At 36.7% G+C, this 144,179-nt stretch overlaps 1 protein-coding gene across 2 annotated transcripts; it reads right to left on the minus strand.

Annotated features, from left to right (window-relative positions):
- Positions 1–4,076: 4,076 nt before the first annotated feature.
- On the minus strand, positions 4,077–94,357 carry LOC149770865 (uncharacterized). 2 transcript variants are annotated; one of them, XM_089949019.1, is made up of 16 exons: positions 94,234–94,357; positions 92,136–92,330; positions 83,793–83,928; positions 81,727–81,969; positions 74,911–76,423; positions 73,723–73,892; positions 68,874–69,033; positions 58,646–58,910; positions 56,986–57,087; positions 32,484–32,606; positions 22,034–22,216; positions 21,093–21,423; positions 19,637–19,870; positions 18,336–18,578; positions 17,377–17,859; positions 4,077–13,730 (listed from the first exon to the last, which is right to left on the minus strand). In XM_089949019.1, exons 2-16 carry the CDS (start codon positions 92,217–92,219, stop codon positions 13,459–13,461), a joined length of 4,542 nt encoding a protein of 1,513 aa, XP_089805145.1. In that variant the 5' UTR covers positions 92,220–92,330; positions 94,234–94,357; the 3' UTR covers positions 4,077–13,458. The 2 variants fall into 2 exon arrangements, with proteins under 2 accessions (XP_089805145.1, XP_089805146.1); XM_089949020.1 differs by lacking the exon at positions 94,234–94,357 and adding an exon at positions 93,943–94,158.
- Positions 94,358–144,179: the final 49,822 nt, after the last annotated feature.

Genomic DNA, 144,179 nt, shown 5'->3' on the forward strand with positions numbered 1-144,179 from the left:
ATCACTTACATTACTCAGAAGCGTAAATAACTATCCGAACAATGCATAAATGCTGACTTAATACGGTAGTACATTACCCTCGCTTCACAGCTACAGGTCATAAATTACCAAGTAAGCGGTCTATCGAACATTACCATGTTCCTTTACCTATGCTACTACATGTTCGGTTACTATTGCATAAGATTCACAAATTCTAACTCACAGCAATCTCTAACCTCCAAGATTATTTAAACATTACAAATTCAGATATAAATAGGTAATTATCGTTAACTCACGAGAATCAGTATCGTCCTAACAAAGAAAATTATTTCATATAACCCTATTAAATCCTACACATATGAAAATTTGGATCACATGCAATCAATTCTACCAATGAACTAATAACTGTAAAATTAAAAGGTAAATTGCATAACAACTCTAGCATCAACACATTTCCATGAAACTGAAAAAAATAAATTGCACAACAACTATAGCATCAACACTTTTCCATGAAACTGAATAAAATAAATTGCATAACAACTCTGGCATGAACACTTTTCCATGAAGCTGAATAAACAATACATAATATGAAACCTAGTCATATCAAACACATTTGCATAAAACAAACAAAAGAGAATATTATGTGAAATTCAAACTGCGTACCTTAATGCTGTTCTCTTTCAGAACTTGTGTGTCCTAGCAGTAAACCCTGTCTTTTCTTACATGACAGCTACCTGGTCCCTTTCTTGTTTAATGAGGAAAGCACTATTCTCTTTAGGCTTCCCCTGGAGTCAAACTTCTCTCAGAAATTTTAAGACTAAAGAATTTCGACTAAGGTTGTCACTTTAAATTCACATTACTTAGTTTATTCTGGCCAATCATAGGCAGTGGTTCCTAAACTTTTCCCAAGATAATCATTTATTTCATCAGATTTTCAGACAGCATAGAATCTGTGAAGTACGGCATATCAATTTCTCTTTGAAAATGATAATTTGACATGGGTTCCTATCAAGTGGTCATGGTTGGTAGCTCTGATGTTTACATTCTCAGGACAGTGTAGCAATGCCCCTGGTAAATCTCACTTAGTCATAAAATTTAGCCTTTCAAGTTTTAACAATGACACGGGGGAGAGAAGTAGAAAGGTTAAAGTGGCCCTTCACAAAGACCTTTCTGGCTTAAATGCAATAAAATTTTAATGCTCAATGCATTCAACTTTAAAGTTCAATACAATTCAAAATTTGACACTTCACACAGACCTCAATCAGCAATTTGAGCACATGGCAGTCAATACCTGCAGAATGGTTCTGCGATGCTTTGAACATGTTTTACTTTGATCTTTGGTGGCCATTATAGCGACCTTTAAGACATCTGGGGGACGTCGCTGGTTACATCAAAATTTGATCAGACCAAGCCATCTGTTATAAAACTTTTCAAGTTGGTGGATAGGTAAACAAGCACTTTGCATGTCATCACACAGAAATTTAACAACAAAACCAATAAAGTTAGTAACATACTTTTCCTGTTAAAAGTGACAATAAAATCTAAATAGAACTATTAATAAACATTATTCAATATCTGGTTTGACCAAACCCACATAAATGTAATATATTTGGGGTAGCAATATTTTGAATAGAACCGACTCATTAGGTCATGCAGCCAAACCTACCCTTGATAAACCTATGACCATACAACAACCAAGGTGTAACTGATACATCATCGACTCCGCCCACCATGCAGCTGAAAATTACTGCATTGCAACAATGGGCTGTTCGGAAATGATCTCCAAACCCTGCCCCTGCTCACGTACATAATAAAATCCACTCAGATACATCAATACATTTAAAAATTTTAAGACGAATTATACAAAATAAACGAGGGTTCGATTCCTAATTATAATAAAAGCAAAGCAGTACGTTTTAGATGTTTCCTCACAGTTGCCGTAAATTTCTTATATTTTTTGTTCAGGCCATGGGAACATTTTCCACATGTTGACATTTATACGGTTCAGACATTTGACTTGTCCAGCGAGAGGGGGGAGGGGTTTGGTTGATTTATCTCAAAATAACTATAACAAGTACTATAATTGATATGGTGAGTTCTCTTGTTTTACAAATAAGTGCTAAAATGTTTGGAAGCGATCTGGAGGCCGAACTACCCTATACACTTCCTTCATCCCTAATATAATCAACCTGAATATCACTAGGCTATTTCCATCAAGTCGAAAAATAACCTCATTTGTGGCTGTAGTTATGCACATAAATTAGATGGGTTAAGTGATATGCTTCGGGCAGAGTGCACCACACATATTGCGATAAAAAGGTGATGATGCTTCGATTGTGCCTTTGTCTTCTTCTGCAGCCATACTATACCATGTGAACAAAAGTAGTTCCAAATATGGTTCATAATGGTGGCGAATAACATCAGAGGTTTCTTCCTCAACTTCACAGAAAGGGCTGAGGATGTCCCCACCCCCTTCCCTATTAGAAAAATGGTGTTAAGGAAGGTTGTGGCATGGTATGTACAAGAATGAAATGTCCTTGAATTTGGGGCTGAGGTGGGGATGTTGCTTTCAAAAGTCAAAGTTTGAAAGTTTTTTGTTTCATTGTTAGAAACGTTGCATTTTGAATTCAGTTCGCAGGAAAATAAAACATTAAAACTAATAAATCACTTGTTTGTGCATCTTGAAATAAATAAATACAATGGAAAACAATTAAGTCAATCAAATGACATGCGTCAAAGGTAGCTACCAGATGGGGCAAATTTCTTTGCTGAAGTGGAGTGCTAAATAGTTGTGTATATTATCTAGTGGCATTTGTACCTATTTATGCAGCAATAAACAAAATTACAAAACAGTTGAAGTTTCATTAGAAAAAAAACTTCCTTAAGTCCTTGAAAAACTTGCGCAATAACAGACGGGCAGAAAGTGTGTTGTGTTGGCTTGTCAGAGCAACCCCGTGAGCATTATGGTTGTAATTATTTAACATATACTAATTCAAGTGGACATACTTTAAACATTTTTATCCCAATTTTGTTGACATTTTCTGTATATGCCAATATATCAATGTAAGTTTAATGTACGGGTTTGCCAAAATGAAGACCTCAGACTGTTATATAAAGATGCATAAACAGAAGGTGGAACAATCTGCTTTCGAAATCCAGAAACTGATCACGGAGGTTCGTATCAGTGCTTACAATTTACCTGTCATACAAGTACTATAAACTAATTCAAGTTGTAAAATTATATAGTACATGTATGACCAATAGTTAAATTGCAAGCAATGATACGAGCCCCTGTGAATGATCGATCGCAAGAGCAGAGATAGTTCCATCTACCGATAAGCATTAACAATGGGATTTGAGATCACAATCTTTCATTTGACAACATGCTCCATATGAATCGATACAAGTTTTAAGTACATAATGAACATTTAACATGGAGACTAGGGTCAGTCATATGAGCCCATGCTCAATGTGTCGTCTTTAAAGTCCGTGACCTTGACTCCATCATCAAAAGAGTGAGGGTACTGCAGAATGACCATGATGACTCATCCCAAATGTTACATACTCATAAGAAAGCTATCTAAAACATTAGGTACTGACACAGCCGCTACCTAAATGCGAAGTCCGTGCCTCGCTTGTCTACTAACATGGGCTCGACAACAAAATTGGATATGAAATAACTACTTCCATGTGCAGGCTATAAGGCAATCACATATGTGCTTGGCGTTGATATTTGACTATGCCAAATCTATCAACTATTCTTTTTCAGGTGTATGAAATGCTTTGAAGAAAATGGACAAATTAATTTCGAATCATTTTCTATAGGCTTACATAAAAAGCTTATTATCAATTTGGGCGACATCACTTTTTTGGATCACATGCGTTGCCCCCCCCCCCACTTTGGAACCTCAAACACTTTCTGAGTCTTAAAAAAAAACACAACACTGTTTGAGAATATGGCAGGTATGCAGGTAGCAGTATATACATTCAATCCAAAAGTGGTCGTGATGAGCAGGATGATTTTATTTACAGGTAAATATTTATGTATTTATGTACAATGGGATCAATCATAGTAAAATACAGACCAAAAGGCTAAGTGATTTTTACAAAGCAAGAATTTATTCATGATTACGAGATTAAAGATGAAATTTTTTAAATTTAATTATCACAGATATAGTAAACACTATTAAATACAATGATTATAGCATTGAAATGCTTTGTAACGGATACAAGATAATGAATACATGAGCAATAATAATATAATCAAAGCATCCAACACCCTGATCAGTATTCCTAGAAAAATGGCATCCAATCTTAATGCATTCCTTGACAATAAAGTCATTCAACCTGTGTAAATTTGTTTCTTGTTCTTGACTTTAAATGCACTTTTAACACATTAAATACCATATCATGCCAAGGAGACAGGAGGGAGCAAGTGCCTTTCCCAAGGACAGACAGCTGACCCAGGCTGACTTAACTTGTATTGAACCCGAGTAACACCTGGATTATAAACTGGACACAATTAGCCATTTCATAATTGCATGACCAAAATTAAAATGATTATAATGGATGAATACATAACAATCATGAATAAACAAAATAGACTTCAATACTTGTTTCATGGAACCAATAATCATCTTGTTTGTCAGATTTTAATTATAAATCACGACAGACCTACAACTTCATATACACCCCACCTTAAGAAGTATGCAATGCTTTATTTGTACACATTGTATGTTTACAGTTACTGTAGCATTAAAACCATACCCTGTCATTCATTATAGCTGATAATAATGACCATACAAAATTAGTAAGTAATGTATTTATAGATTAACTTTGCATAAAACACACCCAACTGTAGACAGTGTATACCCATGTCTACTATTGTATACTCTCTTGGATGATTAGGGTCCATGCTGTTGTATAGTCTGTCAGCATCTAGGGTCCATGCTGTTGTATAGTCTGTCAGCATCTAGGGTCCATGCTGTTTTATACTGGCAGCAGATTGAGTCCATGCTGTTGTATACTGAGTCAGCAATTAGAGTCCATGCTGTTCTATACTCTGTCAGCATATAGGGTCCATGCTATTGTATACTATCAGCAGATAGGGTCCATGCTGTTTTATACTCTGTCAGCAGATAGAGTCTATGTTTTTGTTCAATAGATCAGGGTCCATGCTGTTGCATACTGTCATCACATCATGGTCTATTCTGCTGAATACTCTGTGAGCAGACCAGTGAAATACTCTGTGAGCTGACCAGGGTCCATGCTGTTGAATTCTCTGTTGGCATAGCAAGGTCAGTGTTGTATACTCTAACTGCAGACTAGTGTTTTATTTTGTTTACTGTCAGCAGAGCAGGATATGTGGTTTTGTGTAATTTGTCAGCAGATTAGGGTCTATACTTTTATATAATTTGTCAGCAGATTAGGGTCTACACTTCTGTATACTCTGTCAGCAGATTAGGGTCTATACTTCTGTATATTCTGTTAGAAGATTAGGGTCTATACTTTTGTATAATTTGTCAGCAGATTAAGGTTTATATTTCTGTATATTCTGTCAGCAGATTAGGGTCTATACTTCTGTATAGTCTGTCAGCAGATTAGGGTCTATACTTCTGTATAGTCTGTCAGCAGATTAGGGTCTATACTTTATTATACTCTTTCAACAGATCAGAGTCTATACTGTTTCATACTCCTGTTGGTATATTATCGTCTAACTAATGTATGCAGCTTATTCTGAAATATAACACATTTGTTAAAAACGATGTCTCTTCCAAAAAAGCCAGAAAACCTGAAAATTTGAGAGTAATGTACATACAGCATTATATATATATATATATATATATATATATATATATATCCACTCTTAGAGGACATTATTTAAAACCAGGTTATTGATACTAGCATCAACTTCATTAGAGTAAACTTACTGTCTTTATGAAGGTCACCATGTTTATCTCAGCAGATCTTTATATACAAGTAAATATTTCTAAGTTATGATCAGGTAGATTTACTGTTTTGACCTAAAGTTTGAAGAAAAATAAAGTACTGTTACTGACAGTGATTGCTGTAACATGTTTGATTTTATATAATGACCTTTCATGAGGTACCAACTGTGTTAACAGTCAACTTGTTTTTGGCAGATAATGTGGTCTTTCAATAAAGTTTTCTCAGCATCATTTACTGAAATACTCTATTTCAATAAATGGTGCATCATATATGTATCACCCTTAAGAAAAGTGTGAGCAATGTGAATTATTAAATTACAGTAAAAGAAGTGTCATAAATAAAGTGAAGCATAAATCACATAACAAAAATTAAATGTAAATTCATAAAAAAATACATAATACAAATTTAACATAATTAGCATAAAAAATAATTAAATTAAATTTTTACAAACAAATTTTGATGATGGTTCCGATAATACGTATGTGCAGTGTAATGATGACACAACTACCAGCTTAAACATGCCAAACTGAAAACCAAAGCACATCATGGTATAAACATAGTAATACACATATTATTTACAAGTTTACTTGACCTTACACAAGAGACTGATGTGGAAGGTATACAACTTTGAAGACACATTAACACCAAATCTTAACACAGAACAATACAATTCACACTAGGAAATTGACACATAACAGCAAATCTTAACACAGAACAATACCATTCACACTGGGAAATTAACGCATTAACACCAGATCTCAACACTAATAAGTCCATTGTCACCATTGGCATTCATACAATAATGACTAATGGTCCCCACTTATTCACATACAAGTTATTTATGCTGCAACTAGCATAGAATACAATAATGACCCTTATTTTTTCTTCAGGTACAAGCTTTTTAAGCTGCAACAGGCATGGAATACACAAAATTTCATACTGCATAACATTTGATTTAATTTTGACTTTAATTGACAATTATTTACCCAATTTTTATGTAAATTAATGATGACATTATTAGCCTAACTCATAAACAGAACATTGTGGTTTAAAAGTTTGTCCAGGCTAGGCCTAGTCAGTTACCATAATGTGTTCCTCGGTAAGGCACTTTGCACCAATTATCTGGCATATCTTTCATTTGTTGCTGTGACACCAATAAAAAACCTTCTATGAGACTTACTGCACTACGAGAGACCATTCCCTTGACCTAAATGGTTAGAGCATCTGCAGACTTATAAAAATGGTACTAACAGCTGCCTCACTGGGCACTCAGCATTAAGAGGTTAGTGTTAGGACTGGTTGCCCTGGTGTCAGGATAATGTGACTGGGCACGACATGATGCTACATGTCTGCAGCGTGCTAGCCATCACACTACAAACTGTCACAGAGCAGACATTGTAGCGATATGACTGAAAAATTGTTAAATCCAAATCTCACACACATACTATGAGAGATGTTATTAGCCTTCTGTGAGAAATTACCACACCATGAGATATGTTATTTCTATTCAAATCCTTTCTTAAAACATATAGTACAACAAAACTGTGTTTCTGTAAATGGCTTCATTTTGTTTTGTTTTTGTGGGTTGTAATGGCATTAATATTTCTTTTTTTTTATAAACCTTTGTAACAGTATAGAGGCAGAAAATATGGAATGATCAAATAAACTGGGGTTGACCAAAAAAGTATCATTAAGAAATTTTGAAGTGCAGACCATGGTCTATTTTGCTCCATACTTATTAACGGTAACAAATTTTTTTTAAAAATCATTCTAAACACTGATAAAAAAATTCAAACCTTGATTTAGACAACAAACCTTAGTTACTTTGAGATGGTATCTGCATAAAGCAAATATTTCAGTAAATTATGTTTCTCTTAGAATACTTGTTTGGTCACATTAACATTAAAAATAATGGCCCCACTACCTCTTGAATCAGGCCTTCCAAAAAGACAAAGATTTGTTATATCTATTGTATATAGGCCAATGTACACAAACCACAAAAATTTCCATCAGGCTGGATGGATGGGAACATGAAAATATGTGTCAGATTGAGATTGATGGCAAATTCATTTGAACAGATGAAGAGGCAGACTGGTCTTGCCATCTCCATCTTGAATTTCAGTGGAAGTATGAACTGATTTAGATGACTGACATTGATGAATGGTCAGAGCTTGCTGTTGGCCTTCCTTACCAGAAAACACTTGGCATGAAACCCTGGAGATTCTGAACAATCTTCACTGCCCACTCCTCTTGATCTCTTGTCGTAAAAGTGTGTACTTTACTAAATCCAATGGTACTTCTGTAATAGAGAGGATGATTGGGGAGGGAGATGGCAAAACAAGGTCTGAAGACCATCTGAGACAATTTGGATCACTCACTTGCCTGGCTGAGATTGATCCAAAGCTGTCTGAAAAACAAGAGCCTGGCACCTTCAAGACAGTGGTCTGTGGTTGGTCTGTGACATGAGTCAATGGCAAGATAGCGAAGGTTTGGGATTAGAAAGACTCTGTTCCTACGCCCTCAATATGAATGCCTCTTAGCCTGATTAGCATACTTTCTCTAAGTACATGATTGGGATCACGGCTGGTGTTTGGGTTGTGTAGCGAATGATCCTGTATCCTCTTGTCTCCAGTCATCATGTCTTCGAGGTTAAATTGGAAATGATTTAAAATGTGATGGTAGCTGCACAGAGAGATGGAGAGACACTTCTTGAGCAGCCTGCCTCTGCACTTCCTCTATCTTGCCACCGAACAGCAAAGGTGATCCAAAGGGAGTGGTTCACATGCTCAGAGTGTGATATAGCTTAAGCAAGGTTAAGCAAAAGCATGCATCCCATTACATGAGATCATGGTTAGTGGAAACGGTCAAAGCACGAAGGGGAGGTGGTGGATTTTCCGAGTTTGGCAACACCAGATCCATTTCCTCTACTGACATCAGTCTGCTCCATAGTGAGATTTGCATGCAAACCATCATCAGGTTTCTAGCCAACACTCAGTGTGTCGATTGTCCTGGTCAGGATCAAGATCAACATACAGATATTACATTCCTGGAGACACAGACGAGGCATGGCTGTCGTCCCTAAATCTGTCACAGTACCATCAAATAGGTTAAGCCATGAGTAAATGGCTAACCATATCTGCAGGATGCAGTCTCAAGTTGTTATGGACAGCTTGAAAAAATCAAAATCAGCCAGTATGGGTGTTGGGTGTATGGATGCTAGTGTAGATAGCTGTACTGCTAGAGTAGTGGTAGCATTGCACTGATGAACGGACCTAAAAGTAAGATCCCTGACAATGTCAATGTTCCAGGGCTCTACTAGACGAGGCATAGGACGATATGCTACAGAACCGTATGGTCACTTAACAGTATGGATCAAGAGCCCGATGGCTGGATGGTATGGTCAACAGCTTATACAGCATCAAACTGAGGTGTGGCAAGATGGCATGATTCATTCAAGTCATTTATACACCCCATGTGAAAGGATTTGCAGAACCTGAGGCCATGCTCAGACATAAGAGGGGGGAGACTTAAATTCACTGGACTGCCTAGAATAGGGTGGAAACTCTTAAAAATGTTGAAATTCTCGACTAAAACAGAAGGCAAAAGGACAAGGAAAAATTGGCTAGAACTATTTAATTCTGTCATCAGTTGCTGTATCAAATGACATATATGTAAGTCCTGAGATGGCATACATAGTAGAGGAGAAGTCACAATTTCCTCCTTATCTCCACATGTAATGGTAGAAGTGGGGGAGGGGCCCAACAACATTCCCCAGGCTTGCCAAAGACTCGGTATTAGGGAGAATGCTTAAAACATCAGTACTGGCAATCTTTGATTCTCCATGTTTATCCATTTTTAATGTTCTCCTTAGTACTGCCAACCATTTATTCTCCCACCAACCTGTGCACATTCTGCAATAGCCAATAATGTGCACTTTGTACAGGTGATAAATGAGTCATGAGAAACCCTGCTGGCTTTGAAATTCTTGCATTTAATACACTTCATCATCATTGTTCATTCTGAAACAACAAAGTAAGAAAAGAAAGAAGAAATTAACAGTTAATTGTATTAACAATGCAAGAGACACCCGCTATACAACGGGTGATAGCATGCATGAACATGGACTACAACATATTATATTACAATGTTGTCACATAGAACCATGTGATCAGAGAATGCAGAAACTAGAAAAATAAACATAATTATGGTCAAAATAATGTATACCACCTGTAAAATAATATTTAATACATCTGAAAATAACAAAATCCTCAATCGATGGGATGAAATGTGACACAAATTTCCAATAGATTTTGAGAGTTGATGCAAATGTGTTGTCAGCTCACAGCAAAAAATAGCACCACTATCGAAGACAAGGGGAGATAATGGGCAAGAGTTATTGCCTTTGTTTAAACAATACTAACGATAATTTTTTGTGTTTTTGAAGGGCTGGATTCAGGAGGTAGTGTTCCTTATATTCCTAGTGTATATTCAAAGAAGAAAAGGAGAAAAAGAAAAACGAAATGATGGAAAATAAATTCAAAATAAATTGCACATTTCATCCTTGTTATTCTTCCTTTAACTAAAACCTATGGAGATATACAAGCAGCAAATATTAAGCAGAATCTGGCAAATGATTAACAAACATCAGAGTGATATGAAAATATATTTTTCAAATAAAATCTGTTTACAACAGTTTATTCTAAAAGCGCTATTGCTGATGATTTTGACAAAATAGCAAATGTACTTTTAAAAAAAGAAATTTTTTTTGTTGTGACTAACCACTAACACATAAGGGACAAAAATATACAAAATAAATGACAAAACTGTGTTGATGCACTTGTATGGTATCATCATGTTTCCTTACAACAATGCACATGATTCATTTTTTTTCCCCCAGCCATATACTAAAAAAGTGTAGGCTGGTTACATTTGGTAGCATTTGCCATTTTAATTTTTTTCAATTTTCCTAAAACTGCTCTTATGTTTTAGCTGTTCCACATATCTTTAAAAATACTTGCTCTACTTTTGTGATTTCATCATTCCACAAGTGAATCGTTTTGGCACATGTGCTAGAAGGAAATGGTGCTTGCTCCATCTTAAATGAAGTGAAGACTTTTACATTAAATAATCTGTAAATTGTGGAACTGAATATTATAGGAACAAAAAATCTGCAGTTTATAAGTGGCGAAAATTTTAAAAAAGGTTTAAAAAAATCCTGCTTATCTGATCTTAAAATATTTTCTACTTTCAGTGATGGCCACACTGGATGGCACTTTGGCATAATATGTATAAACTTCACAGGCTATCATACCAAACAGGTTTTTGTTGAATTAGCTCAATTTCTGTTGAACTGTTCCTGTGAACATGTCAACAACAGTCTTTAAAAGGGTCTGACCCGCAACTGGGTGAACAGAATTTCTAGGAATTTCAAGACAAAATCATTTCTTCCTTAAACTGCAGAATGCTGAAGCTATCTCTGATATTCCTCAGCCAAATTAGGATTTTTAAATTAGCTGATGGGGTGGACATGCTGGATATCAGATTGGCATCATTTTCTTTTAGGACCAAGTAGACATCATTATAAGTCTTTTGGTGAAAAACCCCTTATCAATATGACCATCCATTCAGAGGGAATAGTGACAGAAATAATTTCAAGCCAGCTATCATGGAAGCCATATTAGATGTGTGTGGCACCATTTTCCTTTAGAACCAACCTGGTATCTCAAGTCTATAGGTGAAAACCCACTGTTGATATAGCCATCCATTTGGGAGGAGCAGAAATAACAACATTTTAAAGATGGCCACCATGGTAGCCATATTGGGGGTCACTTTGTATCATTTTCATTTAGTACCAACTAGACTCCACAGAAACTTCTCTGATGAAAACCCCAAATGTCATAATAACTTTCCATTAGAAAGGAGTAGTGATAACAAGATTTTGAAGATGGCCACCATGGATGTTATACAGCACCATTTTAATTTTGGACCAAAAGGACACAATGAAAAATCTTCAGGTGAAAACCCTTGTCAAAATGACTTTACACTGAAAGGTGTAACAATAGCAAGATTTTCGAGATAGCTGCCATGGTGTACATATTGGGGGTCACTATGTATCATTTTCATTTAGTACCAACTAGACTCCATAGAAACTTCTCTGACGAAAACCCCAAATATCATAATAACTTTCTATTAGAAAGGAGTAGTGATAACAAGATTTTCAAGATGGCACCATGGATGTTATATAGCACCATTTTAATTTTGGACCAAAAGGACACAATGAAAAATCTTCAGGTGAAAACCCTTGTCAAAATGACTTTACACTGAAAAGGTGTAACAATAGCAAGATTTTCGAGATAGCTGCCATGGTGGACATATTGGATATCAGATCTGCACCATTTTCATGTTTATGACCAACTAGATATCACAGGAAGTCTTCTGGCGAAAGCATAATGTCAATATGACCAGACATCTAGGAAAAGTAGTGATAATAAGATTTGCCAAATGGCTAAAGTGGTAGCCATATTGGATGTCAAATTGGCACCATTTTTCATTTATAACCAACTAAAAATCATAACAAATTTCCCATTGAAAACCTCTTGCTGAAATGACCCTTTCTTTTGGAGAAGCACCAATAGCAAGATTTTTAACATTGCTACTGTGGTTGCCATACTGCATTTGTGAGCAGCACCATTTTCATTTAGGACCAACTGGACATAAAATATCTTCCAGTAAAATCTCCATGCTGATATGAACATCCATTCAGTAAAAGAAGCAATAAACAGATAGCAGCTACATTGGATGTACAAGTGGCTTGATTTTCATTTAGAACCTACTAAAAAGTCTTAGGGTGAAAATTCCATTTCAGTATGACTGAGTTCAGGATGAGCAGCAACAAGAAGATTTTCAAGATAGTGGCCATACCGGATCTAAAACTGGCACCATTTTTTTTTAAGACCAAAATTTTTTTATGAGACGTCTTATAGTCAAGACCAAATGTTGATATGACCATTCATTAAGCCGAGAAGCAGTAACAAGATTTTCAAAATGTCCACAACACCCCTTATTCGATGTCAGAATGGCACCTTTTTAATTTAGGACCAACTAGATTATGCGATGAACATGTGCATAAAGTTTCATGCCAATCCTCCAAGTAGTTTAGGAGTGGCGATAACAAACTTAATGTAATAGACAAATAATGACTCATGAATGACAGACAATCCCACAAGCTCTTCCAGTCTATCTCCACCATACTGTATGGTATATTGGGACTATTTGTTTAGGATGCTACTTTTTACATTCAGTTAAGACTGCATGGTACAGTGATCATTACGAAGAAGTTGCACCTGGCAGATGTTAACAGATGACACATAATGGATGACAGTCAGTGCATTATGAATGCAGCACCATGCCATGGTCTTATGACCTGAACTGATTTTTCTTTACTTATGGAACTTTGCAAACTCCAGATTCTTTATGTTATTTACATCCCATAATAATAAAGTTTCTGAGAATATCTTGAATGTATAGATTTTAAATTCTTGTATATGTAATGATGTACTCTGGATAGCACTGATGTTTGTCATAGACTACAAACTCTCGGAATAGTTTTCCCATGTCGCCAACCACAGAGTCAAAATACCCCTGAGTATGCTTTGCATCTGCACAGTCATCTCGAAAGCAAGTTCTGCATGGTGGTCTTCTGTACTTGTGTGGATTTGAGTCTGTGCATATATAAATGTTGCCAAGGACCATTCGCATCAGGAACATTTTCTTTTCGCCAACTGTTCTTGCTTGTTTTGAATCTGCAAAATGACAAAAGGAATTATGCAGATATTTTCTCACTTGTTTTTCACTGAATGGCATTTACTTTGATCACTAAAACCTGTCTACAAGTGGCCACAAATGGGGCTGCAATAGCTTGTCCTTTGAGGACAGGTGTACTTTACACAGAGTTTAAATATGAGAGAATTACAGGGTTTATGAATCTTGTCCTTTATGAGTAGGTATCTTAATTATTGAGGTATTCACCAAGGCAGGGTCACCATGTGTTAACTCAGAATATGTAACTAATGCTATTCATGTTTAAACGGAATATCTGAAATATTATTTGTTTTAACAGAGAACATCTTATTAATATTTGTGAATACTGTTTATGCAAAGCATTCAAAGCATTCAATGTTTTGTTCCAAGTCAGCAGCAAGAATGCCTATATGATGTGGGGTAAAGGCTGCAACATATGGCTATGCCATATAAAACAAGTAGCAAGAATGCCTACATGATGTGGGGTAAAGGCTGCAACATATGGCTATGCCATATAAAACAAGCAGCAAGAATGCCTATATGATGTGGGGTAAAGGCTGCAACATATGGCTATGCCATATAAAACAAGTTCATCTCCCAACTTGGAACAAAACATAAATGCAATTACATATTTATTACAGGACCTATGTTTTACTTTCCTATTGTTTTCCAATATATAGTGCGAATGGAATTTGAAGTGAGATCTTTAAATGTTTTATTTGTGTTATCTAAATATGCTGACATGCAGTCATTTGTAATAACCTAATAATAAATAGTTCTAGTCTATGTATGCAACTGTAAAGTACGAATAATCAATGGTTCCAGTCTATGTATGTGACAGTAAAGCATGAATAATCAAGTGCCAGTCTGTGTATGCAACAGCAAAGCATGAATAATCAATGGTGCCAGTCTATGTATGGTGGTGATCTACAGTTTCATATTTTGCATAGGGTTGAATTTTAAAGAAAAAGAATATCCCTGGGTTTCCACACTGGTTATACTGGTTTTTTAAAACAGAACTTGAATATCTTAGGTATTATTCAAAGAACCTTTAATTCCCTTTATTTTGGTGTATGACTGATGGGTGTAATATGGATTATAGAGTAAACAGCTTGGAATTACTCCAGATATGCACCTTTAATAAAAAAAACTGCAAAGCTCCACTTGGCCATTTTCACTTCCTGAAACTTCAGAGGTAATTGTAAAAAAAAAAAGCAGATTAACTTTGTTTGCATTTTTCTATATTTGGTAATTCATCCATTGCACTTTCAGGACTTGGTATTGTCTAGTCTGGCAAAATTCATTTTCCCTATCATAATAGCTGCTAAAGATAGTGTACTTTGGACTAATTCAGGCTGATTTTTTTAAGTACAAAGGAATAGTCATTTTAGTTAGCAGTCTGCTTAGATCATGTACAATTTCCACAAGTACAATATCCAAAGAAATGTCAGCCACATTACATCAAAGTAACATTGAGGTATGCCAACATTCTCTTCACTGTGCAGGTTTTAAATGCAAAAAACATCATCTTACATACATCACTCTCTCAAAAGTACATAATAACTGGTGAGCGCCACCTATCCAAACATAAAGCATGAATAATCAATGGTGCCAGTATATGTAAGCAGCTGTAAAGTATGAATAATCAATGGTTCCAGTCTATGTAAGCAGCTGTAAAGTATGAATAATCAATGGTTCCAGCCTATGTATGCAACTGTAAAGCATGAATAATTAATGGTTCCAGTCTATGTATGCAATTGTAAAGGATTAATAATCAATGGTGCCATTCTATGTATGCAACTGTAAAGCATGAATAATCAATGGTTTCAGTCTATGTAAGCAGCTGTAAAGTATGAATAATCAATGGTGCCAGTTTATTATGCAACTGTAAAACATGAATAATCAATGGTTCCAGTCTATGTAAGCAGCTGTAAAGCATGAATAATCAATGGTACCAGTTCATTATGTAACTGTAAAGCATGAATAATTAATGGTTCCAGTCTATGTAAGCAGCTGTAAAGTATGAATAATCAATGGCTCCAGTCTATGTAAGCAGCTGTAAAGTATGAATAATCAATGGTTCCAGTCTATGTAAGCAACTGTAAAGTATGAATAATCAATGGTTCCAGTCTATTATGTAACTGTAAAGCATGAATAATTAATGGTTCCTGTCTATGTAAGCAGCTGTAAAGTATGAATAATCAATGGTTCCAGTCTATGTAAGCAACTGTAAAGTATGAATAATCAATGGTTCCAGTCTATTATGTAACTGTAAAGCATGAATAATTAATGGTTCCAGTCTATGTCAGCAGCTGTAAAGTATGAATAATCAATGGTTCCAGTCTATGTATGCAACAGTTAAGTATGACTAATCAGTGGTTCTAGTCTATCTATGCAACAGTAAAGTATGAATAATCAATGGTTCCAGTCTATGTATGCAACTGTATAGCATGAACATCCATACTGAACACCAGATAAACCAAGTAAGAATGTATGGTATGTAACATAACTTATGGACTGTCCCTGCAATGTCACTGATTTGATAACAACTGAGTTAAAATAATTTTTATCATAAGGTCACAGTGGAAGCAAAGGTTTCATGAACAAACCATTTTAAACTAAAATAATGAAACAACAAACAATACTTTAAAAGAAAACAAACATGGCCAAAAATAACACAGCAGTAGTTCTGGATCAAAGATTCAATTACAAGGCAGTAAATGTAGCATACAAACATAGGTAAAGTTGTATCAAAATTTTTCAAAAACTGGAGCAGGAAGAATTCAACAATAGGAAAAGGCTCAATGAAAAATAAATTAGCAGCTACTTTCATAGTAAAGAAATCCTGGCTCTGAGACATGTGCATAATGTGACAGCCAGTCTGGGTCTAGACTGTTTGTTTAAAATCATAAGAAACAGCAAATTAAACCCATAATCTGCAAGACTGTTGGATAATGTCTGGGTCTATAGGAACATTCTAGTAAACTCCTGACAAGCCAGACTGGTGCATCATATGACAGTCAACAAAGGTCTGTGCTGTTGGCTTGAAATCATGAGGAACATTGTAGTAAAACCCTGGTCTGCCAGAATGGTACATAATGTGACATTAATCTGGATCTATGCCATTATCTTGAAATCATAAGGAACAATGTGGTAAAACCCTGCTCTGCCAGACTGCTACAAAATGTGACAGCCAATATATTGCGTCTAGGCTCTTAGCTTGAAATGCAGAAATACAGTGTAGTAAACCTTTAATCAGACAGACTGTTGTATAAAGTGACAAGCAAGCTTGCAATTGCAAGGAAGAATATAATAAACCACAGATTACCATAATGGTACATTAAATCTGAATCTAAACCGTTTACAGTTGCATTTACATTATACAGTAGAACTGGTCTTGAAAGAGCACCCATTCTGCCAAACAATTATGGTCTTTTCAGAAGGTGGTCTCTCAAAACAGGTCATAATAATATATTATCAATAAATCTATGCACTGAGAATAAGGTCTCTCAAGACAGATGGTCTCATATAACAGTGGTCTTCCAAGACAGGTTTTACTGTATTAGTGAATACTACAGACAGACATACAGTTCGAGTTTGAACTGTATAATACTGATCTGCAACTACTGCTGATAAGTCTCGTTTTACCTGTATATTGGTCAGCTTTTGTAGAGCTCTCGGCACCATAGATCCCTACACCAAGCATCCCCTTGTCACTACCAAGACGGCAGTCAAGACCATTTTCACAGATTGCATCAATCTTATCCACTTTGGTACCATGAAAGAAATAATACTCATTGATTTCGGGGTATATCTCTCTTGACAAGCATTTGCCTCCCCTAGAAGTCTTGATATATCCATCTCTGCAGCCATTGATCTCATCCAGCTGTGGAAACCTTTCTTGTTCTGACCTGCATAATGATTTAAAAATATCTTGCCTCTTTTTGAAGTATGACTCATAGAGATCTAAGTTTTCAACCCTTTTGATCTTTGACACCTGAATTCCAGTGTGCTGAAGACCGATAGCATCATTTCCTTTGCCAATTAAATGCCTCTGCCAAGTATCAGTCACCAACTTGACTATTTCTTGGAAAGTTGCACCATCCACTTTTTCAAGCCTTGACTTTTTACCTAGGTCATCAAATTAAAAATGTTTTCATTTTACTGAGAACTACATTGGGGGGGAACAATAATTTGCAATACAACATTCTAACACACTCCTATTAAATGTATTGCCCTGAAAAAGGGGTGAATTGAAACAGTTTGAACTAAATTGAAAATGGAAGTCAGGAATTAAGGTGGGATTTATTCTGCAAACTGAAAAATAAAACTGGATATTTTACTGTTGATTTTTGCATTAGAAAAAGATCTCTCTTGCATAATTAACTCTAAAAGAATGATAACACAAGTTTTTACATCCAGTCCAGGTCATTATCTTTGGGAAGTGAATTTAATCTTAATGTAAATTTATTACTCTTCAAATCCAGCATAAATGAAGTTTGGAAAATTTTTGCAATAAACATTTTTCTATACTGAATGTGATTAGTAATAATTAAACCGTTAATAGAAAAAATAATCTAAGTCATGAACAGCCCTAAAGTATATACCTTTTAATACACCCACAAACTTGGAAAAGACATCTTGTATAGCATTATTTCCCATACTCCAGTATTCTGGAGTTTCAGGCTGTTCAAAGGCCTTATTATGCCAGAAACCTGGTGACTGCCGTTTGTGCTGAACCTTTCGACGCCATGTGGTTCCACTTGTCTCAGAGAGAACTTTTAAGATGGCATTATGGGCAGTATAAACTTCCTCCTTCCATCCCTTTAGGATGTATGCATCTCCCTTGACTACAGAAAAAAAATATTCGATTTAGTCCTGAGTAATTAAAGGAATGAAAAGATAAGATATACTGACATAAATCATAAGAACTAAAATTATGCAGAATAATTGCCTTACTTGTCAATGTATATTGACTATAGTTCAAGAAAGCAGATTTATTACGATATTAAAAAACTTGATTAACAGCTTTTTGAAGATTTTAGAGACATTCGTCTTGCCCCAAATGCTGACACAGTATACATGCTGTGCACAAGAAAGAGACTACATCCTCGTGTAACATTTAGTAAATTAGCATAACACAGCAAACACTCACATGGGACTCTTGACCAAATGGAATCAGAGTCATATAAAGGTGACACATCTCCCTGTATTATGTTCTTGGTAGGGTGTTTGGTAAGAAAGAAAACCCAATGTAACTTTAATTTAAACTGACCTCGATCTCTTCAGTGCCAGCTGAAGAAAGGATGTTCTTTAAAGAGTAATGCTTATTGATGATTCTGTCAAACGTATGCAAGCAGTTCCTCAAAGGTTAATAAAATGTCAAGCCACATCAAGAGCAACCCAACCAAACAATTAATTACAATTTTAAATTGCTTCTGAAGCACACTGGTGTTAGGTGCAGGGATATGAAACCACAATGCCTAATAGTCTTTCCCTGTAAATACAATTAAATAGTAGCGAGTAAAAAAAACATTCTGGGATTTGTGGACATTGTGTAATTTTCTAACCTCAGATAACATTAACAGGTCTTGATGTTAATGGTGACACTGTTGATGTGGTTGACACTATAGATGCAGTAAAGAAAACCAAAACCAGCAAACAATATACAACACTAAAAGCGGATACAAGGGTTTTGTTTGTTTTGGGTGTAATTTAACCATAAAAAAATCTGTAAGGATCAGACTGAAATGATACCCCAACCATAGCCAACTCTGGAGATCTGCCAGTAACATTACATGACAGTGAACACTTTTAAATTTGAGCATGGATTTTACACAAGCCCATGCTGTGAACAAGGAAAGTATTAAGAAAATATGATTTGCATTATTATAACTAAAATACAGACCTCTTCTCTGTTTAACACTTGTTTCATGCTTTGACAGTATATCCTTTATTTTCTCTTTCTCCGTTCGAGGCAATTCATGTTTCTTGGTGACTGGTTCACTCTCAAACAGGTAATTATCCTTCAACTCTTTAACTAGTTTCTTTACACAGTCTAAACATGCCTGCTTGTCTTTGGCAACAATTTTCACGGTAACTGTTGAAACTTTTGCAGCTTTCCTGGGTACTATTTCTCTTCCTACATAAAAAACAAAATAGTTGTTTTACATTAACCCCATGTAAATCCCGAAATCAGGTGTACAGAATCAACACCTAAAACAAATTAACTAAAAACAGACATTACTACAATCATAAATAAAACATAATTATTAGAACTATTAGTAAACCCAATCCACCATGCAACTGTCTTTGAAGGAGATGCATTTCAAGGTGTAGAATAGTATTTTCATTAATAAATTGCATGCATATATATATAAAATAGAAAATAGTCCCACATAAAACTGCTGCAGAAAGAAAAAAAATTCAGAAGATTATGCATTCATCTGTGTGTACAACAATTATAATGAAAGGGAGGTAATTCCATTTATATCTCCTTTGTAAGGTCAACCAGTCAAGCAGCCAACACTAGACTACAGACATATATTGCAAAAACAGAACAAGATAAAACACCAGTGATGCAGAGACAACACTGTATATTTGTAATTAGACAATTAGTTTCAAGAGAAAGAAACATAACAGATCTTATAACATAAAGGAAAATTTCCAAGGCTGTGACCACAGCATGAATGATAATAACTTCCCGAGACTTTATCACCATATCATCAAACATGATAAAAGTGTTTGATAAATGTAAACCCATTTTATCAAGGTTTTCTCTAAAACAAATTTGAATCAATATTTTCCTTGAATTACATACATTAAAATAATTACAAATTTGTGACCAATTCTTTCTGGATAGTTTTCCATCCTTGCATTATAGTTTTGATTGCTGGCCAGGAATAAGGTAAGAACTCAAAGAGTAAAGAAATAAAAAGACTGTCCAGTGTTACCTTCACCCTTTACCTCTTCACTACATGGTTTTCAAATTTCCTTATCTATTGAAATTAGACGCAAAGAATAGAAATACTTGCAAACCTAATCAAGGCTAAACAATTGACTCCTTTTGGAAGACCAAATGGAAATACAATCTTTGCCTTTAGAACCATCATCACTGGTGAAGAGAAAAAACTATCCATACAAAGAATCAAAGTAAGTCACAATAGCAAATTTCATCTGAAGTGAAGTCACGTGAATTGTAGATTTTTACATGAATCTTGTTATAAGAAATTGTGAGATGAAATTTTCGAAACAAATCAAAAAATTTAAATTATATCAGCTCTTCATCTCATGCTTTATGTGAGGCGCAATGAATGGCTGTTCAAAAGCTACAAAAAGGTAACTATGATTTGATAGAGGATCACCATGCAGCTGTTGATCGTGAAGATAAGACATTGCAGATGGCCTTTCTGAATGGGTTAGAGGCATGCATCCATTATCACTGCCATCATTATCATCATCATCATTATCATCACTTCCGCTGCCATGATCATCATCATCCTGATTATCATCTGTCCTTTGGCTGACAGAGATAAGAAACTCTTTGTCAGTGTCTACTTTGTCCTGAGAAACTTCTGATGAATCCAAATCTGGGTGGTATTTTGAAAGACTCTGGGTTGACTGGGCCTCGAGAGATGATAATTTCTTTAGAAACATTTGACAAATATCCTGGTCATAGGCCACAATTGTTACTTTCTGGAAAATAAAAAACATGATAAAATATTATCAATACGAACTCTGCCATAGCATCATTATATTAATGATAAAACCTGTTTACAGTATATGCATGTATATCCAAACACGACTTTCTTGTTTGCTACCTTGTTAAATCAGTTGAAAGAATGATGGTAAATTTCATAGATATTTACTAAATATTATTTACATGCTCACTTTCATCCATAATCCTGTATTAAACTGGATTCTTACACAATCAGGCTAATTTCAGCTTGTTTAACACATGAATGTTTCTTATACTTAAAGACTACAATTGCACGTCCTACATGTTTTTCTAGGGATCTGGTATATAATTTAATATATTCAGTAACTGATAATTAAAGAGGAAGAAATAGCTCTCATTCAAGCATTTATCAGAAGCAGTCAGTAAAAACTGAAAACGCTCTCTCTCCAGCTCTTCCCTCATGACCTTACAAATATGATAATGATGCAAACTACTGCTGTATACATATATTAGAATATCAAGGTGGAAATCCAAACACCCCCAAAAGTTATACTTCATTCTAGAAATCCTACAACAGAAATTAGTTTTTCAAATTAGAGAAAACCTGAGTAACTTGTTCGTTATTACTTTTACATTCATCTGGCCATAAGCACCAAATGCTAGCTTGGTCGTTTCATCTAACATAGCTTCCACTACTGAATCTTGATCATAGCCATGAAGGCGTCCACATCCAAGTGGTGGAAGGGCCAAACTTGTCACGCCATACATCTGACAGATCTTGTAACAGGTTCTCATGACTTTCCTCACCTCCTGTAAAAGAAGTACACAATAAAATTAAGTTAGTGTATATTATTATGTATATCTATATACACAATAAAGTGATTGTATAAATAGTTCAAACAAAAAGGCAGAAAAGATTCTATAGAACATTCAACATAACTTTGGACAAGTATGCTGAAAAATAAATGAATAGTTTAAATATATAGATAACGTTAAGCTTTTACTAAAGTCTGGCACCAATCCATAACGAATCAAACCCTGCCTTCAATCTCCAAAAGTATTTACCTGGCACAATTACAATCTCACTTAAAATTAAGTAAGCCCTTCATACCTTTAAAATTTCAAACCAAACTTTCTTCTGTTTCTGGCTATTTCTGGCAAGTACAATCAAAAGCTTTTTGTGCTATGCAAGAGGTGGGAACTTGTTACAGCCTTCAAAATACACATGTGCACAATGCAAGCTATTTGACCTGGTGCATTAAAATACAATAGCAGCTGCATCATTTTGATGTGGCAAAAATTGTTTATTTAAACAACCAAAACTAAAAATTTGTGACATTAATCTCTGAAAAAGAAGCAACTAGAGTATCATTTTTCTCTGTTTTCAATTAAAATCTTCCCATACCTACTAAGCACAATAAGTATTTTGGCAACAGTCTTTCAATTGCTGGTCAATAAATGTTCCAGAATGAATTGGTGTGCTGTTTTACTGATATATCAGTAGACACAAGTATAGATCATTGCTGTACATAAGTAATGAACCAGATTTTGCAATACATACATTTCTAAAAATAATATACAAATAAAATGTCTACTTCAGTCTTCATTTATTGTTTCAGTTTTTTTGTTTGTTTCAATGTCTTCTTGTTTCAAAAACCCCAAAAGATTTCTAAAAGATATTGCTTTCTGCTTTACACTTGGAAACGTGCATGTTGGAGGGTAAGTATGTGTCCAAGCTGTTCCAATCCACCAGTTGTCGGTCCCAGTGGGCACATATTGGAGTGAAAACAGAATGATGAAGTAACCATTAATCGATTCTTCTGGGTCAGTGAATCCATTAATACCTACAGCTGGGCTGTAATATGACGAACTTTCCATAGATTTGTCACTGAAGACGCCAGCTTAGAAATTGCTAAAAAAAATGTAAAGGACTGGGGACATTGTTCCCACTTGCTTTCTGAGACAATTCATCAAGTGGAGTTTTTGGACATAAAGAGAATGCCAATTCAGTGTAGATTCTCCTTCAACCAATGGAATGCTATCCATTGGGATTTATCTTTAGGATATTGATATGTAATAGACCAGGGATCAAAAACACATGGCCCCATGGACTGCATTCGGCCTGTCATTTCATCTACTGTGGCCTACAAAATGATTGGTGTCACAAGATGTCTTCAGAGACAACAAAGGTTGTGTGGCCCTTAGGCCATCGAAAATGCCCTCATGTGGCCCTCAAGGTGGTTTGAGTTTGAGACCCCTGTAATAGATGATCCAGAGTGAAACACTGGCTTCCTGGAATAATGGAAGATGTATACCCCAGCCCATTGTGCTTGGAAGGCTGTACACACCAGGGACCACCTGACATTCACCAAGTGAGATTCTCCCAGTTCATTGGATGAGGCCTCATGTGAATTTTTGTTCCAAGGAGCAAAGTTTTGGCCACCACTGAGACAACAGTATCACTGAAATAGTCTCATAAATAGGTTACAGACCCTGGACAATGATGTCCACTGTCATATAATGTAAATCCTGTAGGTGAAGGATTTTAGAGCTGAGAGACGGGTCTTCTCAAGAACTGAAACTGCCCAATCATTCAAATGATTTCCATGCATTCTTTTGTGGCTGACATACTCTGTTCAGAAGGAAATGTCAGGCTGACAGGTGATTCTTGACTGAAGTTTGCTTGAAATCATCAGTAAATTTGGATCTATAGCTGATGGCATGGAGAGAAATTAGGGTGGAATGATTCCATTCTCTTTGCTGCTTTCCAAACTAATACTTGACAGCCATAGCTTTCATCTTGTACTGGATCTGCAGGACGGTTTCCTCCAAGAAGAGTCGATATTAACTAGATGGGTACTGTGTCACCACTGGCCATGGAGAATGATGGGTGCATTTTGACACTATAGGAAACAATGAACATCATATTATTACACCTTAACAATAGGCAAGATATTCATTGGTGAAGGAACAATGTATTCTCCATAACATTATCACCCGTGACACTGTCATGGGCAAACTGGTCCCTGTTTGGACTATACAAGATGACATCCAAGGTCCTTACTGATGAGGGCTTCACATTTCCCATGGCTGCTATGCATCTGTAATGCATTCCAAGTCAGCCACTCAACCTGACAGCAATAAAAGTTGTTGTTGTTGTTGTTCTAGGGTTCATCACCATTTTTCAGCACAAGATAGGATATACATGGCGGCCAGTATTAATGGTGGAGGAAGAACCCTGGAAAATCCAGGAAAGAACCACTGACCCATGAGAAACTACTGGCAGGCTTTCCCATTTACCCACGCTAGCCGAGCCTGAGACTAGAACCAATGCAGACAGAGATGAGATGGCAGTGATCCGGAATGGTGAGCACTTTAGACCACTCAGCCACTCTGGGCCCCCAACAAAAGTTGAACGCTGGTTAGTCTTTGTTGATTCACATGTCAACGAATACTGGAACTCAGGACCAAGCTGTTAACTGAAAGAAGGAGAATGAAATTCTGGTGGCAGCTAGTGAAAGACTATCTCGATTTATACTCAGAAGGCAGAGTCTTCTCTTGTCAGTGAGATCTAGCAAAGATGATGGAGCTTGTGAGCATGCTTCATCATCTCTATATGAACAGATGAACAGAGTGATGGTCATGTTTCCTGTGCAATCTGTGATGACACAGGAGAAGACTGTCTCAGTGAATATTCCCTTTAGAGTGCACCAAACTGGGCACTGTGGCTGACAATGAATGAACGACTGTGGTATTGACCTGTTACAATCAGAGCCCTGTGGCAGAGTCTGGTCATGGTGGAATAGGATCATTGGCATTGGCATGATGTTGTCCAGTTCATTAAGCTGGGATGGGGTATAGGAAATTTGATCCACATAGCCAGTAAGCATACCTGAAGTGCAAGACAGTAACTGAGGTCATTTGTATTCATCTTGATCTTGCTCTGTGGTAGGCGATGAAGGCAATTGGGTGTCAAACCCATGTGGTAAACAGCCTACTGGTTCAGCCCAAGGCAGTCATTATGATGTGGCAGTGAGAGAAATATCTGAGATGTTGCTAACCATGAAAACTTAGCTTACTTCATGGTCAATGAGCTGTATGAAGTGCAATATCCATCAAGAAGCATATCTATCACCTCTATGATGTCGGCTTGTATACTGACAACATCTTCATCCCTCAAGGTGCATTTCTGCACCTTCCTCTATCGTACCCTGAGTACTGCAGCCAACTGACTGTTGGTCCTTGACGTGCACGACTGACATGTATTCATAGACTGGTAACATGAGCTAGCTACATGTGCAGAGTGATTGTCAGATGTGTTTACAGTGTTTACAAAACTTACACCTGGTCTTGTCCATGGTCCAGAGCAAACAATATACACAGGCTGGTATAGCCTGGCACGGATCACACACTAGGACAATTTACATGTAAAAGGGTGGATATTGGCAGTGAAAACAGGTACAGTTTTGGAGCATAGCTATCAATACTTACCAGATGGACACTAAAATATAAATTTTAATAAAAGTCATCTGTAGAAAAGGCCAACTGACTGCCTATACAAGTAAAATCACCAAAGCACCACTTATAGTAACTATTAAGTGAATGCTATGATGAAACTATTGAAAACTTATTTGTATGTATTAGACAGACAGCAAAAACTATACAGCAATATAAAGTTTCTATAGCACACACAATGTCTACATATAAAAATGTACTGTGTCACTACTGATACTTATAAAGAGGAAGCTTAAATATGAATCTGTAAGACAATGTTACCTGTAGGAAAGGCTAAATGATGGTCTATACATGTAAATCAGTAAAACAATGCATATGCAACTACGAAGTGGACACTAAGGCTAGATAGAAAACTTACATGTATCTGACCATAACAGAAATTATACAGCAATATTTTACAAGTTTTCTACATCACAAACCAGACCTGCACATACTGAAATACAGCTATAGTAATGTGATGGGATGCACTAGCAACCTGTGCAGGTATGTACCAAGGACACCTTAAGTGTGCGAAGATGGCAAAGTGATGATATTAAAGAGACAGAACTTTGTCATCGAAGAAAGAAACAAAAGTGGAAAATTTATAGGTGGAATATATTTCCCATCAAATAGAACAATCCTCCAACTCGCTTTAAGGTAGAAAACTTACAGAATGTTTGTATGTGGAATGTCTCTCAGTCTGCAGAGAACATGCTACTCAGCATGGGCGGAAATAGCAACTGATGTTATCATGGGATTTGACACCAATCCATGTATCACGAGGAGATCACTATCTAACTTCCACCTAGTTGGTGGGCAGATAACATTAGCTTTTTAGCTAAGAAGTTTTAGCCTTTGCATGGATTTGCTTGGTAGTAGATCTCCCAAGGTATTGGGATCGAGTAAATATCTGAAGAAGAAAATGTGTGTTATAACGCTCTGTTGCACTAGCAGGTGTGTATTGAGTACCCTAAGTAGTGGACTTGAGGCCTAACTCTTGTATAAGCTGATGCCAAATAAAGTGCAAGGTAACTGAATTGGCTATAACCATGCCATCTGTAGGGAATATAATGTGGAAGTAAAGTTTGTGGGTTGGATAATGAACTTGACTTTCCATATTTGCCAACATCAACCCATCACAGCAGTCAATATGGTCACGGTCATGAACATGAACTGTGTAACGTAACTTGGATTTGTAAGAATACCATACAAATGTTTTCCACCCATTGTTCACGAAAAGCGTTTTAAAAAAATTAGATGGAAATTTAACTTGTTCACTCTTTAATATTATTTTGCATTTCTACAGATTTTTCTAATATATTGCAATAATGATCAAAATACAATCTCATGTATCGCAATATAAAAATTCAGGTGACTGTACCAGACCGGCAACATATAGCATATTTTTATAATAAAAGCACAGAAGGCCAGTTCATGACTTAAAACATGCTGGATGAAGTAAAAGCTAGCCAACTGGTAGCTAAGGATGTTTAAAACCGTATGCAATCTTCAAAAATGTTACCTTTATTTTTCATGAAACATTCCACCTGTTCAGGTGTGCACAGTACTACTGTGGTCCCTCACCATAAAAACACTCAGTTAACCACTGCCCTTCATATAAAACCACTCAGTATACCACTGCCCATCTAATAAAACCACTAAGTACAACCATGCCCATATAATAAAACCATTCAGTACACCCCTGCCCATCTTATAAAACCACTCAGTATACACACTGCCCATCTTATAAAACCACTCAATGCACCACTGCCCATCTAATAAAACCACTCAGTACAACCATGCCCATCTAATAAAACCACTCAGTACAACCATGTCCATATAATAAAACCACTCAGTACACCCCTGCCCATTTTATAAAACCACTCAGTACACGCTGCTCATCTAATAAAACCACTCAGTACACACCTGCTTATCTTATACAAACACTCAGTACGTCATAAACCGTCAAATAAAGCCACTCAATACACACCTGCTATCTTATAAAACCACTCAGTACACACATGCCCATCTTATAACACCACTCAGTACACACCTGCCTGTCTTATACAACCACTCAGTATGCCATAGCCTGTCATATAAAGCCACTCAGTACACCTGCTATCTTATAAAACCACTCAGTACACCCCTGCTCATCTTATAAAACCATTCAGTGCACAACAGCCCATCTTATAAAACCACTCAATACACCCCTGCCCATCTTATAAAACCACTCACTTCACCCCTGCTCATCCTATAAAACCATGCAGTGCACCCCTGCCCATCTTATAAAGTCACTCAGCACACCCCTGCTCATCTTATAAAACCATTCAGTGCACCCCTGCCCATCTTATAAAACCATTCAGTGCACACCTGCCCATCTTATAAAACCACTCAGTGCACCCCTGCCCATCTTACAAAATTACTCAGTACACCCTGCCCATCTTATAAAACCACTCAGTACACCCCTGCCCATCTTACAAAATTACTCAGTACACCCTGCCCATCTTATAAAACCACTCAGTACACCACTGCTAATTTTATAATAGGGCCATGGTCACATAACCAGTTAGCTTGCTTAAAGTCTGTTTTAGAAACTTCAACTTTATTTCATTTAGTTTTAATTCTAGACTAAAATCAACATCTGTAATGCAGTTTCACATCCTTAAATCCAACATTGTTCATTTCTTGTATGCATTAATATGGAAGACCTGTGAAACATACCTCAGTAAAATGACTTCAACCCCAAGTCATGGTTCCAATGAGCAATATTATATAGACAGAGTAATGTACTGAACTGTTAAACTAATCTTATTTGACTGGAAAAAGTGATGCAGATTCATATTCACTACCAAAGAAAAAATCTGATAGTGGGAGTGAAGCCTTCTGAATTCAGCAGCAAAGATCCAAAGTTAGTGAGACTGATAACCCATTAATTAAATAACAATAGAGTACTATCCCTTCAACCAACGATGGACTGATAACCCATTAATTAAATAACAATACAGTACTATCCCTTCAACCAACGATGGACTGATAACCCATTAATTAAATAACAATATAGTACTATCCCTTCAACCAACGATGGAATACCATTTCAGCTTTAGTCAAAGTCAAATTTTCAAAAACAAGTCTTGTACATAGGTCACAGTACAAGAATACACAGGGCATATCAAATTTTAATTGTCCACCACATTTGTATGCCACATGCACCTAGGCATAACACTGCATTTTTAAACTCTGCACAGGTCAGTAAAAACATGTTCCCTTCTCATACAAATTTAAACAAGAGTCATGATGGAACAGATACTCTACTGGATGATGTACTCTTTCTAAGTACTTATGATACTATAAACCTTAAAGTTTTCATTTTTAGGGGACATGACAGCATGACACAACTGTTCAGTGCCAAAATAAACTTTTCATACAATGGGTTGCTGAATTAGTTTGGTTGAAAGCCAATATATTCAAAAGCAATTCAATCTGTGTTACATAAAGCAAGAGGAGGTTTAAAACTTGCTTCTAACTGTTACACTATTTATACAAATGTGTTTTCTTTTTCATTTATCAAAGATTAAGTATATTACCTTCTGATTTCTAAACAAAGGCAATACATGTATGAACACTGCAATATGTTCCAGAGAAAACACTGGGAAAGCAGAAATAATGAATTCAGGGGAAGAAGAAAAAACCTGTTTAGGAGAAGTAGGAATGAGGAGTTTTCAGGAAGTAGAAAATGAGACTATGATGATAACCATGACAAAAATAGTTTTAAATGAACTGCATATTGCAAGGCATTTGACTGAAAACTAAGTGTCCAAATGACAATATTCAGGAGAAATGCATAAAGAATGTACACCTGATAGATACTGCATTTAGAATCTGCAAAATTTTATAATAAGTATTAGTGTCATATTTTATAAATATTCTTCATAATGAGTATTACGGTCAAGTTTCATACCCATTCCTCATAGGGAGTATTAGTGTCAAGTTTCATACCCATTCCTCATAGGGAGTTTTAGTGTCAAGTTTCATACCCATTCCTCATAATGAGTATTAGTATCAAGTTTCATACCCATTCCTCATAGGGAGTTTTAGTGTCAAGTTTCATACCCATTCCTCACAATGAGTATTAGTATCAAGTTTCATACCCATTCCTCATAATAAGTATTAGTATCAAGTTTCATACCCATTCCTCATAATGAGTAGTAGTGTCAAGTTTCATACCCATTCCTCATAATGAGTATTAGTGTCAAGTTTCATACCCATTCCACATAATGAGTATTAGTGTCAAGTTTCATACCCATTCCTCGTAATGAGTAGTAGTGTCAAGTTTCATACCCATTCCTCATAATGAGTATTAGTGTCAAGTTTCATACCCATTCCACATAATGAGTATTAGTGTCAAGTTTCATACCCATTCCTCATAATGAGTAGTAGTGTCAAGTTTCATACCCATTCCTCATAATGAGTATTAGTGTCAAGTTTCATACCCATTCCACATAATGAGTATTAGTATCAAGTTTCATACCCATTCCTCATAATGAGTAGTGTCAAGTTTCATACCCATTCCTCATAATGAGTATTAGTGTCAAGTTTCATACCCATTCCACATAATGAGTATTAGTGTCAAGTTTCATACCCATTCCTCATAGTGAGTAGTAGTGTCATATTTTATACCAATTCCTCATAATGAGTATAAGTATAAAGTTTCATACCAATTTTCCTCATAATAAGTATTACGGCCAAGTTTCATACTGTTGTGTATATTTGATTTAATTTAATTGTTTGTAAGTTTTACATTTTTTTATTCCATTACTTGCTATTGTAATGTAACTTTATTTACTGGAATCGAGTTCTATTCTGACTGATTTTTTTATTTTTGACGTGAACAACTTTATAGAAACAATGCATCTAATGATGACCTAGTTCCTGACCTTGACTCAGAACCAGTGATAGCTTGTAGTAAACAAATCTTTTATATTTTTTAAAATTCTTTCTCAGAGTAAGATTTATGAAGTGGAGTTGAGGCCATACTTGGAGTACATGGCAAATAACATGTAGCAATTTCTACAAACTCTGGTTTTTCCAGAGGACTGACTAACATCTGAGCATCTGTTGTTGTTGTTGTTCTAGGGTTTAACACCATTTTTCAGCACATGATAGGCTATACATGGCGGCCAGTATTAATGGTGGAGGAAGAACCCGGGAAAACCCCAGAGAGAACCACCGACCCACAAGAAGTTACTGGCAAGCTTTCTCACATACCCACATTGGTTGAATCCGAGACTCGAACCCATGCAGACAAAGGTGAGATGGCTGTGATCCTTAACGGACAGCGCTTTAGACCACTCGGCCACTTGGGGCCCCTCTGGGCATCTGTTTTGCGTTGTAGCTAGATTTATTACTATGTTTTGAGAAATAATAGTGATTCTTGCCTTAACACTGGAGAAGTCCTGGTGTTTTATGCTGTGACCAATTTTGGGGCTAATTATTTTATTTTATTTTAAAGTTATTCTTTTCCCTGGAAATACTAGTGCTCTTATCTAATTCTTGGACAAAGACATTTATCAAACTTTACACAGAATTCAACAACTGGAATATTTTTTCTGTGATTCAACAAAGAACTGTTGACACATTAGTACAATGCTGACCTCAGCATATGTCATCGCCTTCCATTTTGGATTTCATCATATTTTATGACCATTCCCAAAAGTGAGCATTAGTGTCAAGTTTTATAACCATTCCTGATAATGAGAATTAGTGTCAAGTTTCATGCCCATTCCTCATAATGAGTATTAGTATAAAGTTTCCTAACCATTCTTCAAAATGAGTACTAGCATCAAGTTTCATAACCATTCCTCATAGTCAGGATTTGTGGCAAGTTTCATAACCATTCCTCAAAGTGAGCATTTGTGTCAAGTTACATAATGATTCATCATAGTGAGCATTTGTGTCAAGCTTCATAACCATTCCTCATAGTGAGCATTTGTGTCAAGTTACATAATGATTCGTCATACTGAGCATCTGTGTCAAGTTTTATAACCATTCCTGATAATGCGAAGTCTTGTCAAGTTTCATAACCATTCCGGGGAACCCTAGTGGCCATGTGGTCTAAAGCACTCACCATTAGGGATCACTGCCATCTCACCTCTGTCTGCATGGGTTAGAGTCTCTGGCTTGGTGAATATGGGTATGTGAGAAAGCTTGTCTGTAGTTTCTTGTGGGTCAGTGGTTCTTTTCACTTTTTTTTGCCCGGTTTCTTCCTCCACCATTGATACTGGCTGCCATGTATAGCCTATCTTGTGCTAACAAATGGCATTAAACCCTACAACAACAACATAACCATTCCTCATAGTGAGCATTTGTGTCAAGTTTCATAACCATTCTTCACAGTGAACATTTGTGTCACATTTCATAACCATTCCTCAAGTAAATGGAGGAAAGGAAGCAAGATGAATGTTCTTATTTAATGGCCACCTGATATGGAAGATGCTGAAAATCCCTATACTTTGAGCAAAGCATAAAATCTTTAATTTTGTGTAAAGACAACTTAAAGATGGCAGGAAAATAGTAAATAGCATACCCTTTCAGTGTCATTTACACGTGTCCTCAACATGACATGAAGAACTATGTCACACTTCAAATTTCCAGCACTTGACGTCACAACAAATCCTTCCTCCTCTAACTGAACATTATCCTGGTACATCTGAAAGGAAAGCAAAAAATCCATGAATCCATTTTTGTTTTCCTTACTAAGGTAAGAGGTTGGTTTCATATCCTATGCAACCAAAGGAAGTACAGGGCAACAATAACTTGTTTCTTTTATTTAAGCTACACCCTACTGATATTCAACGTAAAAAAAAGGTGAAGTTATATCAATGTAATGAAACAGTCATGTAACGAAATGAGGCCAGAAACAATGTGATGTAAATAATTGTTATAAACAGGATCTAAACCCTTGGGTACATTTTCAGCCAAGTAAATTTGATTGCATTTTTGACATTCAATCTAGGATAAATACATACTCAATAAATGCAATATAAATATAAGTAAACCTACATTATACAGATCAAAGGCTCATTTTCTTTTCCAAGTAAATGGTTAAAAACCTATGCACGCAATGAGATAAAGTATAAAAATGAATCCAGGTGCTCACTAAGATTTCAAAAGTTTGAGTCAAAGACTCTGAATCTGGAAAATATTGGGGTTCCCAACTCAAAATATTGATGTCGCAATCCTAAGATCAAGGTTACCATAAATGATAATTTAGCTTTGAAATGTTATAAGAATAAATTGTACTGCACATAAATAAACAATGTTCTGGAACATTCTCATATTTATTATTGTTTCCAATTTAATAACATGAAATGCAGAGCAGGGCTGAAATTAAATGAAAAATAGCAAAAAGTGAAAAGTCTTCTATCAAAGTCAGAACTGACCTGCTCTTATCCATAAATGCACTGAATGGGTTATTCATATCTTTATTTGTGATAACTTAATTTTTAGCAATTCATTTCCTCAATATCTCACAGCTCATTTTGAAAATAAAAATGAGATTACAATGGAAAACAAATGAAATTTATAAATTTTGGGAAGAACTGAAGAAGCCAAGTGTTTTAATGCAATCTGCCATTACATGTTTACAAAAGTTATACCATCTTGGTTGCATCAATTTATAAAGTGAAAAAACAAGGTTCCAACGATTTTTTGTTTTCTCACCACAGTATTATTAGTCAAGAGTTTCTTGTGTGCGAATATATAGGTAGGCACTATAATTTTTCATCTAGTATCAAAATTTGTCCAATGAAATTTATTGACATGTTTGACTATTTGTTTTACCAGAAAAGGACAGCACTGTGGAATTTTCAATACCACATCTTGTTGTCTTTAACTTTAGTCTTGACTCATTTAACTTTAGTCTTGGATAATTTAACTTTAGTCTTCACCCATTACTTTAGTCTTCACCCATTACTTTAGTCTTCACCCATTATTTACAATTGTTTTAATTAGTATTTTGATCTTTCTCTTCTTCTTTCCTAACTACTAAATCACTGAATTAAAGTAAAAGATTTATTTCTACCAGTCACATCTCTCAAAAATTGAGTGTCATCAATACAACCCTGAAATTACCTTGCACTACTGATTGGGCATGACTTTGCAATCAAATTCAGTTGTGTTACATGTTTAAGCTCTTATAAAACATAACAAGAAAAAAGTGAAGACAAAAAACTTTGTAAATTTTAAATAATTTATTTCCCTAGAAAAACAAGGGAAAAATGAGAAAAAGAACTTACGGTTTTATGAATCAAATCCAAAATTAATCCAAGAACTAAAAAATAGAAGCCCTAGTAATAAAAAGTCCTGAATGAAACTGAGTTTGAATCCTGATGAAATCCAAAATGGAAGACGATGACGTCTGTTGTAACCTGTGAAGTGCTGCAGTGTCAACAGTCTCTTGTTGAATCACAGAAAATATTATTCCAGTTTTTGAATTCTATATAAATTATGATAAATGTCATTGTCCAAAAATTACTTTACAGCACTACTAAAACCAGGGAAAAGAAATACTTTTCTTTAAAATAATTTGAAGAAAAAAAAAATAATTACCCCAAACTGGACACAACATAAAACAGCTTGACTTCTCAAGTGCTAAGGCACAACTCACTATTCTTTCTCAAAAATCAGTAAGAATTCTAACTGCAATGCAAAACAGATTCCCGGATGGAGGTTAAGAGTTCATCCGTCTGGGAAAACCAAATGTTTTGTAACAATAAACACATTATTTGTCACGTACTTCAAGTATGGCCTTGATTCCACTTTATGAATCTTATTCTGAGAAAGAATTAATTTTTTTCTTTTTATAAAGTTATTTACTAAAACCCTTACTGGTTCTGAATCAAGGCTAGGAACTAGGTCAGCACTGATACAAAGTTTCTATTATTAGTTGTTTACTTTGAAAAATAAAAAATAAATCAGCCAGAACTGAACAATATCAATTCCAGCAAATAAAGTTACATTACAATAGAATGTAATGGAATACAAAAAATTTAAAATTAACAAACAAACAAATAAATTAAATCAAATATAAATTAAATCAAATATACATAACTGTAGAAAGAAACAAACTTGAACTTCTCCAATAATTGTAAAGCTGTTGTTTAAATTGAAATAAATGACAATTTGAAACAAACAACTCCTTTCTGGAAATTCTGGCAACTGGTAGCACAGCATAAAATATGTATTATATGTGTTAGGAGTCTATGCTCTTAAAAACAGTAACAGAAATGAGTGAAGACAACAAGCTTTGTAAAATTTAACAAATAATTTATTTCCCTAGAATACAAAGTGAAAAATGAGAAAAAAGAATTTTAATATGATATTGCAAATTAAATCCAAAAATAATAACAAAATTAAAGACACACGTCCTATTAATAAAAAGTCCTGGATAAAACTCATTTCAAGTCCCAAAGAGATCCAAAATTTAAGATGATGATGTGTCTGTTATAGCCTACGAAGTACTGATGTGTCAACAGTCTCTTGTTGAATCACAGAAATATTATTCCAGGTTTGAATACAGTATAAATTCCAGCAAATGTCTTTATCCAAGAATTTTATCAGAGCACTTTTGTATTTCCAGAGAAAATAATCACCTGAATTCAATAATTTGAAGAAAATAAAATTCAGCCCAAACTAGTCACAACATAATATAACTTAAAGTGCTAGATGTTAAAACACGACTGGTAAAATCCTCACAGTCACAAGATAATATAGTTTTCTGTTTGACCTCATGTCAAAATTAGCATTTCTAAAAACAACCATTACCTAATGAAAAATAACCTTCTAGAATGATCTAATGAGCCTTGTTTATTTACAACACGACAGCCTACCAAATTCACTAAGGAATCTACAAAACCCTGTCCCCCGAACAACATATTTACTCCAGCTTTGTTTACCTGAATAATAATCCTGATAATAAACTCATATACATAGAGAGCAATGAAGCTATTATTAATTGTTTACATAAATGGAAGAAAAAAAAGATAAAAAAAGTCAAATCAGGTCAAGCAGAAATGATCTCAATTCTGGACAAGGTCAAGTCCAGCAAACAATGTTACATTACAATGTAATGAAATAAAATAAATTTAAAACTAACAGACAATCAATTAAATTAAATATACATAACATATGCAATGTTGACCATAGGAGACTGAACTTCCTACTGGCCCTCTTCCAGTTTAAGTTTTGCATTTAAAGTTTTATTTTCATACTGATGTATGATATACTTTTTATTTAACTGCAATCTAAAAATCCCTTTAAACATTTGGCATAGCTTTAGAAATAAAATTAAACTTCAAATTATTTTTCGGGAATGTAATACATTGTGATAGAACAGAAGTCACCTTAGGAAAAATTGGGAGATTTGCATAATTTGGTTGGAAGCTTCAGACTTCAAAAGATGAAGGATTTTCAATGAGAATGGTGAATTTTCAGTGCATCACAGGTCTTAGACTCTCTTATCCCAACGAGGATCCATAGCTTGGGTCACTATCCATTTGTATTAGAACTTGTAATTTCCAAGTCAGAAAACATTATTTTGACTAGATCTGAAAAATTATCTGCTATTGTAAATTTAAATGAGATTATGTTCAGCTATACATAAAAGTTGGAAAACTCTCGCTATGTATATCTTTATCCACATTTGATGCAGATTCTGCAAACAATGATTTCAGGACTCACGGTACTAATGAGATATGGAGTCTGCAAATGGGTGAAGATGAAAGAGAGTATATATGGGCTTGGCTGGCCTGGATCAGTTGATAATGAAAGATTTAAATAAAAAATAATCTTTTGAGATCTTATCCTAGCTGTAACTGAAAAACTAATGGGACATTGTTTTATTGATGGAATTTCTGTCCTTTAACAGATTTGAGTTTTGAACAGTCCCCAGCTGTAATTAGCATCTGACTCTTCTGGTACAGAATTGAAAACACATTTCAAGCACACAGATCAACAAAAAAAACATATCTCATATGGGTTTCTCTACAGAGAAGCTGTCAACCAGGATGCATCCATATTAATAAATATAGGTTTGCTCATGAACACTCAGAAATTTAAAGTTACTGCTTATTTAATATCATGGTGTTTACATAAGTATAACATGGGAACTGAATAAGTACCACGAGTCCTTCAGTGATGGCATATTTGTTGTCACATTTCATAATTGCTTTAATATGCTGCAAGACACGTGATGTCATTCTTGCAACCATAGTAGACTTTAAAATCAACTTTACAGGAAGGGCAAATTGCATATACATGTCCACTGAACATGATTCCAACCACTGAAATTGCATTCCATCTATGCTTAAGCTTCATGTGATATTTTGGTTTCTTACATTTTTTGTATTTTAGTATTGGAAAGATAATTGTTTTCATGCATTTACACTCCCCCCACTTAGAAAATGAAATTGTCTCTCCTTAATAAAGACTTGACTTCAGCAGATGTTCTGCAGAAATGAAGGCAGTGACCACTGTAAACACTGCTATAAAATGTTAGCTTCAAAAGATGTCAATTTCAGCTTGGGAAATATGCATTTCCATCGCATGAAGCCATCTGACTTTTTACCTTGTACTCCAATTATGATCATGCCATTAACAACGGAAGTTTGATCATTGTTCCTTATTAATCTGACCTCAACTTATGGTTGAAATGAATAATAATGTGAAACATTGTCAAATCTATGATGTTCAGAGATTTTAATGCTCAACAAATACTGAGCATTCTGTGGGGAAAATATAAAAAAATGAAAACAATCATATGAAAATGATCCTAACAGTCTAATCGTAAAAGAAATCTAATTCTTATAATTATTTTGATGCTATATTAAGTACCATATTTGCCAGCCTATAAGACGATACTTTTTTTACCAGAAAATCTCAGTTTCATCTTATGCTCTGCTGAATCGACTTATATATGGATTATGTCATCTGAATTACTTTATCGTATATTTCGTATAGAAAATAATTCTCTAAGAGTACAAAACATAATGTGTAAACCACATTTCATTTTGGGGAAGAGACTGTGTATGAAAAAAATATTAGGATCCCAGATTTATTATTTTAAACAATTACATGATTATCAGTATTACAAATTAACACAGACCAGATGTAACTGTGCTAAAGCAGCATGCACCAGTAATGTACATTGTTTGTAATATGTTGTTTATATCTGATTACTGATATGCGTTAGAATTTACAAGTTATAAGATGAATAACTATGACAAAGACATATTCCTTCATAATTTTCTTCTTGCAGCTAATGATCAAATAAAACTTATGCCCCATTGAGAGAGAGAGAGAGAGAGACAGATGGACAGAGATTTATTTACGATTGTAAATCTGTATTGTTCACTTACCTGATGACTGATCTTACTCATGTACAAGTGCAGTACTATATTCCATTATCAATTAATACCATCAGGTAAGCAATTCATTCTAGTTTTTGTTGCCACTTCCATTATTAAAAGAATCACATGGCTTTGTAGTGATATTGACATGCCATAATTAAATATGCTATGGCTGTATTCAGTCATTCCAAGCAGAGACCTGTCTGATGTAAAGATTTGGCAAACCAGATTAGTGAGGCTAGGGAAATGAAGCTACACATAGGTATTATGAATACTGTACCATATAATGAAATGAAACGCCAAGTGGTTACTAGTGTAAATTTTTCAGCCAGTGATATTTTTGAACATGCAGACGGACCCAACAGCAAATTATTTAAAGTACATCTAGCATGAGCAAAGATCAAAAACAATTGTCACCACTATAGGAAGAGTATATGCACTTTAAATAAAATCCTATTTGTTGGGAATGGAGAGGTCATTATTATTGCAAAGAAAATTAGACAGCATGCAAAATGGTCATTCTTGGGATTTAACCTAATTGAGACTACTTGGATATAACTACTGTGAATATTTAAACCCTGAAGGAGTATGGTAAGAATTTTCATAGTTAACATTTACTGTTCCATTTATTAATGTTTCTCTCTTTGACAAGAGCTTCAACAATACGGTGCCCCCGTAAAAGGTATAATAAAAAAACAAAAAAAAAAAAAAAACATGAAGAGCAGAACATTCTTTCTCTCTCTCTCATATATCGGACCACATTTTGATCACGAGGTGCAAGAAGAAAAATGTGATGGAATAAATATGCATCCTTCTCTCTATCTCTCTTCCCCACCCCAACCCACCAAAAAAGCACAGAAAAAGCATTTTAGTATTAATGATGCAATTTTCCTTTTTCTGGTAATATGAAATAGCACAGTGATACTTTTAATATTTATGAAACCAACAATTATTACAATTTCATTCAACACAGCATAGTGAGTTTTATCCTATCTGTAACTCAGCAAATTTTCAGGTCAGCATCATGATATGTAGATAAAAGTACATAATACATTTAGAAAACTTCATGCAAAACAAATCAGGTACTTTTAGTTACAATTAATGATCCTGACTGGAAAGGTTACTGAGTTACAGATAGGATAAAATTCATGATGCTGTGTGGAATGAAGTGAAAAACACAATCTGAGGTATTGATCTGGCATCGTTTTATACTCAACATCGACTTATATATGGATGAAGGATGGAAAATTGGCCAAATTTGCTGATTTGACTTATACTCTGCATCGACTTATAGAATGGCAAATACGGTATGCAGTTTCCTGTTTGTGACTGTTGGAATATCTGGCTCTAGAGAAAAAACAAAAAACATTTAAACTAGTTTCTTTGAATATTATTTGGCGGGTATCTTATGTGATATGCTGCTTTGCAGCTAGTTGCTGTGGCCAAGTGAGTAGAGTGTGTGACACATACATGCACACAGTTGACTTTGGAACATGAGGTCGTGAGTTCATGCCCACTAGCAGGAAAATTCATTCTTATTCTCCATTCCGCTATAATATCTAGTACAGCATTAATTTTTTGGGGCCTCATGAACTTTGCCCAATTTCTGTTTTAACACACCAGTGGCAAAGGAAACATTGTTGGTGTATTCTGTAGCAGCAGGGAAGTTCTACAGACCAGACGTTCCAGACCAAATAAAGCTTCCTACGCTAACTTTCTCCGTAGAAGCCTCAGATTTCAAAAATAAAGCTTCCCACGAAAATTAATTTGCGTAAATTCGTCACCGAGTGCAATTTTTGTGTGCAAAATCTATCATTCTGGACAAGGAAAAAACAAAGATTTTAGGGGGGGGGGAATTTATTCTGGTGTCAGTGTGATTTTGCAAAGTTTGGTTGCAAGTCTCATGAATAAATTTGATCGAGACTGATTCGATATCTACTACGCGGATCATGAAGATTAATCGTGATGAAACCATGCGGCGTTGCCTGAGCGCGGCTGAAGAAATTTTTAAATTTGTTTATGTCCATATCGCCGTTACACCAAGTCTGATGAATATTTCTCAGCGTGTGAGTATCAACGCCATTGAAAACGGACAAGATATTGCAATTGTCCCTAATAACTTTTGGAATTTGCGTATATCGCTGCGTCACGTAAATCACATCGGTGTTCTTGTGTCGGCCACGCGAGAATATCCTAGCCGGATTAGTTTGCTTATCCAGCATTACATCATCGAAAACGACAAGATTATTAACGTCGCCATCTAAATTTTCCACTGATGGAGCTTCATTAATGTCTGTGATGAATTCTATCGTGCCTTCGTCGGTATTGTCGCTAAATTCCTTTAGCACTTGATAACAACGCTGATCATCAACGGACGGCGCAACCAAATACAATTTATCCCATTTTAGCCATCGCATTATCAAATTTAACAACAACTGCGTCTTTCCAGAACCAGACGGGCCAATGATTATCATCCTAATCGAATTTGGTAACACCGCGTTGTGTTTTATTTGCTCGTGTCGCTTCATGGCGGAAAAATCAATTACATTCATGTTACTAAAATACATGGATCTATATTGTGTTAAGTGTCGCACGCGCACAGCTACAATAAATCCAATCGAAATTGTCACACGCAACAACAGGAACGCAATCAAGGGTGAATGCGAAGTTTGCAAGACAAGCAAGTTTAAATTTGTAAAAAAAAAAATAGAACCGGAGGAGACATTACCGCCTCCTTGACAAATCTTCCTGGGTTGCCTTGGGCGAAATATCCCGGAGAGAAGCATCTACCAGGATACAATTACTGCGGACCCGGCACGAGGCTCGATATAAGACTCAACGATAATAATCAACCAAATCCCGGCGAAGATCCAATAAACGCCATCGATAACGCGTGCTACTATCACGATCTTGCGTATCGTAGCGGGGATTTACAACAAAGGCATCTAGCTGATATTAGGCTAATTCACGCAATAGACGCGATTCCTGACAAAAGTTTCAAAGAGAAATTGGCAACCTGGCTGGTAAAGGGCGCAATGAAAAGTAAATTAGTATTCGGCGCTGGTAAATAATAATGGAGCAGATATATTATTCTCCGCGAGGATTCTGGCGAGGAAAATCAGCAATTGCCAAACTTGCCAAGGCAGCAAAAGTAAAACAATCCGTTGCTGAATCGTGGCTATCGAAACAGGCGGTTTGGCAAATTTATCTTCCTCCGCCTAAAAAAATACCATATGCGAGTTTCTCCGTCAGCGTACCTAATGAAGTTCATCAGGCTGATTTAATGTTTCTTCCTCATGATACCGTTGACGGAGTCACATACAAATACGTCCTGACGGTTGTTGATATCGCTAGCAGATACAAGGAAGCGGAGCCGTTAACAAATAAAACAGCAACAGAAATTTCAAAGGCATTTGAGAAAATTTACTCACGATCTCCGTTAACTTGGCCGAAGCTTCTCCAGATTGATCCAGGACGGGAATTCCTCGGTGCGGTTACTTCACTGATGAAAAAGAATAATGTTAAAATCCGTCGCGGTATTGTAGGTGTTCATCACAATCAAGCTATCGTTGAGAGATTCAACAAAACTCTTGCAGAACGATTATTCGGATACCAATACGCGCGTGAATTTATTCAACATAATCGATCTCATGATTGGGTATCAAGATTGCCTCATGTGATTAACGCGCTAAATAACGAAATAACACGAACAATAGCAATGAAACCCGCAATTGCAATTACAAAATCGAATATACCCCTAAAGCGAGATTCTACGATTCCGCCTGTATTAGGTAGCGTCACTGTCAGGTATTTATATAAAGAAGGCGAGGCCGAAGGAGGAAGAAAAAGAGCAACGGATCCAAACTGGAGCGTTACAACACATAAAATATCAGCCGTAACAAGATCATCGGGAAGACCAGCAATTTATTTCCTAGATTCACTAGCGCCACAACACGGATTTACCAAGGAAGAATTACAAATAATACCGAAAGATACTCAACTACCGCCAGCGTCATTAAGATAATTTACTCGAATTCTACCTAACTGAGATAATTTTCTTACTCTTGACACAGCTAAATATACTAAATTTGACCAGGAAATTCTATCATCGACGATCCAAACTTTACCATCTACGGTCAATCCCTGCGACGAATGTATCGTTGTTGCGTATCCTAGTTTCCATGGCGATCTTTCTGCGTTTATCGCGTCATTGACAAGATTAATATCAACGAGAATAATATCGTTCAAGACCAAGATTTTTTCCTCTCCGCAGGGTAAAGTAACACTAATATTTTGTTTCCTGGTATCAGCGGGTCTGTAACATAACGGTACCTGCAATGTTGGAAATTTCTCACAATGCAGCTTGAATAACATATCCTGAATAACATCACGAACAATTTTTCTGCTAGCAACAATCAGATGATCGGGATGCCACAAATTTAGAAAATTATCCATCGGAGTCTCGTCGATTATTCTTCTCATCACATCACATTGAATTTTATTCGGTTGTAATCGAATTATTTTCTTAAATTCTGTCAGTAAAATATCATCGGATCTATAATCGGCGTCGATTTCCTCATAATAATCAACGAAGTTCCTGAGCCACTCATGAGGAGATTCACCATCAATAGGATCAGGCTGACCATGATCACCGCACATTATCACGGCTGTATTTTTCCCCTCCAGCCAGATCAGGAACGATTTTAGCGTGATTAAATTTACTGTGCAAATTTCATCAAATATTATAATTCTGTTGATATATTTGTTTCCCATGCGAGCCGAATCCCATAATCCACCGCTGTATTTGAAATAACTATGATACGTACAAGAATCAACGCCGCGCTGTCTTATTTCTCGCGCTAATCTGTGAGTTGGAGCCAACACGATCATATCAGATTTCGCAAATAAATTTATCGCTCTCGTTGTTTTACCGCTACCACCAGGGCCGTTCATGTAGACAAATTTGTTACGTGAAATCGGGTCAAATGCAGATGCAGCCGTTGATATTTTCTCACATTTATCCCGATGAAATTTATCGCAATCTTCGACATCAGCGTCTTCGCAATAATCTAGGATATCTTCGTTTTTTATTCTCCAAGTTCCCCAAGAGCCATCAGCGATTAAATTATCCAGCCTGTATTGGTATTTCTTATCGATATAAAACGAATCCGTCGCAACCCTTACCGCGATATCAGAAAATTTATTTATCATCGACAGTAAATTTATACTCACATAAGCGAGCATCGACGACCTCAAATGCATATACTGCGCTGATTCTCCGTCGAGATAAGTGATTACGGTACCTAATTTTTCTCCGTCAATGATAATATTTTCTCTGTTGCAGAATATTCCTCGTGATACCGTATCGGCGATAATAAAGTCCATCTCGGCATCATTGATAAATAACCTAGCGTGGCGATGTTTATGATCAACGGATCCTCCTTGAGTAAATTTACCAATTATTTTTCTTCCGATATCTTTCGCGTTTTCACAATCTGTCGGCAACCACACTTCAGTTTGTTTCCTATACGATATAATTGCCTCGCTCACCGTCAACGATATTAACATTGACGAATCCAGCATATATCTCAACAAAACCGTAGGGACCCATCTGCGTTGAGATAAATGCCGACCGAACCAAATATAACAAATTTTATGCAAATTTTCAGCAAACTCGAATGAAGTTACATAAGCGAATCCTGTCATGACAAAATCAGGCAACGGTCCGTTAATTGCAACTCTCGTCATCTCGCTGGTTGGATGGCCAAATTTAGCAAAATAATCCGCACAATCGCCATATCCGAGAAAACTTCCAGGATAGCACGCGCTCATGTCAACGGAGATCATATCTTCGAAATAATACTTGGTATTCCACAATCCGCCATGGCCGTATTCGATACAGCTAAGTTGAATATCAGCGAGAAATTCATTTCTCGTAGGTTTCCACGAATTTCTTTCCCTGGCAGCGTGAGCAGCAACAGATGGAACAGTAAAACAATTTGTCAGTAGCTGATCAGGATTTGACGAATATTTCACCGCGATATTTTTCATTAATTCATGCAATTTTTCATCACGGTAAATATCTCCGCGCGGCAATATAAACTGATCGTATTTTTCTTCGCTCGAGAATAACCAAACTGATATCGGATCAGACGCGGCTAATATTTTGATATACCTGAACATAGCATCGGAATTGTCCTTTGCAGATTCCACGGGATAAAATTTAACAACACGATCCCGCGGAAATATCATTACCGACTGCGACCACGCATGTGAATTATGATCAACAATTTCGATTGGAACTCCTCGAGATCTATACGGCGACGAATATAATATTTCTCCTGATAGCGTTTTCACCGTGATTGGAAATTTAAGTTTTTTACTCAACACAGCCACGTCGTCAATCGAAGCGCCATCAACAACAGTCTTCGCCCATGATTTAATTTTATCCAACCTCAACTGGGTCAATCCAGATCCACGACGGGCGTTTTTCATATGCTCGATAACGCGCTCAGCCACACAGTTTATCATCGGTGATTCTTTCATCGCAGGTAGATTTTTCATGTCAGGATTATTATTTAGCTGATAAATTCCATAAACAACAGCGCTAGATGGATACGCCCTAGCATAATAGGGCCCGTCAATTCCCAATAATAATCCCGGCTTCGAATTTTTATCAAGAACGATGTTTTTCTTACTGCCGCGTATTGGATCTCGTTTATCGCGAATAATCCAAGTGTCGTCAGGCATTTGTGCAATAAATTTTATTCCGAAGATAAATCGTTCTTCCTTATGCGAGTTTTTTATATGCTCGATTATTTTCTTCGCTCGCTCTAGATTCATCGTAGCATCAACAGAGTTAGTTTTCCATGTCGACCAAGTGTGAATCGCTCCATCATCAAGGAACTCTCTCTTGGCATGATCGACCTCAGGAATGATATATTCTGCCTCATCAAGATCAAATGTATCCATTATTATAATTTAGACAAATATCTAAATTATAATGAATAAATGTTCGTGGATACCAATCGGATCAACAAAATCATGCGACAAATCCTGCAGAGGAGATTATTGTGGCGCTCACATATATGCGATTCGACGAGGCAGTAAAGGACCACAGCGATGTTTGGTTTGTCAAGTTGGCACTCGAGGAAAGACACGGTTGTGTCTAGCTTGTGGAGGGAAAAATTATCGAGAATTGCGCCGATATTATGAAAAAAGATCCTCGTCGGTAATAACCTGCGAAGAAGATTATATTAATCGATTCAAGACAAATAACGATTTAGACAGATAATTATTGTATAATGAATCTGAAATCGACGATTCCTGCAATGACAATCACACACGAGTTTAGATCTCACCCAACCATCGAGGGTTACGAGGCATCATCGGATGGTACCGTCAGATATATCAAAACGAAGAATCTTGTTGGTAATATTGATAACAATGGATATCTCAGATTTACCATCAACAAAACCAAAAAACGAAGAGGCGCAAAATACCTCAACCACAGATTCATATACGAATGTCATCGCGGACCAATAAAGATTGGACTTGTCATCGATCACATCGACGGGAATAAACTCAACAATAAACTTTCCAATCTCCGAGCGGTCACACAGAGAGAAAATTGTAGATCCGGTAATGCTGGTGGTGCAAGATCAGCTAAGGCCGTCAAATCGATAAATCAAGCAACAGGCGAGGAGATGATATTCGAATCGATGAGTGCAGCTGCGAAATATTATGAAATTAATTCAACCTCAGTCATGCGTGCAGCAGAAAAAAAATATAAAGCGACGTTTTCATATAATCTTGGCACTTGGATCGAATTTTCCTATATCCCAATAATATTTGATTCGGACAGCGATGAAGAATAATTGAATATTAACAAAAAGTATAATGAACGAACAAACCATAAACAATATTATCGAAGCCATCGATGATCTGAGGAAAAAAATAAATCTTCCATCGGATCTAGACACGAATAAAATTCGATCCGAATTCGAGACGATTGTTCAGGGGAAACTCGAATACAAATACACGCTACCATCCGAATACAAATTAATAAAGAAAATCCAAATTGCGATGTATCAGTCGCTAGCTACTGTCAGCGATGGTCAAATCGAAGATTTCGTTAAATTATCGACGCTGGTGGAAAAAGCTAGGTTGATTTTATCAGACGCATATGAATCAAGAAAAATTACAAGCTCGCGTGTTAGGCAGCTGAAAAAACTTGTCGATGAGAGCAAGGTCAAGGAAATTCCTGAATCCTCCTGAATATTTCCGTGAACAAAAAAAAAACAAAAATTAAAAATTAGTAAAAATTTTGAAAATTTCCCCGGTTTTTATTTATTTTTTTGGCCCATTTTTCCCTGGCGGACAGATTTGAAAATCTCTCACGATTTCACCAGGAGATTGATACTAACAGTCTCTCCGCGTATATCAAGCAAATGTCCATTTTGATCCGTCAGTTTGAAATTTATCCTCGACAATAATCGATTATGACATCGCAGGTAAAACGGATTCATTGGTTCTTTTATTATCAAATAACCAGGGGAGGCGCTAGGTGAAAACGAATACAATATAAATCCCTGTTGTGCTTGACTTGACACTGACGAATCAACATTATAGCTACCCTCGACAACATCCGCATGAAGATAAATCGCGATAACTTCCGTTATGTTAACGATACCCGGCGAGATATGCCGCCCTTGCCCGGTGGGATCGTTATTGTGTCTGAGAATCAGAGTTAATTGTGTTTTCTCTGCCCACGTGGCGTGTAATTTCGGAAATAACTCATCGATGGTATCAGTGACGGATTTTCTCATCGCATCAACGCCGTAACCAGGAAATTTGAAATTTGGTAATGCTTCCTCGGTTAATTTATGCAATGTCATGAATTTTTTCTTATTACCTGAATTTTTGATTAATGTGTATCCGTACGCGTTAACTCCAGCTGATATATCATCGATGATTGCCTTAATGAACATACCATGATAATATTCAAGGTCGTTCGCAAGTCCATTCAAATATTTCACGTATTTGGAAATTAATTCACATGAAATTGATTTGTCTGATATGCATTCATTAAATAATGTTCTCACGTGAGTTAGATACATTTTATGTTCCGCATTAAATTCGTCGATAGTTTTTTTTATATAATCGCCTCTTATTATGGTAGGGTGTTCATTTGTGCCGATATAGAAGACTTGTGTATCCGAGGGTGTGGATGGGACGGATATAAACATAATAGATTCCTCATTAACGGAATTAAAGACGATTATTATTTTACCGGATTTATGTTTACTAATGAAATCAATAGCTGAACTGACTCGGTCCAAATGATACGCGAGAACTTCGTATGATACCTCGTCCGTGATAAAGTCGGATTTTTTTGGTTCGGGTTGTCTTGATGAATCCTTCGAGGTAAACCCGAGGGTTGTATCATCTGATGTTTCCACAGGTGGAATTTCTGGCCAACCTAATATGGTCCTAATCGATGACTGGTAAATATCAACAATATATGGCGATTTTACTTCTATCATCGATGATAGTGTTGGATCGTGTGCAGATATTTTTATTCCCGGAGTAGCATCGCCGGTTATATTTGATATTCTACCGGTGAATTTCTTATCCAGCTGATCAATTTCGTAACTGCCTGTTGGTATGCCAACGACGATCCAATCAGGTGTTCCATCGGGTTTGTTTTTGTTGGCAAAAACAAGCGAGTTGTTTGACAATAATTTGCCAAATGATTTCGATCTAACATTAGGCCAGCTATTGTAAACACGCAGTTGTGTTAGTGCAATTTCTTTGACGCTGATTGGTGTTTGAAAATTGATGCTAAATTCAGGCTTGGTTGAACTTAACGATATTAGTGTTGTTGTCGGCGGTGTCGTGTTTGTCACGATCTGAGTTAGTTCGGACATTATTAATATTCATTTGTTCAATCTCCGAGTAAATGCTGATCATCAAGGAAAATTCTAGATCGGAGATAACGCCGTCGTTGAGACTCTCCGAGAGCAGCGATGATAATTTCGAATACGCGTCATTGACCTTGGTTAGTTTATTCTTGTACAATGATAACTTCTCACTCGTGCATGAAGATATCTTTTTTGCGATGATATTGAGAACACCAGCGATTGTCGTTGTTGACGAGATTATTATCGTTGCTGCGATCGGCGCGATTGTTGTTACCGCGAATAAAATTATTCCTGCGCCGGCGACTACCGCAGATACCGCGTACACAGCAACATCAATGGTAACTAATCTACGCTGGTATTTTTTTATTTTTGTTTGATATTCGTCTAGGAGTTTTTTTAGCGAATCCTGCCATGACCTCGCCTGATTGTAACGGTAGTCAGATGCGGTCATTTATTAGTTATTTATCTAGCCAATTGTCGGGAAAATTATCTCGGCAACTGCGACCGATTAGGGTTGACCAACTGTAGCCCGAAACGATAAATATTCGAAAATTACAAAATAATGCACTGGTCCCATGGTGGTTCTGTCTTGTGGTTCTAGTGTGAAATTTGCGATGTTATCTTCACTTAACGAAATAATGAAAAATCCCGGGTAAAATTCGTAAATTTCATAAAAAGTCGAATTTATATTGAATTTTATCTTGGATATAACATAAACTCGATATACACCCTGAATTGGCGCGGTAAAGTTAAAAGAATCATTCTCGGGCGTCCAAGTGAGATATAATGTTTTAACAACAAATGTCACACGGCAGGGTAAATTCTTTGTTATCACCTGATCTGGTATCGAAATACGCATCAACGCAGGAATATCCAACGATGATATTTCTACGTTGATATCGTTAATTTTTGTTGTTGAGTCGAGAAGTTTCGCGTTGATATTTTGAATTTCTCCGTTGTACACTGATGTATCGACTTTTTCATTTACTAGACCAACCACCGTGGTAACCCTATTGTCAATTTCTATAATGTTTTCGTCGATGGTTTTTATTTTTTCGTCATGTGATGTTTTATCGACTTTTTTGTCAATTTTTGTTGTTGCCTCGAGAAGTTTCGCGTTATAATCTTTAATTTCTCCGTCGTACACTGATGCATCTAACTTTTGACGCGCTAGATTTTTTACTGTATTAAGGTCACCGTCAACTTGGTCGATATTCCTCTCGATTATTCTTATTTTCTCGCTGAGATCATCGATTGATGTTTTCTGACCCATCGAGATATTTACTTCGCTAATTTCGCCAAGAATATTAGTAATTTCCTCGTTGATTTTTTTTATTTTCTCGCTGAGATCGTCGATTGATGTTTTATCGCTTTTCTGACCCATCGCGGTATTTATTTTGGTAATATCGGCGAGAATATTAGTAATATCCTCGTTGATTTTTCTTACTTTATCGCTAAGTTCATCGTGCGATGCTTGATCGGCTTTTTTCTTTGCAAGCTCGTCTGCGGCGGTGGAGATATTATCGACAGATGTTTTTATATCCTCGTCAAATTTTTTGCTAAATTTAGCTAAGGCATCATCGAGTTTTTTAAGGTCGTTATTTAGCCTGTTAAGTCTTTTTGTCATTCTGTCCTGAAGATCGTCGTGTAATGCTTTATCGGCCTTCAGAAGCAACGTTGCTGATAACTCTTTGTCGGATTTTTCCACATCCGCGATATTGGCCTTCAGGGGTAACTTCGCTATAATATCGGCGATATCAGCAATAGATTTTAATACCATCTCCGATTGACGAGTAAATTGACTAATATGATCGCGGTATTCGTCTCGCTTGATTATATCAGTTATTTTGACGTTGCTGGTTTGTAATCTTCCTTCGGTATTTTGAAAAACAGCAACTTCGCCAGGGTCCACCTCTGACAGCGATAGAAGATTGTTAATATCGCTCTTGGTTGCGAACTTTGATAGATCGACGTCAGTCACTTCTGCTTTTTCCTTCCTGTAGATAAATCTACCGTAAATATCAACCATGATATTTATCTACGGCGTATTCAAATACAATTTTGTTATAAGGGCCGGATGATTTTGAAATTGCGTCGAGGACGTTAATTGACTCTGGGCCACATATTGGTGGATCTGCTAATGTTTGTGTTGGAAGAGTCGAATACCAAACCGGAAGTTTCAGCGAAGACACATAGTTGATAAATTCGTTTGGTGGCGCTAATCCATACGAGTCAAAATAAACGACTTCGCGAGGATTAATCGCGTAGGCAACCCAGTGAGTTCCAGGGCCGGTATTTTTATCGAGATTTATTATTCCTGTCTCGGTAGGGTTTGGTTTGTCTGGTAGTTGATCTCGCATAAATACGCCTCTGAAAAATCTTATTTTCTTTTTCTTTACTTCGCTGATCAAATCTAAATTTGAGGCTGGTAGACTCGACTTAGGCCGGATCCGTACGGGGGTCGTCTTAGATAAAGGCCGTTTCCCTTTTTTTTACGATACCTTCCTCCGGTAATTTTTCGCGTTATTGTAGATCCTAATTGGGAACCTATACCTCCGAGCGCACCTAATCCTAGTGCCTTTCCAATCGCCGGAAGAGCTAGTTTCGCCAGAGGCAATAGGAAAGGAAGAAATCCGCCTGTTTTGACCATGTCTCTGATGGCGCCTATGGAAAGGCTCACATGAACACCAGAATTTGCTGATCTGGCCTTGGAGAAACGTTCACGTTGACTTTTACTCAGCGATAGTTTGTTAGGCCCACCGTGAATTTGATCGTTTTTCAGGGTTAATTTCATACCGCATCGCTTTGATATCGCTGATTGGAGCTTTTTCATCTGACCCGGGGTCAGAGTTACACTGACGTGTTCGTATGGTATATTAATAATCGCTTAATCTAAATTTGGAATTTATCACATGTTCTCTACAGGAGCGTCAATGATTCTCATTCTACCACTGATGCCTTCCAGGATCATTGTTCTATCACCGAGAATCACCGCGATGGCTCTTGCAGCTGCTCCGCCTGTGTTAATTCTGGCTTTGAAATGGATATCAACAACAGATTGTTTTACCAGGTCGAGATGCTCCAAGGAAAAGTAATAGATGGGATAATAAGTATTAAAATCCAACTGTGATATTTGTAATCCTGTATCGATATTTTGATCGCGTCCCATGAAACTTAGTAAGCGATGATACGCGCGGGCTGTAGAGTAATTTTCAAAATCAATTGATATTTCCTCGGATGGTTCTTGTTGGCCGTTTATTCTCAGTGAAACGTTTGTTGCCTCGAAATTATCAAATATCATGTGACTGCGGAGTTGATCGTATCTATCCGCAGATTGAAGGGCAACAAAGATGTGTCTAGGAGCCGAAGCGCCCTGTTGTGACGCAATTCGCCAGGTAAATATTCCGTTGATATTAACATCGCAGGAGTCGGTCATCGTTGTCAGCCAGGACATGACGGATTTTCCGCCTTGATTCATGAATGATAATAATTTTTCTTCCTCTAGCATCGATGGAACTATCGCTGGTATCCACAAGGTAAATTTAGTTAGTACAACTTTACCAGCATCACCAATATCTCGCCAGATGGCTTTGTTACTGCCAGCAGCGTCTCGAACGAAAGTTATCGTGTGTTTTGCTCCGTAGATAACTTTTCTGAAATGCCTGCAAAATCCAAAAATGTGAGATAGCGGAATTGCACAGGAGAAATTTCGTTCAGCTCCAATTAACATTTTCCTTCGCGTGGCAAATCCAAGATTGTAATTGGGATTAGGGGCGATCATCACTGAACGAACAGCAGCGAGGGCGCCAGCGGGGTCTACCGGTCTGCCGATATCATACGGGGAATGCTCAGGGTCATTGGAATTATCCTTGGCGAACATCATACTAGGACCGGCTGATCTGGTAAAATCATCCGAGTATCTCGCTAGGCCTATAATCGTCGTTGCTATATCAACGTTGTCCGTTATTGACTCAATTTCTCTTCCATCGATCATGTAAGTGGCGCTCTTGAATAATGCCATGATACCATTGTTGACAAACCCAACACCAAAATCTGCATCGTAGTTGGTATTATCGTCTTTCACAATTCTCCCAACAACCTCGATATATGCCTCAGATGGAAGAAAATATCTTGTTGTATCGTGAACTTGAATTTCCAAGCGATTAGGTGTATTTGGTTCAACTGCATCGTACGAGAAATACTGGAAATCTCGCACTGATGTGTCCCTGCCTACAGGCTCGTCCATGTCGAATACTTCATTTGACACGTGTGCGAACATTTATTAATAAGATTCTTATCTAAAACGAAGACCGCTGCCTGAAATGAAGCTTGTATTTGCAAGATTTGTTTTAGCAACTTCATTTGCAAGATTTGTCTTAGCAACTTCCTGCGCTATATTTGTCTTAGCAACTTCCTGCGCTAGGTCGTTTATTTTTTTATTTGCTGCGTCGTTTATGGCTTTGCTGATTTCGGGTGGCATTTCTCTGGTGCTAGGTAATTTGACGGGTTGTTTTTTGCGCATTAAATTTAATATTTTACTTTTGACAGTATTGAAGCCCTTGCTGGCCAAATTGCCGATACCAGAGATAGCAGTCTCGCTGATCTTTCCTATTGCTTTTAACCCGAACTGTTTGATCACGGGTCCGATTTTAGGTATTATTCGCGTAACGAGACTTCCAATGATATCGCCGAATCCATTGCCGTGGATATATTTGTATACGGGCAATCTAGAGTTTACTACGCGGACCTGTTTGGGTCTGCGCTGATGTTTGTGAACAATCATGTTATTTCAATTGTGTTGTTTTAATCGATGAGTTCATCGACAAGTTCCTTGTAAATGTGAGAATTGATGATGCCACCGCGGAATAATCGCTGACAAATATCTGAGGCTTCGTTGATTATTTCACGGGAGTTATTTCCTGCTCGTTTTCCTCCGATTAATACTTCGAGGCGAGATACATCGTTGACAACACTGTCAGGGCAAATGGTATATCCGCTACCTGTTTTTGGTTTCGATTCATCTGACGATTCCACTGGCGAATCAGACGACATTGGCGAATATGGTTCTCGTGGTGGTGAAGGGGTACCCCTAAGTGTCTTACCCTCTGGATGGATACCCCATCTTAATGGGGGTGAAAGTTCCTGTGGTTTCCAGTTTGTCGATGTTGGTTCTGGAGGTGGGGAGCCGGCCCAGAAGGGACGCGTTTCAGGACTCCACCTTGGATATATTGAAGGAGAAAGGGGTGGGTGGTGAAGATCAAAAGGGGAAAAAGATATAGGACTATCCTCTTTGGGTAGTAAAAGGGAGAGAGGGAGGGGATGAGGGGGGGGGGATGGATAATAAACTAGTTTCCGTCGGTGCCGGTCTTTTTGTTGTTTTGTATTTATTAACATCCAATAAAAATTTTGCAAAATTTTCATCAGAATAATTTATTGGTTTTCCTAAACTACCAAAATAAATTATCGCATGCCAATCAACAGCTCCGACTTTATCAGCAATTTCCCTTTTCAAAAATATTCTTTTATTTTCCGGAGAATCATCCGCAGCCATCTGAATTCTTGATTCATTATTACCGAGTAAAAACAACATGTTTGTGTTCAAATAATTCTCAGCGGATATATTAGGATTAATTATCAACGAACCATTATACACAGATGGTTTGTATTCGGGTACAACTATCGGTTCCTGGTCACTCTGATCTTCTTTTTTCTTTTTCGATTTTCTCTCTTTTTTCTGAGGTGGAGTTCTTTCTTTTGGTCTAGCTCCTAATTCCTGTGGTTGAATATCTTCTTCCTGTGGTTGAATTATTGGTTCCTGTGGTATTACTTTTCTCTTCCGTGTTTTAGCTTTTTCTTCCTTCTCCTGTTGTTTTCTTTCTTTCGCTTGCTGCCTTTCTTCCTTCTCCTGTTGTTTTCTTTCTTCCGCTACTTGCTTATTATATCTTTGTGTGTCTCTTGCTGCTTCTAAAAATCTCCTGTAACGCGGATCCGTTACCATACTCACATGTGTTTTTCCCGAGTAAACTTTATATACCATGTTATACCAATTATCACGAGTTCCATATCTTTTCTTTCCTATTGGAGTCAAATATTCATTTCGAACGCTAAAATAATTTTCTGCAAAATCACCAATTTGTTCTGTGGTATACAGTGCCGAGAGCGGTCGTGATATCATATCCCATCCCTCATCGGTGAAATTTTCTCTTAAATTCTCGATATTAAACTTCCCTTTTATCATTCCAGATTTTTCTCTTCCAGGTTTTCCCTTGCTTGTTCCAGAATCAATTGCAAGTTGTTGCCCCTGTTGTGCTGCTGCTATTGCTAATCGCTCGGGTAATGTTCGTGATTGTTCCTCAATACCTTTCAGCATGGGAAAAATTCCCTTTTTCTTCGTATCCGGATCTTTTTCGTCGCCAAAAACAACTTGTTCGATTGTTCCGGTAACTGGCTTCAACCATTTCGACGAAACCTCGGAAATTCCATGTTGTACATCTTCGTAACCACGAACATTTCTCTTAAATAATTGTTTTGTCGGGATGAGCTTCTTTAATGCCGCTAATTGCTCTCGCGCTAATCTGGCAGAATGAGGCTCTCCAACTGTACTAACTTTTGGACTCATCTTATTTTCAAGTATATTGTTTTAATGCGACGTAAAATTAGGATCCGCAGCCCAATCCCTTCGTGCGAAGATACACCAGAATAAATTCCCCCCCCCCCCCCATCTTTGTTTTTTCCTTGTCCAGAATGATAGATTTTGCACACAAAAATTGCACTCGGTGACGAATTTACGCAAATTAATTTTCGTGGGAAGCTTTATTTTTGAAATCTGAGGCTTCTACGGAGAAAGTTAGCGTAAGAAGCTTTATTTGGTCTGGAACGTCTGGTCTGTAGAACTTCCCTGCTGCTATTCTGTTGTGCTAAGTTATTAGTTTGCACATGAGAAATGATCTTCAAAAAGTGAAGTGTGAACCTACATGTATCCAGGATGACTTTGTAACCATATGTGAATGAAACAAATGATAATACTAACTAGTAGAGTTTAAATTAAAGATGTAAAATCTCTCTCTCTCTCTGTCTCACACACACCCACACCCACACGAATCTTCACAACATAGAGAAACTCAGTATTGCCAGAACAGTACATGGTCATTCAGCTTCTAGAAATAATTTTTTATGTTCATGCAATAGAAACCAGAAAAATGCCTTCTCAAGTTTTAATTACACCTCTATAGTATTGTGATAAGACATCAGACATTATATTCATGAGAACTCATGCATGGGGTAAAACTATCAGAACTTGTGTGATTTTGTTTCACTTCAGTCAGGCATAAATGCAATACTGTAACTATCAATTTGTTTATGTTTATTTTTCTTTATCGTTCTTTTCATCCTGCCATATTCCCAGACAGTGTTGGGTTTTTTGGCAACTCGAAAAGTGTATTAAGAGGACCCAAGGGAGATCAGTGTGTGTGATCCAAAAATGCAATGTCATTCTATTGAGAAAAGGCTTTCTTTTCATATGAGCCCATAGAAAACAATTGGAAACTCAAATCTGAATCCGTTTTCTTCCAAAGCATTTTATACACTTATATAGAAAGAAATTGCTGATAGATTTAGCATTGTCACTTATCGCCACCATACACATACAAATATGATCAAACACTCAAATGATCACAATCACAATGCATCAAATGAAAACATACCTCAAGTTTTGTCATTTTAATATGATAAATATATTGAATAACAATACAGATTAGTAACTGAACATTCACAATGTTCAATTCAGCATGTTGAATATATTACAGGTGGTTCTCCAATTTCAACAGATATCGTACACTACAGAAATACTTAATATGTTGATACGTCATTTTACAATATGTACAAAGAATTAAAACCCCATCCCTGCCAATGTGCTTCATAAAGTAAACCACCTTCATTCTGGAGTAATGAAAATTATTTTTGCTGGGCTGCTTTGCTTACTTTGATGACAGCTTATTGCTTCACAAATCACCCTGAAAAATGAGTCACATTTGAACACTATTCCAACAACTCAAATAATCAGGCCTTGCATTTTGTATATGGAGTAAAATCCAACTTCAAAGAAAAGTTGCCGCTGTTCACAACCTTGCCAATAATCTTTAATATCGATGGCTTAAACATTCTCATTCAAGGCAATAATGTGGAATAATTTTGTTAACTTTTGTTTTTCTACATGCATCTAACACCCCTTTGATTACCTACAGTTTACAACTCATTGGATTAATACACTTTTTGAACTTTACCTATGCAAATTATCACAATGGACTCTCCCATAGCAGCTTTTAAAGTACTTCACAGATCACCCTATCTATTGTCAGCCAATTAAATAGTATGTGAAATGGTGACTGTTTATAGCTGACCTCTTTGCTCTTTAATGTAGAATAAGCTTCCATAAAGATAGTTTTACGTGAGCTCTAAGCAGGACTGTTTACTATTTATACATACTACATGTTACGGACATATACTGAATCACATATTTTTGTTTCCAGAATGTTACTGAAAATCTTGTTTTCCAAAACATGTCAGGAGGTTTGGTAGTAAAAAATCATGCTTTTACGAGAGCACACCATGTTATTTCAGGTATGTCTATTCACTGCTGGGAGTGCAATATCGGTGACTTTCATATCATAATTAAAAGGGCCAAGAACAAAAAAGTCGGAATTAACGGGTTTGTGCAGCTCTTAAAAATCTGTCTAAATTGCAATTAAAAATTACATACCTGTACTAGTTCTGGACCTCCTGCTTTCACAAAGGACTGAGAAATCACGCTTCCCTTCCTCAGATCTCTTGAAGGAGGGACAATATTCATAAGAGCATAGGCCTGCAAAATTTTAAATTATTTAACGTTATGTTCACAACACCAAGTGTTATATATCATACATTTCAATTCATTTATTTTGGGGTTTATCTATTTTCATGGTTTCGCTAGTAATAACCATTATGCCAGAATTTAAATTGATGGATTTTGGAAGAAGTCCTATTTGTCTCCACAGAAGAATTATTGTTCCATAGGTTTAAAATTTGAGGTCTGCATCAGATTTTCTCATTTCTATCCAATTACTGTGGATTATCAATGTGCTGAGATTGGATATTCCATGGTTGAAATACAATTCAAATGCCTTATCATTTGGGGCACCCATAGGAGACTTGATATAAATAGAATCCATCATGTCAATGGAGGGTTAGAGAAATCTTAAGTGTCGGACTTTAGAGACAGAAAAGAAGCCCAACAAACTCTAACTGCAAGTGTAAGAGATACCCATCTCTCAAAGACATGTTATTGGTTCCTGTTTATGGTGAAACATCTATTTGGTTTTCTTTGGTGGAAATGTGTGATAACATTTGCTTTTGAGTCTAAAACTATGCAAAATTGTATGCCTTATAAACATTTGGGGAGTAAAACAATTTATACCCCCAGGTGCCAAACTCAAAATAATTAGACATGCACTTTTCCACAACCCAAAAATTCAGGGATGTGGAAATTTCTTGACATATAGTAGCTTCTCTCATATTTGTATGAAATTGTGTGCTTAAGATGATAATGGCAGATAAGATGCATTTACCACAGTTGTATTGCACACCATTTTGGACAAAGACCAAATGATGCCAATTTAATGTTATGGGCAGAGTAATAAAAAAAGTTGTGCAAAACTGAAAGAAAGGATTTACTCTCACTCCTTTATTTTTGGAACACGTTTGAATATGTGAGAAATCCATGTTGGACATGTCTATCTCACATGAGTGCATTCAGTGATGTTTTTATACTTAAGATTTCATAGTGTCTAATAACATTTCTAGTGTTTTTTATATTTAAAAGATACTTTTCTATAGAATAAATGAATAAACTGCAATTCTTGTTATTTTCTATCATGTGATGCAAAAGTTTAGAAAATACTATCTTTTTATAGCTAGAGTCATAACAATAATATGACATCTTTTCTTTCATCAATCTTATCTGACAAAAAAAAATAGAAATTCCATTTTATGCATTGGCATGAGATAAGGAAATCCCACATAAACCAACACATGGACTGGTGTGAGAGAGGGAAATCCATTACAAACCAACACATACATTGGTGTGAGAGAGGGGAAACCCCGCAGAATCCAACATATGAATTAGTATTTGATGGCAATCCCACTACTGGGATCTGAACTTTTGGGCAACTCTGCAAATCCTGCACACTTCCCAGACATTGATAAAATCTACTTCACATAAGTATAGACTAAAATGAGTGTAATAATTTGCAAAGTTGTCATCAAGAAGGGCAAAGAAATGTAGAATGTAGGGGAAATTACAGCAAATGACTGATGATGAGACAGCTGAATCACAAAACTAAATCACATCCTGATGACCCATTTCTTCATGCTGACTAACATACCTGTTCCTTTACAACATCGCCTTGCTTCACAACAACTGTAATTTGTCCAATTTGAATTCCCCTCCTCATACCATCAGAATTTTCCTCCAGTGATTTGGGCTCTGTTGTAAACTGCCGTTCTGAGTCTGCCCTATGAAATCTGTGCTCTTCTAAACCCCTCCAAAGTTTGTGTGAAGAAGCATGCTTTTTGTCTTTCAAATGCACGATTGGTTTGGAATTATCAAATTTCATGGCATGGTGTCTAGCTGGAGAATCCACTTTTTTTCTGCAGAGGTATCAAATATTATCTTTTACATTAAGCACGCTATACTAGTGGGAAAATATTTGAACCAAAACGCTTGTATATGATGACAAATGTTAGGTGAAATTTGCAGTAAAACCTGCTGTATTAGACACCTTTTACTAAACTGTACTTGCTGATCTATGTCTATACATGGGGGACATGTTTGCCTTTGTTGTTTCCTAAACGTCTGAATAAACAGGCATTTTGATACAGGTAGATTCTTTCATTACATACTATTTGAAGGAGCTAAAACAGTATACCATGTTATGGCTGAGGTTACCCTATACTGGGGTACATTATACACTATACATTGCTAAAAATTATTAAGCCAATGGGGCCCATGACCAAACTTCTAATATTAATGGAATCTATGACCATACCTGTTATGCCAAAGGAATGTATGAATATACCTACTATGTTAATGGAATGCATGACCATACCTATCATGTTAATGGAATGCATGACCATACCTATTATGTTAATGCCATACATGACTATACCTATTATGTTAATGGGATCCATGACCATACATATTATGTCAATGGAATGCATGACCATACCTATTATGTTAATGCCATACATGACTATACCTATTATGTTAATGGAATGCATGACCATACCTATCATGTTAATGGAATGCATGACCATACATATTATGTTAATGGCATGCATGACTATACCTAATATGTTAATGGGATCTATGACCATACCTATTATGTTAATGGAATGCATGACCATACATATTATGTTAATGGCATACATGACTATACCTATTATGTTAATGGGATCCATGACCATACCTGTTATGCCAATAGAATGCATGAATATACCATACCTATTATGTTAGTGGAATGCATGACCATACCTATTATGTTAATGGCATGCATGACTATACCTATTGTGTTAATGGGATCTATGACCATACCTATTATGTTAATGGAATGCATGACCATACCTAGGTTGTTATTGGGATCTATGACCATACCTATTATGTTAATGGGAAGCATGACCATACCTATTAACTTAATGGAATGCATGACCACACCTATTATGTTAATAGGGTCTATGACCATACCTATTGTTACCATACCTATGTTGTTATTGGGATCCATACCCATATCTATTATGTTAATAGGGTCCATGATCATACCTATTATGTTAATAGGGTCCATGACCATAACTATATTGTTAATGGGATACATGACCATACATATTATGTTAATAGGGTCCATGACTATATTTATTATGTTAATGGACTGCATGACCATACCTATTATGTTAATAGGGTCCATAACCATACATATGTTGCTAATGGAATGCATGACCATACCTATTATGTCAATAGGGTCCATGACCATACCTATTATGTTAATGAGATCCATGACCATACCTATTATGTTATAGAATGCATGATCATACTTATGATGTTAATAGGGTCTATGGCCATACCTATTATGTTAATGGAATCCATTAGCTAACCTATTATGTTAATGGAATGCATGATTGACACATGGGACAGGGACTCCTCTTATTATTAAAAATATTTTTCTCCTTTCACTGCCTTAGTGTTATGAATAGGTATATCTCTGAAAGAGTGAATAACAAGCATGAATAGTAAAACAAGTACATGAGCCACAAAAAAGGTCAAGAGTTTACCTGGTGGCAGGAAAATCTAGTTAACCTGGTAGGAAGAAAACCTATCAAGTTGGCAGTAGATGTAAAAGTTTGGTGAACTGAGGATGGAATAGTCTATCGCTAAGTGAAGAATGCATTCCTTCACAAGTTGGCATAGATCTAAGTGACACTGGAACTACAACCATTGCTTGTGACAACATATTTTGAGCGGAGATTTAATTGGGTGTGTTGCTAAGAGTAAACTTCACCAAGCTGGACTGAAATTCTTAGTGTGGCTGTATGCACGTGGAGGACATCATTCACTCCAGACAGTAGACCTATAAGCATTGCTTGCTTGATTCAGCAAGGACATCAATTACCCTTGTTTCTCTATATGTCGTCAGAAGGAGGGGCGATACATATCAGAAACTGCCATGTTCATCTAAATATTCATTACTCAAGAACTGGCATATTCATCTACATATTTGTTACTCAGGAACTGCCATATTCATTTATGTATTCCTTACTCAGGAACTGCCATATTCATCTAATGTATTTGTTATTCAGTAACTGCCATATTTGTTGCTGTATTAAACTGTAATTCAGAGAACTGCCATATTCATCTATGTATTTGTTATCTGGGAACTGCCACATTCATCGCTGTACTCGTTACTCTGAAACTGCCATGTTCACCTATGTAATTCCTACTCAGGAACTGCCATATTCATCTATGTATTTGTTACTCAGGAAATGCCATATTTATCTAAAGTCTATGCATTTGTTACTTGAGAACTGCCAAATTCATTGCTGCATTTGTTACTCATGGAACTGTTATATTCATCTATGTATTCATTACTCAGAAATTGCTGTATTCATCAATGTATTCATTACACAAGAACTGCCATAGTCATCTATGTATACCAATAAGATAACTTTCCTCAACAACAGCCAAGTTCTGACTAACCATTGGTGATGTTTAACCTTCCCCCTTTTTACTGGGTATATATTTACATGCAAGGTTAAAGGCACATCTACAAAATACTGGCTGTATAGTGCAAATTAAAAGTCAAGTTCTATATGTGCAAACTTAAATATTGCACAAATATGTTAGGAATATAAACCCTTCCAAATAAACAAAGACGTAATCCTAAATAATACAAAATATAAGGCCAAGATTTGTAATACTGAGATCTTAAGGTTGAGTGTAATTTTGATAGCTGGAGAGACATTTGGCATTATTCACCTGGTCAAAACGCAGTCTGTCAGGATTTGTTAAATTGTTTGTTTCACAACACTGTTTACTAATGTATGACTTATCTATTAATCTCTCGACCGCTCCGGTGGCCTAGTGGTTAGAGCGTCTGCCTAGATGCGGGAGGTCATGGGTTCGATCCCAGGTCAAGTCATACCAAAGACTTACAAAAATGGTACTAACAGCTGCCTCACTTGGCGCTCAGCATTAAGAGGTTAGTGTTAGGACTGGTCGGCCTGGTGTCAGGATAATGTGACTGGGTGGGACATCATGCCACATGTCTGCGGCATGATGCCCCAGTGCTAGACATCACTAAAAACTGCCACACTGCAGACATCATAGCGATATGACTGAAATTTTTTGAAAGCTACATTAAAAAATCCAAATCACACACACACACACTAATTTCTATGCTAAGAAGTGCTACAGCCAATTAACTTCCAAAGAACACATACACAAATGGCCTAGTAAGCATTCTAATTACCATCCATAGAACAGATATGCAAATGGCCCAGTGAGCATTCTAATCACCTTCCATAGAGCAGATATGCAAGTGGGCCCATTGAGCATTCTAATCATCTTCCATATTACAGATATGCAAGTGGGCCCATTGAGCATTCTAATTGCCTTTCATAGAACAGATATGCAAGTGGCCAAATGAGCATTCTAATCACCTTCCATAGAACAGATTTGCAAGTGGCCCAGTGAGCATTCTAATCACCTTCCATAGAACAGATCTGCAAGTGGCTCAGTGAGCATTCTAATCACTTTCCATAGAACAGATCTGCAAATGGCCCAGTGAGCATTCTAATCACCTTCCATAGAACAGATATGCAAGTGGCCCAGTGAGCATTCTAATCACCTTCCATAGAACAGATCTGCAAGTGGCCCAGTGAGCATTCTAATCACCTTCCATAGAACAGATCTGCAAGTGGCTCAGTGAGCATTCTAATCACCTTCCATAGAACAGATCTGCAAATGGCCCAGTGAGCATTCTAATCACCTTCCATAGAACAGATATGCAAGTGGCCCAGTGAGCATTCTAATCACCTTCCATAGAACAGATCTGCAAATGGCCCAGTGAGCATTCTAATCACCTTCCACAGAACAGATCTGCAAGTGGCCCAGTGAGCATTCTAATCATCTTCCATAGAACAGATATGCAAGTGGCCCAGTGAGCATTCTAATCACCTTCCACAGAACAGATATGCAAGTGGCCCAGTGAGCATTCTAATCACCTTCCATAGAACAGATGGCATGAGAATCTAATTGTCATATAAATATGCATACAAACATGACTATCAAATTTCATTTGTTTCCAAAGTGGTTTCTGCTTAACTTGGACAACAAGCAGGTTATCAACAAATAACATGTATCTGCAAAATGAGTCTTAAAAAAATGTGTAAATAAATTTAGCACTGCTATCATGGCATTAAAATCCACATTTCATAATTCTTTCTCACATGAATTGTGGTCATGTATGCTGCAAAGGTTTGGTCTCAACAAAAAAAAAATTCAAAATCCAAAAAGTTCAAAAAAAGTTCAAAAATATGTCAAAAGAGCAATCAAAATTGCTGTTGTAGTCAGTACATTCAATGAGATAATGTATGAATAAAAATATGTCTACCAAATTTCATTTTCTACCTCAAGTGTATGTACTAGAGCTGGGTACCATGAAAATCTTACGCTGCAATATTTCAGAACATACCATGGTAGACCACAGTTATATTAGGAACCAACAATTCAATCTGCCAGGGCAGGGGAATGACACATTTTTTGTTGAATCTCTCTATATCAATAGTTGGAAAATTATTTTGCTCTGATTTAAAGCAAAGAAACATGATATTATATCCATATTATATACATGATATTATATCCATGATATTAAATCCATATGATATATATTATATCCATATTATATCCATGATATTAAATCCATATGATATATATTATATCCATGATATTAAATCCATATGATATATATTATATCCATATTATATCCATGATATTATATCCATGATATATCCATATTATATCCATGATATTACTGAGAAAAAATAATAATTATCTCAAGACTAAAGACACTGTTTCAGCTCCAAAACAGAATCATGGCCCCAACCCCCATTCCAAAAATTAATGGCCAACACGTTATAGCAGAGAAAAGTGTGTTAACTGCTGTATAAGCTGCAATCTAAAAGCTGTTAACTAAAGTGCGATGATCAATCTTAAACTCTGAAAGACATCATGCTGACATTCGAGAGCCTATTGATAAGAATTGAAAGTGTTGATACTAAAGCCAGCACTTTACTAGTTACACTATTGTCATAATAGAGAAAATGGTAAACACAGAACACACTTACTAAATGAACAAGAAAATATTTTGTGGACTTAAGAAAATTATACAAAGTACAGAGAGAAAACAAGTGCACTCCTGAAAATAATAGGATGATTTGCAGCCTAACAAAAGGAATTCTAATAATTAACACACTCAGATTCACTAGTATATCCAAAACATGACAATTTGGGGTTTTTTGTTTCTTTTTTTAATCTGAAATTTTTTGATAGCTGGATATGGCTCAAATGTTTCACAACATTCAATTTGGCCACTGTGTTGGCATACATGACACATGTCGAACATTACATTAAAAAATCATAACTATGTAGACAAAACTATGTTTTCTTCCAAATGGGTAGAGAGGGCAAGTTTGATGCGGTTGAGGAATATGTCGAGATTGAGATTATATATATATATATATATATATATATATATATATATATTGTGCAGTTATGTGATCAATCTGTCTGCATTGCTTGGATGGTGATTTACTCATTAGATTTGAATATTTTATAAATGTTGGTTGGGATATATGAAATGATTTAAACTGCAGTCATAGGCAAGTGGATTTTTTCCTTACTTCCCTTATGGAATATAGGTTGTGGACCAGTAAGTGACCCTTTCTTTATGCATCTTACTTACTGAGTACACAAACTCTACTTCTAAGCATATTTCAGGGCAAAATTTCACAGAATAACAGTACTTAAATACAGGCAATTTATATACAGAAAGCTCATTATTTTGCAATATTTTCAAACTCTAATTTTGTTTTAATTACAAGAAATTATTTAATGACTGAACTTGTCATTATTTAAGCATATATTTTTAACAAAACAAGATTCAATATAAAGGCTGTTCCAGTAAAACATATATTCCCCCGTTGATGGCCTTTCAAAAAACTTCTGTAGGAGGTTGTGTTTCAAACTATTTTGATTCTGACAGTGGAAGGTTGGTTAGGAAAATCACTTCTGTTGTAGGTTGTGTTAACTAAATGAGAAATTGCTGGTGGGGTTGTCAGAAAAAATAAATAAACCGAATATATATTTCAAATCGCATCTAACCCCCTCCTGAGTCCTAGTGGTCTAACGTGAATAAAACATTGGGTCAGAAAATGATGCCAGTACACGTAATTTGTACGAACTCGCATACTTTTACAGCAGTGATACGCGTTCTGAAAATTATGTCAACGTTGTAGATATAAAATGTGTTTTGTGCAGTATGCAATTTTTATTAAACTTTTAATATTAAAAGTGCATTTCACAACATAATTCACGCTGCCAGTAGCGGTCTCGCAGCGCTTGATGTGACATCCAGATAGCTGGATACTTCGGTTCTACATGAATGGCTGTTAAACTAAATTTGATTGGTTCATTGGCCCTGGAACAAGCATTTTATGGTAGTTTTAAACTTATTTTCATCATGGAAGTTTTACAAAAGCTTGTTTCAAGTAAGGGCCACACAACCAAAACGGCTGAATCATAACGTTTTCAGTCGGCAAATACTGGCTGGTGATAGCTATGATGACAATGAATTTCATGTTTACTGGTCTGTTGGACATTGGGAAAATGTCACTGGAAATACCAGTGTGAGTTTTTGAGCCCAAAAGTGATGTTGAGTGCGAGTCCAATGTACTTGTTGGATGGACAATATGCAAGTTATATTTATTCAAGATACCCATGTCTGAACATGCAGACTATGGGAATGTTGGACTTAAAACCCTAATACAGCATTACTGAAGAGAAAAAAAAACTGGCATAAGAGGCAGCAAAGCACTGACTCAAGGAAGCGTCTTTTTGGCAGAAGTCTCGGAAATGCTTAATCATGTATATTTGGATATCAAATTTTTATTGGGGATGCAGAAAATCACTTAGGCAAGAGTCGCCCATATGCATTATAATAGGTGGGCAGCAAAATTCAAAGACTTGACAGTCCTGTTTCAGCCACCTGCTTAGTGGAAAATGTGTTGATCAATTATGTGTGCTGATATTTATAATGACAGAATTTAGTGGCTGAAAGCCCATCCACCCATGCACAGGGGCTCGTATCATTGTTTTAAAAAGCCAGTCATATATGTACTAAATAATAACAACAAGGGAGAACACTACTCTCCTTAATATGCAAAAACAACGCCCTGAATGGAATACTACCTTCTCATTGGCCAACTGAAAATAAATTATAAATTAAATAAAGGGACATCATTTTTTTGTAACTAGTGAGAGGAGAGTATTCCATTCAGCGGTTTGTTCTTGCATATTAAGCGGGTGTGATCAGGTACATGTCGAGCGATACTGTGGGAAAATGAGTTGGCATTCCTTAAAGGTATGATATTAATTCAAGCTTTTGATAGGGATACACAGTCGAATGCCTGAGCTAAACAGCAGTACCAAATTTATTACTCTACGCAAAATGTGGCTTGAAATAACAGTGTTTATTCTTAAATGGGTTGCACGAGAAAGGAGAAAAGTGTCTCCCTTGTAGTTATTATGTAGTACATGTATGACAGGTCAATTTTAAGCAATGATATGAGCACCTGTGCCCCAATGTACATGTCACCATTATAAGAGTACATCAAAAGAACATGCTGCAATAACTGGGCAGCAAGATCAAAGGCTCTGACTGGCAGTTGGGTGGGAAAATCTAATGATATTTACAGTGCTTGAATTCACTTACTAAGAGGGTGACGTTACAATAATATTACAAGATGTAATCCTTATAACAGCTGATGGTATCTGTAATTGTCTAGATTTATGTTGCAATTTTTTGTCAATTTTATCCTCAGATTTACTAAACAATCTGATTTCTCTATAACTTTAATAGACAAATTATAAGGCCCTCCAGATAAACCTACTCCTTAGAAAATATAATTCTGTACACCATATTTTGAAAGTCTGATTCTGAAATGGATCGTAGCTAAGTTTGGAATTTTAGATGATTTTCCATGTGTAATATCTATTGGGAATCAAGCATGGGTTGAAGTTTTCTCTAAAATGTTGGGCATTTCTAACCATGCCTTGACATTGGGAATCAAGCATGGGTTGAAGTTTTCTCTAAAATGTTGGGCATTTCTAACCATGCCTTGACATGTCTCCCTGAGTCTTTCTAATACTACCAGATTTGAAAAAATTTCAATACAAGATTTCAGTGACAATGCTCTCTCTCTCTCTCTCTCTCTCTCTCTCTCTCTCTCTCTCTCTTTTAATGTTTATCTGAGAACTCACTGTCAAACATACTGTCCAAGATAATGTTGTCCACCTCACTTAACTCTTATTTCTCAGCCTAGATACTGTGAAATGTACATAAACTATTCATCACTACTTACAGTGCTCTCCTAATAGTACCAATGGCAAACTGCTAGAGACTACTTTCACCAAAAATTAATGTATTTCTTAATATTACAAACATGTGTTGTCATTTTTGAACAGTCTAAAATGTATGGAGCAACACATCATTCCAGATATTTATAATGTGAACTATTACTTAACATTTCAAGTTATAAAATTAGTTCCAGGACAGGTGCATGACACAGAATCACTGACTGAACATCTGTATAACATGCCAGATCAGCCATGTAAGAATCAACTGGAACATAATGCAATTATATTTGAAATATTCACTTTTTATTTGTAACAGATCCAACCATTTTGTAAAAGGAAATTTAATTTGTTGAACTATTTTGTCATGAATAATGAAAACATAATTTTATTATGATTTATATCATCACAAGATTCTTTGTGAATTTCCATACATTCCTTACTGACAGAAACTACCAACATACCCATACGGTGAAAACGTACTGTGGTACATACCACTGGATAAAATACAAGTCTGTTTCAATAATAACCATCAGAACAGAGATCTTGTTTGGGGGACAGATTTATCATTTTTAACTGATGCAAAACAAGGATCAAGACATGTAGCTCAATTCATTTTGTTTATTTTATGCAAGTACTTTGTAACTGATGATTAAAAAAGAAAATGGCTTTTAATTGCTTTATTCTGTTTAACAATCAATTTTTGACAAGTTGATCATTTTTGTTATTTTTATGTATAATCGATACAGTTAACAATGATTATTAGTTATTGTACTGGCATGTTATATTGATTCCCCTGACCAGTCGACCCCATGTTAAATATTTTAACAGTTCTGTTGTGGTTGGAAGTAACTGTCAAAATTAAACATGTGGTATGAAAGGTATATTGAATAAGGCCTCATTCTGGATTAATTATCCTAACAAGGCTTTGTCCAGAAAAGGTATTCATTCAAAACTGTCAACAAAATTTAAAAATGCTTTTGAATTAATAGTTCAAATAGCTGGTAGATCTTCTGCACATGGATGCATATATGCAAGCAAAATAATTTCATTTATCTACAATGAACTTGTTTTAATCAATATTTCTTACACGCTTCTCAGGAATATTGGACAGGCAGATAGATGTGTATAGAAATGGACACAAACAAAATCAAAATGTTCCTATTATCACTGCAAATGTTACACAAATTTTGGTCAAAAGAATTAAATGAAAAATGTCTTTCTACTTGACAATTTAGCAGGTTGGACCTTTCAACCCATCTCAAGGACTTTGGACTTTTCAACCCATCTCAAGGACTCAAGGACCTTGGACTTTTCATCCCATTGCAGAACTTAGCAGAAAACCCCATCTTAACTGGTAGGTATTAAATCTGATCATACATACAAAAATACCTGTGAATAATTTTATTGCATTTTGATTTTCTCTGCTTTACCTTTTCCTGTAAGGTTCTGAATGCTTGTTGGGTTTTTCAAATTTAATGCCACTTGGCAAGGTAAAGTCAATATAACAGTGATGACGTCCCTCAAAACGTTTAAGGAAGTCCTTCCCATTTCTAGACAGGGCTGTTTTTACAAGTTGTATATCTTCTTCATCTGGAAATAAAAGTTTCTTTAATAAATAATAATCTTTGTATAAACAACAAATCCAAACAACATTTTCTGACACCTATAAAAGCATGCGAGATGGGCAAAGTTTGCGGTTAAAGTAATTCTATGCTCAAATAAATACACTTAGTCAAGAAAACAATCACAGCCTACACGTTAAGACCAATTGATCTGGTAAAACGCTGCAGTAATCAATCTCTTTTGGAAGAAAAAAACATTTTTCCATAACAAAGAATCAAAGCAATTCACATGTACAGGAAGACTCATCTGGAGTAATCTATCCTTCTGTAGGCTACATTTAATATGCATCTCAAATAAAAGACAATTAAAAAGAAGAAAAACGTCATGAACATTGCCTTGTAACAGTTATTTCCTCAAACAATACCATCAATTAGGTTAAAGACAACAGATTGTGCTTAACAAACAAGTGAAGCAAAATGCAAGTTGCCAAGCAAATTATTTTTCACCACAATTCATTTATTCAGAACACAATTGAATTCTAAAATGGCACAAATGCAAAATCAATTTGCAGCAGATTATAAAGCTGCCAATTATTTGTCAAGAGAGTGTACGTGTTTTTTGGTAACTTTGTCACTTTCTTTCACAATTCTACAGTTCCTAAAATAAAGTTGTACAAACACATGCTCTGTTGATTTTCCAATGAAGAATCAAATGTTGGAATCACATCTAATTTCCAATTTCTAACAGAGCTCACAGTACAAAATAATGCACAGAGGTAATGAATGATGCTGTACAATGTAATCAAATCATTTCAGTCTGCATATCTTTGCAATACAGAGTCAAAAATAAAGATAAATATTCCAAGTTAAAATGTATCAGGATCAGTTAATTAGAGTAGATATGCATAGTTTAAGGGAGATGCCACATTCAAGTTATGGTCTGACCAGGCAATTTTCAGCAAAATTACAATTAGCACTGATGCAGAATTACCTAGTATACAGATCACCATATTTTCAAGACTTTGCAACTTTATTAAAGCACTGTCATACCAAAGTAAAGAAGCCAGCATATATTTATCAATTTTCAATAACCTTTATACTAAATGATCCATTATATTCAAACTTCCAATTATAGAGAGTTACAAGTGAGTGCCATAAAAAGGATTGCTGACTGGCCAAAAGAACTGAACATCTCTAGGTCATTACTCCAACTAGATTTTGACCAATCAGCTGTTGTTTCAACATCATCTACTTTATAAATAGATTATAACATCATGCTTTGCGTGAAAGTTGGTGGAATCTGGCTGAAATACTAAAAGAATACTTATTTTGTATGCAAAACTTCCTTGTGAAAAGTAATTAATGCTTATACAAGTATCTGATCCGATTTTCCCTTTGGCATGACAATGCATCAGTACAGCTTCCCTTTGGCATGATGATGTATTAGTACAGCTTCTATTTGGCGTGACAATGTCTCAGTACAACTTCCCTTTGGCATGACAATGTAGTAGTACAGTGTTCCCTTTGGCATGACAATGTATTAGTACAGCTTCCCTTAGGCATGAAAATGTAGTAGTACAGCTTCCCTTTGGCATGACAATGTAGTAGTACAGCTTCCCTTTGGCATGACAATGTATTAGTACAGCTTCCATTTGGCATGACAATGTATCAGTACAGCTTCCCTTTGGCATGACAATGTATCAGTACAGCTTCCCTTAGGCATGACAATGTATTAGTACAGCTTCTCTTTGGCATGACAATGTCTCAGTACAGCTTCCCTTTGTCATGACAATGTCTCAGTACAGCTTCCCTTAGGCATGACAATGTATTAGTACAGCTTCCATCTGGCATGACAATGTATTAGTACAGCTTCCCTTTGGCATGACAAATGTATTAGGACAGCTTCCCTTTGGCATGACAATGTATTAGTACAGCTTACCTTTGGCATGACAATGTATTAGTACAGCTTCCATTTGGCATGACAATGTATCAGTACAACTTCCCTTTGGCATGACAATGTATCAGTACAGCTTCCCTTAGGCATGACAATGTATTAGTACAGCTTCTCTTTGGCATGACAATGTCTCAGTACAGCTACCCTTTGGCATGACAATGTCTCAGTACAGCTTCCCTTTTGGCATGACAATGTCTCAGTACAGCTCCCTTTGACATGACAATGTATTAGTACAGCTTCCCTTTGGCATGACAATGTCTTAGTACAGCTTCCCTTTGACATGACAATGTCTCAGTACAGCTTCCCTTCGACATGACAATGTATTAGTACAGCTTCCCTTTGGCATAACAATGTCTCAGTACAGCTACCCTTTGGCATGACAATGTATCAGTATAGCTTCCCTTTGGCACGACAATGTCTCAGTACAGCTTCCCTTTGGCATGACAATGTATTAGTACAGCTTCCCTTTGGCATGACAATGTCTCAGTACAGCTTCCCTACGGCATGACAATGTAGTAGTACAGCTTCCCTATGGCATGACAGTGTAGTAGTACAGCTTCCCTTTGGCATGACAATATCTCAGTACAGTTTTTCTTTGGCATGACAATGTATTAGTACAGCTTCCCTTTGGCATGACAATGTATTAGTACAGCGTCCCTTTGGCATGACAATGTCTCAGTACAGCTTCCCTTTGGCACGACAATGTTTCAGTACAGCTTCCCTTTGGCATGACATTGTATTAGTACTGCTGCTCTTTGGCATGACAATGTATTAGTACAGCTTCCATTTGGCATGACAATATCTCAGTACAGCTTCCCTTTGGCATGACAATGTATTATTACAGCTACCCTTTGGCATGACAATGTATCAGTACAGCTTCCCTTTGGAATGAAAATGTATGAGTACAGCTTTCCTTTAGCCATGACAATGCATCAGTAATGCATCACTTTGCATGATATTGTATCAGTAGAGCTTCCCTTTCGCATGACAATGCATCAATAGTTTTCCTTTTGTCATGAAAATGCATCAGTACAGCTTCCCTTCAGTCATGACAATGCATCAGTACAGCTTCCCTTCAGTCATGACAATGCATCAGTACAACTTCCCTTTAGTCATGGCAGTGCATCAGTACAGCTTCGGCCTTGAAAATACTATGGCCTTCAGTATCTGTGACAACTGCCTTGCCACATGAAAAATCAAACAAAGTATGAAGTTTGACATTCTGTCTCTTAACTTCTAAGAGGTCTGACTCATAAATATGTGTGATAGCTCACTGAAAGGGAATCTTTCTCCACATCAACATCACTCCTAAATTATTGAACATGTTGTCAAAATTCTAAATACAAACACCTTTCAGAACTTGAGCATCATGTGTGAAACAGCAACATAATATGTTCATAATTATTTACTCATTTTAATATCAAGCTTGGATGATGTACCTCTGTAAATAAATGAAGTAGCTTGTTTTAGTCTCACAGATTAGATTATGTTATTTCTAACTGATGCACACCAAAAGTAAAATGATGCTGAAGTCTGGTGACTGTTTAGGACTGGAAATGCATTCTGATTTTTTTCTTAACATGTGATTCTGCATGTACTCTTTCCCAGGTTGAATATTAGTAATGTTTTAGCTGGTCCAGCCAATTTTTACCTGGTCAGTTTGAATGGACAAGTGCTTTTCCTGAGCCCTGCCATTTTGAATTCTGAAATTACCCACATGTACTTTCTGCCTTGATCGTCAGAGCATTTCTCTGATCTAAATATAAAATCTTAGCATTCTCTCTGCAATATTTGCATTGTGCCTTGGACATTCAAGTATGACCACAAGGAAGTTGTAATTGTTTGTTACACCATTTGATCACAAGAACTATCAACCATATTTATCCAATAATAAGCCCATGCTTGACAGTACCCTCCTTCCAGACCTGCCATCCCCAACAAGACCTTCTCAGTAAGACAGTTGATTTTTTTTCCCATAAGTCAGACCAGATTATTGTAAGATGTAACAAAATATCATGTACTGCTATTGTCAAGCTGGAAAACATGAATTAAAATTTCAGAAGTGTAATTCAAGACTGATGCAGCAATGGTAAACATTGTGTGCAAACTAATAAGTTTGTAAAGTTTACTTGAACCTTAATTACCTCCATTAGTTGCACAAACTGCAGCTCCAAACCCTATGAAGCTCAATGGCTTCTTGCTATCGCTCAACTTTAAGTAATTCTTTAAAAAAATTAAATTTCATGTGGGCCATGGCAACAGCAGTCATCTGTCCCACCATATGAAATACGTGTATCAACATATGTCCGACAAACATATTTGTTGCCCTTCCTGCTTTTCCCCCTCAAGAGTCTCAATGTTCCCTTTTATTCTTCTGTACTATTAAAATGTTTTAAGCAGTTTATTGTCCCTTTTTATCATCATAAAATATATGCATTTAATGTGTCAGAGGTACTCCTGTAAAGTTAGTCTGGTTACCTGACTAACACCAGTGAATCTAATATGAAACCTGGATCAAAATCAAACACGAACTAGCCAGTATCTGGATTTTACCATAAATATTCTCAGTTCTGTAACTAATGCTTTTATTCTGTAGGTCCATATTTCAAGGCAACAGGACTTATGGCAAAATCATAAGGGTTGGCAGGTCCAACAGAAAATTTGGCACAAATATCTGCTAAGAATATCTTTGTCTGATAACAAATTAATGATCATGTATGCCAGAACATTCACACTACTTGCATCTCTAATACCTCTTCTTACCTGAATTACACATTTTGTGGAAATCCAGTTTCTCATGCCAGATGCTTTTTAAAGCTGTTTTGAAAACTTCTATTGCTACATCAGAACCAAGGACCTCCACCTCCAGCTGGAACCTATCTGACCCATGGTGAGGAGGCAAATCCAGCAGTTTTAAGTTACCACCAGTGCTCCTGAAAATTAAATGGTTTATGTAACTAAGGCATGTGCAACGTCCTCCTGGGTGTGGGCCAGATAACAATGTTTAAATGTACCCATCTGATACAAATGTAACCAATTAATACCAAGTGGTGGGCCATATATTGCACATGCCTGATCCAAATGGTGATTGGCTCACATTACAGTTACAAGCCAGACAAAAAAAGTGTGTAGTTTACTGTAAGTTTTTGCCTCGGCATGATTAACAAGATTCAAAGTCTTTTTTGACTGCTGAAGCAAATATGTTTGCACACACCAATCCATGTACAGGATATACTTGCTTATAATTGCGGCACAAAATTAAACAACACACATCCAGATATGCCATCACATAATGCACCAGCAGATTCAGGCCTTTGCAGTTTGTTAGGACTAACCAATACAACAAATATCATAGACCTGACCTGCTGGCACACTGTGTAATGGTTGTTGTCGTTGTTGTTCTAGGGTTTAAAGCCATTTTTCAGCACAAGATATGTAATGGTAAATCAGGGTCTATGTTGTTGTTTGCAATTGGAATCAACCTGTAAGCAAGAATATATTGTATGTTCATTATTCCCACATATTCAGTCAAGCAAGGAAATCAATTAAAAAATTTTAAAACCTATATAAAAAGACGACTGTTTAGTACAAAAACGTATAATCCAAAGTACAAGTGCATGCAGTTTTGATGTTTCTGAATGACTTTAGTAACTAAACTTCACATATCCAAAGAATGGTCTTAAAAACAAGTTTGCAAGTCTCAACTAATGTTTCCTTTCATAAAAATAAGATCAAACAAAATGCTATTATAGACATTTACCACATGTTCTTCATAATAACTAATTATCTCAATTATCTTAATGTACATTCAAATTAGAAGTGATTCATTTATTTTTTTTCCTCATTCATTATCAATATTTCTTTTACTGAAAATTTTCTGGAAAAAAGAAAAGCATAAAATATGTAGGATATCTTATTTTAAAAAATAATTAAAAGGCAAACAATTCTTACTTTAATTTCTCTCTCACACTGTCAGCCAATTCTGCCTTGAAGCATCGTGCTATGGCACCATCTATTGTCTCCTTGTGAGCATTCTGTGGAGTCTTCTGCTTAAAAAATGTAATGATTCTAATTTTAGCTTGGTCCACTACAACTTGGTGGAGACCACCTATTTCCACCTTCCTTGTGTCGTCCTGTATCTTGATTATGTCTTTTTTCTCTATACCCTGAATCAGACTGGTCCATTCACTTCCAGCTAGCAGTTTATCCTGTCCCTCCCTCAAACTAACAGTGGACTTAACCAAATTTTGTTCAATCAGTTCAAGACCTCTCTTAGCTTCAGAATCTTTAAAAGCATATGAGTGTAAATGATTGTCTTCCTTCCTTAAAACAACAGCATTTACATGTTTGGATTTTAGCATGGCTCTCACTGCATTCTTAGTTTTTTGCAAGCCAAACAGTTTCTTATGCAATTCACTTAATTCTGAAGAGGACACCATTTCTTCTTTTTGTTTAAGAGTCTCATACATTTTCAACTCGGCTGTTTGAACTTCATTTTTCTGTCCTGAGAATCTTACCAGCTCCTTTTTGGTATCCAAATTAATCTTGCAAGGTTTGCTATTCTTTGGAAAGCAATATATTATCAAAAGCTGAATGTCTTCCATGGTCAAGTGCACAGTTTCAGATATCTCCCCTGTATCTAAATGACTTTGACCTTCAACATCACTTTGACCTTTCCTCATAGGAGAAACTGCAGCTATCTGAAAGTTTTTGGCATTATTGGAATGAGGCTCAGGTAATCTAAACATGTTATGACAAGAAGAGTCTGCAACCTTTGTGGATGTATCCTGTGTGTCTTCTGATGGGTGCACACCAGGCATTGAAAAATATCCTGGTTGGGAACTAATGTGTTTTGAGACTGCTGGAGAGATTGTAAAAGGGGATAGAGAGTCAGTGAATATTCGAAGGCCACTTGATAAAGGTTTCTGTTGATCTTTTTTGTAAGCCTGAAGTTGCTTTGTATCTGGAGGAAATAATGCGTTAGAGCTTGATGAAGCTAACAGTAAATTTTCATTTGACCTGAATGGCTTAGGATGGACTGGTACCATCTCATCATCTAAGTTATTGGAAAATACAATTTCACTTTCCGATCCACTACTCGACTGTGATAAGGGAAGTGTATTCTGTATATCCTTAGTCCAAGACCATCCATCATTCATTTGGAAAGCTTTGAATCCTGTATTTTCTTGTCTGTTAGGATACAATGACTCTGATGAATTATTCTGCATGCCAGTTGGTTTCAAATACACTGGACTGAAGGTTGTGGAAGGGGGTTTAGGAAGCACTGCTGGTTTGGGGGTGGGAATTCCGGTGGGCTTGTTGGCTATGTTAAACCCAGCAGCTTTTATGTCTCTTGTTTGTAAGGAGTTCAAAACTGAATCATGAAAGGTGGGATAATAGGGCTCCACTGCAAACGTAACACTTCCGGATTGATGGTCTGATTTATTCACTATCTTCTTGAAAACTAAGGAGAAAAGAGAGGTATACAATTAAGAATCTTTTTACTTTTCAACTGTCAAAATGGAATTAATGACCTAAAATAGAATACAAAAAAATACTGTATTGTAAATCATTTTTGTACATTTTTTATTATTTATTCAAGTGTATACTAAAAATATTAATATTTGGAATTTTAGCATTAAATACAAAATTTGCAAATTCTGAATCACGGAAACATTCACTGTATATAAAGTTAGAGTACAAGAAATTAATTATTTGTGTACAAGAAAATAAGACCATGAAACCATAGAATCAATATATTACAACAGTTAGTCAAAATGCCAATTTAAACCATGAAACTATGGTAGGATCATTATAAAAAAGATACCGTAACAAAGTTACATAGTATGTATATATTCCATTCAATCATAAAAGGTCTTTACGTAACGAACTAGCAAGCAACAAATATGAATTATTTGTGTGGATTTTCAAGTTTAATGTGATTTGTGGTTTCAATGCCATTTTTCAGCACTTGAGAGGCTATACACGGTGACCAGTATATCTGGTGGAGGAAGCCCTGGAAGAATCACCAACCCACATTGAGCTACTGACAAGCTTTCCACATACCCACAATGGCCAAGTCAAGTCTTGAACCCACATGAACAGAACTGACATGACAGTGACCTGTAACTTAGAATGCTCGGCCACCCAGGGCCCAGCCATTTTTTTTTCAGGTTAAAAAAGGTGCAATTTATATATGAAACAATACATAATTCATTCATTTTATTCCTAAACACTTTTTTTAAACAAATTCCATTAAGTAATGTTTATATGAATGGATACCACTGAACATCTCATCTGAGTGAGCTTCATGTATAAAATATGATAACCATCAGTCTATCTTCATATGAATGGATAACACTATTTTATTCAAGTCAGTCTTGTATAAAAAATGAATTTTTCCAAGTAAAATGTTTCTTTGAAAATACTTACCCAACCATAATACTTTAGGAGAACTACCACTATTTCCTGATATGCTGAGCAAATAACCCTCTTATTCCAGGACACATTATTCTATTCCGATCAATACTCCTGTCCTTTTATGAGAAGAAGAAAGAGGCATGATCTCCCTTGACACAATGGCTCTGTTCGTATAAATGAATCACCTAAAAGCCCAGACTGGGTCTTGTAGGTGGCCTTTAGTTGATGTGTCCAGATGAGACAGGGTTCATAACAAAAGTTTAGCTACCCATGGTAGAGAGACGGTTCTCAGTGATGAAAGAGGATGCTGTCATGAATGAGACTGACCCCTCTTGTTGGAACATGTATGTAAATCTGTCTGCTGATAGGGCATGTATTTCATGAATTCTGCCTGCAGATGCTAATGCCATGAGAAAGCAGGTCTTGTATGAAAAGGAATGTTAGAGATGCCACTGAAAATGGTTTAAAAGGTGTCCTATCCAGCCAGGTTAATACCCAAGATAGGTTCCACTCTGGACCCAGGGTTAACGTTTCTGGCCGTGTATACATAGAGTTGGAAAGCCAGTCAGATAAGTACTGGGTTGTCTGATATCCTCTCTCTGATGACGACAAAAGGTGTCAGTGATTGTAATCGGCGCTAACTTGCTCTCTTCGAAGAGTCAAAAGAGCAAGTTAACTATCTGCAGTATCGATTCCTGGAGAGACAAGATTTGTTTGTTTGCACACCAATGGGTGAAATTGCCATTTGACTTCACATGTTTTCAGAGTGGAGGTCCATCACACCTGAGTGATTCTCTCTACAACCGGTTGTGAAAATGTTTAATTCTGAGGGCTTGTTTGAGACGATCCAGATATGCGGGTTTGGGGCTCCAGACAAGGATGAAACAACTGCCATTGTGGTTATATGAGTAGATGAAGAAGTGGTATAATGAGGACAAGACTACATGTGCTAGGGGTTGGTGTATGAGTTCCAGTTGGTCCAATCCAATGATAGGGTGTCCACTGCCCAAGCTGTTGGGATGGGGACAGAAGAGACAAAGAATGGGTTTATGGCATTCCCTATTCTCACAAACAGGCCCACCAACAGTCAGTCCCATCAGATACAGATCTGAGTGAGAACCAAGGGATGGAGAGACCATTCCCTCTGTACTACTTGATTGTTCAGTGATGAATGATCAGTAAGTACATTGAGGAGCCCCGGGATATGGTGAACCTGTACGATTTGTTGATGACAGCACCACTTCAGAAAGTCCCACACCATGATGCAAAGGTCTGGGGACTGGTTTACTCCTTGTTGTTGAAGATAAATCACCATTCATAATTGAGTTCCTCCTTGTTGTTTGAGAAAAGTCCCACACCATGATGCATAGGTCTGGGGACTGGGGTACTCCATGTTGCTGGAGATAAATCACCATTGTAGGATTGAGATAATCCTTGTTGTTGAGATAAGACACCACTGTAGAGTTGTCAAACTGAATGAGAACTCCCTTGCCATCAAGGTATTCTTGCCCCTGATGCAAGGCTTTCGCAGTGACTATCCTCTCCAGAACTACTGAAATGAAGATGTTGTTCCTGGGAAGAGCATGTACCACTGGAGTCCCGAAATGATGGCAGTTGGTGGGTTCCTCTGTTTTTGTACTTGCATCAGTACAGACAGTAATCTCAAGCAGGTGGATGCATAGATGGATACCCGCCATTGAGCCAAGTTAGGTTGCTCCCAATTCGATGGCGATTCATTTGGGTGCAGATGCTGACATGATGGTCCAATGGGCAAAGTTGAGGACTCCATTCATGCAGAAAAAACAGTAGTATTTCAGTAGAAGGCGACCTAGGATCATGTCTGCTGCTGCATTGAGCAATCCCATGCAGATAGAATTCTTCAAAAGTAAGGGGCCACCCTGTGTCATTTTTATACTCAATCCTGAGGGAGACAAAATGTGGTGTCTGTGTATTGAAGTCCATACCTAGGTGAATGAATCATTGAGATGATACTAGGTCAGATTTTTCCTCGTTGATGAGAAGTCCAGTTTGGTAACAAGGCTATCATGACTTGTTAAAGCTAACTCACTGATGTTGCAGCAGGATGTTGTCCAGGTAACCCGAGGTTGCTGCCATAGAAAAAGTTTGGAGCCTCAATTGGGCTGCCCTGAATTTATATACAATGTGGTAAGCAAATCGCAGGACATCCTGGGAGTCTTAGGAATAGAGACATGAAGGTATGCTTCCTCTAAACCCAGTGATGGCAAAGTCTCCCCAATGAATATTGTTCAAAATGTGCTGTGATGTTTCCTGTGAGAACCAAGGGGCATGGATAAATGGATTGAGGGTGCTTAGGCCGATTACCAGATGTAGAGTTTTTTGCCAGTGGTACCAAGAATAAGGTGTGGAACAAATGACAGAACCCTTTTGGTGCTATATCTGCATGGTATACGACTGGTGGAGTTTCAAAAGGACAGTTTTCAGAGGTTCGTGTTCTATGAGTGGCCCTTGGGTCCTTTTGTTGATTGCCTGTACTATCCCTGTATCGATGCTGTGGTTGCGGAAGGGAGGGAAACATGTCTCCTTGATGACTTAGCGTACTTCATCCATCGGGACGTTAAACAGAGGTTAAAGGATAAAGGCAGTGCTCTTAGCTTGAGACTGACTCCCATGCATGTCCTGAGGTATTCTGAGTGGGAGAAGATAGCCAGAGAGAACGTAAGTCCAATAACGAAGTATCAACAAAGGCCATCGGATCCACATGTATGGAGTGTGGCTATGTCATCCCCAATGCAGTGAGACCACTGTCAATGCTGGGGTTCCAAATGAAAAGCTGGAGGGAATGTATGTTAGAACCGCCAATGAAATGATGAAGGTGAGACAGAAAGTCCATAGCACTCCTTTTAGACTGTGAACATAACTAAAGTCAGAACCTTCTGTTCATTGTAAGATCAACAGATGCCGGAGAGCTGGTGCATACTGTTGATGGAGTCAGAGGAGGAGGACAAAGCTCTGGGGACAGAATCTTTCCATGCCCTCAAACAGGTTAGAATAGATGACGGTACTGGTAGAACAAGCAATATCATTTTGGTAGAGTGAAGCCATAGTCATGTGATGCAAGACTTACCTGGCAAAGAGATCTTTCACTCACTAGACTCGTAGGATGCCCTGAATTAGAAACCGATTCAAGACAGTCGCTGAGTAAAGAGGCTGTTCTCATGGCAGAGTGTAGAGAAATAACTGGTTGATTATTTTCCTCTCACTTGCGATTTTGTTGGATCCAGTTTTCAGTTGGATAACATATTCAAACCACCGAGTACAACCAAACTCAATTTGTTTCTCAATATTCACATCAGTGAACAATGTGTTGTGTGTTATCGGACATAAGTGATAAATGCTACAGCACTGATGCCTACGCTACATATACTGAGTTAGTGGATATATTTAATCTTTAATGCTCATGATGAAAAAAAAGGAAAAATGATAAAAATACAAGGTTAGTTTATTTTAGTTTATTATCAAATAAGTGTTTTGTTTATATATTTTATTGCAACATGCAGTGGGGGTGGCATAAATTCAACACAGATTTATTTCATTTCTTAAGTCTTGGGACATATGACCTAGGTGAAAAAAAGTTTCAGCACAAGTTCTGGGACAGGAAAAAAATAATTATTTTATCATGTACCAAAATATACAGTAAATACCATACTTTCCTTAGAAGTGAAAAGACTCCTCCAATCTGTAGTGGCATAACTTTCATAAGATGAATCTGGCTTTTGCAAGGTCTCTCATGGTGACAGAGTGCTTCTTAGCATTAGTGAAATTAGTAACTGAGATATTCATGGGATTTGGCACCAGTCCCTTTACCAAGGGATGAATACTCTGCCCAACAACCGCCAAGATGGGCATATAGCATTAATCTTAATCTTTTTGGCTAAATAACTTTAGCCTGGGAAGGCTGGATTTGCAAGGTAGTAGTAGTTCTCATGATTGGGTAACATATTCAGCAAAGAAATGCATAATAGTGAGATTTTTTTTCTCATAATTATGCAAGATAGAGAGCTTCTTTCTTGCAATATGTATGACAGTTAGCTTATGTCTCATAATCTGCATGATATGAGCTTCTGACTTGTAATGTGTATTATAGCAATCTTCTGTCTTGTAATATCAATGAATCAGCTTTTGTCTTGTATTGTGTGTGATGGGCAGCTTCTGTCTTGTAATATGCAAGACAGTGAGCTTTCTTGTAATATGTTGATAATGAGCTTCTTTCTTTAATATTTTGACAGAGAGCTTCTGTCTTGAAATATGTATGAGTTTAGGTCTTGTAATATATAAGATAATGAACTTATTTTATTTGTGTCTCACCCTCTGGAGAAGCAGTCATCTGTATGATACAAATATTCAAATCTGACAACAGTTTACAATTCCCCACATCTGCACCTGGGCTTCCGCATTTTTTACTCTCAAAGTATAAAGTTAGCGCATCATCTCCAACAGGTCCTGAGATATGGGACAGGAGAAGACCAACACTACCACCAAGGGGAAGGAACTCTAAAACTGTCTTCTCAAGTAGTCTCCTTTGAGCTTTCTTTTGGACTTCCTCTATATCTTAAATGAAGCAATACTTTGTAAATTGAAAATCATGAAATCATTTATCAGTAACATCATTGGTAGTATATGGATGCTGTTACTATGGTCTTAACTACATAACATAAAAGTGAAACAAACAATTTGAGTTAAATTCAACAAATAATTTATCTGCCTAAAATACAAAGTGAAAATTCAAAAGACACTCATAGTATTGTGAACTAAATCCAAATAATCCCAAAGTCCTATCACAAATCCAAAAGTATAGAATGCTCTGAATGAATGCAACAGTTTTTAATGTCCTGATGTACCAAAATGATAGAATCAATCAGTGTCTTTGACTGAGTTCTCAATAATCCAAACATAGTGGTTAAGTTAAAAGGTCAATGAGCACTTCACAATTCCAATGAAGAATTGAAATAAATAATTCCTCTCCAATTATATCTGAAGACATCTTCACTAGCCAAGGTTCCAATATGTTAACCTTATCGACACCTTGGCAGACTGAGCAGATATTTTAGTACTTTGTCCTAGCAACATATATTGGATTGCATGAGTTGCCTCCCTTGGGAGGTAATGCCAACTAACAGTGGTGTATTGTAACAGTGGTGCACTGATAATCGGAATAAAATAGTGGAGGCAATTGATTTCAAAAAGATACTTCATAAGTTTAACATCAAAAGTATGACTACATACCAGAGAGAAGCCATTACAGATGTATTCAGGTGAAAGGTATTTTTAAAAACACAGATTGGCAATGTAAAATTGCTTATTTATGAGTCCATTCAAGTTGTGTGCTACCTTTGTCTCGAATATGTAGGAGCTGGGTTCAAATTCGAACAACCAATTTTGACTGGCTATGGTGGCATGCCGACGCATCCGATGAAATTCACAGACCTGAAGCATACAATGTGTGTGTGTGATTTGGATTTTAAACATAGCTTTAACAATTTTTAAGTCATATCGTTACAATGTCTGCAGTGTGGCAGTTTATAGTGATGTCTAGCACTGGGGCATCATGCCGCAGACACGTAGCATGATGTCCCATCCAGTCACATTATCCAGACACCATGCCGACCAGTCCTAACACTAACCTCTTAATGCTGAGTGCCAAGATAGGCGGCTGTTAAAAGCATTGGAAAACTGACATTTCTGATGGAAAATTCCACTGATACTGTAAACAAGTTTGCTTTCAGAACCATCTAAGCTCATGAACAAGGTTAGGCCTAGAACTTAGATTTTTACATGTCTTTGGTATGACTTGGCTGGGGTTTAAACCTGCAACCTCCTGAATCCGAGGCAGACACTCAAATCACAAAGCCACCGGAGTGGTCCCTGAAGCACAGAAATATCCGCTCAATCCACTATTGTGTAGATAAGCTTAACATAACAGAACCCTGGCTCATGAAGATGATAGCAACAAATTTGAAACTTTGATCATATTGATAAAAACTGATATTAAACAGGAATGATTAATTGTTCACCAAATCCTTTATAAACATATTTCACTGACCTATGTTGTAAGAAATTGCACTGGAAAACCGAAATTTCTGATGGAAAATTCCACTGATATTGTAAACAAGTTTGCTTTCAGAACCATCTAAGCTCATAAACAAGGTTAGGCCTAGAACTTAGATTTTAGTAAATATCTTTAAAAATATGACAGTAGTCAGACAGGTTCAAACACTACCCTCAATTAAATAAAGCCCAAAATATAGACATATGTAACAAAGTAACTAAATAAAAGTAATAACATAGTGATATCATAATCGTCCGCAACTATTATAAACTTTCATAAGTGAGTTATTGCACCTCGATTTTTTCTTTTTTTAGAAAATACACACCAGTTATTTCATCATGAAAAACAGCTAATGAAATGCTGGTTACAGCTGGATAGAAATATAATGAAACCAGTTCATTCTCTGTCACAACCTCCAAGTAGTTCTGTAAACTCTCCACTGTGATGGTTGATGATATATTCTGTATAAATAAAAGGCAAAATTGTATGTTATTGATAGTTGCGCAACTGGCATAAAAACCTAACTTTTCTTAAGATCGCAAGATGTCATTTTTTTGATCATTTTCTGATGTAGTGAATGCATGAACATTTTATATTCAGACAAAAGATCCATAAAATAATATACTGGTATGCAAAGTTAAGAAGCCCAAAAAACAGCTAAATGTATGAATGTCTAGATAGTGATATCAGACAGTATATAAATTCCACTTTATCTTCTAAAAGAAATAGATGTCTATTCAAATGCTTAATTCAGACTCTAGAAATATCAAATTATGAAATTACATAATTACAAGGCAACAAACATACTCCAAAGTAACATATCCATTTACACATAATTTCCCTAAAAAGAGGAGAAACGATTTTTCACAAAATAAAATGACACTCTCTTGGCATTAATAATTAAAAATCACTTTATACATTGTTATAGCAGACAGCTATTTTACAAATACATGCCTCAAAATTACACCAAAGCTTGTAAAAGTAAGGGTACAGTATTTTTTTATTTATTTAACTTTTACAGAGTATCTACACGTACTAAATTTCCATATAATTTAACATTTCTGCATGTTCACACAGAACACAGCTCTGATTCTGATTCAAAATATCTTCCTCATCAAATAAGTGTGTAGAAATTACATCACCACGATTGGTGAATTTAATAACAAAATGTAAAGTGTCAACAATTCAAAATGTGATTATACAGAAATCATATAGAAGTTTCACAGTTTCTTGCACTGATCCTGTCAAATGCCTATAATACATTCAATTGCTAAAAAAAGTATATATGCACAATGGAAGACATAATTTTATCTTTTAATTAATTTTCCTAGTTCTCATTATGAAATGTTTAAATTATGCACATGTAAATAGTATTGCAATGCAAATAAGAAAACTATGTCAGGACACATGTTCAATGTTTGAATACTTAGAGTAAAGTGGAGAAAAAAATGTAACAACCCACATTATATGTTGACCATATATAATTATCTAACAATCCATCTATTTCATCATGAATTCATTTCAAATATGTATAGCAAAAACTCTGACAAATGTACAGTTCATTCAGCTCTCTGCATAAGCACCATATATTTACAAACACCAGAATGCTCGTTTATATACCGTATATACTCGTGTATAAGCCTGTTGCATATAAGCCGACCCCCAAACTGAACAGGTATAAACACTAAAATGTGCATAACCCATGTATAAGCCGACCTACAACTCTGAATCGTCTCAAGATGTACAAAGTAAGTTCTAAATGCATTTATTTAGGAAAAATTATATTTTTAAAAAGCTACATGTATACTTATCTCAAGGTTGGCATCAATGATTATTAAAAAGAAATGGTATAAACTTGTTTGAAAAGTAATTTATTTAATTTTCGGTTTTCTGATTGTTTCTGCCTAATTTAGATTTATGTATAGTTTGATCGAACAATGACAAGAAATTAGCATTCATGAGTTGCTGTAACACTACCTTTCACTTTTGACTCAATTATTGTTTGTTTATGCATTATTGCATTGGGCATTTTATATCAGTGCACCGGTAATTATGTTTTTACTTTGCGTTGAAATTGTAAATACCTAACTCATTAAAATGTAATCCCAGTATGACAACACAATGAACAAAAACAATACGGTTCGATGCTAATATCGTAAAAGCTGAGTTGTAGTTTGCTTTGATATAAGTGACCTTACACCATACCTGTCAACTTTCACACCCGAAGGAGAAAAAACACTCCCGATTTTTGAGGTCACTCCACACCTACCTCCTGATTTCATAATATCTTATGATTTTTGCTTAGAACTCATGACTATTACATTATGTCTTTGATTTTCGTTTCTTCTAAACAAGAGAAGTCATACATGTTCTGTTGTATCACCTGTGAATTATTGTTGTGATGAAAGAATTACTTTTTCTAAAAAGAATTCGCTTCTTCACCAAATTGAATGTTAAGTTTAAACATTATGCACGTAAATTAATAATTTTCTTTTACCTCTACAATAATACAAAAATAAAAAAATAAAACCAGAACAAAAAAAGTAAACCACAACAATAAAATTGTCCACAATTAATTTCAATCTTAAGAATGATCACTACGAATGCTGTAACTTCATATGCTATAGTGCCATTCCCATGACAGAAACTTAAATGAGTTAACACCTGATTTTTTAAAAACCATATAAACCAATGATAATTACCATCGTTAAATTAAAAGAAAGAAAGAAAATACATACCACGCAGCAAATGTGTCTTCAAAAAATTAATCCAGAATCTATGTTTTATAATAAATATTACTAAATGCTTTACGAGCTGACAATAAGGGAATATGGTCAGATATACAAAGAGGGGAAAATAGTTGCCACATGTATGGTGCCATAAGGCTGGCTATTTTGGTATGCCTTTGCCCTGTTTTACAAAACAACGGTAATCATGCTAATATTAGGGGAAAAAAAACACCTACACATCAATGTACTTGTATAATTACCGGTCAAAATTCCATGTTATCACAAGCCAGTTTCAGGGTTTTAATGATTAACTGACCTGAATTTCTGTCGCAAAACAAAAGGCTGACCATCAACATAGAAGACACAGAAACATCAAGTTTTTCACTGTGTGGAAAGTTATGATGTTTGTTCAACTAAAACACAAAACTAAAATTGATTGATGATGATCTTAGTTGAACTATATGAGAATTTTGGCCTTTATTTTTGCCACTCTTGACGAACATGTAAATTATGATGGTTACGTGCCTTGTACAATTAAACGTGCATACCTTTTTATAAATATTACCTCTATTTGCAGGATCACTTATATCACTGAAAATGAGTAACTAATGAGCGCGTGATTCAATGTAAATGAAACAGCTATTAAGGACTAGCTGAAATGTTATCTGGAAGAATACAATTTGGTTGAAACAATGAATAAAGCAAATTCTACATATTAATATGTTTGGGAATAAGTAAGGATTTATGTGACGCAATGCATGCTCTGCACTGTGTAAGTACTGTTCATTCTAGTGCAGCATCATGTCTCCCTGGTAAACTCAACCAGTCCATGAATTATAAAGTCTGTATTTACCTTTAATTAACTTTGTGTTGGTGAAATCAGAAAATATGCACACGCAAAATAATAACAAAATCAATCATAGTACTGTGTAACAGTTTAATAATTGTTGGGTCATCAAAAGTTAATCTTTTTTTTCCATGCCCATGTCTTAGGACACGGACAAAATTATTGATTCATGTCCCAAGATTTACAGCCATTACAGTAGTCAACAAAAAAAAAACAATTGTCAAGCTTAGATATTGGCCTGCGGAAAAGCCGACCCCCCCATTCTTCCAGGCCTTTATTTTTTCCTAAATTATTCAGCTTATATGTGAGTATATATGGTACCCACTATTCAAGGACTAAAATGCTCACTTGTATACATCATCAGCTATTCACAGTGACTGAAATGCTTGCTAATACACTAGCTCAGGGGTGCACAATCCCCGGCCCGTAAATGTGTTCTGTCCAACCCTCAGGGCAAATTAAAACAACAAAGAAATCTGGCCCATGAAAAGTAATTATATTAAAGAAATTAGTGTTTGCGGCCCTCAAGTGGTCTTAGAAAATGCAATCTGGCCCTTGGCCTAAAAAATTTTGCATTCCTGCACTAACTGTTCATAGCTACTAAAATGCTCGATAATAAACCAGCTTTTCAAAGATACACTAAAAACACCTGGACCTTCTAATGGGCATGTTTCAGAGATATTATCTCTGGATCAGCTTATCTTTTAAACAAATTATATTCAAATAGACAGATGCCAACATTTTATACATGAAAGTCATGTCTGAGGGTTATACTTTTCTTAAAAGAGCTTTAAAAGCATCTGACTGGCGAGATAAAAAGTGTGATCTCACAATGATGTGTACTCAACAGAGCTTTAAAACATCTAACTGGCAAGATCAAAAGTGTGATCTCACAATGATGTGTACTCAAAAGAACTTTAAAACATCTAACTGGCAAGATCAAAAGTGTGATCTCACAATGATGTGTACTCAACAGAGCTTTAAAACATCTAAAAGGCAAGATCAAAAGTGTGATCTCACAATGATGTGTACTCAACAGAGCTTTAAAACATCTAACTGGCAAGATCAAAAGTGTGATCTCACAATGATGTGTACTCAAAAGAACTTTAAAACATCTAACTGGCAAGATCAAAAGTGTGATCTCACAATGATGTGTACTCAACAGAGCTTTAAAACATCTAAAAGGCAAGATCAAAAGTGTGATCTCACAATGATGTGTACTCAACAGAACTTGAAAAACATCTGACTGGTGAGATAAAAATTGCGATCTCAAGTGTACTCAATAGATCTATAAAAACATGTGATTTCACAATGACATGTACTCAGATAACATCTCTTCATTACTTTAACCTTCATCGTCTCCTAACCATTTAATGGCTGCCTTGAGAAAGCTGAGAATGTCAGTTTAATCCATTACTTACATAGAGGCTATGGGATATTGTGATATAGTATGCCCACACATAACCTGCAATGTTAAAGCTAGACACATGAAACATGGATCATTGATTGACCTATGAGAGGGGATTTTGTCATCACTTTTCAAACTGGGGGCTTGCCATTGGGGGTAGGAAAAAAAAGGGGGGGGTGTTTGCAAAAATGTTAAACAACTGAAAAACAGTATATCTCACATATCTAAGATATTGAATCTGCTATCAATGACTCCGGTATAAACATATTTTAGATTGTCCTGGATGATGTCCCAGGTTCTTAAGTTACGTAACTTTTCCCTGTGTCATAACATAGAAACTACTGAAATATCCATCCATTCCCCATACAGTGGTCCCCCTCTTATACAGCCACCCCTTCTGCACTGAAATATCCATCCATTCCCCATACAGTGGTCCCCCTCTTATACAGCCACCCCTTCTGCACTGAAATATCCATCCATTCCCCATACAGTGGTCCCCCTCTTATACAGCCACCCCTTCTGCACTGAAATATCCATCTTATACAGCCACCCCTTCTGGGAACTAAATTTTTTGTGAGAAGTATATGTAGTGTACGCAGTAAGAAAGCTACGTACATCAAAGCATTTAATATCTTCATTTAATATCTTTGTTTAAAAAAAACAATAATTATCAAAAGGTTCTTCTTGCCTTAAAAATAGACTTATTTCAACTGAATATACATCAGTAGTTCTTATTCTTGACATAAGTGAGCAGGTATTGTTGTCATGTATGTTGCAAAACCATTCAAAAATGTCATTTAAATCTTGGTACGTACATAATTTTCTTTCCATTTGTTCCATGTTCCCACTGCTGTTGAATAGTCTCCTTATCGGTTACAACATTGTTTTTTCAGTCTTTTCAACATAAAATTGTTTTATTCGAGTCTTTTCTTCATAAAATTGTTTGGCAAGTCCCCCCCTCCCCACCCCACCCGATGTCGCTGAATACAATAACCGACTTTCTCCTAACATGTCTCCATTTACGTGATGACATGTTAATGTTTGGTAATGATTTATTCAGGTGTTGTTAACTGTATGTAATTTAATTATGCAGATGAAATTTTTCTAGAGTGTATGAAATGCCTTCCTTGTAAAGGAAACGATACATGCATTGTAACATGACTTTTTGGTCTTTGTCTGGAACCCTGTTTTGTTCAAGGTTAATTTCTCTGTGTGTTAAAACACAAAATCTATTTTAAGCCTATTATTATCTTGACAATTACGTCCGGTTGTAATCATCAAAGAGAAGAACTCAACAGAGGTATGAAGCCCAAAACTCTATCATAACATTACTGAGACCATTTCCTGTAAATGTCTGCTTTTATAGATATTGATATAATATTAATCTTAGTGTTATATATACTTTAGTCAACACTTCTTTCAGTAACGGAAACCTGACATTGAGAGACATGTATCGATGGTAGAAATAATCTGATTACATGTACTTACCTTACATCCTAATATGAATTAATTGTTAGTTCTTGACACATTTTAAATAAAAAGTGGCCGCTTGTGAAGGGAACATTTTACATTTTGTTCTAATATGCTGGCTGCTGGCCATGTCAGAGGGGTGGCCATTCCTGTGGGGTACATGAACACAAACTCACTGGTACCAAGGGATTCTGGCCGTATGAAGTGGGTGTCCGCTGGTCGTGGGGGGAGGGGGAGGCATTCAAGAGGGGGACTACTGTAAATAGTTTGCATGCAACTGACATTGATCCCAAAACTCTATCCCTCCCTGCACTGACATAGCTCATGTGCTACATCTTCAAAACTTTTGAGATTCCCACATTATAACAATAAATAACTTAACCAGCATGAAAGTTCAAATCTATACATGCAACTGTCATTGGCAACAGGGTCCATCCGTATCTTCCAGAGACTTAGACCTCCCCCCCCCACCCAAGTTGTGACTGGAGACTATCAAGAAACTTTCCTTGCTCTGAGTGAATAATGGATACACTTCATCTTGTGGGAAAGGGTGTGCCACTCATGAAAATACCAAATTTTTCACCAATTCAATGCAATGTATCTGCCATTCACTTGTACAGTGCTTAAAACATCTGACAGCCTAATGCCCAGGTCCAGTCTCATTTCAGATCTTGCCCGTCCTGTATTCTGAGTGATGTGCCCATCGGGCTTGTCCCAGAAAAAGTCTAATTTGGCTGAGGAAACTTTGATCGGGCTAATGAAATGTGTAAATGTCTTTTCAAGGTGTTGACATACCTACCATAACACGACATAATCTAAATCGGTTCACCACTGTCCAACATGAAACTGAAAAGTGATTTTAATCAAATAGAAGCATGGCATTTCATGTTAAAAATATGATTCATACTCCACCCTGACATGGCCATGTTTTGAGAAAATTCAATTTTTAGTTATCTTCAAAAATGGAAAGAAAAACCCCCACCACTTTCAGTATCTGCCTGTTACATGTAGCATGAATAAATGGTAAACGGACATGTATGGAGCTGAACCCTATTGAATCTGTATTCAAATTGTAGCTATTACAATGTTGCAAGACAATATTGAAAAAAGGGAAATCTGGAGCATGTGGAATTTCTCAGACAGGGCTTGTGAGTTTATTTAAGTCACCAGCCCTGGGCCTGTGTTTAAAACTAATTTTCTTTGAGCACTGTTGTTTCATGCAAATATCCACTTTATATACACCAAAGGAAATTGAAAAGATGAATGTATTCATGTAAATGATACTGGTTCCTGGGATAATCCTAAACCATCAAAAGGGTTTTATTCCCTAGGTCATAGCTTGAAATTTGTTGAGATTCCAATCAATTCTTGTTGTTGTTGTTGTGTTTAACATCATTTTTCAGCACAAGATAGGCTATACATGGCAGCCAGTATTAATGGTGGAGGAAGAACCCAGGAAAACCCCAGAAAGAACCACTGACCAAGCTACCGGCAAGCTTTCTCACATACCCACATTGGCCGAGCCCGAGACTCGAACCCACACAGACAGAGGTGAGATGGCAGTGATCCATAACGGTGAGCACTTTAGATCACTCGGCCACTCGGGGCCCCATTCCAAATCTAAAATCATGCACATACTTACTAGACATGAAAAAATAAAGGCACTTACTGATATGATGATAAATACACAGGAGACAATTCCTCATACCCAAATGATGATAAATACACAGGAGACAATCCTCATACCCAATGATGTTCAATACACAGGAGACAATCCTCATACCAAATGATGTTCAGTACACAGGAGACAATCCTCATACCCAATAATGTTCAATACACAGGAGACAATCCTCATACCCAGTGATGTTCAATACACAGGAGACAATCCTCATACCCAAAGGATGTTCAGTACACAGGAGACAATCCTCATATCCAATGATGTTTAATACACAGGAGACATTCCTCATACCCAATGATGTTCAATACACAGGAGACAATCCTCATACCCAATGATGTTTAATACATAGGAGACAATCCTCATACCCAATGATGTTTAATACAAAGGAGATGATCCTCATGCCCAAATGATATTCAATACACAGGAGACAACTAAAAACCAAGAAGCAAGTTACTCGCATGGAAGATCTTGCATTACTTGTGGCGAAAAAGCTTTAATTCATGGTTTACTAAGAAAATATTGACTAGAGTGTTTACCTTGATAACCAAAACCTTTGCAGGCTCAATTTCTCCTTCCCATATCTCTTTAGGAGATAAATGTTTGAGCTCATCTGTTGCCATTGAAGTTGATGGATAGGTAGTCTTTAAAACATGAAGCTCATTTGTCCCAGTCTTCTAATCCCTTTCAATGACATCTACAATGCCACTACACTATCCAGTCCCATATCCCATCTACAAAAGAAAAAAAAACAGTGCAACAAGTGCAAATTAATAGGAAGATTAGATTAAACTAGAAATAAATTGCAAGCTTTTATGAACAGGTTATCTACCTTAACCAGTAACCTATCCTATTTAACATTGGTCTGAATCATCATTTTCTTACTTTACTTTCTTCAACAAATTTAGGCTCTATTCAGCTACCTTCATTAGCCAATCAAATTTTATGCATTCTCTTTATAGCCAATAAAATGTATCCATTCACCTGGTAGCTGCTTAAGAAAGTTTACTGCATTCTATCTACATGTTTTTATTTTCACATAATGTACAGACGCACACACACACACACACACATAAATCCTTTGCTCAAACTTCTGTACTCGACTCATAAAAAAAAATGACAACAAATATAAATACCTCACTATCTCGTATATGAATACCTCAATGGAAATAAAACTCATCACAAATATGGTGCAATCTTTTATGTAAAAGTTACCTCGATTGACACCCATTTTTTCAAATATATTTTTAAAATTATTCCATCACATAAAATAATAATGACCATATATGAAACAACATCAGTCTCATAAATATCCAAAAGGCCACGATTCTAAAAAAAACAGTCTTGGTTAGCCCTACCATGTAAGATGTAGCACCCCATATTTATGTTCTGGGTGCTACCCAAAAAACTAAATATCAGGTGAAACGTCAAATTTTACAACTTAGTACCAAAACAAAAATATCATGTGATGCATATTACATTGTAGGACTAGTCCTACATGTAAGACCTCAACGTTGATGTTTATGTTTTGGACACCCAAAAATTAAGTATCAGTGTTGAGGTCTTACATGCACTGATGCAGGACTAGTTGTAGGACTAGTCCTACATGTAAGACCTCAACGCTGATATTTATATTGTGGGTGTCAAGGTCTTACAGCCTAACTAACGGCGCTGTGTAGCATGTTTTGTAGTTGACTAACATCGTTACGAAAGTAAAATTTTCAGGAATATTTCACACAACTGACAACTAAAATAACGACGCTTTTCTACAAAGTCTTAATGTTTTAGTCAGACTTTACTTACTCTGATGTCATTTCTCTAATAAATTCAAATTCTCACAAAAGAAATGGACCTGTTTTCAAGTTTCGTTGGCCAACATTTGAGTTGACTGGAAAGCGTTGAAAACCAAGAATGCCCAAATCGGGTTAAGTTGAAATATTATTCTTTAATGAAACAAATAAAATTATATTATAAATATTGGAACTGTAAGCAATGTTTCCTTTCATTCAAAAAACATATCCCCAACATGAACCTACTTGAACTTACTTTGGCATATCTCAACTACCATCACATTGCAACAAATTCAAATGTATATCAATGGAACATGAAAATGCGTCCATTTGCAAGTATCATATTTTCATTCCACCAGGATAAAGACAGCACAGTATGTACATTAATTGCTTATAAATGAGTGGAAGAGTGTAGATATAGGCTGCCAAGTGTGAGATGTTCCTGAAACTTTGACTACTCATTCCGATGTCAACGACATCGGAACAGGCATACAAGGCCGTTTTTTGGATAGTAAGACATAGCACCAAGACAAAAACAACATGTGATATATCTTACATTGTCGAACTAGTTGTAGGACTAGTGATACGTGCTACATTGCAGGATTACATCTAGGTTGATTCTGTATGTGTCTTGATTTATAAGTTACCGCTGGAGGTAATCCTTTATAATTGGGAGGTTTAGATGTCCATAATGCACTCTAAAATCACTGAACTGGGAATACAACATTTACTGCGTGTTGACGACCTTACCCTGGTTGCTGCCTTTACTTTCACTTTCACCTGCTGCGTTTCAAACGTCAAATTAGCAAGTAATTAAAAATAGAACAATAAAAAAATATATATTTACCGTTACAACTTCAATTAAGCATTAACAAAAAATTTCGAACAATATTGCACAAGTTCATCAACCTATTATCAATTATGAATTTCTGCCAACGAAGTCGTTGGAGGTCTGCGGTTCAAAGAAAGGCTCCATTCGATTAAAAACATAGGTCTCACTCGAGAGTTTCGTATTTTGACACCACGGTATGACTTTAATTATCATAAGCCAAGGGTTTATAAATTCACTCAGAGGCTAAAGCTTTAATGTGGTTTAGGTTTATTTTGAGTTAGGTTTGAAAATAGGTTGCTTGTTTGTTGACTGTCTGTCACATTTAGACTAGTTATGAAGATCAAATGCGTAACTTAGACTGCAAAAAAAAAACAACCTGGTAAATACCACCTAGAACCACTAAGAAGCAATAATAGGCTCAAAGTGCTAAAATTTGGGCACTAAGAACATAGTAAAGCATTAAATTACCACCACAACATAAATGGTACTAAAATAAATCGATACATATTGTTAACCCTTGTCGTAATAGAACTAAAGTATTTTGAGTACCAGGAAAGACAACTGTGTCAGGGCTATGTATGCGGTCTCTCTAAACACCCCAAGACACCCCAGGACACCCCAAGACTCTCCAAGAACACCCCAATATTACATATATTGGCACCAAAGCTCTCAAAAGCGTACGAAGAAGCGAAAACAAAGCAAAAACACATACGGACATTGTTACCATCAATGATTAATAGTATTGGTTGATGTCGCTATTTCCAATAACCTACGGAAACTAACTCTTGTGCATCAAATCTCTTTAATTTTATAATATTATTAAACAATTTCCTTATTTAATGGCTATGCACCATACTTCTATCATTTATTTTGTTATAAACTGTTTATATACAATTTTTAATTTTAAATCGTGCATCAATATTTTTGACAGAGACGTTTAGAATACATGATCAAAGAGTGTTACAAGCTCCACGAGAGTGATTTCCCTTGATTTTATGTATCCGTGAAGTAAAGTCGCTCTCTAATTCCTTTCGATTTTACATCAATGTCGTGCTTGATATATCAGATGTAATTTATCTAAACTGTCTGATTATACAGGCCATTTAATGATTGGTACAGTCACATAAGCAATTAATTATCAACAATAACGCACAAACCACCAAATCGTTTATTTCTCAATAAGAATTACTCTGTCTCAATAGCAAATCCAGAGGACATGCCAAATATATTACCCAAATTACAGATTGATTAAAAGAAGAAAAACGATGAAACACACATTACTGGTTTATTTTAGAAGTTATTAATGTTTTCGCAAGCATAGTAATAGAATATACAAGGTAGATTTTCATCGTTTTAAATTTATGTCATATAGCAAGTTTCTAGCTGAAATCAGAAAGAATATATATGAGCTATTGAATTTACATTTATTTTTACCAAAATAACTTTCCAATGTTTCCATAAAGAAAATATAAAATTAACTTTTAGTAAATCAAACCATTATCAACACTATCAAAAACAATGCATATTTATTGACTATTGAGTTCTCTAGCCAATCGTGCTTTCTTAGCATTATATTTACAAAACAAATTGCATAAAGAGTTATTGACCAGTAAAACGATAGTACAACGTATCAAAGAGTTATTGATAAGTAAAACGATGGTATAACGTATCAAAGAGTTGTCGGAAACAGTACAAATGATCATCCGATATGTATTGATCCTGTCCTTCTGTACACAGACGCTTCTAATAGAACTTACAAGAGCTTTCTGGAACATATTGGTACAGAGCTAGATAGAAGTGTTGAGTCCATGGAAGTAAGAGTGCTGGAGATGATTGAATTTGGAAGTGATGATGAGAAGAGTATAACCAAGCCAATACAGTCTGTATTCCCCTCGGTTACACGCTATCTTTGCACGAGAGAATTGAATGGGGATACCCTAGCGACAATGGGAATTAGCATTACAGAGACCCCTGGGACACTCTGGCGACAATGGAAAATTAACATGGAGAAAAATCGTGGGACACTCTGGCGACAAGGGAAATTAACATGGAGAAAAAATTGTGGGACTGTTGAGCGACAAGGGGAAATTAACATGGGAAATAGATTTTGGGACTGTTGAGCGACAAGGGGAATTGAACATGGGAATAAATCGTGGGACTGTCTAGCGTCAAGGGAAATTGAATATGGGATTTTTTTTTATTTTTTTTTAAATTTTTAAAATAATTCTTTTTTTTTAAAAAGGGGTAGGCAATTGAAAGTCATTCTCTTTTCGAGAAATATGGGTGGCCCTGAAAAGGGCCTTTGGGTTTATGTTAATGTATCCATTAACATAAAGGGCATCTGCGGCATCTTCTTGTCCTCAAGCTGCGTCTTACTCGAGGGCCATAAATCAGTGTCCTCTTGAGGCAACCTTGTCTTTCTACGTACACTCTTCGTATCCACAGACTGGTGTCTGACTTGTCGACAACGGTCCAGTTGGACCGGACATACATGAGCATGTCCGTCCTAAACATCATTGAAGACACAAGGGTGGATGATTCGACTGTGGTCCACATCTTGAAGCGACGAGAACAGGTGAATCAATGCAGTGAACTGCGCTTATTTATAGGTAGAGGAAGGATTGAAACGGATTGAGTTCATTCACCAATCCAAACACGCGTTACAAAATTCAGTCAGCCCGCATCCAATCCGAAGACAGCAGTCTGTGACGTCACGTGGTCTATATAGATTCGCTAGCGCTTGTGTGCAGTCAATCTATGCGACAGTGATTCAACATGACGGAAACTCAGAAAACGATCCATTGGGGTGCACCAGCAGGGGAGACCGCCCAAGGGAACCCTGACTTACTTTCAGAAGAGGTGAATTGGGATTTTGTGGATTTTCTTACCTCGCAAGAATTTGTTCCGGAACCTTCGTTACCTTCTTCATTACCGCAAGTGGAGAATTTTAGACAGAGACAGAAAGAAGAATTGGAGAAATTTATATAACGACAAAAGGAAGCGGAACAAGCTTTTCTCCTACAGCAGCAGCAGCAGCAAGAAGAAGAGGTAAGAAAAAAACAACAGCAACAACAGCAAGAAGAAGTAGCAGCAAAGAAACAAGAGGGTGAAAATCAAACGGTCACGGTACTGTTGGACATTTTAGCGGAGTTAAGAAGTCTGAAACAAATGTATCAGACTTCTTTATTACGACCGAAGAGAATACGACCTTCCCGAGCTAAACACGTTAACCCTGTGACTAAGCCTACCGTACCACCCTTAGCGATTTCAACCCAATCATCATCAACATTACGCAGTCCAGAAGTAGGCCTTGGCCGTGGCAAAGGCTTAAGGCAGTTAAAGTTGATTGCTTAAACTCACCCCTACACAAAAAAGGCCCTTTTCAGGGCCACCCACATTTCTCGAAAAGAGATAGCCTTTCAATTTGCCAATAACTCAAAAAAAAACCCAAAAAACAACCCATTTTACCCCTATAGTACGTGTCTTTGTCTGAGTGCGTGAGTGTACGTTCTTATTTTTAAAATCATAACTCAAAGACACTTACCTTATATCATTAATTTATTCTTTTATCCATTGTTACAATCCAATTCACAATTCACAACAGAACGCTTTAATTAAAAGTTCATTTACTTCTTCTTTCTCCTTGTTTAGTCTCTTTGTTTTTTGAATTTCTTCACCGTCTTTTCCTCTTCTTTCTCCTCATTTTCTTCCCTTCTTCTTTTCTTCTCCTGTTTCTTTGCCTCTTGTAAATAGAATTGTCTTCTCTCTTCCTCTTCTTCCTCTGAAGAATCCCTCTCTTCTTCTGAAGAATTCCTCTTTTCTTCTGACTCCTCTTGTTTCTTTTTTGGGCAATCTGGAGACCAATGTCCTTTTTCATGACAATAATAACAGGTATCTTGACTTCTGTCTTTTTTAGCCCTTTTTTTTCTTTTTTGACGGTCTGGACACTCTGAAGACCAATGCCCTTTCTTCTGACAGATATAGCAAGTATCTTGACTTTTATCTCGAAAGGAAGGAGAGTAGTCCGTGGGCTGGTCTGAAGAGAATTTTCTAATGATCCCTCGCAAAGCTCTCACGAAACGTTCGATTTGGCTAGTCTCTTCCATCGTTGTGCTCGGCTTGAGAGTGAAATGAATAGTGAAAGGACAAGGCACACACCCTTTTATATACGCTGGTCTGCCATGACTATAAATTAGTCTATGGTGTTTAAACTTGAGTCATTTGACGTTTTTCACTCAAGATGAAACGATCCTATTCATTCGAGAAGAAAGAAGAAGAAGAAAGTAAGAGGCAGAAACGTGATCTATCGCCTCGTACCAAGGCTGAAATCTTGGCACAAATTCATGCCAGTGATTTTGAAGAGGACATGAGTGAACCAGAATCCGAACCCTCTAAACCAAGTTCACCACCCTTAGTCAACCCTGAAAAATACTATTCCATTCGAGAGACGGAAAAGCGCTCCTCTAGAAAATTTAGAACCACGGCTTACAAATACACAGTGAAGTTTAAAGATTTCAAGGCTGAAGTGCCGTTAGAGAAAGCAGAAGTGTTTATCACTGGGGTGTGGGATTCTTTGCTCACCTCACTCAAGCGACAATGTCAACCAAAAGAAGACGATCGCTTGAGACTTTCCATACAACACGACGGTTTGAAATCCCCTGTTTGGATTGAGTTTAGCACCCCTGCAGAATTGACCGCTTCCAAAGTCATGGACAAGATTCAACACGTACAACAATCTAATGATCATTTTGACATCACCGATGGTAAAACCACACTGGACATGACCCACGTCTCTCCTCCTCAAGGGACTGGACGCAAAAAGATGTTATTGGTGGACGACCTTCGCAACACCAAAACAAGTCTCGTCCGAATTAACAACCCTCAAGACCAGATGTGTTTAGCCCGTGCCATCGTGGTGGGACGAACCTATGCCAACAAGAACGACACGGTAGAATGGAAAAGAACCTGGAAAACTATTCAACGATCCGATCGAGCCAAACAACGAAATGAAGCAGAACTCCTGTTACAACAAGCCGGACTGTCCAAAGACACACCCTGTGGCATTCCTGAGATGCAAAAATTGCAAGATGCCCTAGCTCCACGATACACCTTGAAAGTGTACCCTCAAGAAATGCGCGGACCTCTGTTGTTTCGAGGCCAAGACTTTAAGGACGGAAAATACATTCATGTCTATTATCACGATGAACATTTCGATACCATTACCAGTATCACTGCATTCCTGAGATACGGGTATTACTGTGAGAAATGTGATTATGGTTATAATAATCGAGAGCAACACAAGCATTGTGGATGGAAATGCTCAGGATGTTTGGCCTCTCCACCCTGTCTGAGCGAAGAACCAGTACCTTGTTCAACTTGTCTGCGCACGTTTGTCAGCCCTGCCTGTTACCAACAACATCTGAAGACGCAAGGTTCACAGCAGAAATGTGCTTGTCAACTCCTGAGATTGTGCCCTACGTGTAGACAAGGCATACGTACCAATAGTACCAAGGTAGACGTATGTCGAGGAAAGAAAAAATGTCACATTTGTCACCACATCGTAGACTTGGAACACCAATGCTACGTGCAAAAATACCAACCCCCACCAGAGAAAGAGGACGGTCACAAGAAGAAAGGCAATTTCATCTTTTTCGATTTCGAATGCATGCAAGAGACCGGCATTCACATTCCTAATTTCTGCGTGGCTCATCGAGCGTGCGAGAAGTGCATTCAAGAACCTATTTTCAGTCATTGCCCTCACTGCAGCAAGATTCCCGGAGGGCGTGAAAAAATCTTTCGGGGACCGAACACGTTAGCCGATTTTGCCCAATGGGTCTTAGACCCCATCAACAAGACGTGGAGCCAAGAGGACATCGAACGTTACGGAGATTGTCATCGTCATGCCACGGTGATGGCTCACAATTTCTCCGGATACGATGGACAGTTTCTTCTCAGGTACTATACGGAACAAGGCACCGAGCGTCCTAAAGTGACTTTGAACGGAGCCAAAATCATTTTCATGCAAGTGGGACAAGTACAGTTTAAAGATTGGATGAGCTATTTGGCCATGCCTTTGAGCCGAATGCCTAAAACGTTTGGAATGACAGAAATGGCTAAAGGGTACTTTCCACACTTTTTCAATACGGAAGCCAATCAACACGCCGTTCTACCCCATTTACCTGAGGCTCACTATTACGACCCCGACAACATGCGTACCGAACAACGAGAAGCTTTCTACGCTTGGTACCAGGCTCACGCCTCGGACCCTTTCGACTTTCAGGAAGAAATGCTAAAGTATTGTCGTTCCGACGTGGACATTTTACGACGTTGCTGTGGAAAATTTCGAGAACTGTTCATGGAACACGGAGTGGTCGATCCTTTGAAAGAAGCTTGCACCATTGCCAAAGCGTGTTCCTTAGTGTATCGACAACGATTCATGCCTGAAAACACCGTAGCTGTCATCAGCCCTCAAACGACCCACTATGTCAAACGCTAATACTCGGTCAAAGCCCTACGTTGGTTACATTACTTGTGCGACAAGGAAGACAAGTGGATTCAGCATGCTCGCAACGGAGGGGGTGAAAAGACCATCGGAACGTATTCGGTAGATGGCTGGGACTTAGAAAACCCAAAGATCGTGTACGAGTTTAACGGTTGCTTATTTCACGGATGTCCCGTCTGTTACCCTTACCGTGGCACTAAAAATCAGTTTTTGCAACGAACCATGGAAGACTTGTACCAGGACACTTGTCAGCAACGCCTAAAGTTAGAACAGCAAGGATACCAAGTGGTGGAAATGTGGGAACACGAGTACGATCACCGTATGAAAACCGATCCCGAGTTTAAACGCCGCGTGGAAAGTTACCAGTTCATGGACCCACTGAACCCGAGGGATAGTTTGTACGGAGGAAGGACCAATGCCACCTGTTTGCTGTACCAAGCCGACGAAGAGAAAGGAGAAGAAATCAAATACTTGGACGTGTGTTCGCTGTATCCCTACGTGTGCAAATATTGTCACTTTCCTGTAGGGCACCCGCAATTGTTAACGGAACACATCGACCTGAAAAACATTCGACAATACGAAGGCTTGATCAAGTGTAAAGTTTTGCCGTCCACGGACTTGTACCATCCCGTCTTACCTCACCATTGTCAAGGCAAACTGATGTTTCCTTTGTGCCGTACTTGTGCCGAAACGTGCAACCAAGACCAACCTTGTCAGCACACCCAGGAAGAACGTGCCTTGACGGGAACCTGGGTCAGCGTAGAATTGTTCAAAGTTCTGGACATGGGATACCAACTGTTAGAAGTGTACGAAATTTGCCACTTTCCCAAGACACAACAATACCACAAGGGTGATCCCAGTCAGAAAGGCATTTTCGCTGACTACGTGGATGCCTTTTTGAAACTGAAACAAGAAGCCAGCGGCTATCCTTCCTGGTGTCACACTCCCGAAGACCAAATACAATTCAAAGAGAAATACTATGAACAAGAAGGCATCTCTTTAGACCACATCGAGAAAAACGAAGGCAGGCGATCGTTTGCCAAAGTGATGTTAAATTGCTTGTGGGGTAAAATGGCACAACGACCGTGTTTACCCAAGACGGAATATTTGACAGAACCTTCCCGCTACTTCCAGATGATTCACGACAAAACCAAATACATGAAACACGTGGACGTCGTTCGAGAGGATTTGATCTTGGTCAATTACGAAGAAGATCTGGACTTTGTACAAGACGACCTTTTTGGAAATGTCATCATTGCGGCTTACGTGACAGCCCATGCTCGCTTAAAATTGTACGAAGCTTTAGAACTGTTAGGGGAACGCGTCCTGTACTTTGACACGGAAAGTTGCATTTACATCCATCACCCGAGTCAACAGCACCCTAACATCGAAGGAGACCGTTTAGGAGCATGGACAGACGAGCATCCCGACGACAAGATTCTAAGTTTCGTCAGTGGCGGTCCCAAAAATTACGGCTACGAATACCGGGACAAACAAGGAGAAGTGCACACGACGTGCAAAGTGAAAGGACTGACTCTGAATTATCATACCAGTCGAGCGGTGAACTTTGGGGTATTGAAAGAAGCCTTGCAATCGGGAGAGGATGCAAACTTTAAAGTGACCACTCACCAACGGAACAAGATTGTACGTTTACCCACTCATCACATCGTCAGTCGGCCCTTGGAAAAAGTCTATCAAATCGTGTACTTTAAGCGAGTGAGACTTCCCAATCATTTCACCTTACCGTATGGACACGTCGGTATTGGTCTGTATATAAAAAGGAACCCTAGGCAAGATCGATAGTTCATTGGGACTACCAAGACCGAGCGAACAAGATGAATACTTTCAGAGAAACACAAAACAAGTTGTTTAGAAAGGCACAATTCAAGTGTGAGGCTTCTGAAGTGGAATGCGATTGTGAGCCTTGCGATGGGTACGATGCTGTACGCTGTGACCTTAGCGATGCCGTAAAGCATCATCGGAACTTTAGTGTCACTACCCCTATCATGGAAAGGGATGCTGTACGTGTCAAACCTGAGGGATGCGAAAGTGATGCCGCTCGTCCTCTTGGACATTTTACTGGGTTTCGTTTTAAAGCGGAATGTTCACATTCACGTCTACCCCCCTACGGATGTCATCCAGCCCTGACCAAACTCCTGTTCATGTCACCCAACCCTCATCGAAACGAACCTGTGAAAGACGAATATTCGTTTCCTGTGCGTTTGTCGGAATACTGCGACTTTGAAAATCGTCTTCAATCGTTCAAAGGAAAATGGCCTAAGTATCTGGGAGGACCGACCCCCGAAGAATTAGCCAGAGCCGGATTTTTCTACTTGGGCGAAGGAGATAAAGTCAAGTGCTTCAGTTGCGGTGTGTCACTTCATTACTGGGAACCGCAAGATTCAGCCTACGTAGAACATGCTCGATGGTCACCGAATTGTCATTACTTACCCTTATTGGGACCGAGACATTGAAGTAACTTACCATAATCTGTTCATGGATACTTTACAAGAGAACATTCGTGCTTTGCCTGTGGAGTTGAGAGAACGCATTTACCGAGAACTGGTGAAAATACAAGTGAAACGTAAAGAACAATTGCATCCGTTACGTCACCGGTGTTTGAACCACTGGTACCTGAATGCTATACAAGGACTGATTCAATTGAAAGTGTTCCATTGGACAGACATTGATCAACGACCTCCTGGTTATAAAAAGAATTGGTTTGGTATGGATGATTCTATCTACTACATTGTAAATGTACTGGATCCAATTCCAGAGGAAGAGTTAACGAATTACCAACATCTTTTACGCAATGTCAACTTAGTGAAAGAGGAAACTTCTGAACGAATTTTAATGTGTAGATTAGTGATGAAACGATTTAGATTCGACAATGAATTAAAACCATGTCTGTGCAAACAATACATTTCTTGTGTCAGACAAAAGAGGATTTAGTTTGACCTATTCATGGATACTTTGCTAGAGAACATTCGTGCTTTGCCTGTGGAGTTGAGAGAACGCATTTACCGAGAGCTGGTCAAAATACAAGTCAAACGTAAAGAACAATTGCATCCGTTACGTCACCAGATCTTTAAGCACTGGTACCTGAATGGTATAAGAGAACTGATTCGTCAGAAATTGTTTCAGTGCTCAGACCTTGTTCAATACTTCCAGGTCCCCGATGATCCACGTGTTGATCATTTTGGTTACTTCGAGATTCACCTAGTACAACACATTGAGGAAGACAAGGTAAAGGATTACCGACATATTTTACGTGGAATCTACTTAGCGGAAGAGGAAACTTCTAAACGAAGTCTGATATTTCGGTTACAGTATGCAACATTTAAATTCCCCACTGGAGAACGAAGATGTCTGGCTAGAAAGTACGTGTATTGTTTCCGAAACAAAGAGACTATAAAAACAGGCTGCCATGCCACGACTTTTATCGCATGTAATCCAACAGATTCCGTGGAAGGAACTCAATGACCATATTCAAACCGTGGATCATTACCATCGATTATTACAAGAACTGTATCCATTCAATTTGGGTCGACAAGTGGTGTGTGTCTTAGTGACTTGTTTTCTGGGATTTCGTTTACCAGCCGATTCTTTGTGGACTCTTTACGATCAGTACTTACCACCTCAATGGCCTTAAATGGTCACGAAAAACTCCTTTTGCTCAAAGCCTTGCGGTTTCATCTGGATACTTCTCGACCTCTACGGGAAAAAAAGATTCGTCAACTTTTAGCTACCCAAGACGTGTATGACGATGTGTGTGTAGCTTGTGACTTACATCCCCATTGGACAGATGTCCGTGCCTGGAAAGAATGGGATTTTGAGGCTTGGACCCAAGAAGTGGCGCAGTATGCACGAGAGTTGTTCAAGGAAAAAAGTTACTTTTCAACCCGTGTTAGTGACGGTACCAGAAGAACCTGTCACCCAGGACGGGACTGTCGTGGACAGGCCTGAAAGACCCTTTCGGGAGGACACTTGTGTGACCTTACCCCCTACTATAGAACTGGTTAGAACATTACCCAAAACATGTTGCTGTACAGACACTTGTGTTTATTCCACGTTAATGGTTATCATGTGCCTTTTATTCTTGTACTTAAGCCTTTGGCTTTTATGTATTTTTGTCTTTCGTATTCATGTTTGAAACATTCAATAAACGTGTTCTGAAAAATGTATATAAACTCTTGTCTTGTTTGTTTTTCGTGTCACAAGTGACATTTCTCACACAATGGCTACCTCTGCTGTCTCTGCTCCCTCTTCCTCTACTGTCAAAGTCATCGACGAACACTTAGATCGTGCCAGTTGGGAGGCTTTGTATCTTCGCCATCCCTTTAACATGCTCATTGCTGGACCTAGCGGTTCAGGCAAAACCGAATTCGTCAAACGTTTGATCGAACATAAACATCATTTGATCGATCGGCCACCTCAGCGGATCGTGTGGTGTTACAAAGAGTGGCAATCGGCGTACAGCCTCTTGCGAGAAAGTCAAGGCGATTCCATCATGTTTGTGGAAGGCATTCCTAAAGAAGACGATGGCATCGTCTCTGACTCCCGTCAAACCCATCTGGTCATTTTCGACGACATGTTAGGAGAAGACGAAGAAGAAATTAAACTGTGGTTCACGCGCAAAGGGCATCACCGTAATGCCAGTGTCGTTTACATCACTCAAAATTTGTTTCAACAAAGTAAAGCCCATCGCACCATCAGTCTCAATGCGCATTACGTGGTCTTGTTTAAAAGCCCTCGAGATAAATCGCAAGTGCAAGTCTTAGCCAAACAGTTAGGAACGCCTTGGCTGACTCAGGCGTACGACGATGCCACTCAAACGCCACACGCCTATTTACTCGTCGATTTGAAACCGACAACCCCCGAGGATTTGCGATTTCGTACCCACTTGTTTCACCACTGGTGCCAAGACGGAGGGTCTGTCCTGTACACGTCTCCGTCCTCGACTTAATTTCACTCCACATAAAAAAATCTATAAAAACCTCAGACCCTTTTTCGTCTGTCTCACACAACGTCAACATGACATCCCTTCAGTCGCATCTTCCCGTCAAATTGATTCGTGCCTTGTATGGCATCAGTCGAGAAAAAAATCCACAAATACGAGCTCGTGTCTTAGAAGCTAGTCTCAAAGAAGTCTTCCGATGGTTCACGGTGACGGCACGTCAAATACTCCAAGGAATCATTCAGATTCCTCATCAAACCAAACGCTTTTTCGATCGAAACAAAGTCGCTTAAGTCCAACTGGCCGATCCCCGCATCGACACTCAAACCAAAAAACAAATCATTTTGAAACCTGGAGGGAGCGGTACTCTAGGAGGGGTCATCATTCGCTCACTCTTAAGATGGGATCCTAATGCCCCCAAAGTTATCCCCAAGAAAAAAGTCCAACGAAGCCCCAAGAAGAAAAAGAAAAAGACTAGGTCCCAAAGGAGAAGAAGAACTTCTCCAGTGGCGGGACCCTCCTCAGACCAGACACCACCCCGGAAAAAGAAAAGAAGCCCCCAGAAAAAGAAAAGTCCACAAACGAAAACTAGTCGCAAGAGAGGTACTTCTTCTTCGCCCAGGACGCAACCTTACAATCGAAAACCACGACCTGCCACAGCAGTGACTGTGTCTCCGGCAGCCTCACGTTCATCCACTTCTCCATTAATGACACCAAGAACTGAAGAGTCCTTGGAGACGTTGATCACACCAAGAACTTCTCCGTTAATGACCCCAAAAAGAACTTCCCCAGTGGCAGGACCCTCCAATTTAGTGGCAGTGGCTGCTGCTCACAAAGCACCTTCTCCCAAAATCAAAGTCCAAGAAAGATCGGGCATGTTACAAAGTTTACTGGATTTGTCCAAGCAAGAACTGGCTCGATTTAGTCCGTTGCGTACCCCTCCACGACTTGCCATGCCTGTCCTCAAACTGATACGACGTAAAGACAATCAGTAGCGACGCGTTCCAGTATAAAAAAGACCTGTGACCAAGTCTCGGGTATCAGTGTTTTTTGGTGCTCCTGAAGACTCAAAGATGTCACCCTCCAGAAAACCCCAAGGAAAGAAAAGAAAAGGACTACCACCACGTTTAGTCAAACATGGGGACATGTTATCTGTCCTGTCCAAAGCTTCTCCACCTCTACGAAAAAAACTCATTCAATCAGCCTCCAAAGAGGTCATCGATACCGAGTGCGAATGTTGTTTGAACGTCTTGAAAGGCACGATCCCTTTGTCCAAACACCAGAAACAATGCTTAAGCAAACATCGTCACGTTCTTCGCCAAATGGTTCAAAAGAAAATTCCCATTCGTCAAAAGAAGAAGATGTTGGTTCAACGTGGAGGCATTTTACCCCTCTTGTTAGGCCCCATACTGAAAGGAGTCTTGGGAACCATGTTGGGAGGACTGGTGGGAGCAAGATAAAAAGGCCCTCTGAAGTCCCAAGATCTCAGAATCGACCCCTGACAACGCGATGGAAGGACGAAAGCTAGCTTTAGTGCCTTACAAACGATGGATGGAATACCATCGGTGGCAAGAACAACGCACCCCGCATTTACCTCCCAATCCCAATTTGAGCGAGATGTCCCAGTTACAACACGAATTGCTGTTCTTGATGGATCGCCAAGATTTGTCCGAAACAGAAAAATCGCAAAAGTACGGTCAACTCTTGCAACGACTGCAACTCTTTCACCAGAAAGCTTTCGACGAAACAGCTCTACCCACTCCGAAAGATTTTAAGACCTTGATGAAAAGTCCTGCACCTTCATCATTACCACCACCACCACAACTACTACCATCCCCAGGGGTCACCAGAGATGCTACCCCACGAAGGCCTGAGGAAGAAGAGATGCGAGAAGTGTTTCAAACACCGTCAGCAGCTCCTATTTCGAGTAAGATTGCAGCATCCTTGTTGACCCCGTCCCCCACACCCCAACGAGAAGAAATGAAAGCTTGGGTTAAAAAGATGATGTCCACTCCTCCTTCGACAGAAGTGAAAAAGAAAGAAGGGAAACCAGAAGTGAAAAAAGAAAAGAAGACCAAAGCCATTCCATTGCCACCTCCACCACCAATACCTTCGACTTCTACTCCCGTAGCCCATCGGACACGTAAATCCGATTCTAAACCACCCTTTCGACCCACCCAAAATAGCATCACCGAAGAGTGGGTGACTTATTAACACACCAACCAACACACAAAAAAAAATGGAAAAGTCTTAGCCAGCATTTACTACAATCCCTCCCATCCTGCAGGTTACGCAGGAGTTCAAAAATTGTATCGTGCTGCCAAAAGTCGACTGAAAAGTCTCCGTTTACCTCAAGCGCAACGATGGTTAAAAGAACAAGCTACCTACACTTTACACAAACCCATTCGACGCAAGTTTGCCAGAAGTCGCACCCGAGTGGAAGGCATCGACCATCAATGGCAAGTCGATTTAGCCGATGTCTCTCATTTGGCCAGCTACAATCGTGGCTACAAATATTTGTTTTGTGTCATCGACGTCTTTTCCAAATTTGCCTGGGTCGTACCCTTGACTTCCAAATCCAGCAGCGAGTTAGTGCGAGCCCTTCAACGAGTGTTGAAACAAAGCGGTCGTCACCCTCTTCGATGGCAAACGGACAAAGATACTGAATTTCTGAACCAAGCTTTCCAAAAAGAATTAAAGAAACGTGACATTCATTTTTTTACCACCGAGAATCCCGAAACCAAAGCTAGCATCATGGAACGTTTTCAACGCACTTTGAAAGAACGCATGTGGAAATATTTTACACATCACCACACTCTGAAGTACATCGACATCTTACCGTACCTGGTGCAAGCGTACAACCAATCTTACCATCGAAGCATTGGACGTGCCCCGCAAGAAGTGACTCCCGAGAACGAAGTGTTGGTGTTTGAGCGCCTGCTTGGTACGTCCCCAACGAGGGCTGTCCCCAAGAAAAGTGGAGAGTTGGTCGTAGGAGTTTGGGTGCGCATTGGCAAAACCAAACGCACTTTCGACAAAGGTTACTTACCTAACTGGACGACCGAATTGTTTCGCGTCACTGGACGAGTGCATGGCCATCATCCTGCCGTCTATAAATTGGAAGACATGAACGGAGAAGTGCTCAAAGGAACGTTTTATTTGCCCGAGTTACAACGTGTCACCAAAAAAGAAGACGACGTGTACGACATCGAAAGCATTCTCGAACGCAGAACCCGTAAAGTGGGCAAACGACGTGTCAAAGAAGTCAAAGTACGTTGGAAAGGATATCCACCCAGTTTTGATTCTTGGATCGACGCTTCGCAAGTCATCGACTATAAAAAGAAGTGATCATCATGCCGTTTCACACAGACGCAGCTACGTCAACCACTCCTCCTTCACCTAGTTCTTCTGTGCAAGATTTACAAAAACAACCCTTGTGGGTGTGGTGTGGAGAACGTGTGCCTAAAACGCAAATCGTCTTTTTCTGCCAAATCTTCGTGGTGTATTGTGTCATCGGGGCAGCCATTGCCAATTTGAGTTTGCAACAAGGAGACAAACAATTGTGGACCATTTTATTGAGTAGTTGCATCGGTTACCTGCTTCCCAATCCCTCCCTGAAATTCTCTTCCAACGGGAACCACGGGAACCTTGTGTCCAGTGCCAGTGTCAGTCACCACTCCAACAACAACCACAACCAGAACCCCATTTTGGGCGGAGACACGCCTTTGACGTCCAGTAACCCCTCGGACAGCCACAGAACTCTGGAATTATGAGTCACCAAAACCAATTTTACTTAACCTTACCCAGTGACAGTTCCATGGAGGTGTTTCCCCACAACACGTTGTGCTGTTACACGGCCAAATTACCTCAAGCCATCCAGTTAGATCACGAAGCCCATTGGGAAGTGGCTTTAGTAGAAATGATTCACCCTACACAAATCCAAAACATCACTGAAAAGCAAAACACTTTTGAGGTCGAAATCCTGAACCAACAATTACAAGACACCATGAATGACATCGGGTTTTCAGGGGACACAAGACCATCCAACAATTCACCCTTCAATATCTACACCTTGAAAATTCCGGCAGGGTTTTATTTTAGTGGTCAACATTTGGTGGACACCATTGCTTACAGGTTCGAGTTAGCCTTTGGAAAAACCCTGAACAAAATCAAAAAAGTGTCACCCTGGAGTACCATAAAGTGGCTCGTCGCTTACTGATGAAATTTCAGGATACCCAAACGTTGTCCATCAGCTTTAATCGTGACTTGTTTGATATTTTAGGTGGAGACACAAAAATGGCTCTAAATTTTAAACCGAAGATCAACAGCAATACGGAATTTTACAAGTTTTTTCGATTCCCTGTAGAACTGAACCAAGGACTGAATTTGATCTTCGTGTACTCCGATGTGGTGGAGTACAACGTTGTGGGACACACCTCTGTGCCGTTACTGCGTGTCATTCCTTTCAAAGTGGATAGTACCACGACCAGTGACGAGGAAGTTGGAAACACTTACCACGTCCACCGCGAATGTGTACATCCTCATTATTTGCCTGTCAGCAAGTCTTATTTGGACACGGTCAACATTGCTATAAAAGGAGATCTGGGACAAAATATTCCATTCACCAAAGGAAAAGTCACGGTGAAACTCCATTTTCGAAAACGGTTCTCTCACGACTCGTAAGTCATGTATCCAGTGTACCGAGGGGTTGCTCGACAGCGAGGACACGGTTTAGGAGATATGCTGAAATCGGCCTTTCGTTCGGTGGCCCCAGTCTTGAAACCGATGGTGACACGCGGATTGCACGCCTTGAAAGATGCGGCACTGACGCAAGGCAAAGAATTTCTCCAAAATGTCATCATCGACAAACAAAACCCTAAAGAAGCCTTCATGAGGGCAGGCGAAAATGTCTTGCTGCAAACGGGTAAAGACATTTTAGGCCGACGAGACACACCTATAAATGCCCTGCACGCTACCGAGTCAGGCATTCAGCAAGGACAAGGCAGAAAGAGACGACGAAGAAAACACCCTTTCACCAGACTTCAAGCTAGAAAGGCCAAGAAAAGAAGAACCGTTCGAGACTTAGACGTTTTCGATTATTGAGAAAGAGAAAAAAAAAATGATGCACCGAGAGTCTTGCGCTTGTTCCAAAACGGAACTGGATCTGTTTGCCATGCCCCCCACCATGATGACCATGCAAGAATCCCAGTGGGTGGAATTTCACCCGGTCTCCTCATTGACCGATTCTGCTCCCATCGAGTTTGAAATCAAAGGACAACCCGAAGATTACATCGATCTGAATAGCAGTTACTTGTACTTGAAAGTCAAAGTTGTAGATAAGAATGGAGGTGATATAGACAATGAGCCAGTAGCTCCCGTCAACAATTTCATGCATTCCTTGTTTAGCGGAGTGGACTTGTACTTGAATAACAAACTAGTCAGTAGCAGCATGGATACTTACCCTTATCGTGCCTACCTGGAAAATCTCTTGACGTACGGAATAGACGCCAAGGACACTCATCTCGATGCCTGTGTGGTATGGGAAGCTGACGATGGAGGCAAGTTTGAATTATTCGAAACTGATACAAAGAAAGACTACAATGAGGGATTTGTAGAACGAAGAAAGAAAATTGATGAAAGTCATAGTTTAGAACTGATGGATCGTTTGCATTTGGACATGTGGTTGCAAGAGAAATATTTGTTGAACGGGGTGGATGTCCGCCTGAGACTGAATCGGAGCAGTACCGCTTTCCATTTATTGGCTGATGCTGATGATAATTACAAAACCAAAATCCAAGACGCCAGACTCTACGTACGCCGTGTGGAAGTGTTACCTAATGTGGGAAACGACATTAGTCAGACGTTGAGCAGAACGACTGCCAAGTATCCCATACGACGCGTGGAAGTGAAAACGTTCACCATTCCTGCTGGACAGCGATCCATGATCGAAGATCATCTGTTCCAAGGACAGCTACCCAAACGTTTGATCCTTGGTATGGTCGAGAATGAAGCCTTCAACGGAGCTATCGCTAAAAATCCTTTCTACTTTCAACACTTTGGCGTGTCCAAGATCGAAGTCAGTCGCGATGGCAAGACCTTGTGTACCCGACCTTTCGAACCTAACTTTGAGAAGAACAATTACTTGAGATCGTACTTGTCCCTGTACGAAGCCACCGGCCAGTTAGGAACCAACACCAGTCACGGCATTACGTACGAAGATTACGCAAAAGGCTACGCTTTGTGGGCTTTCGATTTCACTCCAGACTAAGGCAGCGACGAGGGACATTTCCACCCTATAAAATCCGGCCAGATTCGTGTGGAAATTCAGTTTGTAAAACGAGCCCCTGATGTAACGGTGAACGTCATATTGTATGCCGAATTCGATAATACGATAGAAATCAACAGTTTGAGAGAAGTCATTCTAGACTATTAGAAGTCATGGAAGACTGTTATCCCTCTTTACCTAGTGGAGAAACTTTGGAGATGGAATGTGAGGAGACCATGGAAAAAGAAGAAGATATCATGATGAAGTCAAGATGGCCAGAACAAGAAGCCCATTTAGTCTCCTGTTTTGCCAAACACTTGGTCGAAAAAATGACGGAATTGATCAAAAAAGAGTGTTATCGATGTCAAAACGATCATCCCAGTCAAATTCAACACGAAACATGCCTAATGTTGAGTCAAGAAGAAAAATTGGACGAGTATCTGGACGAAGCTTGGAGTCTCATCTCGGACGAAGACGTGTTGCATCAGTGGTATAAAGACTTGCGTGAACATTCTTGTCCACCATTAACCACTCAAGAGATCCATCGTATCGAAGCTCTCCTGAATCAGAGTGAGGAGACGAAACGAAGAAACGGTTATTTGTCAGACATTTTCAAGCAAAAAGTCAGGATCGAATTGACGACTTATTATTACCTGTGAAGAAGAAGAAAAAAACCCCACACAAAACATGGATACCTGGGAACTTTATTACCTTTTGAACCACAGTTCGTATACGGCTTCTTGGAATCCTGTCGTCTGTGCTAAAGATGAACTCCCTCATCGCAAACCTCAAGACCATCAAGCTTACGTGATCAACACGGACGACAGTCATCTCCCAGGAACCCACTGGGTAGCCGTCTACTTTCCTCAGGAAGGATGTGTGGAATATTTCGATTCGTACGGATTGCCCCCTTTGGAAGACGATATCATCGACTTTATGAGAAGAAATGCTCAGACCACCCGATTCAATAATGTGAAATTACAAGGCACAGATTCCTTGGTGTGTGGACAATACTGTGTGTATTTTCTGCATCATCGCAGCCTGGGCTATTCCTTAGAACATTTAGTGACTCATTTTGATCCTCGTTCTTCTTCAAGAAATGATGTGAAAGTAGATCGATGGTTCTGTGACCATTATGCTTATCTTTTGTCTCAAGCTAGGAAACGTAGTGTCCACCAATGGCCTAATGACTTCCAACAGTGGAAATCACAATTTCATTCACAACGTTGTCAGCCCTGTTTAAAGTAGAATGTGAATTGAAAAAAATGTTTGTGATTAGAAAAAAATGTTTGTGATTTGAAAAAAAATGTTTGATGTTATAATGTTGGATTATTGTTAAAAATGTTAGAGTTGTTGTTGATTAGTGTTAAGTGATTTTTTGAATAAAAAAATGTTGTGTTTTGAAAAAAATGCCTTTGTCGTTTGTTTGGCTATAAGAATGTTTGATTCATGCTCTTTGACTTCTTACTATCCCTCTCATGACACTCATTGAACGTTGCGACTCGAAAACCGTGGAGGGATCTTTTCCTTCACGTCCGCGCTTTGACTTTAAGAACCGGGGAAATTTCCAGTCAAACCATCCATTGTCGACTCATCCTCCTACGAAGATGTGCTCCAAACTAGCTAAGCTAAACGAAGCCTACGTGAATTTGCATAGGGTCAGACAGAGTCTGATACCGAAGCCAGAAGAGATAGAGAATGTGAGAATGTTAAAAGTCACTGAAGACCTGATAGAAGAGCTCTTCAGAAAAGAAGTGAACAGGGAGAAAGAAGAATGGACAGAGAAGTACAGACTTCAGAGACAGCAGCAACAGCAACAACAGCAGCAGCAACAACCTGAACCTGACAGAGGTTTTGTCGATTGCCGTATCGACACCAAAGAGTTCTTCTTCTCTTTCCGAAGAAGCAGACCTATCGCCAGAAAGTCTATCCTCAGAGGACATCGCATTCTTAGAAACTAAAAGATTGCCATAGCAAACAAAAAAAACCCAAAAAAAACCCAGTCCTTTTCAGGGCTACCCCAATACTCTAGAAAAGAAATAACCATCGATTTGCCAATGTGTAGGTAGAGTAGTGTGAATATAAACACTAACTCTTTTTTTTTATAGTGTGAGGGTATGTGTTTGTGTATAGGATTGTGTGTTTGTAAGTGCTCAAGTACGTTGGTGTGGATAGTAGATTAAGATGATGTTTTTTTTGGCTGTTAGAGGTGTGGGGAGAGTAGATTTGGGGTTGGATTGGATTGCTTTGCGTATGTGAATAGTATATTATTTATTTAATAAAAATTTTTAGAATAGTGATGGGTAGCATAAAAAAGTGAGTGTTTCTTTTAGGTCCGCGCATTGTTTGGTCATGATCTAGGTAAGATCAATTTTATGTTTTTAGGGGGATGTTTTCCTTCACGTCCGCGCTTTCACTATAAATTGAAACTCACTGGAAAGTCTAGCTACCCTGTTCATTCGTTGACAAAACAATGAATACCAGAATTGTGAAACTGCTAGAACTCTAGATGCACCTGGAATATGCCAGGCGCATACTAAATGAACTGGCCGCGGAGGCCATTGTAGAAGAAGCAAGAATGAAAGAGGAGGAGGAGGAAAGAAGAAGAAAAGAAGAGGAGGAGAGAAGAAACAAAGAAGAGGAGAGAGAAAATTTCAGAATCCCAGAGACAGAAAATTGGGATTCTGAAGCCACATATCCCGCCTCTGCACTCCCAAGAAGAAAGGTGAAAGGAGACTGAGGAAGAAGATGCGTGTGTGGCGCCAGGCCAGGAAGGTGCCATCATTAGATAGGTGCATCTGGAGTTCAAAAAAAAACCAACAGCCCTTTTCAGGGCTACCCAATAGTCTAGAAAAGAAATAACCATCAATTTGCCAATGTGTGTAGGTAGAGTAGTGTGAATATAAAAACTGACTCTTTTTTATAGTGTGAGGGTATGTGTTTGTGTGTTTGTGTTTGTGTTTGTAAGCGCTCACGTAAGTTTGTGTTTGTAAGCGCTCACGTAAGTTTGTGTGAATAGTAGATTATGGGTTGGTTTATTGTTTCTTAGCGTATGTAGAGAGTATAATTTGGGTTTTGTAAAAGCTAAAGTAGGATTGTGTGGATAGTAGATTATGGATTAGGTTTTAATGATTTGCGTGTGTAAATAGTAGATTTGGGGATTGTTCATTGATGGTTCACGTATGTGGATAGTAGATTATATGAAATGAGAAAAGTAGGGGATGTTTTCCTTCACGTCCGCGCTTTGTTTGGTGATGATTTAGGTAAGATCAATTTTATGTTTTGGGGGATGTTTTCCTTCACGTCCGCGCTTTTCGTATAAGAACCCACAGTATTCGTCGTTCAAACCATTCTACAAAGAATAAAAAAGAAGATGGCTTCGAACCACCTTGACAAAATGCAAAAATTACAAGACCTTTTGGACAATTTAGGAATGATGGAGCAGATGTTAGTGAGACTCAGTGAAGACCACTATTCCTATAGTCCCCATCGAGTAAAGATGGAGATCAACAATTTAAGAAAAGTAAAGGACATAATAAGTGGTGTCATGAAAGAGATAAAGGAGGAGAAGGAGGATGAAGAGGAAAGGATAAAGATAAAAGAATGGAACGAAAAAATTGAAAAAGAAGAAGAAAATGAGAAGAGGAAGAAAGAAGAGGAGGAGAAGAAAGAAGAGGAGGAGAAAAAAAAGAAGAGAAAGAGTGTAGGAGAGAAAATAAGAAGTTGGTTGAGAAAAAGAAGAAATTAGAAGCAGAAGAAGAAGAAGAAGAAGAAGAAAAACCAAAGGCCCTTTTCAGGGCCACCCATATTTCTCGAAAAGAGAATGACTTTCAATTGCCTACCCCCTTTTTTTTTTTAAAAAAATTTTTTTTTAAAAAAAAACAAAAAAAACCCCCCATGTTCAATTCCCCTTGTCCCTAGATAGACCCACACTTTATTCCCCCCATGTTCAATTCCCCTTGTCGCTCAACAGTCCCAAAATCTATTTCCCATGTTAATTTCCCCTTGTCGCTCAACAGTCCCACAATTTTTTCTCCATGTTAATTTCCCTTGTCGCCAGAGTGTCCCACGATTTTTCTCCATGTTAATTTTCCATTGTCGCCAGAGTGTCCCAGGGGTCTCTGTAATGCTAATTCCCATTGTCGCTAGGGTATCCCCATTCACTACTCACGAGACATCTGAACGATAATGTCAGGCACTTCCTTCAAAATAAAATATGGGTGGAAAAGGGTGAACGTGATATAATAAAGACCCAAATATTTGATACCGATGTCATCACAGACGCAAATACTACAATAGATTTTGAAAGTCGATTGGAAGTTTTGGAAACAGTCATCAATGAACAGCATCCGACATTTACACTATGCTTTATAAATAACTTGAAACCAAGACTACATAAATATTTTTTCAAAAAGATAGCTGCAAAAATACTGAACGCGTGAATTTGATTAATGACAATGCATCCATCAATAACATTCTACAACTTTTCGTTTGACTGGAAATCACAACACGCGCAAGATGTAATACACAAACTTTTCAGCGTGACACAGCACCATTTCATGGCTGATAGAAGCGCTCTTTACGACAGCGCGGATTATCAGTTAACGAAAACAAACCACATTTGTCATATACATGACAGCGTCTGGAGGTGCAAATCCGAAAAGCAAACCACGGAGATTTTACATTACACGTATACAGAAATCAGAGTACATGAAATCACTAAATGGAAAATACACCGTAATTAATAAAGCTATTATTATATACTACTAATTATTAAATATATATTGTGTTTTGGAAAGTTAAATGATATTAAGAATTTACATGTATCTGCAATCGTAGTATTGGTTTATTGTAAAGAAGATTTAGCTACCAACTTCATGCTCATTAATAATTAATTTATAAATAATATTGCAAACTAAAGAACATGATATATTGACATTTAAAGTCAAACATTTAATACTTCGCAATTACTTCAAACAATGTTGGAGTCAGCCTGAAATATTGAAATTAGTAAGATGTTTTTACTAATCGTTAATTGATTCAATATTTAATTATTTACATTATGTTTTAAAAATAAATTAATTCTATAACTGTATGAAGTTGGTAAGCTTGAAGGGAAAAAATAATTATATATATATACTATTATATCTAAAATGTATGAATATACAAGCGTCATCTATGCTACTTGGTATGTTCAATTCAGAAATAGATAAATAAATATTTAAGAGAGGAAGACTAACAGAATAAAAAAGGATAATGAATCATGACACTAACCTGTATCGCAAATGCGATGCTGTCATTTCCCACATATATTACAAGACAAAATAAGCTAACGAGGCCTGACATGATTATGATATTGTACACAAGGATAAAATGCTATTGTCACAATTAACACATTTCAGTTCATATTGTACCAAAATATATCCGATCGAAACGTTACAATATAAACTGCAATTACTATAAATTAATCCACAATTTACACACATGTGTGGCTCTTTTGTACAAATTTTAAGCGTGTGGTACGTTTAATTTTCAAACCTTTTTATTTTCATTCAAATTAGCGTGCATTGATTAACTTAATAAAAGTGACTTTAGTTATAATTAACTGTTTACATCTTTTTTTTATTGCAGACATCAATGAATAACCATGTGATTAGTGCGAATGACCATTAGCAGTGTGCTAATTATTGTTTCTAAAACAAATCAGATTGTTTTGCAAATTTCTAGTGTGCAGTAAATGTAATTTATTTTCATTCAGATTAGCGTGCATTCATTAACTTAATAAATGTGACTTTAATTTTAATTAACTGTTAACATTTTTTTCGGCGACTTAGAGATGTGTTGGTATTATCTTTAATTGTAGACGTCAGTGAATAATGGCGTGATTAGTGGAAATTAATATTAGTGCTAATTATTATTTTAAGTATGCATGAATTGGGGGCGAATTATCCCTTGAATGGAGTGTAAGTGTCTTGGGGTCGAAATGTCTAGGAAATTGTCTTGGGGTCTAAATGTCTTGCTCCCATGTGGTATTGCTACTTATTTATAAATGTTGATAAATATTCACATTACTGCACCCGAACACTCATCGTCGAAATGAGAGTTGTTTCCCTTGGCAAATCTTTGCTCTCGCTACTTTTTCTGTTAAGTAAACAATCGCTAAATATTCACACTTTTTGTTTCTATGTTTGTTTGTATTGTTGTTGAAATTTAAAGTAGGTAAATGATTGAGTCTTGATGTGTTTTTTGAGAGTCTTGGGGTGTCCTGGGGTGTATTGGGGTGTCTTGGGGTGTTTAGTGAGACCCCTATGTATGCTTAGTATTCTGTGAATAAAAGATAATTATTCACCATAATCATCATCATTATCATCATCAACAACAATAACATCACCACCTCCAGAAGCAGCAGCAGTAAAACAGAACATTGAATTATGTTAAAATGTTGTAAATTACTGTCTCGTATGAGCCTACCTTAAGTCTATTACCCCGCATCATTTTCCAAGTACAAAATTATTCTCCATCAAGAACTTTACTATTTAACAACACCTACAAAAAGAAATTGAGCCTACATTTTCTTTAGAATATATAAATACATATTATTTGATTGATGTTTTAAGACACGCTAAGAAGTAATCCAAAGTTCAGTTTGGTACTATGAACTTTTTTAAAACCCTATGTACCACGTCATGGCATTGTGTATTTTAAACTTTAAAAAGTTTTTACATAGCACTATAAACTTAAAAGCATGCATAGTAATTGCAATTGATGATTTACTATTGTAGTCATATTATGGAATGTAACTATATACCGGTTTCATGATATACGATGATATTAATTTCAGTTGTTGCAAAACCGCGAATCTTTTCCCGTGCCTTGTAAACCGTGTTCTCGTTGTTTCATCGTGTACATGTATTTGTAATGGTCGTTATGGCATGAGGTGATGCCCCATTTGACAGAATTTAAAAACAGAACAATCCAGTTACAGAAGCTTTTAAAATTATAAGGATTTCTGGATACTTTGTAAGTTTGTTAATAACTACGATGGCCTTAAACGCTCAAATTCACCACAAAATGACTAGCAAATTACTAAATAAAGTCACTTTAAACATCACTTAAGATATCGTTGCAATATGACTGGGAAATGCTCAGCTTTGAAAAGTTGTTACATAACACTATGAGAATAATATAATTTCAAGTATTTTCCTGGACAATAAAGGTATATTATATTTCTTTACATTAACTTTTAGCAATACGAAAGGATTCCTTTATCTGAGAATGCTTAATAAGAAAATTGGTTACGAAAACTGCCACGAAAAAATAATATTAACCGCTCCCGTGGCCTAAGTGGTTAGAGTGTCTGCCTCAGATGCGGGAGGTCGCGGGTTCGAACATTAAAAGCAGCTGCCTCGCTTGGGGCTCAGCATTATAAGGTTAGTGTTAGGATTGGTCAGCCTGGTGTCAGGATAATGTGACTGGGTGGGACATGATGCTACGTGTCTGCGGCATGATGTCTCAGTGCTAGACATCACTATAAACTGGCACACGGCAGACATCGTAGCATTTTGAATGAATAATTGTCAAATCTACGTTAAAAATCCAGTTCACACACACACACACACACACACATTCTTGCAAAATCAATAAAACGGGTTATTTGAACAAATTTCTGGCGATAAAGATCTGTTTTACTGTGCATTTGATATATAAATGGCCAGTATGACTGATTTGTGCTTGATTTCCAGGAAAAAACGTACCAGTCATTTTTATAAGCCATTTGTAAGTGTTGCCGTTTTGTAAGTACCATGTCGTGGTTTTGTGTACTAAAATTTTCCCCTTTTATGTACCTTGCCAAGTGTGTGTACGAAAATGTCCTCGTTTTTGTATGTACCACGTCATGGCATTGTGTATTTAAATGTCCCTGGTTTTTATATACAGTTTCAAGGTTGCGTTAATAAACTGCTTTCTTTTTGCATGTATCACATCGATGATGTGTGTACATGAATGCCCTCGTTTTGTATGTTCCATTTCATTGTTATTTGTATGAAAATGATACCAATTTGTATGTACCAGTTCAAGGTTGTGTGAATGAAAATGGTCCCGTATTGTATATAACTCTACAAAAATGTATGCACGGAAAAGTCCCTGCGCTAGCGTGTATTTTGTCTGCAAAATGTATAACATATACGTAATCTCTATTATCAGTTGCTTGTTTAATATTATCAGTCACACAAAAGGCCTTATCATTTTAAAATATGAGTATTAAAACAGTTCATTACTCCTTTTCTGGGTAGGAAATAAGTTTAATCAATTTGGTATTCATCAGCCATTCATCTTTGGTAATGTAGTATTTGCAGTAGGTTTAAAAGCACGTCAACACAATACCCGCAATATGGTACCAATTAAAGGTATAGTTCTGCAAATGTTACTATAACGAATTACACCAACAAAATACCATATTTTCTTGAGAAATCACAAAAAAGCATTTTAAAGCACTTAAAATGAAGTATAAAACAAAGCGAGTCGAAAGGTAAAGATGAAATAATTATGTAAAGCGTTTATTAAAAGAAGTAGTCCTTAAAATAATTTTGTATATAAACCACTTTCCCTCAAAGTCCAAGATGTTGTCTGGTGGTACATCATTATCAGGTTTATTCATCGAGTCAATGTATGAACTTTTTAAAAATAATTCTGTCTCACATGGACTAGGTAGATATACTCCATAAGAATGCACCCCACTATCAGTGGATACTAACATATTATGCAGTATGGTCGAAGTTAACCGTATAGAAGGCATGCACGAGTCAGGTATGTGTGTCCTATATGCGATCGGCACAATACACCTCATATATGTGACTTCTTCTATATGTTATGTCACTCTTCGTTGATAAATTGAATGTTCTGACACTTGTGTGTGGAATTTCCATTCTCTATTTAACCAAAAATAAAGAATAATTATATAATATTTGAAATTAGAATATGGAATCTTCCATCCGGAAATGCGTGGTTCCACGGCAATTTTGCTTTATCTGCACTATAATTATCCTTAATACTTATGTGAATAGACTACCAATAGTATATACTAGTTTTGTCCAGATTGAATCATGTTTATGTAAGATTTTGGTTATTACAGGTTTGCCAAAGTTTAGATTTTGCAAGGCTTTCTGTTTGCAAAGATATCCGAATATTTTTTATCAACAAAATCGAGATGCTCCTGAGGGTTTAGCACTTGTTTCCGACTTCCGAACCGTATGAATGTAAGGTCGCATAGTCACGATTGGATGCATTGATTTAATTGAACTTATTCTGAAGAACGAGAGGATTGTTGCAAAATATTTGATAAAATCAAATTGAGGAGGTTTTATAACCACAATGGTTATTTGGCACACATAATTTTCCAAAATTTTGCAATATTTAGTTTTCCTGCTTCTGTACGGTTTGAATCAATTTTCATCTGCCCATTCTAAACTTTATTTAAGCATATATATAGTTGAGGCTCAATAGTATGCATACTCTTTGATCTACAGCATAAAAAAGTGTATTAAACAGTAACGAGCAGTATCCGGGTTAAGGTATATTACTATATTGTAAATTTTGATAATGATAATATCTTGACCAGAGGTGCACATCGCATTCATAGCAGATCTTTCTTCCATAATTTTAATGGGAATAATATAATAAAACATATTTTAGAAAACCCGTGTACCATACTTTATATTATGTACAATTCCCTTGATCTATTATAGGTACTGATACTAGAAGCGTTGATTACTAATATTGTCTTCATGTATGGAGTCGACTTTCTAATATATCTAACGTAACCGTAGAAGTATGGTAATAATGCATTCTGGTTGACGAATTGTTGCTTGGTACATTCAGTTGAGTTTTAGGATTGCCAAAGTAATTATAAAGCATAAGTGGCAGTTAAAACCAACTTCGTTTTACATAGAGAAAACGTTATATATATATATATATATATATATATATATATATATATATATATATATATATATATAAGGACATAGAAAGGACTCGCACTTACATAGAATTATCGTTTCTAATACGGCTCTTTGGCATATAATACAATACTTATCTATGACTGCAAGTGAGGTTAAGCAAAACAATTAAGTTAATTAAATATAACTGTATCAAAACAAGAGTCATAATGTGTTATCACAGGAAACACGGACATGATTCATTTGAATTACTTGAGAATTACTTGATCTGTTTTAACACTAACAGACTTTAAATGTCGAAATTACTCTTTTTGTATATGAGAAATAATTGTTAACATTTCTAGATGATTTCATAGTTGTCCACATTTTCAGGACAGACTGATGAATGTCAAAAATAGATATTAAACAGAATTTATAGATTGAGTTTCAAGACTCTATTGAGTGGGTTCTACAAATTATATACGACACCCTGAACCGCACTTGTATTGAGAGGACTTGCAAATTCTTACAGTGTAAGTTGTTCTGAAAATACATTTCATCATATTGTGCAATGGTCAGTCGTGCCTGCAAATCTCAGAAAAAGTGTATGCTACATTGTCTAAAGATTACTTGGCGACATAGAAATATGCAAGCTACTTTAAAAATATAATATATCAGCTTTCGCAGAGTTAGCCGTGAAGGCCTTGATCAGCATTTACTCTGAGAGGACTTACGCACTCTTTCAAGTTTCTTTTGTGTTCAAAGTAAAGATTTGAACATATGCAGAAAATATATTATTCTTATACTGTTTTCTGTTTTCATAAAGTATACATGTATGTGGTTTTTTTAAATACTAAATTTATATAGAAAGTACTTGTTATTACAGAATACATAATTTTACACGGATAATAACAATTATAATTCCTAATATCATCTGCTGAGAAATCTCAAACATTTGACACATACATTTTGATGCCGTAAAAAAGTCTCAGCAGAAAATGTGTAATCATTTTCTTCGTGTTATAGTTGTATCATAAAATATTATGGTAGTGGCAATACAGGTAGTGGCAATCTTTAAAATATTTAGTCTTATGACATGAATGGACAGCAGACGGATCTCACATCATAGCTTCAGTTTACCTGGTGTCACGTGACGCACATTAGCGTTTCTGGACACATACTATTAATAAAGTTAACAGTTGCGATGGGGTAATGTTTCTTGTAAAACTTCGGAAACGAAATTAAAACCAGATTAGGAGAGCATTTGCATTTGTCTTCCAATTGATACATTGACATTTGACCTATATAATAATAATAATAATAATAATAATAATAATAATGACTTGGTATAGCGCCTAATCTTTAAAACTCTAAGCGCTTTACAACATTAGACAAAACCCTATAGGATAAAAAAACATATATAACGATATGATTACAAAAATAAACACCATGAAGTTAGAAAACATTAAAAACATGCTGAAAATATCTAATATAGAATACATTATTAGGGCTTTAAGTTTGTTCTTGCAGTCGAAATAAGTGAGTTTTGAGAGCACTCTTGAATAGGATGACTGTGTCTTTGTGTCTAAGTTCAGTGGGCAATTCATTCCACGTTGCTGGTCCCTTGTACTCAAAAGAACGCTGTCCATATGACTTTGTTTAATAATTAATTAACTGTGGTAATAATGAGTATACGATTGTCAGAAGAGGAGCGTAAGTATCTTGCTGGTGTGTACACATGGGTGAGGTCGGATAGGTATGTTGGACTGGAGTCCGACAGTGAAACGTAGCACATAGAACAAATTTTGTGTTTGATTCTGGATCGAATGGGTAGCCAGTGTAGGGTACAGAGCAGCGGGGAGGTGTGCTCTGATCGTGGTACTCTAAGTATGATCCGAGCAGCTGTGTTTTGAACTTTTTGAAGTTTCTGGAGTAGATATTGAGATGAACCAGCCATAATTGAGTTACAATAGTCCAGTCTTGAAAGTACTAATGAACACACAGGTGTATTAGTGGCATCAACTGAAAGATATTTGCGAATGGAGCTGATGCGTCTCAGCTCAAGATATGCAGCCTTGCATATGTTCATGACATGTTGGTGCAATGCGAGAGTACTGTCTAGAGTAACACCAACACCTAGGTTTCCTACTGAGTGTGTGAACTTAATGTTGGTGTTGCTGATATTTATTGTTTGAGGAAAAGGATGTGAATGAGAAAGTCTTTGTGTTGTGATCAGAATGGCATCAGTTTTATCATCATTCATCTGCAGCTTGTTACATGTCTTCCATGATTTCACATCAGAAATGCACCTCTCTACACCTTGAATGGTAGCATCAACTTCAGTATATTTGGGTGTCATCAGCGTACAATTGGTGAGACACTGGATGATGATCTATGACACTTGAGAGCGGCTGAGTGTATAGAATGAAGAGAACAGGTCCAAAAACAGGCCCCTGTGGAACACCACAACATAGATCAACTGGGCTGGAGTGTATTCCATTTGCAGACACAATTTGTGTCATGTTGACCAAGTAGGACTTGAACCACAGTAAGGCTGTATCATGAATGCCAAATACATGCTGGAGACGGTAAAGTAATATATCATGGTATATTGTGTCAAATGCTGCAGACAAATCAAAGAGGGTGAGGACTGTAATCTTTCCACTATCCAAAGCAGAGAGAATGTCATTAACTACTGTTAGAAGCGTAGTTTCAGTACTGATGCAAGGGCGATATGCAGATTGTACATTGCTAAAAAGACTGTTTGGATTCAGATGAGATACAAGCTGGGATAGAACAACCTTTTCTAAGATTTTTTATTTCAATGGGAGATTAGAAACTGGGCGGTAGTTCTTAAAATCGTTATGGTCTAGCGTTGGTTTCTTCAGCAGAGGCTTTACAATGACAGTTTTGAAAAATGATGGGAATTCCCCCGATGAGAGAGAGGTATTAATAACATCAGTTAGTGAAGGCAATATTGGATCTAAGCACTTAGCAGCAGTGATGTTGGAATTGGATCAAGTTCACATGACTTTGGTGCACTCTTCATCAGTATTGTACGTACAAAATCCATAGAGGCAGGTTAAAATGCTGTTAAGGGTTGCTGCTCAAATTATGTATCCCAACTGTATGCTGACGACGAGTCAACTGAAATTGTGGTGTCAAGCTTATCTCGAATGGTTTGTACCTTGTCACGGAAGATATTTGCAAACAAGCCCGGAAGGTCGACAGGAGAGAAGGTAGTTGGAAGTGGTATAGATTTGTTCATTGACATTAGCTTGTTAGTAATCTCGAAGAGCTCTTTGCAGGTGGAACTTTCCATGATCTTAGTAGTGTAGTGGGCTGATTTCACTGTATGGGCTATATTTGTGACATTCTTCTTAGCGGCTTCAAAGATTTCCTTATGAATAGTGAGTTTGGTGGAAAGCCAAAGCCTCTCAGCTTTACGGCGGTCTCTTTTAGCAGTGCGAAGCTGGTCCCTAACACTGCTATACCATGGAGAACACTTTTGAATTGATACTCTGCACTTGGTAGCTGGGGCATGTTTGTCGAGCATGTTTGAACGCAGGCAGTTATCGAGTTGTTCTGCTATAGGAGGTAAGCAAGTTGTTAGGTTTGCTTGGATGTCATGAATTAGTTTGGTTCTATGTATCATACGGAGGTTTCTCTTAGTAGCAGATAAAGGTGGATAGGGCCAGCGCCAGACCATCTGGCGCCTTAGGCAAGGTTAGATTCTGGCGCCCCTCCCCCCGCCCGAAAATATCAATTTCAAAATTTATAAACAATAAATGTTTTTAATTTTTACTTCGACATTTGAAATTTTCGGTGGACAATGAGATGTCATATGAAAACGACTTTTTGTCCTTTTAAGAAATAATATGTTTCGTTTGTAAAAAGAATTAACAATTATGCTAGTATATTTACACATCACTTAATTTCACAGGATGGAACAAGCAATGTTTGTTTAAAGTAACCATGTAATAGCCACGAATAGAATCAAAGAAAATCTGATATATAATTGCACTTAGAGAATTCATTCTCACAATCATCTTATTTCTTTCGTGCAAAATATAATTGTTTATGTTGCCATTGCTAACCTTTCTGTGATGCCAAAATATTACTGTTATGTATATCTGTATTATATGAATTATTTTTCATGATGATTATAATGGTCATTTAATAACATTTTAAATACTAATTTTCTATATGGTTATACATTTGCACTTTAAAAATGACTCATTCTTATATTCATTCTAAAATTCATTCATAAGTTGCAATGCTTGGTTGAGATTTTTTAAAAATATGCGACGCTACTGATAATGCATTTCGGTAATCTATTAAGAGATGATTAATTGAAAATAAAGCATTCATCGTGGCAAAAACAAGTCATGTATTTAATCCAATCATTCACATAATGTGCTCGAACAGTTCAGTATATTAGGCATTATAACTGTTCCTGAATTACTGTGCAAATTATTTAAAGACATTTTCGGATTGTATCATAGTGATTTTGCGAATACTTTTGATATACCAGTATATTAGTGAACATCATTTGGAAGTCGAATGGAACTCATCTCGATTACTCGATTACTCGATACTTTTGGACTTGATAGGACATTCAGGGCTGTTAAGAACTTCATTTACCATACTGTGACTTTGTATTTCAAGGAACGAAAACAAAGTTCCAGTTATACAAAACTTGTTGGTTTTCGCTCTTTTTGTTTGTTTGTCTTTAAAACAATAGAGTCGTAAAACTTACATTAAATGTTTCCACACCTGAATCATCGGGGGCGGGGGGGGGCTTGCTTGTAATATTTGCACATGATAAGCAGTAGCGTTATTGTAGAAGTACAGTATTGTATCAGAAACAGCACCAGAAGGCTGCTAAATACAGAAGAGACAAAACAGAATCCACCAGCAAAAAATATTCTTTTTCGAACAGGTTATAATATAAAGGTTATAATATAAATAATGGCGACAGACATTATAGTCAGCTGATACAAACTAAGGGGATTAATAATAAGAGAACACGCAAACATAGGGAACCTAGTCTGCAAGTATCACTATATCTACCTTCTAAGACAGGTATGTTTTGGCAAACCGCTTTAAAATCTAGCGTTTTCTTTAGCAGTGGTAACTTATTATTTTGTCCAGGTATATTCTAGCTCTGTTTATTGCTCCAACCGTTGTTGAAATTTTCACTATATTTCTTATGGGAAGGGGAGTATTTACGACACGGTCGTATAGAAATTGAGATTATTTATGAGAATGCGAAGAGCATGTTACTGAAGAGTTTTAGCGAAAGATGATACTTACATCAACGAATTCAAATACAACAACGGTCACAGTATGTGGTGTGCATTTCGTTGTTGTATTTATACCGGTTGTTTTGTATATCCAACATCTGTTGTTATGTATGTCCATACTTTTTGTAACGTTTGCAGCACAACTTTATCTATTTTCCATGTTTCAACTTTTGCACGCTGATAGCATAAGGTCTAAAAATAGAAGTTCGAAGTTATTTATAGTTGTCTAGTTAAAGTCAAATGTATGTGTACTAAACGTAACATTGTACAATATTACATTCAGCAGCGAGGGGTATATTACGAAATACAGTCGTAATAGTCTCTTGGAGATGAATATATGGAAATGAATGAACAATTAATTAATTCCTGATTCAAATTTATTCCTATATCTGATTCTTATTTCATATATTCTTGTATTAATATCAGTCTGCAGATATGTTTAATGTAATGTATAGATATAGCATGAGAGGAGAAATTTGTTGGATTATTCATTGGAACTCACAATGTTCATTGGACTAAAATATTATTATGGGACTATTGTGTATTTATTTAAAGGAGTTCTGTCATTGTGATACATTGTGACTGTTAGCAGACCAGTACTATTGAGGATCTGGAATTCACTCAAAATATTCGATTTTTAGGACTTCTGATAGAACTTTTGAAATCATTTTGGATTTAATTCATAATACTGTACTTTCCTCTTCATGTTTTATTTTACAGCTTTCATAATTAAATTATTTGTTCAGTTTTACAAAACTTATTTGTTTCGCTTTTTTTCTGTTACTCAGTTTATGACCATATAGTCGTAACAGTAATTGGGGGAACCTTCAGGATATGAATTTCAGATAAGTTAAAATTTATTTCTGAAATTTAACTTCTTTCGTTTCGGAATATTTTTGTCCCTGGTGAAACCAACCAGATTTCACAATGTCGTCTAGGGGGTGGTAGTGTGTTTTGTACCTGCTGGTGCCTATGACGAGTGGTCAGCACTATACGTTCCGTATATTTAATTTGAATTATTTATTGGTTCTCTTAATGATTACATGGTATATACATTAGCATAAGGAACCTGACTTTGTCGAATATCAAATCCATGTCGTACCTGCCCAGTAACATTTATTTTGTAAACAACATAATACATAGATAATATTTTCCTATGATTGTGGATTAATTAGTCAGATAATTATTAAGTAAACATATTTATTTTTTCTCTGACATTGGAATTCCCCCATAAAAACATGGTCTACCTGATGTTTCCCCATGTTCTTTATTATAATGTAGCGATAGGCCTTATCTTGTGGACAACTTACAAATCTTCTAGAATTGAACTTTTGACCCTCATCCTGGTTCTATTATGTGTCTTAGTTGTTTTATAAATAGTCTTGTTTACTTGAGAAATTACTCTTCCCTGCCTTTAATATCTGATGCAGAATAGGTATTATTGTTATGTTCAGTATTTCATTTGGGCAGAATTATTCATTCAAATTATTATTCACCAGGATTACAAAGTTCTCATCAATAATATTCTTGGACTGGAACATTAATTTGGAATTTTGGGGAATTCAGACAAGAAGACTTTTGGATTGTATTATTGTGATACATCAAAAACACTGTTAACCCATCGTCACACTACAGACCACTGGCATATTAGCATATTTTAAATTAAACGCACGTCAGCTCATTCAATATTGGAAATTATTTGGAATACCACTGGAATTTAGTTGGAACATCATTCATTTGAACTTGTGATAACCCTATTAGGACTGTTTGGGATTACATTCGCCTTACCATAAGTTCTTGCAACCAGACTGTAGTGACTTTGGCGTAACCAGTCTTCAGAATTCCGATATTTGAAATAATCTGGGCCAGACGCTTTCGTTTCTACTCACACAAGAAAGGTATGGGTTAATACAGCTTATTTGTGAATATGCGCGCTTATTTCCAAATGTTCCAACACGAACAAATACAATCTACCATGACGATGTAATTGTAGACTCTACGCATGTGAAACGGCATCTTTACAGGATGAATCTTCGCAAGCAGAAATGTTTGAAAAAGAAAATTGAATATATATTTCAGAAAGATTTTATTGAACCAATCAAAGTAATTGGAGTTCGCCATGTATACTAGTACCAAAACCATATAATACTTTACCTATGTGCACTGACTACAAAACATTGAACAGTGTCACCAAAAAGATTCATTTGCAATACCAACAAACAATGACCGCATTGACAAATTTGGAAATGTTATATATGTCACCAATTTCTACGTGTAGAGAACATTTTGGCAAATTCCAACTTACGAAAGTGCAAACAAAATGTCATCGTTTGTATTTCTGGGTAGACTTTACCAATATAAAGTGATGCCTTTCGATATGACAAATTCTCTCTCAACATTCGAGCGTTTATTGAACATAGTACATCTCACGTAGATGGCTTTGATGCATACATCGAAGAGATCATTATATACAGTGACGCCTTGAAAGACCACCTGGAAATTATCCGGACATTCTTTCTTAGACTGCACGAGACAAATTTGACAATTAATTGGCCTAAAGTGAGTTCTCGCCGAACTTGTGTTAAATTTGTAGGAAATAATGTAGAACATGGTCAAAGTCAACCTGCTAAGGTTAAGGTTTGATCTTGCAGTAATATAACTTCGGAATTAGGAAACGGGAATCTGATTACAGATGCACTCTCGCGTAGCTTTGTACTATAGTGCTTTGCTTTATATATTTTGTGTCATTCATGAAGTATCTTTTTTCTCCGTTTGGAGGGGAGACATTATGTATATATATACGTTCTTTCTACTTTTGGTGCATGACTGTATTTATTTTTTGGCTTAAATTCGGTCACGTAGATTGCATAGGATCTGTAAATAGGTGTTGTCAAGTTTATAATAATCAACATATTTACAAGTTTGGAGCTATTAATGGTTGGCTAGTTAAAGTCAAGTGGTTGTGTACATGAGTAAGCATTGTGATATATTAGGTGGAATAGTAGGGTTAGTCATGCGGGGTATATTGCGAAATATAGTCGTCATAGGTTCTTAGAGATGTAAATAAAGACAGAACTGATAGATTAATTCATTCCTTATTCTGATTCATTATATAAAGCAAATTATAAAACGTCAACGTATATACTAACATTATGAAACTTTTTTTTTCACAATGGAATGGTTTATCCCAGACACAACTGTGGGCATTAAAGTAATTTACGGCAGTACGATTTTTCTGACTTAAGTAAGAGAAGTTTCAACTGAAGAATGTATGAATGGGTAAGTTCTACATCATAGTATACCAAATGTGTTTGAAATATTATCTATGCGAGAATACCTCTTTTATATCGATTTTCATATACACAACTGTAGAGATGTTTATCCTCATGAAATACATTTTTATTTCTTAAATATGGTTGTCTTCAAAATGATGTTGATTACATAATCGAAACTGATCATGTAATGGAAGACGATGACAGATTATACACATTACCTATATTTGGAGGACAACCCCATGTTTAGACACCAACGTTAGGAGGATCTCTGACATTAGGAAGATATCCTCCTAATGCTTCCTCCTAATGTATTTGGAGTTACATGTGAAAATATTTGGCTGTTAGAAATTATATAATCTTTTCATCTTTCAAGTAAATCAAAATTTTGACCAAACTGGATTCTATTTTGTCAACTGCTAATGTAACTTTTTCAGGAAAGGCAAAGGCACAAGTAATGATAAAGACCAAGCTCAAACAGCCTGTAAGATGAATCTTTATTTCAGTGAGGTCGAATGAAACTGTTTCAAGATTGTACAATTGATGCTAATCTGCCATTGAATAAGACTATCATTGCTAAAACTAGGGAAACTTTAAATGTCATAAAGGATCATTCTGACATAATTTGCACTGCGAATTACCATGGCATTTGGTTTTTTTTTTACAGTTTTTCAGTCAGACTAGACCTCTCAGGCCCACCTGGGACTATTGTTATATAACCGACTTGATCTTGTTTGCAAAGGAATGGAACGTAATGGATACGCCTATTACTGATTTGTATATGCCGTATATATGAAATTTCAATTTTAAGGAAATTTAAAATAAAATAAAAATGCATGTTATAAATTTTGTTTATTTACTTTGGGTACAATCAATAGGTACAACATCTGATCTCTTTTTTGAAACCAAATCTGTAAGTAAATGTGAATAAATTTTAACTACATAAGAGAATTAAATGCTTAATTTAGTTTTAACAAAAGAATCCAATGGGTTTTCATGAACTCAACAGAAGCTGTCTCCGGTGAATGTTTAAACCGAGATATTTCACTGTAAATCGTAGATTTTGAAGCTAATCATTTTATTGCTAAAATCAGTTTTACTGCCACTATGTATACAACCGTAACATATTTAACTATGCCTGAATTTATAAGTATAACTGTGCAGGTTAGAATCCTGCCATAATATCAGCACGGGATGGTTGCCATAAAGTGACCTCGGGTAATTCAAGTTGCCACAGTATCAAACATACTATTTGTGTTGCTGTGATGTAAACCATCAAACCAAACCAAACCATGCACGTTTGGAGCAAGTCTATCAAGGAGGGTTTTATTAAGGGATCCAAACCCATGGCAATAAACAAGCAGCATCACGATTCTTATAATAATAATAATAATAATAATAATAAAGTAGTTCAGTTCTGAATATCAGTTAAGTTAATCCAACAGTGTATTTTACATCTTCATTATTGAACTAACTTACCACAGATAACATTTGTAAATCATATAAGAAAAATAAAATGCCAAGTAGAACGTTCTGAAAGGAAATACTATCGTGGAGAAAAATCTGCTAAAGGGAATAAAACAATACTGAGGCCAGCATATGCTATGACATTAAGACTAAAACTTCTAATTCACAGTTTTGGGGAATATGGTACCTGTACTTTTGAGAAGCCCTTATTGAATAATGTTGTGAACTCTTCTAATGGAGTCTTTATTTTTCACATTAAATTTATAATATAGTTATTGTCATATATCTTTTTTTTATCTCTATTTACTTTCTCCCTCCAGAGGAAGCAAAACCAATAAAAAATGGACAAAAGAAGAGAAGATGCATTCTTGACAGCATTTAAAATATGTTTCCTGGCAGAGAGAGTGCCTCGAGAGAAAGAGTGTCATGATGTCATGACAATATTTCATACATTGGCAGGCAGAAGCTGGTGATATCTTGTTTTTTGTTTTTTTTTTCAAATGGAGAACTAGGTTGCAGTAAAGGAGCTAAAAGAGAAAATATTTTTGTCACAGCAATGAATAGAATCTGACAATGAATCAAATGTCATGTTGTTTACAGATTTCTTTTCAGCACTACGTCTAATCATATATATTTGAGCTTATAAAACAAGCATGAACCCACTGCAGACCAAAGGAATTTATGTCCAATCCATTCATATGTGTCCACAATTAATACAATTTTCGTATCATTACATCACAATCTAATCAAGTCATCTACATATGACCACAAATAGTAATACTAAAATTCAAAATTTCACTACTTCCAGTTGTTTATGTGAGAAATGTCTAAATCGCGACCGTTCAAGAATGTGTAAAACAAAAGGTAAAATTGCTGTATCAGCCTAAACATATAATCAATTCGTCACATCTGCATAATAATACGCCTGAAAAATGTTATGTCTAACTTGCTTTTTCAACTGTACTAAACGTTTCTACCAAATAAATATCTAAACCATTCCTATTCCACTCCACAAATAATAAACATTTGAAAATAAAATAATGCAAAGAGCTGAAACTCTAAGCAGGTCATGGAGATTTACATACATGTATGCCTACAAAATTTCATGTCTTCCTTAGCGGGTTTTGGTCAAAAAATGTAAAACCAAAATTTTAAAAATGTGTAATTATACATAGCTGTAATTGTCTGAAAATAAAAAATGTCATCTATTTATGACTTACAGGTAATAAAGTTGCAGATTACATGGTTCGCAACAAAACAATATGCTCTCCTTATGCTATTTTAATGGGGGTTCAAAAGAGACGGAAAACATGACTTTAATGACCAGTAGAAATACATGTATAACCATTTGCCATTTTCCTGGCACAATCAGACTGCAACCAGCAAAATGCCTTAAATCACCCTGTTTCATAACCATTTAGGATGTGTTTGAATGTTGTATGAAATATTAAATGTCATTTGGAATATATAATATAAAGGTTCTGCTTTAATTATCAATAGTAATATTCTAAGTCATACAAAGCTGAACAAAATATGATATTAAACAGAAATAGGAATTATGAAAATGTTATCGTCCATTTAAAAATTAATAGTATCAAAACTTAAACAAGTGACACACCCATAAAAATATGAAAATTTGTAAATTTGCTGAAGTAGTGAGAAAGGGTGAACAGTCATTTCTTCTTGATGATAGAATTTGGTGCAAGTAATGTTTGCATATGCAATTTGAGTGAAGGTAATACCTGTTTGGTATTGTTAGAACTAAAAAATAGATTTATATGTGTACGTGCTCTGAATGAAGGCAGGAAGAAATCCACGACTGTAGACAAAGACATCCTGGGCTTAAACGACTTTACGACTGTTACATTACATTACAAAACAAAAACAAACATGCAATAATTTTTCAGCGAGAAACCCTCATTAAAGCATGTAATTTCATTTAACGATAAATGTATATTGTACTTATGAAAGGTAGAAATTAATTTGAACAAGCTGCTGAACAAAAATTAGCATGGAATAAATCCCTTCCTGTTACATTTACACGCCCACTAGAAGTACATATGACAATATCAATATTATGTGGATATTTTTGGAAGTGGTCAACCTAATTGTGTGATCCAATAAAAACTAGACTGAAAGTCATGCGCTGTAATGTTACAATGAAAACAGCACATAATGAAAAGAAATCCATACTACTCTGTTATTTCTTATGATAAACCAAATGTTTTCCTTTCTTGTCTCATTTTAGTACCCGACTACCATTGTAAAAATACATTGGGACCAATAGTTTTCATCTGACGGTTGTTAATGACATTTAAGGTGCAGAGCATTGACAATTGGGATTGAATAAACATTAGTTCAACAATTTTGGTATGAAATTTTAGAACAACAGTTAATTAATTTGAATAAATGCTCCTACATGACCACAATGACACTGATTTTGACCACGATGATGAGATTACACAATTTTTTGATGGGTTGGTGAACAGACAGCAGATACTAGCATTGGTAGCAGTTTTGTTCCATTTGTTGATAAATAGTTGCTTCAGGATAATATTAACACACCCTCGTATATGCTTAGATATAATTTAAGAAAAGGCATGATATAAAGACCGTTAGAACTAACCTGATGTACCATTACCAACGCAATGCCTGCTTGGAGTCAAAGCATTAGCAGGTGAAACACAAATATCTAGTTGCTGACTGTACCATCAGGCCTGAAAGCACTCGGGGATTGTTTCTACAAGGAGGTAGAGGACACTGACAAATCCACCCCAGTTACATTCCCCATTGATTATGTTGTGCAAATATGGATTCAGCCAAGGAGAGTAAAATCTCGACTGTTATTCAACAAGGATACACCTGAGAGTGTAACGGTGTTTGGGCAAAGATGATAATGGTCATTGCATCATTCAGTGGCATAATTGGTGTACATAAACATGAACATGGTGCTAGGGACCCAGAATGCACAGTCACCAGAGACTTAAATATTGCTTAGGCAGATATTTTCTATAATTGCATGACAAGAGTAATTAGTTAGAAGTGCGTGTCGCACCTGGAAGAGGAAATATTCTTGAGCAGTTATACTTTACAATCACATTTTTTGAAAAACTATGATAGACCCTCAACGTTACTGACGTGAGAAAATAATCAAAGCGAAAGAACAGCTGTGAGATGAAATCATCAAAACAACCACATTGCTCATGAAATAAAAATGTGTGTATATTTGTAGATGTTATTAGTGGAATCGCCGTGGCAACTATTGTTGGTCTGGGTCTGGTCTGAATATGTTAACTGTTATAGATTCACCAATCGGAATTGTTGTTCAAGCTATATCAGTATTAATTTGTGTGACTGGCGGTACTAGTAAAATAATCTATTCACGGCTGCAATCACAAACACGCATCTACTCAGAAATTCTCGAGGCGGCACAAAGCAGTCCCAATACAATTACCAAGCTGCACCTTATGGCTGATGATGAAATAGTTAGAATGGCTGAGTTACATACCATGTTGGCAGAAATAGAAAATCACCGACAACTCTGAGGATAGATACGGAATGAGGCAGTAGTGGATTTACAGGCAGTGAAAATCAAGTAAATGTTTGTATGCTTGTCAATGTACTTATGGTAGGTTCCGTAATCATCTCTCGTGTCATTTCACAATCAACGGATGGACATTAATAAGATAATAACGATATGTTGCTCAGTGATCTAGGTCGAAGTATTTTAACCCACATGACTCCTTTTGCAGGGGTACTTGTTGATAACTTTCACGCATGGGTGTGCACGCGTGATGTGAGGTCAAAGTCATGGGGTGTGTAAAGGCTTTGACCTAGATCAGTACCAAGATCTAAAGCCACTATTATCATACTACTAATAAAATGGGTAACTAGATCATTTTTTATTTATCTGTTTGCTTTATATATTATTGTCAGGGGCATACGTAGCTAGAAGAATAAAGCACATATATAGAGAATACATGGGTATACAGTTACAACTTTTACCATTTAGCCCATCAAGATTATGTGGGGAAAATTGTTTCCAAATTCAATAATTTGTCCTTCTTTCCCTAAATAATTAGGCTATTTAAACAGTTAAATTAAATTTAACATGCCATACACTTACTTTTAGTTTTCCAAGCTGGACAGAGGATTGTCATATGGATATTATAGGTCTCTGTTGTTGTTGTTATTATTATTATTATTATTATAAGCCTGCAGAGAAGGTCATATATAATTTATTTCTATTTACTTTTTGTCATCTCTTCTTTATTCATTTGATTATACTAAATCAAAAAAGAGAAAATTTATAATATAACTTTAAAAGTGAAAGCATAAAGTCATGGGAATGATTAAAGTCTCAGCTGAGTTACTAATTATTGTTGTATTAAAATAGTAGTTAAGCTTGCAACATCATGAAATAAGAACATTCAGTATAAATGATGAACTGTTCCTCTACCTAGTACCTAGTGTTTAATAGCATGAGCACAATAAATGGGAAAAAGTATTTTCCTTCTTGTGGGTATATGTGAACTTGATTTTGAATATATATATATATATATATATATATATCAGTAGCATATTTTCTTCATTTCTCATTGAAAGCTTTGGTCCATATCAAACTTGTGTGGAAATCAAAATGAACAGACATTGATGAGCAGGAGGTTTCCTATCTCTGACTTTAAAGAAGAGTTTCAAAGTAGTTCAACAAAAGATTCATTAGACCAGGAAGCACTAACAATATATTACAATTAAATATGTTTAATATACTGTGAAACTAATTGGTTTTACTTCACTTGAGTAGATGAAGACACTAATTCACAGATCAGATTCAGCTGTTACTTGAAAGATCACATTTGAATGATATACTATTTCATGTGTGTGTTTGTGTTTGGATTTTTAAAGCAACTAGTTTTAACAAAATTTCAGTTATGTGGCTACAATGTCTGCAGTATGACAGGTTATAGTGATGTCTAGCACTAGGGCATCATGACACAGACATGTAGCATCATGTCCCACCCAGTCACATTATCCTGACACCAGGCTGACCAGTCCTTACACTAACCTCTTAATGCTCAGCGCCTAGCAAGGCAGCTGTTAGTACCATTATTATAAGTCTTTGGTATGACTCAGCTAGGGTTTGAATATGTGACCTCCTGCATCTGAGGCAGATGCCCTAAACACTAGACCAATAGAGCGGTTGACTATTTCATAAATATAGCAAAGAGTCAAGGATAGCTTTTCACAATTTAAAAAAACAAAACAAAAAAGTCCAATACTGGACCTGTCATAGAACTAATAAATGACAGTATCAGCATACAGTTTCATTGTCATCTGGAACAAGTTTTATCATCTGTAAGGACGTTTTAAAGTGTTATTTTCCAATTTAATTTTGGGCACTTGGGCATCAAGTCACTAACATAGTTTTACAAGTGACATGGTGATTGTTAAAGGCTACAGCAAAATCAATATTTCTCTAAACTAGTTAAAAATATATGGCTCAGTCAAGAATACTAAATAATCTTTCGACACATGATTTCAAATCAAGCTATTAGAATTCAATAAGTTTGTAAAGTTTAGGGAAACAAAAACACTAAAATAAACTTCAAAATATTGCTTGTTTAAAGCACAACAACAGAACCTTTGCAATGCAGAAATTCAAATACTGTCTATTAACATATAGGGAATTGCACAGTATTAGTAACCAAAGTTCTTGCTGCTGTTGTTGTTGATATGGGTTTCACAGACAGAAATATATGTGTAAAATGTTTTAGTTTGTTCTATATCCCAGGAAAATGTATCTGAACCCAAAAGACTGCTCAACAGATAATGTAATTAAAGAAGGCTCAGTTATCAATGTCAAGAAATATCAGTACAAATTAAAAAATTTTTATAGAACTTAATATGATTTTGAAAGTATCATCATTATACAACACTGCAGTTATGATATGCAGGAATGTAATATATTTTGGACAATACAAGCAGTTAAGCATGTTCTCTCACTGTTTGTTAAATGCATCATAAGCCAGTTCATAAGAATTACAAGCCAATTATTTATAGAGAGGCAGATTATGATCAGGTATTTTGCAGTGCCTTAGTTACAATGAAGAGACTTGTGTGCGATGAAGGGAACTAAATAACATATGGAATAAAGCAACCAATGATCACAGATAAATGTCTGACAAGGGCGAGGTGTGAGTTCAAACCATTTCTCACCATGGCTTAGCTCCCAACAAAAAAGGTAGACAACCTACCAGGTATGATGCCTTGGTATGAGGCAATCTCACCACTAGAGGTACATTTTGTATGGCTTTAATACAGATTTATGGGTTTAAATATTGTAATACTAAAATAAACATGATTCATCAATAAATATGTCATCAATGACTCGTAACCCTGCTTTCTAAATCAATACTTAACATGTATTACTTTGAAACCTTTATCATTATTCTTGGGCCAGTGAATGATTTGCTACAATCTTCCATGAAGATACTTTTTATTTGAAATGTGAAAATATCCAGTCACTAGGAACTGAGAAAGCAGTTATGGAGTAGAATCATCCTGATTCTGTACTATAATCTTTTATATCAGAATAAAATGCACAACTTTAATTTCAGTAAAAGTACTTATATGCACTAAATAACAACAAGAAATGTTTATTCTTACTTTAAATTAATTCCTATAAAATGAGTTATATCAACATTATTCATTTAAAAAAATTGGCAGACAAAAGTAGCACATGCCGTCAATACATCCTTTTGCTTAACAGAACATCTGTATTTATAGATCTAATGGTAAATATACAAAAATCTTCACATCAGTGCTTTCCTTTACTTGGCAGGTTTGGATAAACAAACTACTTTTTGTTGTGAGTTCCATTAACCAGTAGCAGTAAAAGATGATATTGCTGAGAAACACTCCGGGTTTGTAAGGTAAGTAGTTCAGATGGCACCTGATGTTTACATTTTTCTTCCACTAATTTAAAAACAAATGTTTTATTTTTTTTCTTTCTGCTAAAGCCTTTGCACAAATTGTACTTAAGAACCAATATATTTTTGTGCCTTCTAAAATTCATTTCAAATTGTTTAGACATTCAGCATTTCAGACCAGGAAAGATACAAAAATACCCCTCCAGCTAAAATAATAATAAAAAAAATTATATATAAAATAAAAATAAAATAAAACTCAAAGCAAAATTATGGTTACCATAGGATGGCAAAATATTTAAAAGATCAGAAGTGACACAGTTAAAATCAACGTGTTTTTTTCTAAATGGAGGGAATGTATTGAGTGAATTAGTAGGGGCATAACAGTCATATGTATGGACTTTATAACAATTATATGTTTGGATATACCAAGAATTGTATTGGGCTTGTAATCAGAGTAAACACTTATTTGTATGGACTTATCATAAGCTGTTCTGGGTTTGTAATCGGATTGAACAGTTGGACATATTGAATGTTGTACTGCAATCAGAGTAAACAGTTATTTGTATGCACTTATCATCAGTTACACGTTCAAGTTTATCTCATGTTTTCACTCATATCTCCATAAATTATAAACTCACAGTTACCATTTCTTTCATTTTGAAATTTATTTATATGATTTATTATTCTATCAAATATATCTTAATCAATCACTGGCTGCTTGCATGAACCTGGTGGCACAATGTAACATAAACATCTGAATTAATCACTGACTGCCTATAGGATCCTTATGGTATACAATGTAACATAATCATCTCAATCAAATACTGGTTACCTGCATGAACCGTGTGGTACAATGTAACATAAACATCTGATTCAACCACAGGCTGCCAAAATGAACCTTGTGGTACAATGTAATGTAAATTTCCAAATCAATCATAGGCTGCCAACATGGACCTTGTAGTAAAATACATAAACCTTCAGCTATTTTTAAACATAAAGGATCAAATTTAATATACAACACAAAACCATCAAAATCACATTCAACTGTCCTTTTTTCTTTAAATTTAGAACAAAGTGGTCAGTCTTTTTACCTCAAGTTCTGAAAAGTCACTTGTCCATATCTCTCTTAATAGAACAATATATTTTTTAAAGACTCTAATAAGCTCTTCACCCTAGAAGTCACTAACCCATGAACATTTAAGAAAGCACATGCTATTCAGTTTCTTCTGACTACAGTCTTAACGAAAATGATCAACAAATTCATTGATTAGGGCCATAACTGTCTCCATCAACAATAGAAATGGTAAGGCTAGAGCATGTACTTGGATGGATGGATGGATGGAAGGATGGATGGATGGATTAAAATTAACATTTAGATATTTACATAGCTAGATAGACAGGTAGGTAGGTAAGTAGGAAGATAGATTGACTAATTGATTTGGAAGTCAGTCTGACTTCAAAATGACTATGAACATTCATAACAGTTGCATTAGGAATATGGAAACTGTCTTTTCCAAAGACAATAATTAAAGTAATATGGAAACAGTCCATCATGTCTATAGACAATAATTAGAGGAATATGGAAACTGTCCATCATGTCTATAGACAATAAAAGAATATGGAAACTGTCCATTCATGTCAATAGACAATAAATAAAGGAATATGGAAACTGTCCATCCTGTCCATAGACAATAACTAATGAAATATGGAAAATGTCCATCATTTCTACAGACAATCATTAAAGGAATATGGAAACTGTACATTGTGTCTATAGACAGTAATTAAAAGACTAGGGAAAATGTCCTTTGTGTCCATAGACAATAAGTATGGGAAATTTTATACTAGTAGACCTGATATTAATTTGCTCAGACCAAACTTTACAAGAGAAATATCTTAGTTACTCACCACCTAAAAGGAAAAGCTAGGTATTTTGGCAAATAGCAAATAAATATGATATTTGCTCAAAATATCACTAATTTAATCATGCTTTTAGCAAAGAAAATAGACACAAATGTAAACATAAATTAAAATCCTTAATAACTAAATGCAATATCATATATTGGTTGTCTGTCAGTTGCATTTTCATTCAGAATTAACTAAATATGACAAGAAGCATTTTAATGACATTACCGTGTTAGAGAAATGATTCATGCATGAGGAGTCATGGTAAGATTTTAAAGATGGCCACTACGGTGTCATGTTTGAGGTCAGATGAGACCCATTTTTGAACAGAACCAGCTACCTCTTGCCCAGTGTGATGGAGTCATCCAGATACACCTTGCCCAATGTGACAGAGTCATCTAGATGCACATAGACCTTGCCCACTGTGACAGTCATCCAGATATATCTTGCCCAATGTGACAGAGCCATCCAAATACATCTTGTCCAATGTGACAGAGTCATCTAGATGCACATAGACCTTGTCCACTGTGACAGTCATCCAGATATATCTTGCCCAATGTGACAGAGCCATCCAGATACATCTTGCCCAATGTGATAGAGTCTTCAAGATACATCTTGCCCAATGTGATAGAGTCTTCAAGATACATCTTGCCCAATGTGATAGTCTTCAAGATACATCTTGCCCAATGTGACAGAGCCATCCAAATACATCTTGTCCAATATGAGAGAACCATCCAAATATGTCTTGCCCAATGTGATAGAGTCATCTAGATACATCTTGCCCAGTGTGACAGAGGCTGGGAGTTACACATCATCTGGATACTCCCCACCACAATAGCTAGTGGTGATTATTGAAAAACTAAGTTAAATGATTCTTATATGTATCAAAAGCTGATCACAATATACATGGCTACATAATATTTCACTGCATATAGTACATAATAAACATAACCTTCTCACTTTGTCACTGAGATTGCAATTCAAGGCCTCATCAACAAAACCTTACATTCTCTGATTGGAAGACAGTCATAGTCAGGTTTATAATTAGGACATGAACAATATTTACACAATATACAATTTTGTTAAATGTTCAAAATAAAAGATGATAAAATTAAATATGGAATCAATTCTGACCATGAAAGACTCTGATGAAGTAAGAAAAAAACATTAAAAAATGTCTTAGCATTACTTCAAGACCTAGAAGTGTAGAATATGTTATACAACCATGGAAAAATACAGAGCTATTTCAGCAGTCTGCACAACCAGGTAAAGTGATAAGTACAGAGTTAATTTTGGCAGTCTCCATGATCAAGTAAACTGAGTAGTATTTACACTGATACAACTCTATAGTATTAAATACGGTAATGGTTAAAGCATAACCAATAAGTTAAGTAAAATTTTTAGAAAATTTATTTCCCTAGAATAGAAAATATACATTTAAGAGGAACTAGCAGTATCGTGAATTAAATCCAAAAAATTCCTAACAGTTCTATCAGAAGTCCAAAATAATAGTGTTCAAAATAAATCCTAGGTCTTGAATGTGCTGGTGTACCAATAGCCTTGAATGTGCTTTAGTGACAACAGCCTTGATGTAACACAATGGCATTCTCTAGAATGTCTTTGAATGAATTCACAATATTGTCTAGTCCAAACATTCTTGTGAGCACTTTGTAATTGCAAGAAATAATTTAAATAAATGATTGATCTCAAATCCACAACATTAATTACATCTGCAGACTGAAATCAAAATAAGAACAATGATACAGTTATACATCTCCATGACTCTATTATGACTCTATCTCCCAATATCCTACTTAATCTATTTTTCAACAACTCTGCACCTGACTTTTGTCAAAACACAAGCCCCACCCCACCCCCAATGGAAAATTAATCCAAACTGTAAACTGGTCATTTTCAAGTCTGGGTTTAGAACTAAAATCCAAATAAACAACCTATTTAGAGCTTGAATTATCTTAAACTAGAATCTACAGTTATGGACAAAATAAGCTGTGTAATAAGTTCTTTATAAGCAATCATTATAAATATGGACAAAAATTAAACACACAATATAGATATACATAACAAAATGCACAAAAGCACCTCCATGTAAAGGAGCCAAATTCTTTTTAATTTCTAATGATGTTTATTCCATTTCATTCTCAATGTGTTTGTTGGGCATGGTATTTAAACAGCACTGAACTCCTATAGTTGTAACCAATTGTGGTTTCAAGGATACCAATGGTGTTGTTGTTGTTGTAGGGTTTAATGCCATTTTTCAGCACAAGATAGGCTATACATGGTAGCCAGTATTAATGGTGGAGGAAGAACCCGGGAAAACCCTGGAAAGAACCACCGACCCACGAGAAGCTACCGGCAAGCTTTCTCACATATCCACACTGACCGAGCCCGAGACTCGAACCCATGCAGACAGAGGTGAGATGGCAGTGATCTGTGACGGAAAGTGCTTTAGACCACTCGGCCACTCTGGGCCCCACCAATGGTGTTAATGATAATGCCTAGCTTGTGTTTATAAGACTCTACCAATGTCAGCATGGCATTCATCAGTGAAGCATATCTGATTTGTGGCACTGATATCGGATTTAAAGCTCCTTCATAAACTTATTTTTACTACATTTGTTTGATTTGATCACTTGAAATTTGGGAGCAACATACTTAGTGTTATACTGAACATCATCTTTCAGAAAACTGCTAAATAGAGACTCAAGTACATGTATAATGTTATGTATATTTAATTTGCATTGTTTAATAATGGCTTTTCATAATGATAATGTTATTTACTTGCACTTGACTTTGTCCAAAATCAAGGTCATGGTGTACCCTACCAGTAACATTTATTTTGTAAACAACAAAAAATAGCTAAAATTTTCTCTGTGATTATAGATTCAGGTCATTATTAATAGTAAACATGTTTTTTTGAATCTGACATTGAGTTTTTCACTTGGAAATTCATAAACTTGTTGACAACTTTGACTGTTTTATAGAGGAGGCTGACTTACATCTTGGCTGTATTATTGTGTCTTAGGTTTTGATATAATGTTGTTTACTTGAAAAATTACTCATTCTTGGCTTAACACCGGAAGCAGAACCAGTCTTATTGTTGTGTTCATTTTTTCATTTTTGGTGGATTTTTTATTTAAATTATTATTCAATGGAATTACATAGTGCCCAATAATAATCTTGGACTGGAACATTGATTTGGAATTACAGTGAATTCAGGCAAGAACATTTTGGATTATATTATGGTGATACATCAAAAGACTTACCACATCACCACACTCCAGACTATTGGCACATTAGCACTTTTGAGACTGCAGACACATCATCATGTTCAATATCAGAATTTATATAGAATATTACTGGAATTTGATGGGAACTTCATACATTTGGACTTGTCATAGAACTTTTTGA

The sequence above is a fragment of the Sinohyriopsis cumingii genome, unplaced genomic scaffold (genome assembly GCF_028554795.1).
Source record: "Sinohyriopsis cumingii isolate HCF-2022 unplaced genomic scaffold, ASM2855479v2 utg002239l, whole genome shotgun sequence".
Lineage (NCBI taxonomy): Eukaryota > Metazoa > Mollusca > Bivalvia > Unionida > Unionidae > Sinohyriopsis > Sinohyriopsis cumingii.

Coding starts and splice junctions, on each gene's coding strand:
- LOC149770865 (XM_089949019.1), bottom strand. CDS start 92,219: ATGGCAACAGATGAGCTCAAACATTTATCTCCTAAAGAGATATGGGAA. Junction 73,893..74,910: donor AGTGTGAGAGAGAAATTAAA/GTAAGAATTGTT, acceptor TTTAATTTTCAG/GAGCACTGGTGGTAACTTAA. Junction 21,424..22,033: donor ATGGCCAGATGAATGTAAAA/GTAATAACGAAC, acceptor TTTATTTTCCAG/AAAGTAACAATTGTGGCCTA.